Raw genomic sequence first — 144179 nt, 5'->3', positions numbered from 1 at the left:
GAGGCGCCCTAAGGTTGTCTCATCGAGATTACCTTTTGTTGAGGTTTGCCCCATTGTATTTAAGCGGTTTCTGACTTCGTTGCCCCTATCAAAAATATAAAGCTGGAGATATTTTGGGAGATGGTCTTGTTGCGGTATAAGCGAGTCAATTCTATGGTGGGTTTGGCCTTGGATCCGTATAGTGTACGGACCAGGCGCATGCACCACACTATAATCCATTTTCATTCCAACGGATGTAAAAGCCAGTGCAGAATTATAGACTCGTATAGTATCTCGAAACCACCTAGACTGAAGAAGTTCTTCTAACAGAGCTGGGGGTTGATTGATCGGTGGAAGCCTAATATGGCCATGGTTACAACAAATTGTGAACGTTGGTTCACCTGTTTTGCGATCCGTACTGGTGCTTTCTGAAGTCCACATTAACGCACCACATTTTGAGCATGCTACGATTGGGTTTTCTTCGGTTTGTGATGTCGAACCTTTATCTGAATAAATATTTGTTAAGAATTGTTAAATCCTAGTTTATTTAATATTTTAAAAATTTACCAGAATTTTAAATTTGATAACAGCTATTGTTATTTGTAAATGTATATATTCTACAGAAATGATAGGGTTTAAGTAGTATGCACCTTTCTTCTTTGCTCGAGTGTGACGCAATACATGTGTTCGTGGTGGAGCATCTGAATCTATGCATAAACAATGTATATTACAATTAAAAATATATTAAATCTAATTAAGTGGATTTTGTTAGCTATGTTGCTTACCTTGTGACCGTGCTGAAGTTCGTTTTGATAGCAAGACGGCCTTTCTCATATTATATGCATTTTTTTGCTTGACTATTAAGATTAAAAGTTATTAGTTTAAGAGGATATAACGTAGGATATACACATTATAATATCGTTTCTTATTGTAAGAGTCGCAATCATCGCATCCACCTATTTGATTAGTTTTGAAAACTCAGTTTATTTGATGAATAAGTATTGATCAAAGTATAATATTATAATTCATATAAACTTACAGTCATAATATCTTGGTTTGAATGTTAGTCGATCGTTAATCAGATGAACTGGAAATATACATAGTTTTAGTACAATGATGAGAAAATTTTAATCTTAATCTTATTATTTTTGTGAGAGTAAGGGCACACCTTTCGATTTCGTACGTGATCCACGTGGACGGCCTCGTTTTTTTTTTTTGTGTGATTCCGCCTGAAATATTTGCATGGTGAAAAGTAATTAAGTGTTTATTTTAAATTAGAAAAAAAGTTCAATAGTTAACTGTACCTTGTTGTCTTAATGTACTTTGTGATTTGATGTATAGTATTAATTTAATTTGATATTTTTTATGGTCATGTGATACATGTATTTATATATACATCTAAATATATGTATTTCTAAATAGATCTATGTAAATGTTAATGAAACATGGGATTTTAAATATAGTAGCAATTATTTGAAATTGGATTATAATTATTCCTGTTCTAACTAAAATATTTTTGAAATAAATATCATAATTTGATCAGGTTTCAACCATGTTATATATGTTTAAATAGTTGAGAAGAAACAATAGATTCTAATAAGAGACAATTTTTTTCAGTACGAATTGATTGAGTACTATTTTTCTTTTTTTCGAAAATGGAAATATTTTTAACTAATAACTAATTTATAAAGAAATGTGCATATAAATTAAACTAATATATATATATATATATATATATATATATAGGTGACTTGTTTGAAAAAAAAAGAGATTAGGTGGATGTGTTGTCACCTATATGGCTTAGTGATCTGAAATATATAATTTCCTTGAAAATTTGTACGTGCTATTGGAATTATTTAAGGGTGTTCAATCCGGTAAAAACGAATCAACTAAAACCGAACTGAATCGAGATAGAAAAAGTGGTTTGAATTTGATAGTACCGAATATACCGAATATATGTCATTTTTAAGAAGCCACGATATATGGATATGGTTTGGTATATAAACCGTTCAAACCGAATAAACCGATCAATTATAATATAATATTATAGTTATTTGTAAATTATATAATATAATTAATAATATATACCTGATTTATTTTTTTGATATGATCCCCATTTTTAAATGTTTGTTTTAGTAATTTAATATTTTATTTTAAGTTCAATTCTTTTTTTTATCAAATAAATAAAAACATAATTTTGTTTTTTGTTTAATAGTATTATGGATTACTATTATGTTCACGTAATTCATGTCCATGTAATTCATATGGAACAGAGCAATCACATTTGTTTTGATCTTTAGTGAATATAGATTACATCAACCGAGACAAACATAACGGTACGATATGTAGCCTTATACACAATAGCTAATGAGTTTATTTTGATCCATTCGGTTGATTCTCTTTCATTTAAGTTGACGTTGTGACGGAGAAGACTATATGCAACAGATGCTTGTTTAGTAGATTATCTAAACCAAATTAAGTTTTTTTTTTTTTTTTTTGTCTAAATGTTAAGATTTAGAACCATTTTCTGAGTTTTACATTGTTGTGAAAAACACAACTTATTACAAGAAAGGGAGCAAAAAAGAGGGAAAGATTTATAATGACTTGATTTAGAAGCTTCAACACTGCCACAACCCGAGGACCATGAGGGCCCTGAAGCTGGTAAGAAAGATCCACCACTGCTGCAACAAAGGAAGGAGGAGACGCCAAGAACCTGCCACAATAACGATTCCAAACGACAGCAGCAAACGAACACTCAAAGAAAAGATGGGAATGAGATTCATCAGCATCACAACATAGAACACAACCTGGAGGAAGAGTTAATCCCCATGATATCAATCTGTCTCGAGTAGGAAGTCGATTGAGGAAGACGGTCCAAGTAATAAAGGAGCAGCGCGGTATCTCCTCCTTAAACCAAACCACCGGTGCCAATGTACCCGAGGATTAGGATTTCTTAGCCTCTCCCAAGTGACACTCGAGGAGAAAGAGGCACCAAAACCACCAGAGTTGATTCTCCACAAGTAAACATCACTTCCATTTGCATCACAAGGTACACTCATTGTTGACAGAACAACTTGTAGCGTCTCTGCGTTCTCCTAGCGCGCGGCCGGTAACCTCCAGTGACCATCACGAACCGCTTCGGAGACAGTAGCATTGAGAGAAATTCTGAGGGACGTAGGCCCCGAGTTTCCTAAGAGAGTATATAGAGGCCCCAAGTCTGTCCAGTAATCGTACCAAAACAGAGCTGTTCTCCCATCTCCAACATTGCAGCGGAGATAGAGCTGAAGCTGTTGTCTCAACTCAAGCATGCTTCTAACGGTTTTTGAGAATCTCGGAGAGTCATTTATTAGCCAAATACTCTTGCCCCCAAATCTGTTGCTCGTTAGCCAAGGTACCCACAGAGAACCCGACGCAGAGAAAAATAACCAGACCTGCTTCAATCTGAAAACTATTTCAAAGTCCCCAAGTTTCCTAATACCCAAGCCACCTTCAGTTTTTGGTTTACAAATGTCTGACCAGGAAACTCTAGCTCCAGAGGCTGAAGTAGTGCTGTTCTTCCATAGGAAACCAGAACATAGAGAATCCAATTTGGCATAAAACCATTTTGGCAGCACAAACATAAATAACCGAAGTGATCATCTGAACCTTGCCAGCAAACGATAGAACCTTGACAGTCCAGGAATGAAGTTTTGCAGTTATACGATCCACAAACGGTTGCAAGGTGGCCGCTGATATCCTTTTTGGGCTTAAGGGCAATCCTAGGTATCTTGTTGGAAATTCTCCACGCTTAAAACCCGAGAGATCACTCAGAACAGAAGCTTGAATATCTGTGTATCCACCATAGAAAATCTCAGATTTCGATTCATTTGTGTCTAAACCTGACCAGTCTTTGAAATTGCGCATTACACTCTTTATACCCGCCGTTGAGGCTCGAGACCCGTCAGAAAAAACCAGGAGATCATCCGCAAACAATGGATGGGTGAGTTTGGGTGAGGTGAATAGCGAATGTAATCTAAAAGCACCTTCAGCCTCAGCCTTGTTCAACAAAAGAGATAGTACTTCCATCAGCATAATGAACAAGTAGGGAGAGATCGAGTCACCTTGCCGCAGACCTTTTTTACCCTCAAAAAATCCTGCTAGCTCACCATTAATAGCAACCGAGAATCTAGGTGAAGAGATACATTCGGTAATCCAAGTGATGAACATAGCCGGAAATTGCTGCGCTTCCAAGACCTTAATAACAAAGTCCCAACAGACGGTGTCGAAAGCTTTACGAATGACCATTTTAAGCATAGCACTCTTGTGGCAGGTAAACTTGTTGTAATCCTTTATCAGCTCGGTTGCTATTACAACATTCTCCCCTAGACTGCGACCCTTCAAGAACGCCGCTTGGTTTGGGCTCACACATTTGGACATGATAGGCTTGAGACGGTTCGCAACGATCTTGGAGATAAGCTTATAAACAATGTTGCAGCAGCTGATGGGTCTGTAGTCACCTAAAGAGCAAGCTTGAGGCTTCTTCGGAGTTAACGGTATAGCTGTTGTGTTCATATTCTTTAAGAGACGACCATTCCTGAAAAATTCACTCACATCATTGATTATATCCTCACCCACAGTATCCCAAGAAGCCCGAATAAACTCAACAGAGTAACCATCAGGACCTGGGCTCTTATTCAGCGGCATAGTGAACAAGGTTGCTTTTATCTCTGCTGCGGTAACTGGGCATTTCAGATAGTCCTGTTGCAGGTCCGAACATCGAAATGGAAGCAGGTTTCTTAGCTCCTCAGTCATGGCCGAAGAGACGGGAAGATCATTGGATCCAAGGATCCCTTGGAAGTAATCTGCCGCATGAGCTTTAATATCGTCCACTGCATACAGCAAGTTGTTGTGGGAACCAAAATTCACACCGTCGAATTTTGTTAATCGGAGGAAAGCCAAGTTAACCTAGCCTTCCCTGAAGGTCCCGTTATCTGCTGGGCCACACACGACACGATCAATATGAAAGAATAAAATGAAAATAAGCAGAAAAAAAAGAATAAGAGGATCTTATTTCCGAATTCGCGTTTGAGCGTGAACAACAAGTAAAGACCTAGGCTACAAGAGCTGTCGGTACGTTCGCTAGTCTAGCGACCTAAATCTAAACTAGTTGAGTCGCATCTTGATTAGTAAAAACGGAAAAAGATGCCTAAATTGCTCTAAGTGCTAAGTTGCTCTGATCTGCTTTTCTATCTCTACTCCCTCTTCGTCCTAGGTCCTCCTTGTATACTCTTCCTTAGGTCGGTTTACCTCTTCTTGGGCCGGATTTGTCACGAAGTGGGCTTTTCCATATTTCCTTCTTTTTTGTGATTATCTTCGGAAATTTGACATTTATATCTTCCCGCAGATGATATAAACCGTCATACCAGTCTTTGGGATCAAGTCTTTTGGGACCATAGATGGGTCGTTGTCCGCAATTCGGACCCTCTTTAGGCCATATCGAGACTTAAGCGTTTTTACGATTTTACTCGCGAAGTAGCCGTTGGCATAGGCATGGTTCTTCCAACGGAACCCTGTTTCTTCGCATAGCCGAGGCAGTTGGTGTTAAGTTAACCGTAACCTGCTCTGCTACGAAGAATAGAAAACCGTTCGAGAGACATAACCTTCCCAACTTCCCGAATACTTTCAACGATGTTTTTTTTAGACGGAACATTGGTGTCGTATCCACGGATCCGAAGACTGAGTTACGGAAACTTCGGACGAAGATGCATGGTTATGGGATGGGACCAGGTTCGGAATGGTCCACGGAGAATTGGCCGCGCTCGCCGGGTGAGCTGATCCGTGCCACGGTCGAGCTCGCCGGCGAGCCGACCGGTAACACGGTCGTGCTCGCCGGGCGAGCTTGCTCGTGTCACGGCCGAGCTCGCCGGCGAGTCGACCGGTGACACGGTCGTGCTCGCCGGACGAGCTAGCTCGTGTCACGGCCGAGCTCGCCGGCGAGTCGACCGGTAACACGGTCGTGCTCGCCGGGCGAGCTGGCTCGTGTCGCGGCCGAGCTCGCTGGCGAGTCGACCGGCAACACGGTCGTGCTCGCCGTGCAAGCTGGTTCGTGTCGTGATCGGGCTCGCCGGGCGATCCGTTTCGGCTATTCATTTCCTCGGCTTTTGAAGTTTTGAACGAGATTCGGTTTTTCTGAGGACTTTCGGACATCGATTCTGTCGTGACCGATTTTGACCCCAACAGTTAGCCCCCCTGCTAGCTAGGACCTAACACCCAGGTCCACGGATCCGTGGACCTGGGTGTTAGGTCCTAGCTTGCGGTATGGTCTGTTCTAGGTGGAATTAGACGTAATCGTTTTTCGAAAGATTGAAGGTGAATAGTAAAAAAAAAATTGTATAATTAAGGGAAGTAAGTTTTTCAAATTCTTTACTCACTTCTTCCCTTAAGAAAAGATTCCTCCAAGATAAAATATTTTTCTCAAAGATCTCTCTTTGCTCAAAGAAAATGTCTTCAAGAAAAGGGTCTTCAAAGATAAATTCTTCCTCACACTCATCTTTGGGTGACTCTTCTGCCAATGAGGTGATCGCCCCGAAAGAAGAGTTTGAAGTTGAGGAAGAAGAAAACGATGCGTACTACAAACCTCTTTGTGGCTCGCCTCTGCCTTCGCAAGACATTCCGATTCCTAAAGGCCCGTGAGGTCGCCAAACGCACCCCTCACGCCGAGCATGGTCTCTCCCGACTACCTCACGACTCTCAGGGACTTTTACCATTTTCCAAGTGGAGTCGTATTTCGGATCCCGAGTGGCAACGAGAGTGCGAAGAACCCTCCGGAAGGTTTCTTTACTTGCTACGAGGCCTTTCTGGTGTATTGCCGCATGTGGTTTCCGATCCCTGGTACCATCGTCCGCGCGCTTCACCACTTTGGGCTTTCGATCAGCCAGCTAAGCGTACCGGCCTTGCAGCATTGGCTCGGCGTGTTGATCTCGAGTTACGAGCAAGGAATGGATCTTAACCCTGGCAACTTCGAGGGATTTTGGTTTACGAGAGGAAAGGGGATTTGATGGCTCATACCGCATGGCGCCAAAGAAGGGAATGGCTTTAATTTAGGGGCACACTTCACATCCTAAGACATGGTTCGAGCGCTTTTTCTTTGTCCGGATAGATGGGGAGTCTGTCGAGGAGAGCTACCTCCACCTATTCCGTCGGGAGTGGAACTTCACACGTGGTAATAAGAATAGTTATGTTTTTCGTTTTGATACCTTGAAAACATGCGAAGATGATTTTTTTTTTTTATTTATTATCTTGCAGTGAACAGGATCCTTCCGCCGACTCCTGCCGATCTTTTTGCCAAGCGAGATTTTTCTCCGCGGCAGCCCGTTTTTCTGGAATTCCTTCACCGTTGAACGGATTCGAAGCGTGGTGGAGCTCCATCGATCTCAAGCCGTCTCTCAGCCTCTTGACGTTCCGTATGACGTAGAACCGGTCATTGATGTCTTGCCTGCTCAGAGGCAGAGAATCAGGTCTTAGAAAGGCAAGGGAGTTGCCTCTGAGAACGTCTTGGGAAACCCTCCGCTGCCAGAATGGAACCCTAGTTTCTCCCCAGGGGAAAGGAGTGGAACCAGCGAGGTTCCCCTTCCCAGCGACTTTTTTGCCGACCTCCCTCCCGGTTTTACTACTCATGAGTCGCTGGACGAAGAGTCGAGGAGGAAAGTAGTCGCTGAATGCTCCAGCTTAATCAACGAGGTTTATCCTTTGAACTTTGATCTAAATTATTTTTTTTTGTTTCCTTTTCCGATCTTAAGTTCGTGCAGGGGATGAGGGTGTTCAATGCGGCGCTCGACGGAAGTTTCCGGGAGTCGCGTATCTCTCACTTCAAAGCCGAGGAGGCTGAAAGAGAACTCTTTCAGTTTTGGAAGGAGGTCGAAGAACAGAGCCGGAGACAGGCTGAGCTCCATTCTCGGGCCCTTGTCCGTGCGGAGAGGAGAGGAAAGAGAGTGATTGTCGCCGAAATGAAGCGGAGGGCTGCTTTGTTTGCCACCGAATTCGAGAGCTTTAAGGATGATCAAGAATTCGTGGGCGATTTTCGCGAGTGCCGTGGCTCGGTTGCTACCCTCTACAAGTCTCAGAACGAGGACTTCTCTTTTCCTGCCGAGGTCGCTGAGATGTCGGGTCTTATGAATGGGTGTGCCCATGCCGAATCCTTGGTTCCTCCGATCGAAGGAAGGGTCCGACAGCTTTGGGATTCCATCGAGGTCTCAGAGGACACGGCGGAAGCAGGAACCGGTGTTGGTGATGAAGGTGCTGGAGTCGCGGACGGAGAGGTGGACCAGCATGCGAGCTCGTTCGGGGTCTCCATGTGCGGGTTCTTCGACTTTAAGCTTTGAGGATTGTTGGGATTATTTCCCTTAGTTTTATTTTAATGTTTGATGTATCTAGGCCGAGTGTGGCCGTATGTGTGTTATGGCCTTGCGAGGCTATGTGAACTATGTGTTTGAGACCGGCCGTTTGGTGGCTTTGGGTCATAGCCCTTTTTTGCGGCTTCTATATATATGATGAATGATTGACATTCTGTGCGTTTTAGTTTATACTTCTGCCAAGTGTGAGGGAAAGATACGAGTAGTCACTTCGTATCTTAACTCTTAGTTTATCGTCTTGTTCGTTTGCTCTTACTTAACGAGGGCGTTCGGAAACGTTTAGGAGTTTCGCGAAGTTTCGTGAGCGTATTAGATATAGACGATGGGACATGTTTTTAAGATCTCGTATCATGTCTTGAGATGTTAGTGGACCAGTAGGACTGTGTTTAGGGCAAGACCTAGGTTTACTTTCGGCTCTAAGGCTGTGCGACGACTGATCGGTTCTCGTTTTACCTGTGGGCGATTTCCACCTGGTTCTTTCCGATTTAAAGTCCACGACTTGGCGCCGGCTTATATGACTTGTATGGAATGAACCGAGCACTCTCCAGAGACCGTCTGGAGTGCTGACCAAAATTTCGGATTTCTTGTATAGCGTGCTATGGTATCCTCGTCGGATGTAAAAAAACCTTTACTTTTACGAAAGGTTAGCCTACGAGTTCTTTTTTGAGAACATTTTGGGTTTGTCCGTCAGGGCCAATCGACGGGTAATTTATTTTTTTAGAGTCGCGGACGGACCGTGTGTTTGGATAATATCTCTCGAAAATATTTACGACGTCTCGCCTTTTCCGAAAGGTATATCCTTTGTAGTGAGAAAGTTACGATCTTCGTTTTTTGAGAAGATGTATTTGGTCTTGCTTCACCATTGATACGCAGTGATTGTTGTTTAAGTTAGTTCCCATCCAAGGACTGCTTGAAAGGTATGCGTGTATGGAGACCCTTGTCTTGGGTGTTTCTCAAGTTAATCTCCGATTGTTGTGGCTTATTGCAAGTGAATCGGGAGACCGAAATAAAATGAGTTTTATTGGAAAAGTTTCGAAAATATCGAGTACATGAGTGGATATTCCGAACTTTTGTGGGAGTATACGAGTATACGTACCCACTCCCCCCCCCCGCCCTTTTTGGAGAGGGGGATAGCTGAACTTGTCAATAGGACAAGCTGCCTACGTACCTCTTTCGATGATCAAGCCATCTCGTAGTTCTGCTTTGTTGTTGCGGGCGTTCCTACTCGTTGGATAGAGCCGTTTCTGTTACTTCGGCCGTTGAGGCTTTAGTTAAATCGGCGGCCGTTTCGTGAGTCGGGTTTTCCGCTGGTAGGGTGATGGACTCCGGGATCGCGTCGCTGTCCGGAGCCGTTGCCTGGGCGAGTGATTCTGAATCGCTCTTTGTGGAACCTTCGGGAGTACTCTAAGTTTTCTTGACTCGCTTCGGGCTAATCGCAGGAGTGTTCCGAGTTTGTCGTAGCTTATGCTCGGCCAAAAAGCAGAGCCTAGATTGTTTTTGGCATCCCCAGATTACTGCTGTTCCGTTTAGTGTTGGGAACTTGATGCTAAGGTGGTAAGTCGACGGTACCGCCTTCATTGCGTTGATCCATAGGATTCCCATGATAGCATTATAGATGGCCGGGTTATCGACTACGGCGAAGTCAACGATTTTCGTGACTTCCCTTGCCATGACCGGAAGTTTGATCGATCCGAGGGTCATTGATGTTGTGCCCGAAAAACCGGTCAGTGGTTTTGTTTCCGGGACGACTTCCCCGATTTCGATGTTCATTCTCCGGAGAGTGTCGCAGAAAATGACGTTGACCGTGCTGCCTGTGACGATGAGGATTCTTCCCACTTCGAGGTCTCGAATCTTCAAGTCGATGACCAGCGGGTCACAGTGAGGTTTATCGAGTCTGACGATTTCCTCCTCCTCAAAAAAAATCGTATCGTTTGGAGCGTTGTCGGTCGGGGACCGGGTCGTCCAGTTAGAACTTGTTTCCGCCTTTCTTCCGTAGGCCTTAATGGATGAAACAGAGTCGCGGTAGAATTACGATTCTCTGATGATCATGTTTATCCTCCGGCGGGTACTATTGTCTCCAAGGTCATCATGCCTTCTTCTGCGTTTCTCGCCAGACTGGTTTGCGCGTGCGTCCCTCTCGGGAGACTCTTTATCAGTCCTGGGAGGGCGGTCGGAATCCGGGATGAGGTCTTTTATGCTAGTGACCATTGAGAGGTCGCCAGCGAGGAGTTTTGCGGCTAGCCTTGCGCCGAGAACTTTGCAGTTCGTAGTGGAATGACCTTTGGTCTGGTGGAACTCGCAGTAGGAGTTATCCTTGTATTGGTTCCTGGTCCAGGTGTTTCCGGAGGTCTTTCCTTGTTCGGAATTGATAGTGTAGTTGTGCTCGCCCTGGACGTCTTCTCCCTCGTGGTGGACATACTTGTCGTTTCGAGAGCTTTTCTTTTTTGTGGGCGTCTTCTGCGGGTTGTACTTCTGGAAGAGGATTTTCATCTCCTCTTCCATTACGATGAAGTCTGTTGCCTTATGAATAGCATCCTGAATCGTTCTCGGTTTTTCGAGGGATATCCATTGCCGGAATTTCGACTGGTACCAGAGAGTTTTCTTCTGAGCATCGATCGCCACTTTGTCGCTGATCCCAGTGACTCTTGCCATTACTAGCTTGAATCTGTTCATGAACTCGCGAAGTGGCTCATCTTCTCTTTGAGACAGGCTCCAGAGATCGACGTCCGAGGTTTCTCTGTCCATGAACATGGAATACTGCTTGAGAAACTCTGAAGCAAGTTGGCGGAAACTTCCGATGGAATTTCGTTTTAGGCGAGAAAACCATTCGAGTGCGGCTTCTTTGAGGTTTTCGACGAAGAGGAGGCAGTAGCCAGCGTCTCGTTCACGTTCCTTGAGTTTGCACCTCCCCATCACGATCTGGAAAGATTGCAGGTGCGCTTTCGGGTCAGTGGTGCCATCGTAGATGGGAATTTTGATCTTCCCTGGGTCCGAGACGTTGGTCTCAGTAATCCGAGCAGTGAACGGGGTTTTACGTGCTTCCTCGAGAAGTCTGTCGATCTCGGGCGCAGCGCTTATCGCGTGGTGGATTTGTGATTTCACCGCTTTCACCTCCGCTGCGGTTTTTGCGATATACTCTCGGAGATCGTGGATCTCATCAGGATTTCTGGGTGCCTTGCGAGCTTGTCTGTGTTGGCTGCGGTGGATCCTGGCCTGCTTTTCGGCCAGCTCCTCCTGTTCTACCCAATAGAGGTTTTCTTCTTCCTCGGTCATGGGTCTTTCGAAGGACGCGTCCTGCCGAGCGGACTAGCTTCGCGTTCTTCTTGGGTGGATGCCAGCACTGTCGTCCGAGTGATCGGACTAGTCGCTTATATCCTGGTTGATGCGCTCGATTTCTTCTCCTTCGTTGCTCTCGGTAGGAGGTGGAAGGTTCTCCGCAGCTGGCTGTGCACCTGGCTGGAGCATTTCATCAGGGTTTTGGCCTGAGGAAGCCTTGTCCGCTTGTGCAGCTCGATTGCCCGGAGTCTCAAAATCAAGTCTTCTACCGCTGCGGGCTCTTGTGGTCCCGCGTGGGGCTTTGCTCCTGGCCTTCGCCGTTAAGGTTTCCACCTGTTTTGCGAGAGAGGCCACGAGTTTTCCTTGTTCGTCCGACTTTTTCTGAGCGGAGGTGAACATTACCTTCATCTGGTCTAGTATCGCGGTGTCGGCAGTGACCGTTGATACGTTTCCAGCCGGAGTTTTATCAGCGTTGGCATCGACGGGAGTCCCGTCGTGCGTTTGCGGGTCTTTGTCAGCGTTGGTCGTCATATCTGACTGAGCGTGTGTGGTTGCGAGAGAGATAGATCCGTACCCCCCTTTCTTCTAGCGCCAAACTGTGGGAACCGAAATTCACACCGTCGAGTTTTGTTAATCGGAGGAAAGCCAAGTTAACCTAGCCTTCCGTGAAGGTCCCGGTTATCTGCTGGGCCACACACGACATGATCAATATGAAAGAATAAAATGAAAATAAGCAGAAAAAGAGAATAAGAGGATCTTATTTTCGAATTCGCGTTTGAGCGTGAACAAAAAGTAAAGACCTAGGCTACAAGAGCTGTCGGTACATTCGCTAGTCTAGCGACCTAAATCTAAACTAGTTGAGTCGCATCTCGATTAGTAAAAACGGAAAAAGATGCCTAAATTGCTCTAAGTGCTAAGTTGCTCTGATCTGCTTTTCTGTTTCTACTCCTCTTCGTCCTAGGTCCTCCTTATATACTCCTCCTTAGGTCAGTTTACCTCTTCTTGGACCGGATTTGTAGCGAAGCGGGCTTTTCCATATTTCCTTCTTCTTTGTGATAATCTTTGGAAATTTGACATTTATCTCTTCCCGCGGATGAGATAAACCGTCATACCAGTCTTTGGGCTCAAGTCTTTTGGGACCATAGATGGGCCGTTGTCCGCAATTCGGACCCTCTTTTGGCCGTATCGAGACTTAAGCGTTTTTTCGATTTTACTCGCGAAGTAGCCGTTGGCATAGGCATGGTTCTTCCAACGGAACCCTGTTTCTTCGCATAGCCGAGGCAGTTGGTGTTAAGTTAACCGTAACCTGTTCTGCTACGAAGAATAGGAAACCATTCGAGAGACATAACCTTCCCAACTTCCCGAATAATTTTGACGATGATTTTTTTAGACGGAACATTTGTGTCGTATCCACGGACCCGAAGACTGAGTTACGGAAACTTCGGACGAAGATGCATGGTTATAGGTTGGGACCGGGTTTGGCGAGCTGGCTTGTGCCACGGCCGAGCTCGCCGGCGAGTCGCCCGGCGACATGGTCGTGCTCGCCGGGCGAGCTGGCTTGTGTCGCGGCCGAGCTCGACGGCGAGTCGACCGGCAACACGGTCGTGCTCGCCGGGCGAGCTGGCTCGTGTCGCGGCCGAGCTCGCCGGCGAGTCGACCGGCAACACGGTCGTGCTCGCCGGGCGATCTGGCTCGTGTCGTGGTCGGGCTCGCCGGGCGATCCGTTTTGGCTATTCGTTTCCTCGGCTTTTGAAGTTTTGAACGAGATTCAGTTTTTCTGAGGACTTTCGGATCGATTCCGTCGTGACCGATTTTGACCCCAACAGTTGTCATTGCCATCCTGAAGAAAATGAATGTGATTTTTTGAGGCGTGGTGAGAAACCATTCGATGATAAAACGGTGTGTTACGATCTCCAACCTCAGCCCATCTGACTCTTGACCTCTGTTTATAGTACTTCTCCTCTGCCTTGAGTAAAGTGTTTAATTTATCACGCTCTAAATGCTCTTCACGTGCAGTAGAAGTATCAGGAGATGTAAGTAGGCGCCTCTGTAGTTCATCCACTCGATCCCTCTGAGCCTTAACTCTTTGAGTGATGCCACTAAAATGTCGTTTATTAAGTCTACGCAGAGGCCACTTTAACAGTTTAAGCGATCGAACGAGCTTGAACTGATCAGTACCCGTAATCTGCCCACAGTTCCAAGCTTCACGAACTGTCTCAGCATACTCCGGATGGTCTATTACATGGTGGAAGAATTTAAATGGTTTAATGACCTGTCGTCTGATAGCTGGCATCCGAAAGAGGCACGGAGTATGATCTGACTATGAAGGATCCAGATAATCCACAAAAGAATCAGGGAAAAAAGAAGACCAAGCCTGGTTGATGAAGGCGTGATCAATCTTAGTGGATATAGGATTAACATCCTGACAATTTCTCCAAGTAAAAGGCAAACCCTTCGCTTGAGCTTCAAATAACTGAGCATCTTGCATTCCAAGATTTGCTTCATCCATCGCAGAATCATCAATGACCGAGGAGAGATGATTTGAGTGATGAGAAGACCGCATCATCTGATTAAAATCTCCAAGGACGCACCAGGGATGATTTGAAACCGGTGTTGAATCGTGGAGGTCAGCAAGATTAGTCCAGATACTCCTCTGATCCTCAACCAAATTAAACCCATACACAAAAGTGACCGCAAGGGTAATGTTCTGAGACAGGATAGTGATCCCACATGTGACTGATTGAGCTGTTGCATTGTATATAAGCAGTGTAACCGTCGGGTCCCAGACTACTACAATACGGCCAGAATCGTTTGCTTCAAAATTACCAAAATAATTCCAACCCGTAGGAATAGCTACCAAAACTCTCTCTTTATTACTCTCCAAAATGTGAGTCTCCAAAAAAGCTCTGGTAATGGTGTGGCGTCTATCACTATTCAGTCCGCGAACATTCCACACAAAAAAACTCATATCTGCTGATTTTAGAAGTGTTTGGTGACCATGCGGCCACACTTCCTGTTTTTAACCAGGAGGAAGGGGTTGTCTCTGTCCTCCGCTGGATAGTCGTTATGTTCTTGCTTTATACCCGGATCAGCAGGCAATCTCTGATTAGTATTCTGAACAGATGTTCCTGTATCAGGTACACTATCATATACTTTTGACACGTTCGTAGGGTCTGGAGATACGACACTTTCATACACGACACCAGGGAGAGCAGTGTTGAAGCCATCATCAGGTGATTGAGGGACCTTAGCGCCATTAACTGTAACTGCAGTATCAGAAGATAGTGAAAGCATCTCATCGGAGATAATCACATTACTAGTAGGATGATCCTGCTGGACAGCCTCTGGATTCTGATCTTGAACATCAACACTTGTAGCAGCCTGACAAGATCCTTCCTCACAAATTTCACCCTCTTCCAAACCCACTTCAGCGCTGACCTGCAGAGACTCTGTGGTACTGACTACTTCCACGTCAGGAACTGACTTCGTGGCTGCCGTTTCACCCTCTTCCAGAACCCCTACTTCACCGTCCTACAAAGGCTCTGTGGTGGTAGTTTCTTCCATCTCTGTTACTGGTTCGCTGGCTGGTGCTACCGCAGCAGCGCCATTGACATCACTGTTGTTGTTTTCGACGTGAACAACAGGAACATAACGAGGCTCAAGCTTTTTACCCAATTTATCTCTGGAGCGGTCTGGTCTTGATTTTGATCTCCTTCTAGCTGATTCAGCAACAAACTTTCTACTCTTCACTTGACCGAACGAACCTTCAGAAACCCCAGCCGGGCACCTATCAGTCTTGTGACCAAACCTCTTGCAGGTATCACATTTAACAGGTAACCACGGGTACGAGACTTCAATCTGAACCTCCCTACCGTTAGAGAAGCCAGAGATGATTTTGTGAGGTTGCGGAGCAGTAAGATCAACCCTGACATACAATTTTGCAACCTCAAAGTTTTCCTTACGCTCAGTTTCCGGAGCAAGAGAATCAGGTTTCCCAACAGCCGTAGCGATACGACTCAGACTTTCATTGTTGAACAACAAATACGGAACATTGCGCATCTCGACTGGAACGATTGCACTCGTAAGTGGTGGTTCGTCTGGAGAATAATCAGCGGACCATGGTGCCACAAACATATGTAGACCCCCAATATTCCAGCAAGTACGAGATAGAAGAACCTCACGTGACTTTGGATTTGTGACACGGAGGAGATACATACCCTGTCCAATATTATGAACAAAGATCCGAGGGCCGGTTTTTGCCCACACAGCGTTAACAACGCCCATATTCTTACCCATAGAGGGATAATCTCCATGGAAACGAGCATAAATGAAGTCTTTGAATTCCAGTTTTGCAGCCTCAATATTCTCATCTGGGATAAAAACGAAGGGCACACCAGAGACATGTTCTGACGGGGTTCCGAACTCCTGAAGTTGAGCGGAGCTCTTAAGCAGAGCAGCGTAATTTCTCACCAGATTGGCCACCTCCTCCGAGACTTTGGAGACAGGAAGAGCAGAGCCAGAACCACTAGGGAGATTTGAAGCCTCCTCGGGAGGAGGAGAAACACCTCGCTGAGTAGAAGAGAGAGCCTCCGTTGAGGTCAATAAAGAAACAGCAGAACCAGAGCCGCCGATTTGAGTAGATCCGGAGATAGCAAGCGAAGAAAGATCTGTCGGAGGGGCGGAAGCCCCAATTGCAGCTACGCCGAGATCGGCGAGAGAGATCGACTTGTTCTTCTTCTTAGCCATAGCACCACTCTTACTGGAAGCACGCGCTAGACGGAATGGTTTAAAGGACAGGGCGAGAGGCGTACGAGGTTTCTTTTTCTTGGCAAGCATGGAGACATGAGTGAGGAAGACACGGGAATAGAAGGGGGGACGTAAAGAGTTCTCGCCGGAGAGCGTGGGCTCAACGACGGCGGAGCGTGGGCTTGAAAACCTTATCTCCTTTTTAATCGCACTTTTAGAGAGAGAAAGAGCCGTTTTTTTCCTCCTTATCCGAGAAAAGAAGTTGATCCCAAATTAAGTTATTGTTTAATAAAAGTGTCCAGGGATAGGCACGAACCGAATTACTAAACAAAACTAATTTATGATATATTTTTGATTGTATATTTGAATACCTTAACCAAAAAGAATTAGAAACCCATTAAGAAAATAAAAATAAATTTGGAGGCCTCAAATATATTCTTCTTTATGCAGAGAAAGATGCAGGAGATTTCATATTTACCTGCGAGTCCTATGGGTTGTTCAGAGGGCGGAGTATCCATTCTGGTGTTACGCTGATCCTTGCAAACAATCTACTACCACTTTGGTGAATGTATTAGCTTTTCTAAATGTTGAGTAATGAATGTGTTAAACTTACACTGTTTGTGGAGGATAGTCTTGCAGAGATGGCAGATAACGTTTCTTTAGCTTATGCAAGAGAAAGATGAGTTTTGGTGAGGGTTGGATTTTTTTTTCGCTTAGAAAGGAGATAGTCAAAGATTGTTAAGGCTGGTTTAAAGAATTACTCTACCTTCCTTTTCTGATGTAGAATTTTCGTAGATATGGTAATTCATAATGATTCCGTATAATATTACACTACAAGAAAACATCACCTTAACGAGGGCGGTTTTCCTCGTTATTTCGTCGTAAAAGAGGCTTTACGACGAAATAGCGAGGAAGCGCGTTTGCTCGTTACTCGTCTGTCGTAACACATATTTCCTCGCTAATTCGTCGTAACTTAGCGAGGAATATATTTCGTCGTAAAGACGAAGTAGGGCGATTCGTCGTAAAGACCACGTCAATATTCCACGCAAAGACGTCGCTACAATTCCTCGTAAATACCTCGAAATGAGTTCCTCGTAACCTACACGTAAATACCTTGAAAGAGTTTCCTCGCAAAATACACGTAACAACCACGAAACGATTTCCTCGTAAAATACTCGTAAACTTTTCCTCGTTATTTCCTCGCAAATGTTTCCTCGTAAAATAGTCGTTAATTGTTTCTCGTCATTTTCTCGTAAGGTTTCCACGTAAAGAGGTCGTACATTAGCTACGAATTTACTTCGTTTTTATTATTTTCACAGAATTTAAAAATATAATTAAAAAATAATTAAAATTATTTAATTTAATAATAAATTAAAATTTAAAATAAAAATAAATCAAAATGAAAATATTTTATATATAAATAAGTTTTGAATTTATATAATACAACAACCAAAAAAAAAACTAAGGGTCGTTCATCGCACGGTAGAATTCATCACTCCTCCTCGTAACATCCGTCTCGTTATGTACGTCGGATGACTCGCCTTGAATGGGATGTTGTTGTCGCATGTTCCTCAACATGGACTCCCATTCCGGATTTGTGGCCGCAATAACGTCCAAGAAACCCTCGACTCCATCCATACGAGATTTTGTCACGGTCAACTCGTTACGCAGCTGAGCGGACTCTCTATGCAGCTCAGTGACTTCATCATCCCGTCGCTGACCATAAGACGATGTCGCTCTCGGAACATCGTTGACGGAACCAATACCCAACGTCCGTCCCTTTTTTTTAGGGACAACCTTAAAAAAAAAAATAAATATTGTAAGTAAAAATTTAAAGTTAAATTAAATGAATAATAAAAAATTAATTTTTTTGAAAATTTACCTCCTCGTAAATCTTATCCACGTCAAGTGTGGATAAGGTGACGGGTAATCCGTCGGTAGACTGCTGGGTCAGCTGAGTCTGGCGGTCTTCAACCCAAGCAACTACGTCGTTGTAGATTTGCTCGGACTTGCCATCTACAAATACGCCCGCCTTGTTCTTGTGGGTCCTTTCGTAAAGTTCCATAAGAGAAGGGAGATGTCCCGTCTCTTTGGCCTAAAAAACAGTTAAGAAAGTTAGAATAAATTAATATATATATTAAAAAAATTATTTAATAAAATATTTAATTACCATTTCCAAACGGACACCGGCGTGGGGTTTTTGGCCCGTAGTGTGAAGCATCGGCCCGTTCCCGTGCTCATCGACCGTGTTACGGGAGTTAGAGCAAGCCTGGGCGATTCTAATGGAATCAGGAAGGCGCCAATAACGGATGAGGCCATCCCACACATCCGTGGTGAGCTCAGCGGGTTTGCCACGCTCATACCCCTTCACGATCCAGTCACCCTTCCAGTTGGAGACCGTGTCCAACAAGCGAACTTTCGTCTTCGCGTTAAACTTCTTCCTCACCCTCTCAGTGATCCCCAAGGCCCAATTAAATTTTTAAAATTAACATCAATAGTATATTTCCCAACATTATCCACCTAATGAACACTAAATAACATAAAATCCGTAAACCTATCTAAATTCCCTATACTAACCACCTAATCTATCCTAAACTAACCAAATTAGAGAGGAATTAGAGAGACTTACCATTGCTACGAAATGGAGAGGAGGTGGAGAGGAAGTAGAGAGGAAAGAAAGAGTGAGCGCTCAGGGGTATATATAAGATTACATATCGTCGCAAATTCGTCGTAAAATTACGACGAAATAGCGAGCAGTTACAAAGGCCCGTGTTTTTCAATACGAGGAAATTACGAGGAATCGCAAAGGCCCGTGTTTTTATATACAAGGTATTAACGACGATTTTGCTTACGTGGAATTAACGAGCCTTGCTTTCCTAGAAATATACCCACAACTCTCATTCTCAAACCACACACAAACTCCCAAATCACATCCTATATGAAATCACATTCCTGAGTAAAATCCTATTCAAATTATAAATATTTGAAAAAAATAGGAAAATGATAAGATATTAGAATTCATGTGGGCGAGACTTACGTATTATAATTGCTGGAAGTCTTGCCACATGTTAATCTGGTATTTTTATCCTTTTCCCTTTTTTTTTCTAGTTTTTACACTACGAGGTATTTACGACGATTTCTGCTTACGTGGAATTAACGAGTGTTATGTTTAAATCCTTTTACAAGGTATTTACGACGATTTCATCCAACGTGGTCTTTACGACGATTTCTGCTTACGTGTTTAAATCCCTAAAATCCGAAACCTCCAAACCTCAAACCCCAAACCCCAAACCCCAAACCCCAAACCCCAAACCTGAAACCCCAAACCCCAGACTTCAAACCCCGAAACCTCCAAACCCCAAACCCCAAACCCCAAACCCCAAACCTGAAACCCCAAACCCCAAACCTCAAAACCCGAAACCTCTAAACCCGAAACCCGAAACCCCAAACCCCATATTCCAAACCCCAAACTCCATATTCCTTATTTTCATATATTCCAAACTCCATCTTTATTTTTAAATTTCGTCGTTATTTCCTCGTTGGCTTACGAGGTATTTACGACGATTTCTGCCTACGTGGAATTTACGACGATTTCTTATACGTGGTCTTTACGACGATTTCTGCCTACGTGGAATTTACGACGATTTCTTATACGTGGTCTTTACGACGATTTGTGCTTACGTGGAATTAACGAGTATTATGTTTAAATCCCTAAAATTCGAAACCTCCAAACCCCAAACCCCAAACCCCAAACCTGAAACCCCAAACCCCAAACCTCAAACCCCAAAACCTCCAAACCCCAAACCCCAAACCCCAAACCCCAAACCTGAAACCCCAAACCCGAAACCTCAAACCCCGAAACCTCTAAACCCCAAACCCGAAACCTGAAACCCCAAACCCCATATTCCAAAACCCAAACTCCATATTCCTTATTTTCATATATTCCAAAATCCATCTTTATTTTTAAATTTCGTCGTTATTTCCTCGTTGGCTTACGAGGTATTTACGACGATTTCTGCCTACGTGGAATTTACGACGATTTCTTATACGTGGTCTTTACGACGATTTCTGCCTACGTGGAATTTACGACGATTTCTTATACGTGGTCTTTACGACGATTTGTGCTTACGTGGAATTAACGAGCATGCGTTCTTTATTTTAATATTTCGTCGTTATTTCTTCGTTGGCTTACGTGGAATTAACGAGTGTTATGTTTAAATCTCTAGAATCCGAAACCCCAAACCCCAAATCCCATATTCCTTATTTTCTACTTCATATATTCCAAACCCCATCTTTATTTCTATTCCAAACCACAATTCCCACATTTGCTTATTCATAAAACAAACTCCCACATTACCTTATTCATAAAACAAACCCCACGTTATCTTATCCATAAAACAAACTCCCTCATCTTATTCATAAAACAAATACATCAATCAGATACATCGACATTCTCGTCATCACTAGAAACATCATCATTTTCATTAAACTCGTCTTCAACAGCTTCGTTTGTGGCATCATCGGTAAGATCTTCGTACTCGTGATTATGCGGATCAATGAGAAGGATGTCATCAATTTCTTGTTCAGGTTCCTCGACTTCATTTATCTGTTCTTCTTGCAATGGTGGTTCTTCTCCACTGATGATTCGTCCTCGAGGTGTAACTTTGATCACTGCTAACCAATTTATACCTGAATCTCTCATCCGAGGGTATGGAAGGAAGCTAACTTGGTGGATTCAAAATTTCCTCGCTAAATACACGTAAACTATTTCCTCGTAAATAACACGCAAAGTTTACGTCGTATTTACGAGGAAATTGTTTTTCCTCGTAAAATACTCGTTAAATTACATCCACTTTACGACGAAACACTTTTGTCGTTACGTTACGAGGAAATAACGATGACTTTAGTTTTCCACGTAAGTTCCTCGTAAAATTGACGTAAATTTACGAGGATTGTTTTTCCTCGTTAAATTTCCTCGCTAAGTATGTGTTTTCTTGTAGTGTTACTAATCAAGGATCTTAAGAAGATTTGTGATTTTTTTTTTTTAAACACAGTAAACGTATTGTGCTTGGTTTTAACTTTTAAAACGGCTTCATGGGTTAGGGAGAGAGTTGATGGGTTGCTTAACTATGTAACGATGTGCAATCACAACCTGTATGCGGCTGCTCATTGTACTGGTGCAAGCCGGCCATGGGCACAAGCAGTGGCTTCCGGCTGCCGATTAATATGTAATATGTCGTCCATAAATTTTTCAAAATGTGTCTTTACTCTAGTGATAGAATAGCCCTCGTATATGTTCCTGAAGCAGGGTTCAAACCCTCCGGCAAACATATTTTTAATTTTCGGTCATTTCCCATTTTTTGGCTCCTAGTATTTAGACATGAATTGTATCTGTTGAACGAAGATAGATTGAAGCTATTATTGAGAAAGATGACTGCTAATAACATTTTCATTTAGACAATAAATCCATATCAAAACAACATTTTCATTTAGACAATAACATCATACCAAAAACATAACTGTCATTGAGATTACAAACGTTTGATTGAGGATTCAGATACAAGTTACTTGACAAAAAGATCATATATTGTGATGGACCTTACAAAAAATAACTTGGCTGCTAAACTAATTCAGCCTTCTACGTCCCCTTGGTCCACTTGTGTCACCTGCTAATCCATAGTTAGGTAAACCTCTTCCAATAGGTTCTTCGTCTCCTGGTAACAAAGGAACCTCTTTTTGAAGCATCAAGAGTTGATAGATGAGTTTTGGAAAATTCAGTTTTGTGTCCCAGTCTGTTCTGCGGGTCATCTCGATCACTTGCTCATACACAAGATGACCAAAGTTAATCTTATTGCGATTGGCAACAGCATATAGAAGGCGGAGTCGGTTTTTGATCATTGAATCAGAGTCAGGACCTGGAAGCCAATTCAACTCACACACACGGTATAGAGCTTGGAAGGGATTGAGCAAAGCATTGAGATTAAATCCTGGCCATCCGGAGCATTGGCCTCGAGTGAGGTGTGAGATGGCCTGCTTCAGATCAACTTCTTTCCACTCAAAAGAGTGTTCGACAGATGGGGTCATCAAGAATCGGTTGATCACCGAAGGGGTAAACTTGAATACATACCCCCGAATAAGAGCACCCTCATCGTTGAAGGGTTTGTTTGAGATAAACTCTCTTACAACCCTAGGACAGGAAGGATGCACATGCATCACTGTGTAAGACCATCCTATGCTATCGATAATCCTAAACACATCAACTAAAATGGAATCTTTAGGATCTAAAGAACTCTGAACTACAAAGCCTCGGAGACAAAGGTAACGATACCCGATAGCGGCTTCCTCATTATGATAACGGCGAGAATATCCTCCGATGGTCGGAACGGTATTGGAGAATAATAGTCGGCTTCTTTGGAGACGATCGTCGAACGATATGAACGGAACTTGAGATCAGAAGTGATAGTGCTCTCCGAATGAGTAATCGATCTCACTGAACCTCCGATGTCTAGAGCGATCAGTAGAAGAACGACTTTGTTCAGTCTTGGCAGATGAGATTCGATGAGAAGACAGTAGAGAGATAGAAGAGGAAGAGTCTCGAGTTTCCCTCGTTAAAAGCAAGAAGAAACACTCAAACTTTCTGAATTGACGTTATTGACAATTTCCAGTGGCTTCCGGCTTATCCGAGAAAAAGAAGTTGATCCCAAATTAAGTTATTGTTTAATAAAAGTGTCCAGGGATAGGCACGAACCGAATTACTAAACAAAACTAATTTATGATATATTTTTGATTGTATATTTGAATACCTTAACCAAAAAGAATTAGAAACCCATTAAGAAAATAAAAATAAATTTGGAGGCCTCAAATATATTCTTCTTTATGCAGAGAAAGATGCAGGAGATTTCATATTTACCTGCGAGTCCTATGGGTTGTTCAGAGGGCGGAGTATCCATTCTGGTGTTACGCTGATCCTTGCAAACAATCTACTACCACTTTGGTGAATGTATTAGCTTTTCTAAATGTTGAGTAATGAATGTGTTAAACTTACACTGTTTGTGGAGGATAGTCTTGCAGAGATGGCAGATAACGTTTCTTTAGCTTATGCAAGAGAAAGATGAGTTTTGGTGAGGGTTGGATTTTTTTTTCGCTTAGAAAGGAGATAGTCAAAGATTGTTAAGGCTGGTTTAAAGAATTACTCTACCTTCCTTTTCTGATGTAGAATTTTCGTAGATATGGTAATTCATAATGATTCCGTATAATATTACTAATCAAGGATCTTAAGAAGATTTGTGATTTTTTTTTTTAAACACAGTAAACGTATTGTGCTTGGTTTTAACTTTTAAAACGGCTTCATGGGTTAGGGAGAGAGTTGATGGGTTGCTTAACTATGTAACGATGTGCAATCACAACCTGTATGCGGCTGCTCATTGTACTGGTGCAAGCCGGCCATGGGCACAAGCAGTGGCTTCCGGCTGCCGATTAATATGTAATATGTCGTCCATAAATTTTTCAAAATGTGTCTTTACTCTAGTGGTAGAGTAGCCCTCGTATATGCTCCTGGACCAGGGTTCGGATTCTCCCACCAGCATATTTCTAATTTTCGGCTATTTTTCATTTTTGGCTCCTAGGAAGTTTGTTTATTTTAGTTAAGAGTATGACTTTCATGAAAAATATTTAGCATAAGTACAAAGTTTATATTTTGGGCGTAAATTTTAATGATCCATTAACTTATTACTTATCATATTAAAAATAGTTCAGTATAATGTATTGCATATTTTTGGATAAATTATTTTATTCATTAAAATTATTTATTTCACCCACTTACTCTGTTACTGATATCAATAAATAACGTATTATGCATTTTTTTATTAAGTGTAAATGTATTACTGAAATCACAATATAAAAAAACACAATAAAAGTGGCCATCTTGATATAAAACCATAGATTAAATTCTATTTGAGAGTGGAGGAAACGAAAAAGTTATTATATTGTAACCAATCTGATTTATCTTGGCCCTAATCTAATAGGAAACGAAAAAGAAATTTATTAAAAGCCAAATTTTAATAAAATGTGTTTTCGAATGTAGAAATCATAAGAATTGGCTTCTGTCTACATAAAAGAATTTTTTTTGTAAAACATAAAAATTAATTAATTAATTTTATAATATAATTGATTTTAAATAATTAAGATTATATGAAAAATATCAAAAATCTCAAAGAATACAACATTTATTTATTAACAGTACATGTTTGCTGAGCAGGGAAGAGTCGAAGAGAAGCTTTTGGGTTGAGGTAGGTGTTGGAGATTTACGGCTTAATATAATTAGATGGGTTGAGTGTTCTTTTTTTTTCAATCAGCGATTATTGCATATACGTAACTGCAGTTAATTTCCTAAAGAGGAATATCTTGAACATCTTTATTATTTGGAGAGTTGATTTTATAAGACTATGTCGTTTTGTTTTGTTTTTTTTTTAAATCTACAAATGTCTAAATTTATATTAAGTAATGGTGGGGTAGATATACTTAGATATAGTTAATAAAAAATGGATATGTATTAATCAAGTATTGTTTTATTAAATAATAAGATCTAGAAGTCCATAAGATATTCAACCATAAAAACCAAAAAGTTATTAAAAAACCCACACAAGTGAAACTGGCAATGATTGTAGAAAATTACTCAACGTATTCTTTTTAAACCCTAAACACAAATGACCACTAAATTCTTAAAAACATGCATAAGATTTAACAACACTAAAAAGATCAAACATAAACATTAAGCAAAACTCAGTAAATATAAGTATAACCAAAAACTATTATAACCAAGACAGTTAAAATGCTGCGAAGACAAACTCTAAAATAAACTGAAACAAAGCATTGTCCTTTATTAAACCAAAACCTGTTCTTAAAACTTATTAGCCAATGAAACAAAGCATAGTGTCTTTCAATAAACAAAAGCAGTACTTAAAACATAAAACATATTAGCCACATTTGGCACGCTTAGCTTCCCTACACTCAAGCCCATCAGAACTCCTTTTCCCCACTTCATCTGCAGCTTCCTCATTCTCATTGGAAGGACCATCCTCATGATTACCCATCTGCAAAGTTTCTTCGGCGGAATGAACAATCACGTTTTCTTCTAAGTTGAGTTCAGGTGCTGGAGCTTCAGAAGGGAGTACCTTTGTGACAGTCAGAGCTTGGGTCTTGCCTTCCAAATTGTGTTTTGAAACCTTGACAATGAACTTGTGAATTTGCCCAATGGTACCCAGCAGAGCTTGTGGCACTGGGATTACATGATCATCTCCTACGTTCTCATTGGTCTAACATAAATATAAACACTTATGAGAATTCATTCGAAAGCTATATGATGGACAGGTTTGTAACACTTATGAGAATGCATTTCGAAACCTATATGATGGACATGTTCGTAACTACCTCATAGTAGCTCTCAACCAATTCCGATGCTGGCTTCCCAGTCAACTCACGTCCAGTGTCACCGATAAGCACAAAAAACGCTTGATCATCGTTATCATATACAGAGAGCTTCGTGAGATACCTGTGACAGAAAAATATTAATAGTGGATGCCAAATGTGTAGGTGTAACAAAAACTATTTGAACTCTTACTCTGCAACACCAGCAACTTCAGCCTTCCCACATTTCTTACACATAAGCGTGGTAGGCCTTTTGGTTGCCTTAGTTTTGCAACCACCGCAGGCGATATAATACCACGCTGAGCCATGCACAACATCATCAATGGTGGCTGTGCACTCAAACCAAGCAACCTGCGTAATTGTAAAATTACATAAATAAATAAGGCAGCGCAGCGAATGTGTAAAACGTATGAGTGGTTGTACCTTTGTTTCTTCTTGCTTGATGTATGAGAATAGTTCTCCTATAGTAACTGTCTCAGCCTTGGTGACAATCTCGACATTAACCCTGTTAGCAACATCCGAGTTTGAGCTCAACCTGAAGTAAAGGTTCCCCAAAAATTATGTAAGTCAAAGCTTCCAAATGCTTATGCAACTAAGAAATAATTATCAAGTCAGATAATCCCTGGTTAGTTGAACATCCATGTCAAAAAAACACACACGAAGATGACAGAGAGGATAGAGCTAGCGCGCCTGTAGCACAAATAATGTTAAAATACCAACAAAAATAAATTATCACATCGCAAAGGTAAAAACAAATCTTACTCAACAACTATCGGGACTAATCTATGTTCTTCACGCATCCTATTAACTTATATAAACAAAAGCAAAGATTTGGTATTACTAACCTCCAAATTGTTTCGGGTTGACGGTGGTCACCAGAATAACACTCGGAGTGTTTCATGCACCTTAAACTTCTCACAGAAGTCAGTGGCAGCCTTGTCCCATAGATAGAGCTTCATCACAGGACCACTGCATCAAACCGAAACTCATGAGATCAGTGAAATTGTATAGGCATAGATCAAAACACGAGGAATAACTTACTCATGCGTTTGAACATGAACCAAAATTCGCCTTGTAGAAGCTATCTCGACTTCATCAAGCACAAGACTATCATTCAGAGTCTACCCATTCACCAGTTTTATGTGACCAACATAATCTGCAAGAAGAGAAAATATAACTCAGTACTTTATAATAAATAAACCGAGAACCCATGTAACAAACCTAAACAACTAAGATCGAGACATAACATCATCCAAACCAATCAAATGCTAAACCATAAAATCCGGTGGAATCAAACCGTAAAGATCCCCCTTGAGGTCACAGGCCGCTTCAAATTCTTCATATCCATAGAAGCAGAACCGATCATCAGGAAACTGAACCGGACTGTCTTCGAGTTCAGAGAGGACAGAATTCCATGAGAAAACAATGGTAACGTCTGGTTCAGCTACCCAGTACACAATCTTGCTTTTAGATCCATAAAACTTGTTAAGTCTGTAGATGGAACCAGCGATCATATGTGGCAAATAGGTGTCAATCATGCTCGGTGGGATGAATCCTTGGATCACAGTACCCTGTTGATAACGAAAAGGAAAAAAAATGAATGTTAGTAATTTAATCAAGCAAAACCGATACAATAGAAATCAAATATGTCGGAATAAACCTGTTCGTCAATCAGAAGCATTTCTAGACCAATAAGTATCTTCGTGAGTGCATTCTGAGCCTCCCAAAAATGGATCAGGCGAAACCTTAACTCGCCTTCTTGTGGTCCGAACTTGCCATCTTTGAAGAACAACACTTCATCAGTTTTGGCGGACGGGACACCAGATCCGCCGCTATGTTTGATCGTCCCAGCGGAGGAGACAATGGCCTTGCCGTTTGATTTCTTTGGTATAAGATCGCCGGAGACAGCGTTGGTGCAAGAGCCACCTGATGTGCCCTGGTTCGTGGATCAGTCCATTGGAGCCAACCAGCATGGAGATCAGGACGTTCTGAACAATTTGACCGAGGTTCGTTCATCCGACCGTACCGATCAGACTGACCAAGCCGTTCCGCGTGCGTCCCGATTGGAGCTTCGGCTGGAACCACGTCCAGACGACCTAACCGACCGAACCACAGCCCGTCTTCCCCAACCAACTCGACATTCTAAAACCCACGGTCGAGCCAGACTTAGCTTGGGTCGTGAAGAAACCAAAGACGGACATGCATTCTTATCTGGCGGACCATCCGGACAGTCCCGCAAGCGTCCTTATCTTTACCCCGTGCATCCATCTGGTTCGGATGAACCTGGACATCTTGACTAGTCTTCTCCATTTTCCGTGCCTTGACCAGATCTAGTCTTCTCCATTTTCCGTGCCTTGACCAGATCTAGTCTTCTCCATTTTCCGTGTTTTGACCAGATCTAGTCTTCTCCATTTTCCGTGCCTTGACTAGATCTAGTCAAATTTATATTTTCTATGCATTGTTTTCGTACATTTCTATTTATTATCTTTGACTACAAAACGCTAAAAATATGTAGTCCCTTTGATGAATAAAAGCAGTTCATTTTAGTTGTTTATTTTCGATTCTTCTTTTCTCTGAGTGAGAGAGAGAGTTCTTAGCTAGTTCATCGGTTTGAACCGGCTTGTTGATTTGGTGGTCAGCCAATCATCTTTTGTGTCGTTTGGTGGTTAGCCAACACACCTTCATCGTTTCTTAGGTGGTTAGCCTTAGATCGTGGTATATCAAGAGTCATTCCGCATCTCTTGACGATCCATTCATTCCATTCCAGTTCCAGAAGTGCCATCGCCTTCTCGGTTCATATCAAACACCCGGCCAAAGCCATCCTTCCCGTTTTGGGCGTATCAACTTGGTATCAGAGCCACTTTGGCTGGTTTGTTTTCTTTCATCTTTCATCTTCTCATCTCTCCACGTTTTTTCTTTTCTTATTTCTTGGATCCGGGCTGTTCCTTTACTCCCTTGTGATCGCCTATTATAAAAAAAAAAAAAAAAAAAAAAAAAAAAATCGATAAAAAAAAAAAAAGTTTTGGCGTGAATCACTTCTGAAGAGAAATCCAGGGGGAGTGGTGGAAGAGAAACCCTGCTGGCTGAAGAGAAATCCAGCCTTAGGACAGTTAAGGCGGATCCATATCAAAAATCTCTTCATCTTACCTTCTCTTTTCTTTTTCTCACAAAAGTTTGTTTTGGGTTTTGATTGCTGAATTTTGACTGCCTATCATCCTTTGAACCAGTGAAAGAACTCTGAGTGACCATCTAAAAATCGTGAGCTAAACACTTTGAGAGTGTGAGGATTTTTATTTGCTAACTTTGTTAAGTGTTTCAAGATGTTTGGACTTCTCAAGAAATCAAAACCACTACAAGATGATGTCTACTTTCCTTTTAAAACTATTGTTGAAAAGAAGCAATTGATTTTTGACAAGAGACAGTTTGCTTCTAATGAATTTGATTTTGTGCAAAAACAAAGGAAGAGAGAAAACAGGTCCAATGATGAGAAGTGGGTCAGAAGTGGTGATCGTCTCTTCACCAAAACCAAGAGAAGCAACCGTGTAGTGCTTGATCAAAACGAGCTTCAAACTTATGCTAGTTTGGAGAAGATGTTGCATAAGGCAATTCATGCTATCCGACAGCTCAAAAGGAAGGGAAACACCAACACTTCTTCGGCACCAAAACAACAATGTAAGTCTTCTTATCTTTCAAATTCTGATTTGAAAACTAATGAGATTTCTTTTGATAAAAGCAAAGCTGTGAAACCCACAAGCAAAGCTCATTCCACCAGGTGCTTCAAATGCCATAGGATCGGTCATTATGCTAACAAGTGTCAAAAGCAAAAACCGTTGGTGACTTTGGAGAATGAGAACCTTGAAACCGAGCCAGAAAAGGAAGAGCCTTTGCCAATTCAAATACCGGACCAAACTCAAGGTGAGCATTGTGCTGATTATGGTTCTTTTGCTTATAATCCTTTTCCTTTTAATGTTTCAGATTTGAGGACAAATCTTTTTGAAGAGGAAGGGAATGATGTGCCCTGGTTCGTGGATCAGTCCATTGGAGCCAACCAGCATGGAGATCAGGACGTTCTGAACAATTTGACCGAGGTTCGTTCATCCGACCGTACCGATCAGACTGACCAAGCCGTTCCGCGTGCGTCCCGATTGGAGCTTCGGCTGGAACCACGTCCAGACGACCTAACCGACCGAACCACAGCCCGTCTTCCCCAACCAACTCGACATTCTAAAACCCACGGTCGAGCCAGACTTAGCTTGGGTCGTGAAGAAACCAAAGACGGACATGCATTCTTATCTGGCGGACCATCCGGACAGTCCCGCAAGCGTCCTTATCTTTACCCCGTGCATCCATCTGGTTCGGATGAACCTGGACATCTTGACTAGTCTTCTCCATTTTCCGTGCCTTGACCAGATCTAGTCTTCTCCATTTTCCGTGCCTTGACTAGATCTAGTCAAATTTATATTTTCTATGCATTGTTTTCCTACATTTCTATTTATTATCTTTGACTACAAAACACTATAAATATGTAGTCCCTTTGATGAATAAAAGCAGTTCATTTTAGTTGTTTATTTTCGATTCTTCTTTTCTCTGAGTGAGAGAGAGAGTTCTTAGCTAGTTCATCGGTTTGAACCGGCTTGTTGATTTGGTGGTCAGCCAATCATCTTTTGTGTCGTTTGGTGGTTAGCCAACACACCTTCATCGTTTCTTAGGTGGTTAGCCTTAGATCGTGGTATATCAAGAGTCATTCCGCATCTCTTGACGATCCATTCATTCCATTCCAGTTCCAGAAGTGCCATCGCCTTCTCGGTTCATATCAAACACCCGGCCAAAGCCATCCTTCCCGTTTTGGGCGTATCACCACCCGTTTAGCCGGTACGTCTGATCGGCTCGGCAGAGGAGACAACGGCCTTGCCGTTTGGTTTCTTCTTCTTAGGATCGCCGGAGACATCTGTAGCAATAGTGACACCTGTTTGGCCGTCTCGTTTGACCGGCTCGGTGGAGGAGACAACGTCCTTTACGTTTGGTTTCTTCACGATGAGATCGGCGGATACAGGGGATTTGGTGCTGGAATCCATCGCTTTGGTCGGTCCGGCGGAGGAGACGACGTCTTTTCTGTTTGGTTTCTTCGAGATAAGATCGCCGGAAATAGGGGATTTTTTGTTGGAATTCATCGACTGAGAGAATATTTTTGTATTTAATAAATCTGAGAGAATAAGAGAGTTATAAAGAAACTTTGAGGGGTGAAGGCGAAAGGAAGCAACAAATGAGATTTTCGGAGGATTCATTGAACAGAGATGGAGTAGTGTGTCGATTGATCGCCGTTCCGTTGAAGAAGTGGAAAAGACGAAGCTAGGAGATAGAAGAGGAAACTACGGATCGAAGAGATCGACGATCCGCTCAAAAGTGGAGATGTCGAAGGAAATCATCGACACAGCCTGACGTGCTAGGGTTTCTCTTGGACTGGGCTTTTGGACCAATAATAATTCACTTCACGTATCAAAAAAATAAAACAGCCCAACACCACCCAAATCCGGTGTGACGTGGCAAAAAGAACCCACCACATTGGATGATTTTAATTGCCGACGTGGAGGGTCTATCTGTTGCTTGTATCGAGCTTTTACTTATTGTTTGATGTCACAATTCATTTGCAGAGAAGTCCTTCGTGGCTTAACAAACCTAGCATATTGCCACAGGGTCAGATAGAAACCATCCTTTGTGATTAGAAACAGCTTATGGAATACTCCATCTTTACTGTATCTCAAGGGCAGCTAAAAATTCCATTTGCCCAACTTTTTACGGATAATTAAAACTTATTTGATGTTTGCTGACAAATCTTCTTCCTGTTTTTGCTTTATTTAGGTGGGAGTTAACTAATGGAGTGTAGATTTTGGAATAACTCTGACACATAGAGAAAAAACAATTTAGCAGCAAGAGATTGCTAATTTCTGCCTCTATGCAGCCAGTCTCTCTGCCCGAAAAATGGAAGAACTGGAGACATGTTTGGTGATGATAATAGATTCATTGCTAAACACGTAAATCAGATCAAAGGCTGTTTATTATCACACTTAGTCACTCACACACTACAAGAAAACATCAAGGATTCTGAGGGAAAAAATCGTCGGAATTTCTTCGGAATATCGTTATTCCGACGAAATTCCGACGAAACACGTCGTCGGAAATAATTCCTCGGAATTTCTTTTTTCCTCGAAAATCCCTCGGAATTTTCCGACGGACTTCCGAGGAAATTCCAAGGATCCCTTGTTTGTCGGAAAAGTCCTCGGAATATACCGAGGGAGAACTTCGTCGGGATAATTCCTCGGAAGTTCATCGATCGATGCGTGTTTGGACATATATACATCGATCGATAGGAGTATACCGACGGACTTTTTCCTCGGTTTATTCCGAGGAACTGTTCCCTCGGTATATTCCGAGGGATCCGTTCCTCGGAATTTTCCGAGGGAGCTGTCCCTCGGAAAATTCCGAGGGAAATGTCCCTCGGAAAATTCCGAGGGAAATGTCCCTCGCTATATTTTTTTAAAAAAACGGATCGATCGATGCGTTTTTGTTCAAAAACGCATCGATCGATCTAGTGAAAAATATAATTAATTTCCTCGGAATGTAAAAAATATTAATTTTTTTGAAAAAATAAAATTTCTGAAATTTAAATTCGAAAATATGAAATTAAAAGTAAAATTGAAATCATATTAATTAATATTCAAAGTTTCACAAATAAAAATAAAACATTCCGAGATTGGGGGAAAAAAAAAACTACGGGTCTGGCACGTCCGGGAACACCTCGTTCGGGTACATCCTCTGCATCATCTCCATCATTTGCTGGTTCAGCCTCCTCTGTGCCTCATAGCCCGCCTGTTGAGCCGCCATCTGGGTCTCCAACAAAGATATACGATCATCTTTGTCCTTCAACTGAGCCGTAAGTACTTCTGGATCAACAAAGGGCGGTGGTGCAGAAGAAGGAGGAACCGACCGGGTGCGACGACCCAAACCGACCAAACGTCCCTTCTTCTTTGGAACCGACTGAATAGAAAAAAGCCAAATTTAGAAATTTAAACCAAGAAATAAATGAATTGAACTTTAAAAAAAAAAGAACTTACGGATTCAACGATTTCGTTGATTCGAAACCGGGACAAGTTGGTCGAAGCCGTCGAAGCGTCATCCTCGGTTTGAAGCTGAGACACTTCGTCTACCACCTGAGTTTGGACCAGGTCGACCACGTCCCTCACAAGACCGTCATCAATCTGGCCGGTCTTCTTGTTGGTATACGCCCTCCTCATTAGGGCGAGATCATCAACCGGCTCGCCATCATTTTCTTCCGCCTTGAAAAAAAACATAAAATTAAAGAAACATTAGAAATTAGAAGAAATGCACAATAAATTTAAATTCTGAAACTCAAATAATTGGAAAAAAAACGGTTGAACTTACCATGCGATCTCCGAGAATGGCAATAGATTGAGCACCCAAGTTATGCTTGTAGATGTCCTTCCCTTTACGGTCGCTCCTGCGGTTGGTGGAGTTGGTGGAAGAAGTTTCTTTCGTCTCCTCCTTATCCCAATGCGCACACAACTCCTTCCAGACCGTGTCGTTCATCGACTTTGGGACCTTTTAATTAAAAAAAAAAGAAAAACTTTAATAAATTAAAAAATAGTTTAATAAATTAAAAAATTGTTTAATAAATTAAATCGAACCTTATTGATTTCCCACTTCTTCTTCCACTCGTGGATCTGCTTCCCATAGTTGTCCATTACTTTATGGACGAAGTGGTGATAGATAAAGAGCGTCTCATCGGAATTCCAGTTGAACTCTTGCTGAAAAAAAAACACAATTAGTAGAAAATTTATATTAAAGATTAAAAATATAAGTAAAAAATTAGAATACTTACCGCAAACTGACGAAACCACAGAACCTGCTTGTCGGTTGGGAAGTGAGTGAAAGTCGGATGTCCACTGTCGAGGGCCGAGTACATCATACGGTTGATCCATGCGCTGATCCCGTTCCCGGATCGGTTGAACCTTATTAAAAGAACAAACGGTTAATAATGAATCCAAATTTAAAGAAAAAAAATGTTTAATTACCATGTTTGACCCCGTCCATGTGGATACGGAGTGAGATACGGAAGATGGTCACGACCGGGCTGTTGAACCAACTCCGCAACCCTCATCACTCCCGGAGGACCCGGAGGAACAGGAGCGGATGCAGCAGCGGGAGCGAGAGGAGCATGAGCGGGTGCAGCAGAGGGAGATGTATGGTTGGAGCTGTGGGGCGAAGGGGAATCCTGAAAATGGCTGGAATCCCGAGACTGGCTCCCCGTACCACCACGACCACGACGCTGTCGAGGCCGGGTCTGATCATCATGAGACCTGTAAATTAAAAAAATATATTTAATAAATACAGAAATATATAAATTAATTTTTTTTTATTAAAAAAAATCCTAAATAATTTAATCACAGAAAAAGATTTATATATATTAAATTTTTTAATAAATATATATAAATAGTTCTAATAAACAAAAAATAGTTTTAATAAATAAAAATAGTTTAATAATTATAAAAAAATAGTTTTAATAATATATATATATGAAAAATATTTTTAAATCCCAAATAATAGTATTTAATCACAAAAAAGTTTTATAGATATTTAAAATGTTTTGTAAAATCCAAAAAATCGAATTTATATAGAAATTTTTTTTTGTAAAATCCAAAAAATCGAATTTATATAGAAAAATCGTTTTGTAAAATACAAAAATCGATTTTATATACAAAAATCGATTTTATAAATACAAAAAATAAAAAAATTATAAAAAAATTCTAAATCAATTCAACAAAACAAATTATTCAACCAAATCACAATTCTAAACCTATTATACAACCAAATCACAATCCTAACCAATCACCCTAACAAAAATCTATCAAAACTACACAAAAACCTAACAAATAGAACCTAAGAGAGTGAGATAGGGTCCTTACATGATTTGTGTAAGAGAAGAGGGAGATCGCCGGAGATATCGTCGGATTTCAGGGGGAAATCGCCGGAGAGAAAGAGAGGAGTCGCGCAGAAGAAGAAGAGAGTATTGGGGAAGAAGAAGGGGCTCGTGGTTATAAAACCTAGGGTCCGACGGACATTATCCGTCGGAATTCCGTCGGAATTCTAATTTCAATTTTCGCGAAATATTTGCCCGGTAAAATGAAAATATTCCGAGGAAATTCCGACAGATAGTAAAATATCCGTCGGAATTTCCTCGGAATATTCCGAGGAACTAGTGTTTGGGGTTTCAAAACATCAATTTTTTTGCCGTATTTCATTTCTTATACAATTGTAATGCATACCATTGAGGATTCTTTGTATACATGAGCATAAACCATGAAATAACAAATTTCAAAACTAATTGAAAGTATTCCCTTTACCGTTCATTAAAAGGTATAAGTGTTTCTCTTATGTTGCGAGATTTCGTTCATACAATCGGAAAAGTGTTAATTATACGGTAAGGAACAAATTTTTGACTTCATAATGAACGTAAGACACTTAATAAGGGTTATATAGGTGTTATTCAAACGGCAAAACGTTGTTTTCGGTTTAAAAACCCTATTTCCTCGGAATTTCCTCGGATTATTCCGAGGGAACTCCGAGGAAACCCTCTTCTTCCTCGGAATTTCCTCGGAATATTCCGAGGAAATTCCGACGAACTAGTGTTTGGGGTTTCAAAACGTAATTTTTTTTAAAAAAACGCATCGATCGATGCGTTTTTGAACAAAAACAAATTGATCGATTACTAAGATGGACCGGGCCGTAAGATTGTGATCGATCGATGAGAGTATCCCATCAATCGATCGAAAATCTGAATTGTTCCTCGGAATGCCCTCGGAAAATCTTGTATGTTTTTTTTAAAAACGCATCGATCGATGCGTTTTTGAACAAAAACAAATCGATCGATTACTAAGATGGACCGGGCCGTAAGATTGTGATCGATCGATGAGAGTATTCCATCGATCGATCGAGAATCTGAATTGTTCCTCGGAATGCCCTCGGAAAATCTTGTATGTTTTTTTAAAAACGCATCGATCGATGCGTTTTGAACAAAAACAAATCGATCGATTACTAAGATGGCCCGGGCCGCAAGATTGTGATCGATCGATGAGAGTATTCCATCGATCGATCGAGAATCTGAATTGTTCCTCGGAATGCCCTCGGAAAATCTTGTATGTTTTTTTTAAAAACGCATCGATCGATGCGTTTTTGAACAAAAACAAATCGATCGATTACTAAGATGGCCCGGGCCGTAAGATTGTGATCGATCGATGAGAGTATCCCATCGATCGATCGACAATCTGAATTGTTCCTCGGAATTTCCTCGGAAAATCTTGTATGTTTTTTTAAAAACGCATCGATCGATGCGTTATAGAACAAAAACGCATCGATCGATTACCAAGATGGCCCGGGCCGTAAGAATGTGATCGATCGATGCGTTATAGAACAAAAACGCATCGATCGATGCGTGTTCGGAAAACAGAATTATAAGGCAAAACCCGACCTTTTTTGGATCTAAACCTTAGAACTCTCATCCCCTCCGATTTCCCCTATAATTCGCCCCCCCTTTCTCTCTCTATAATCATCCGATTTGAACAATTTTGGGCTCTATTCCACTTGATTTTTCGAGCTCTACCTGATTCCTACACTCGTCTTCACCCTAAGACAGGTATACTCCGCGAATCTCCACATTCTGAAATCGTGTTCTTGAGCAATTTTTTGGGTTTTGTGAATTTCTTATTTCCGTGTTGATTCCTTGATCAAATATGCATGAAACAGATGTTTAAACATGGAATAGAACACAATTGTCTGTGATCAACGAGTTTGGAACAGGATTTGAGATGATTTAGGGATTGAGAATTTTTTTCAATTTGGTTTTTTTTATCACAACTCGATTTCGCTTTTCATTTTCATGTTGCTTTGAGTTCTTAATTGATTATAACCATGTTGAGAGCAATGATTCTATTTTGTAGAGAATGAAGCGCACGAAAACATCAGCAAAGAAAAACACACAAGAAGAGGGTTCGTCTCAGCTGGAGAAGCAAAGGCCAAAGAAGTGGGATAAGTCTGATACCACCCACTACAACAACATGAAGAAGGTAGCCGTTCCGGCTACACAACTAGCATGTCCTGAGACGATGACAATATTGGGAATCAAAGCAGACATTGAAGGACTGTTCCAGAACATGGGTCTAGGCCAACTATGCAACCTCAACGAACCCACTTATCCGGAGTTGGTACGCCAGTTCATAGCATCCGCATACGTCACCCGTCCCGATGATAGCCATCAGGAAGGTTTTCTGGCATTCGTAGTGCAGAAAGTATACTATGAGGTATCTTTCACAGACCTCTGCGGACTATTTGGATTGAGTGCAGGGGAGAGGACATGGTCTTTATTGGACTTCAGAGCTGTTGAACTTCTGGGAAACGATTGGCACAGGGGTTTATAGATCTTCTCAGGCAAAGGAGTCACTTATCCGGAGCCCAGTACTGAGATATGCCACACGCCTCATTGGCTCATTGCTATACGGGACAACCACAGCCGCATCAGTCACGCAATGGGAGTTGTGCCTCCTGTACCAAGGTGTGAGGCATTTGCTACCGGCATTTGGAAACTCTACATTCCCACCTGCTACTGCCTTCAACATGGGAGCGGTGCAAACTTAGCAGGATACAAGGGGAAAGTAACCAAATCCAAGAGCAATGCATGTGGATTTGGTGCAGTGATTACTCGGATCCTTAGACATGTGGGTGTAGACTGCGAGAACCAGCAGGTAGCACTGGACAGATCGAACAACATTGCTTGGAACTACCTGGATGTCATTTCTCTAGTAAGTAAGGAGTTCATAGCTGGTCCCCACTCGAGGATCCATCGGGATGGTCCTTACGTCTACGTATTCCAGGACCGAGCGAAGAAAACACTCTACTGCCACCTGCCTCAGATCGGCCTGACTGCTCTACTTTCAGAGGCTGCAGTTGAGTTCCTACCCCCTGCTACCGCACTAGTAGACAAGCCATCCTTCTTCACGCCAAAATATCAGACCAAAGGCAAGGGCGTGGTTGATGAAGAAGGACAAGATGAGGCTGCACAAGCCATTCCAGATGATTCACAACCCCATCAGCTACTCCCATCAGACTCCAGCCAGTACAAGCTGCAAGAGCTTCCACCGAACGCCACTTCGCGCCAGCAACAACATTGGAGAGATCAGAGCATAAAGACAAACAACGACATGCTACACAAGATCTGGGCTGCCATTTCACGTATCAGGCCGTGTCGTTGCCAAAAGGATGATGTAGTTCATCGGGACAACTCTCCATCCAGCTCTGGTTCGGGTTCGAGTGGTACACACAGGGTAAGAAAGAGGTCCAAGAGACCCAACGATGCAGGAACATCTGGAGCAGGAGACGAGGAGTAGGAGCTATCACCGGCTATTTTATTTTCTTTTCTATTCTAACGTTTTATGGTCTTATTTTCTGTTAATTTTGAACTGAGTTTTTTTTTAGGTTTCTTAATTATGAGTTCGTATTTCTTTTACATGGTTTCTTCGTTTTATTTGGTTGTGTTTTGAGTAGCTTTTAATTCGTATTCAGCTTTGCCTTGCTAGATAAACCAAATAACTATTATCCGAGGAAAGAGGTTATATCAAGTGTTCCTCGGAATTTCCTCGGTATTTCTTAAAAAAAAAAAAAATAAGTTCAATGGTAGTCTGTTTCCGAGTCATCATCACCAGATGAATCTGAATCTGGATCTTGGTGAAACTCTCCAATCACTGGTTCATCCTCTACGTGAACGACGGCTTCCTCTCCAAAGTCGGTTAAATCGACTACAAGGCCAACTCCAGCTAAATCTTCTGCTGCACTACAGTTGCCGGATGTGCTTGGTTGTAGTGGGTCTTCCAGCTCAGAACTTCCCTGAACTCGGCCTCTCGGGTTGAGTCTTGTAACAGTAACCCATGGATCATCTCTGTTCCTTACCCGGGGGTACTTGATATAACAAACCTGTAACATTTAGAAAAATTATAAATTAATACACATGATGATGAATCATTCTGAATAATTAACATTTAATTACCTGATCGGCCTGGGAAGCAAGAATGAAAGGATCATAATATTGCAGCTTTCGCCTCGAATTTACTGATGTAACACCAAATGCATCTGTTCTCACACCTCGATCTGGGGTGTTGTCGTGCCAATCACAATAGAAAACAGTACAGCGCAATCCAACCATGCCCAAATACTTGATTTCCAAAATCTCATGTATGTGTCCGTAGTATACATCATCTCCTGATGCAGAACAAACGCCAGCATCATAAGTCGTACTCGAACGTCTCCTCTTCTGAGTTGTGAATGCATATCCTCGAGTACAAAATCTCGGATATGACTTCACAACAAAGTTTGGTCCAACGACCATCTCACGTATCCAATCGTCAAATGTTTCACCTCTGGCCAAACCAGCAGACACCTATTAATAGCACATATATATATATATTATATCAATAAATGTGAATTAGTATAAATATGTGATAAAATATATTTTAATTTGTTTAAAGCACTCACATAAGTAAACATCCATCCAGTAAATTCTCTCTGCTTCATTTCTTCTAGTTCGTCCTCTGTGGCGTATCTATACTCGAACCGCTTTTCTGCCATGAAAATCCTGTATATGATGACAATAATGTAATTAATTAAGATTTAAATTTCAACTTGTTAAAATAAAAATTTGTAAGCTCATTTATTTACCTCTCATATTGAAGAACGTCTTCGCAGTTGGTGAGCAAATATGTTTGCAAATGACTGCGCTCCTGCTCAGTAAGTCGACGGTCCTTTGGTTTTCCGCTAAGTCGTCCAACGTCTGTGAAAATGTCTGGAACCGTAACATGATATGTTGCCCGTTCGCCTCTATCATCATGCCGAGCAGGTCTTCTGTTTTTGGTCTGAACTTCTGCTGGAAAGTAGTACTCGGCAAAGTTTGAAGTTTCTTCATTGATCATCTGTGCGACTATAGAACCTTCCACCCTACTTAAATTTTTCACCATCTTCTTCAAATGGAACATATACCGCTCATACAGATACATCCATCTATACTGCACAGGACCACCAAGTTCCAATTCTCTTGCCAGGTGAATAACAAGATGCTCCATAACATCAAAAAATGAGGGAGGAAATATCTTCTCAAGGTTGCACTGAATCACGGCTATGTTAGTCTTCAAATTTTCAATACCTTCAAGAGTCACTGATCTCGTGCATAAATCGCGGAAGAAACCACTTATCCCTGCAATTGCTTCATGAACATTTCGTGGTAATAGTTCCTTGAAGGCGAACGGAAGGAGGCGCTGCATCATTACATGGCAATCGTGGCTTTTCAAGCCAGTAAACTTTCCTTCCTTTCTGTCGATACAGTTACGCAAATTTGATGCGTAACCGTCTGGAAATTCCACATCGTTTGAAATCCAATCAAAGAACGCATCTTTTCCCGCTGCATCAAGTCGGTATATGGGAAAAGGAGCCCTACCATTCTCATCAACATGAAGTTCTGAACGAGCACATATATCGACTAAATCCAGTCTTGACTTCAAATTATCCTTTGTTTTACCTTGAACATTAAGGATCGTGTTCATGAGATTGTCAAAAAAGTTCTTCTCAATATGCATGACATCTAAATTATGCCTTAGCAGATGATCCTCCCAGTATGGCAGATCCCAGAAAATACTTTTTTGTGCCAGTTATGTAGTTCTCCAACAGCATCTACCGGAAAACGCTCATGTCCACCGACTTCTGGCGTCCTTTCTGCACCAAAATCTCTTAGTTGTATCTTCAAATCTTTCCCACAAATTTCCGGAGGTGGACTGTCAAACACCCTCTTGTTCTTCGTAAACAAATTCCTACTCCTACGATATGGATGATCAGGTGGTAGGAATCTCCTGTGACAGTCAAACCAACACGTTTTCCTTCCGTGCTTTAGTTGGAAAGCATCAGTGTTATCTTGACAATATGGACATGATAGCCTTCCATGCGTTGTCCATCCAGACAACATACCATATGCTGGAAAATCACTTATTGTCCACATTAGTACTGCCCGCATTTGAAAGTTTTCTTTACACGAAACATCGTATGTTTCAGCACCTTGAGCCCATAGTTGTTGCAACTCATATATTAGTGGCTGAAGAAACACATCAAGTGATCTCTTAGGATGCTCTGGTCCGGGAACGAGAATCGAGAGAAACAAAAACTCTCGTCGCAAGCACAAGTTTGGGGGGGGTTGTATGGTGTAAGAATGACGGGCCATAGAGAATACTGTCTTCCACTCTTGCCAAACGGACTGAAACCATCAGTACATAATCCAAGGTAGACATTTCTTCTCTCATACGCAAAGTCGGGATACTTTGATTGGAAATGCTTCCACGCTTTTGCATCTGAAGGATGTCTGATCTCACCATCTGTTGAGTGCTCCGCATGCCATCTCATTGGTTGCGCTGTGCGTTCAGACAGATACAACCTCTGCAACCTTTCCGTCAAAGGTAAATACCACATCCTTTTATATGGCACTGGAACTCTTCCACTCGTATCTTTATAACGAGGCTTTCCACAAAATTTGCATGTAACCCGCTGTTCATCCGCCCTCCAATAAATCATGCAGTTGTCGCTGCATACATCTATTACCTGATACGATAAACCAAGACCAGCTACGAGTTTCTGAACCTCGTAGTATGAACCAGGAGCTACATTATCCTCGGGTAGAATACCTTTTACAAAATCAGCAATCGCATCCACACAGTCTTCAGCCAAATTATAATCTGTTTTAATGCCCATCAATCTTGTAGCAGATGATAAAGCTGAATGACCATCTCTGCAACCTTCGTACAATGGTTGCTTTCCAGCATCCAACATATCATAAAATCTCCTAGCTTCTGCATTGGGTAAATCTTCCCCTCTAAAATGATCATTTACCATCTGCTCAGTACCTACACCATAATCTACATCCGTTCTAATTGGTTCTTCTAATCTAACCGCTGGCTGAGGTTCACTAGTACTACCATGTTCATAATCAGTTTCCCCATGATGATACCAAATTTTGTAACTTCGTGTAAACCCACTCAAATATAGATGAGTCCAAACATCCCACTCTTTAATAACCTTTCTATTTTTACAATTAGAGCAAGGACATCTTAACATACCTGTTTTTGCTTCCGGTTGTCGGTGAACTAACCCCATGAATTCGGTTATACCTCGTTGGTATTCTTCCGTAAGCAATCTCGTGTTCGGATCCAAATGAGGTCGATCGATCCAAGAACGAAAATAATTTGAAGAAGACATATTTTTTATGAATCAAATTCGTGTGTAAATAGAGTAAGAGGGAGGATGAAGATATGAAGTGAATGAAGAGGAAGAGGAGTGCTTGTATTTATAGTTTAAATCCTGCCGACATACCGAGGAAATTCCGATGGAATTCCGACGGAAAAAACTAGTTCGTCGGAATTTCCTCGGAATTTTGTAAAATCCCCCAACGGCTCTCCAACGGCTATAATATTTCCTCGGAATTCATCGGTTTTTTCCGAGGAACACAGTTTTCCTCGGAATTTCCTCGGAATATTCCGACGGACTGTAGTTTCCTCGGAATTCCGTCGGTATATTCCGAGGAAATTCCGAGGAAACCCAATTTTGTGTTTCCTCGGAATTTCCTCGGAAATTCCTCGGTATATTCCGAGGATTTCATTTTCCGTCGGAATGTCCGTCAGAATATCGCTGTTTTCTTGTAGTGACAATACCTCAACTTCTTCACAATTCTGATTCTTGCTTCGGTACGTCTTATATGCGTCTTCTGAATAATTCAATGCTCCTTCCAGAGTTATAGTTGTCTTTTTTGGAATATGAATAGATAGTATCATAATATATAAATGTGATCCAATTAGTATCAACTAATTGTTGTCTTATTTAAGTTTTTTTCGATTATTATGGATTTGTAATGATTTTTACTGGCTGGTGTTGTTTTGATAGATTGGATGAACTAATGAATAGGCATGAACACCTTCTTATCATGTGCTTACAGGAAGAAGGGACGTTGGACGTCTAATGCTGACGGTGTGGTACTACCGTCACTGTCCACCTCAGTAGAGGAGTCATCGGCATATTTCAATTCCAATGGTCTTAACGTTTGGTACATGACTACTTTTCTAGGTAACTTATCATTTTCCCCTTTGGATCTTTCTCTAGCTTCTTTTAGAAGTCTAGGCTCTCTGTTCATTTAGTTCAATAAAAGTTGTTCTGTCTTTGATCCTCCTCAGATGCTCAGGTTCAAGCTAGATTCTTAAGCTTGCTATTGGCTACGGGAAGTATGTCAAGTCATCCTATTTGAAAAGGTGATTTTCTCTGGAATTAGTATGTTTATAGGTACATAATTTTTCAGTGAAAGGACTCTTTTTTTTGGGTCCAAATCATACATTGAAATTGGAAGAGCTTGGCATAAAACTTTTATGGTCATTGCATCTTGAAGCTAACTTGGTTTCTCTAATCTAGAAAACCACACTACTCGATTTGACATAATCAGGCAGATGTACAGTATATTTTATTGGTTTTTTGTCAGTTATTTCTTTTTAATTTCGGGTCATCTCTTATATAATCCATGATATATTGATTAACAACAAAATTGAGAAATTTGTGACATGTGCATTGCTAAGCCAAAGTTTTTTTATATAAACTTCTTATCTTACAAAAGAGTGTTTATTTTTTGTTGAAGATGTCAAGTGAACACCAAGGCCGTAGTTAATGTTATAATTTTCACCCTCGAAACAAAGGTTATAATTTTGTCACATTACTTTGATTTCTTTGTTTTAAACTATACCAAAAACTCAAGTATTACATTTCATATTTGCATTTTGAGATACTTGACTATGCAGTTGACATAACTTTCTGAGGAAGATAAGAAAGCGTTGGTTCTAATCATGAAGGCTGCTCAAATTCCTGACAGTATTTACTGTGAAAGCAGTTTGTCACATCAATCCGGATTCAAGAGATTGGCTGAAGGAGCATTGTGATGCATCAAAACTGACAAATTAAAATGGGAATGCTTCCTGATCGACAAAAGTCCGTGTTGAGTATCATTTTCAAACTGGAAAGTCCGAATTGTCGTTTATCATCCTATATCTAAGCTTACACTTAATTATTTAGTTTTCTCAGCTACAAAAGTTTAATATGATTGACCTATTTTGCTTTTTGTATGCTGTTATTTTTGTTTCATGGTTTTCTTTCTTGAACGTGCCATCAAAACATATCGACAGAATATGTGTCTGAATTGTATATGTTGTGTAAATGAGAGTTGATTGTTTGTTTATTTCTTATCCAAGTTAAAGCTAAAAGTAAATTTTAATGCTAATAAACTATTATTACATATGTGAGCCAGGGGTTGAAACGGTGGCTATTGATTCAGCCAAAGACATGGTAACTGTCAAAGGAACGATGGATGTTAAAGAACTTGTGCCTTTTCTCGCCAATAGATCAACCTTTTCTTCCGGTCAAATAGATGACAGTGCCACCCCTCTCGCCGTAAAAAAAGAAGTCCCGGCTACAGGAGCTAAAGAGGGAAAGATTGAAGTAAAGTTTGAGAGAAGAAAACAGAAGGTGGCAAGAAGAAGGAAGAAGTTTTTGACGGCAGAGAAGATAGAAAACGAAAGATGTTGGAAATGGCAGAGAGAAGAAGAAAGAAGCTGGACACGGTAAGAAGTAAGGTGGCGGCGTGGGAAGAGGTGCTCTTGTAACAATGGTGAATAAGATGTAATATAGGTTCTTAAAATATTTTGAAGGTCAGACTTATCCGATAAGAAGTCAGAGTTGTAATCCAGGTATAGAATATAATTACGTGAGTGCAAATTAGGTGTTGTACTCATCGTAACATGAACACGCTTTTTGGAATGATCACCGACGATAATCCTAACGGTTGCGCTCTATAGCAAAACCATGCACTTTAAACAACCCACAACCATGCGCTCGAATTCTATATACAAATACGACTCAAGGGTTGAAACCTAAAACGCTGATAATGTTTGTAAAACTTGGGTCACAAAGATCCATTTCAGAATATAAAAATTAAATAAACCAGATTAAATTAACCATGTATGATGTACTTTAAAACTATTCAAAGACTGTAGGAAAACTAATCACCCTCAATAAAATACCACAATAATCTATAAAACATTATTAGAAACTCCAAAGGGAAATTTAAGAAAAATTAGAGTATATAAAAATAATTCTACGTCACACCTAATAATAGGAAAAATGGATTGCAACATTAAAAAAATACCAAATAATTTCATCTTTAGTGTGTTAATTGTGCTACTTATATTTTGATTCAAAAACTGTATGCATATTTTATAATAACCCACAATATGTTCTAAAGAGAAAAATTAAAAATTTATATTTAATATTTACAACAACCATCAAGCAAATTATTTTTTATGAAATACTCAATTAAACCTGATAAAAATATAACTACACAATATTTCAAGAAACTATATACAAACTCAAACAAAACAATTAACATAGTAGTATGAATGACAAATTAAACCACAAAACCTCCTTTGATCTGTATGTATGATTTATTTCTCACACTCTCTTATTATATTCATGTCCCAACTTTAATTCACTTTTTTGAAAGATTTTGTAAAGATGTGCCTTTTTCTTAAGGATGCGATGTAAAAGGATTTTTTTAGTAATAACAGTCTTTCATCCAATTCTAACTGATATTTAAAATTTTATAAATTTAGATATACTAATTTTAAAAGATTAATATTCAAGACTAATATTTATTTGTAAAACAGAAATAAACTTAGTGATAAATATTATCATTATATACATGTATGTCACATCATTTAAATATTTCATTTTAATAATATGTATATATATATATATATATATATATATATAAATTTACTAGAAATGCAAACGAAATATTAGTTATTACTTATGTAATTCAAATATATTTAATAAACTGAAATGATTACAAATTAGTTTGGGATAATTTGTAAATTACTCTATTAATAGTTTGAAATATGAAAATTACACTTTTTAAAAAAAATACACTTTATACAATGTAAATTGACATTTTTATTCATATTAGATATTTCAATAATTAAAATATAAATTCGAAATAGTATGATTATTATAATTATTTATGTTTAAGATAAATTTGTGAGTTGAGATAAATATTTTATTTTATATTTTAAAATTTTAAAATAACAAGGATATTATAAAATAAAAAATTATGATTTGTTTTTCTTCTCCAAAAACTCCAGCAATATGCAACATAATTTTCCTAAAAGAAAAAAAAAACAGAAGTATTTTAAGAATAAAATAGAAGCAGAATTAGAAACTGAAATCTGATTCATGAATTAGCAAATTTCTTATTGAAATGAGAGGAAAGAGGAAGAATCTGTGAAACTATATAAAAAAAAATCAGAAATGAAAGATACAGAGAAGGTTGCTTTCTTTTTTTTCTCAAAAAAAGTTTAAGATATATTAAAAGAGTATATTGTGTAGATAAAGATGAATAGTTTAACATAAATATTTCTTTTTTAAACAATCATTTTCTTGTAAAACCGTTACTTTAAATATAAAATAAATTAGGAGTTGAGAAATATTCCAATTGGACAATTTAGTAAATTTATATATACATAAGTGTATTTTTCAAAGAAAAACTTACCCAATGGTGTAGTTTTCAAATTAAAATCTTATTGTAGTGTATTTCTCCAAATTTTCCCGTTTAGTTTTTATCATAAACCAAAAAGCAGCATATAAGATTAATGAATTTAGGTATATTTATATTAAGTTTGAGATCTTATTTTGAGATAGAAAAATTTCCTGACTGAACGTTTATAATCCAAACTTATCGCTAAATATTGTTTCATATTTTATACACACAACTTCAACTGTTTTTAGAGAAAAATAGAATATCTACTAAATAGAAAGTAAAATTGTTCACAATGAATAATAAAATACAATAAATTATCAATATGTACATATATATTAAGTAGGTTTTATCCTTTTTATTAGATCATCAAAACAAGTAATATACCAAAAATTGAATCATAGGCACATTTCTTAAAAACAACCAAGATTTTAGTTAACTGTCTATACATCATTCATCGCCAAGTGATATGCCTCTGGTTACATATTAGTTTTAAACATTGAGTTGGTGATAGTGATACTACTAAGCTACTGCGAAGAATTTTATTATTTCAAATAATGTGAAAATAACCTTTTTAAGTGTGAGAAATACTTTAGAACATAGATTTTGGTCTAAGCGAATGTCATACAATTTTGGATATCAGGTACATAAACAACGTTAATAAACATCTTTTAGTGTTTAAATAATCGAAATGCAGTATTTAGACACCTTTTTAAAAACTATTTTTCTGAATGCCTAAACAGATTTTTTAAAAAGTTATTCTAGAAAAATCGCTTTGTTTAAATCCAATTTTTAGAATACTGTTTTTCAAAAATTAAACTTCTTGAAAGATACTCAATACATACTATGATTTTTCAACTCTTTGCAGTTGCACATACTTCAGAATAATATTTTTATAAGTTTATAAAAAGAAATATTCTCAAATGTATGAAAATTACTTAAAACGTGCATTCAAAAGACATAATCCGTGCGTAGCGCAGAGAAAAGATCTAGTTATAATAACAATCAGAACAGCTGCATTTTCATGCAGGTCTTTTTCTTAATTTCTTCTTCTTTTCTTTTTCTTTTTGTAAGTTTCTGTGTTCCTAAAAAAATACTTTTGAAATTCAAACAAACATAAAATTACCATAGGATTTTAATACTTTCTGAGACTATGAGAACTCAATAAAATTTCATAAAGTGAAATTAATGTTAACGTGATTTCATCATATGTTGTGTTCTATTTGGTAACTTTTTTATTACATAATTTAACGATAGTACAAAAATTAGTTATGATTAAGGGACAGCATATTTTGGTCTGCTTTACGCGTTAACCGAGTCCGGACCGGCACTCACTCGAGAGAGGCAGAGAGGCAGCTACGACATTCACACTCTTCCTAGCAGCAAGTAATCCAATATTCGACAGGCACTTCTCAATCAAGTAAACCCCCACTATACCAAAGTCCATTTGTCGCATGGGCAATATGCAAAACGCTTCTCCTTGTGAGACCTGGTAAAATGCAAGTATAAAAGATTTAACAGTTAAAGATGAACTCCTGCAAAAAGAATATTAATAAAGAAAGATAAAACTAGTTGTAAATCTCTTGTTTAATGTTGTTTATATAAAAATGAAAATTTCATAAATACTAGCTTTAATATGCAATTTTTTTAAACTGCTAATAAGCCCTAATCATTATTATTTTACAATATGCGACCAAATTACTCTTGATTTGACTAAAAATAGGATCTTGTTATTTTTTATTGTCAAATCGTCAAATTTCAAAAAAGTATATTCGTAGTAAATCTTCTATGGTCATTTTTACTTTCACAATCATAACCCTGATTCAGATCTTGTTATCTATTTGTTTTATTACGGTCGATTGAGATTTTGCATCTAATTGATTTGGATTCCATTTTTGCTAGGGATGACTTTGCTAAACCTTAAATCTCACACTTAATCCCTTCAAAGTTTATATCACTCTTATCATTAAACTTCCCAGATTCTTAAAATCATCGATAAACTACACATATTAGCCAGTTTGGGTTAATTCTACAAAATCTTTCAAACCCGTTTGATAGTTTTAGTTTGCTACAAATTGTGTTCTATAAGTTTTACTTGCCCATAGTCTGACCTGAAAACCAACCTAAACCCAACAAGAATGGTTAAAACAATACTTGATTTTTTTGTCAAACCGGACATATGACAATACATCGGTCTATTTCATTAAAATAGGGTTTATCAAATAGTCAAAACCAAGAAGACCGTTTTTATTGAATCCCACTGAGAATATCTCAGACAATCTTCTTCTCTAATTTTGATTAATAAAATCCTTAATTTAGATGTTTTTTTTTCCGGGTTTCACCATTTCCATATGGGAAGGAGCTAAGACCTTCATTATCCGTGAAACTCTTTTTCGGGGTCCTAAAAAAAAAATCCTAAAAAAGAAAAAAAAATGAACCAATTGCAGATCGTTACGTGTCAGTGGAATCCGCAAACAGTGCAAAAACTGACCCAATATCGATCCTTAATTCTCTACTTTGGTGACCGTTTTTTAAAAGAAAAAGTGGAGTTCACAATTTAATTTCTTACAGAAACCGGTTTTGGAAACAGCGGTAGGTATAATGTATGTTGTCAAGTCAGTGTGGGTTCCCAGTGTCTTCTCACCACTGCACCATCTAATTAATTTTTGCAACTTGCTATAATCAAACCCCACATGAGAGAGACACTGATATTTCAAAGTTTTGATTTTTTTAGAAGGACGTAAACATCTCAGCACGTGTTTGAAATCGTTGTAAATTATTTACTAGAAATGGAGTCATTTAATTCGAACTCTTTCCAAAACTTGATTAGAAAAACATCAGACAAAAATTCGGCCGAAAATAAACAAAACCGAAAATATTTCGAAACTTATGTTATCACTTCAAAATATCATACTATAAACTTCATAACACATAGAACATACGCATTTGTTACTGCTTTTAAAGAAATTCTACGTCAATTTTTCCTTAATCAAAATTTAAAACTCATTTAAAACTCAAACACTAGCCATTTTTATGCTATCTTTTATCCTAAATGAAACTATATAAAGTCTCTGCATCTTCTATGTTGTTATCTACATAAGAGATTAAATAATAAAGATGGATACTTATATGTTTTAGAAAGCGTTAGGTGTTAGGCAGGCGATTACTCAATATCTAGCTCTTAGAATAATTAAGTAGACATCTACTCATCTAGACTATTACTTACGAAGGTTAAATGTTTATAAATTATAACGATACTAAAAATATGTAATGGTTTATATTAAATAACATTATTAACAAATGAGAATTATTTTATTTTATTTTCATAAGCTTTTATATTATAATATACTAATTATTATAATTTTTAAATAATAAATTATATATCATTTATTATTATAATATTTTGATTATTTAATCGGTTTAAAAGGTCATCACCGTAGTTTTATAAGGCGATAATGCTATATAGGCGGCCGCCTAGAACAATTGTTGAACACTTTCTTGAACACAGCAAATCTACACCAATTATTCAGCTTTTTACAATCAAAACGAACAACAATTGAACATATCCGGCCAGATATTTTATTTGTGTGGGAGAAAACTTAATTAAGACATTATTTTTTACTTTTTTGTCAACAATGGAAAAAAATGCTGAATATCGCCATGTGAGAAATAAATAACATCAGCTGACCTACCACCATAGTTATGAATGAATACATGGATAATGGCAAAAACAAACCATAATGTGGCTATAAATATCCCCATGTGACAATTACATAGCATTAGCTAACCTTACCGCCAAAATGGGCTATAAATATCCCCGTTCGAAAACACAGTCGCCTAGCCGCCTAGAAGGTCGTTTAGGCATTGTTCGGTGGTTGGCTGTGGTGAATATGACCAAGTTAGTGAAACAAAGCGTTAATCCGTGTAATTCATGTGTTGACCATGTAAAGTTTTTTTTTGTTCGTATAAATTTGAAATGTGGTTGATTATTTTTATTCAATATTGACAGATTTTGTGTAATTATTTATTATCAAATAATTACAATTAACTAATAAGTCCAAAATCATTGTTCAAGCCCAATACAAACATATACATATTGCATTTGGGGATTTTTTAGTATCAAACAAACCATAATCTAAATGTAAGACAAATCAAAAAGAGACAGTTTAAAATTATCTACAAGAAGAATTTATATCATCATATTTAAAATTAGCTAAAACTATTATAAATATATTAAATTTTATCTAAAACTAGGCCCGGCGTATTTTACGCAAACTTCCCAATTTTTTGGCAACTCGCTAAGCGCGGTTTTACCGCCCAACTTCAAAACAGTATGTGTGAACAGTTCATGCTTCAAAATTATTTTAAATAATATTAAAAATGAGAATTTAGATTTACTTGGGTATTTTGATTATGTATATATTAAATTCCACAAAAATTAAAATACATAAAATTACAAAGAAAACTAAATAATAAAAAAGAATTTTTAATAATGATAAAATATAAAAATTTATACTTCATTAATAGTGTATAGTGTTATGCTATTTAAAAGGATTTTGAAATTATTTAATCAAAATATAATTTTGTAAAAAATTATTTTTAGTTTCCATTTTAATATCTCTTAAATAAACACTAAAAAAATTTGAATGTTTTTGAGAAATCATAGTATATAAGTAAAATATAATTTATAAATGTTTTTTGCTGTAATTGTAAGATATAAATAGTAAACTAAAGATTATGAAAAAAGTTAAACATTTCAATAATACTCAATATTATTAACTATAAACTATTTATAGTATATTAAACATATAAAAGTTAATGTTACTTAATTATTTTTATATAATCATCTAAGAAAATAGATAGATATAAAGAAAATATTTCTATTACTTTGAAAAAAGTATATTTTGTATGTTTAAAATTATGGTTTAAAGGACATAATATTTTTTTTAATATCAAGATTATCTTTGTGAACTTTTTTATGAAAACACATTATATACAAATATATTTTTCTTTTCATATAAGAAAAAGATAGATATAAAAAGTATATATTTATTAAAATTTTATATATTTTCTTTTTTATTTTTGTTGTTCTAGGAAAATTAAGAAAAAATAATTGAAGTTCAGTTATATATTAAAATATATATTTTAGAAATATTTCCTTTTTTATTTATGTGTGTTTCAAAAATTAATATTAAATTAAAAAAGTTAAATCAAATCTTATTATGAAAAAAGGGAATACATAACTAGAGTTCAGGAGGAAAATTTTACTAAAGTTTTTAATGCTACCTTTCCGGGCTGGAGTTGCTTACATAACTACTCAAGTCATCGGTTAGGAAGGATATGCGTTTGTTGGTCTGATGCGGTGGAGATTGTCCCAGGTTCTACGTCCGCACAGATGATTACGGTGTGGGTGAGATACAAAGCTACAGGTGATACGTTCTTGTGCTCCTTTTTTTTTGCTTCTAATTGCATGATAGAAAGAAGAGAGTTATGGAGGGAGATGGAGACTATAGCGGAGACAGTGGTGGGTGATGTAAATGCTTGGATCATTCAAGGTGATTTCAACGTTGCTCCCTCTTCGTTGGAGCACTCTAGCCTTATGGAATCTGCAGCAGATAGAAGTGCAATCAGAGAGTTTCAGAATGTAGTTCGCAACTGCGACATGACAGACTTGGCTCAGGTAGGACCCTCTTTTACTTGGACTAATAGTCAGGATGAGAATCCTATTAGCAAGAAGTTGGATCGAGTTATGATCAATAGTTTCTGGATTGGTGGCTTTCCGAATTCGTTTGTCTCTTTCGAGTCTGGCGGCGTGTCGGATCATCTGAGAATGCACATTCAGCTTCGCGAGGCACCTCAGGGAAACTCGAAACCTTTTAAATTCTTTAACCATACAGCCTCTCATCCTCGGTTTCTTGAAGCAGTGAGCCGAGTCTGCAATGAAACGGCCCCTCTCTTCCATTCTCGCTCTGCGTTACGTAGATTCCAGGATAAGTTGAAAGCGCTAAAGTCAGAAATGCGAGGTTTGAATCGTGACATGTTTGGTGATCTGCCAGGGAGGGTTAAACAGGCTTATAACGAGCTGTGTGCTAAGCAAACTGAGGCAATGCAGAACCCTCAAACCTCCACCTTTGAAGCAGCTTCTGATGCATGGGAACACTGGCACCACATCTCTGGAATTGAAGAGCAGTTCTATTATCAGAAGTCCAGGGTTCAGTGGTTGGGCTTAGGAGATAGGAATTCTCGATTCTTTCACAAGGTTACGCAGAGTAGGAATGCGTGAAATACCATAAGGCGCATTGTGACAGAAGATGGTAGTATTCTCACATCACCTGCTGACATAAAACTTGACGCTGCTGCTCATTTTGAAAGCTTCTTGAACAGCACACCTCAGGTTTATTCTGAGATTCCGCTAGAGGAGCTTACGGAACTGGTTGATTACCGGTGCTCAAATGAAGCCAAAGCACTTCTTATGAAACCGGTGGAGGAGGCTGAAATCACAGAAACTCTCTTCTCTATGCCTGCCAACAAAGCGCCAGGGCCAGATGGTTATCCAATGGAGTTTTATCGAGCGGCATGGTCAGTGATCAGGAAGGATTTCGTTACAGCAGTACAGTCCTTCTTTCACTTCGGGTTCATGCCACATAGCATTAACGCCACCTTGTTGTCCCTGATTCCAAAGACTACGGATGCTGAGAAGATGTTTGATTTTTGCCCAATTGCTTGCTGCAATTTCATATACAAGGTTATCTCCAAGATACTAGCGAGGAGGCTTAAAGCCACACTTCCGGAAGCAATCGAGATGAATCAATGTGCTTTCGTGGATGGTAGGCTGCTGCTGGAAAATGTTTTGTTAGCTACTGAGATTGTTAAGGATTACCACAAGACTTCAGTCTCTTCAAGGTCAGCCATGAAGTTGGATATCTCAAAAGATTTTGATACAGTAAGCTGGTCCTTCATTGAGAACACCTTGCGAGCTATGAACTACCCTGATCTGTTTGCCACCTGGATAATGACATGTATTAGTACTGCAGCCTTCTCTGCCTCTGTCAATGGGGAATTAGAAGGTTTCTTCACTAGCAGCAGAGGCATAAGGTAGGGCTGCTCACTGTCCCCATACCTCTATGTCATTGTTAGTAATGTGCTTTCAAAACTCCTTAATAAAGCGATGGTCGAAGGGAGAATTGGTTTTCATCCTCAGTGCAAGGAGGTGAATCTTTCCCACTTGAGTTTGGCTGATGATATCGTGGTCTTTACGGATGGTACACCAGAGTCTCTTCATGGTACTCTTCAAGTCTTCGATGACTTTGCTACAATGTCGAGGATAAATGTAGCAAAGTCTACTGTTTTCTCTGCCGGGAGAGGGAAGCAGGTACTAGACGGTGCTGCAGCGACTTCGGGTCTCTCCATCTCTGCTCTACCTATCAAGTATCTTGGGCTTCCCCTCACAACTAAAATCATGACCAGAAGTGATTATGAGCCGCTTATCGCGAAGATCAGGAACCGGCTCCTCTCTTGGTCTAGTAAAGCCTTGTCTTATGCAGGGAAACTGGTGCTTATAAAGTCTGTTATTGCTAGCATCACTAACTTCTAGTGTGCTGCGTTCTGTCTTCCGCAAGGCTGTATCGACGAGATTGAGAGCATGTGTTCTGCCTTTCTCTAGAGTGGGTCACCAAACATCACAACGAGGGCCAAAGTCTCTTGGGAGGAGGTATGTTGTCCGTATGATGAAGGTGGTTTGGGCATTCGTCGGGTGGCAGATGTAAGTTTGGTTTTTCAATTGAAGCTTATTTGGCGTCTATTTGCCAACTCCTCTTTGCTTTGGGTTCAGTGGGTCAAGCAGTACTTACTTCGGGATGAGACGCTCTAGGATGCAAGAGAATCAGGCCTAGGGTCGTGGTTGTGGCGTAAGCTATTGTGTGTTCGATCTAGGGCGCAAGAGATTTTACGCTTTGAGGTTAAGGATGGAAATACAGCTAGGTTCTGGACGGACCTATGGCACCCGCTGGGCAGGCTTATTGAGTTTGTTGGCGAAATTGGCACGCAAGGGTTGGGTCTTAGAAGAGATGTGAGGATCCGTGAGGTACTACGTGATGGTGAGTGGAGATTTCAGAGATGTCAAGACCCCCTGATTCGCTCAATGATTGTCGAAATTGAAGCTTTCAATCTTACATTAACTGATGGAAGAGATGAGGTGTTATGGAAGCGCGGGGCTGATGACTTTGGTTCAAAGTTTGTGTCATCTGCAACTTGGAATCAAATAAGACAGCCCAAAGATAGAGTAGCATGGAGTAAACTGATATGGTTCTCACAAAGGGTTCCTCGCTATGCATTCATTACTTGGCTTGCCATTCGGGATAGGTTGTCTACATGACATCATACGAGTTGTTGGGGCCAACCGCAGCGCTGCATTTTCTGTGGTGAACCTGATGAGACTAGGGATCACCTTTTCTTTGCTTGCCCATACACTTTTATGGTCTGGTTGAAGTTGGCAGGAAACCTTTTTGGTTTGGAACCTGACCCGGATTGGGAGACGACGCTGTCTAGGCTTCTTACGGGTTCGTATGATCGCCTGACTTTCATTCTTTTGAGGCTGGCCCTGCAAGTCACCATATATTTTATCTGGCGCGAGCGAAATAAGAGGAAGCACAATTCTAGTAACTAGTCAGTGGATCAGCTTGCAAAGTTAATTGACAAGTCCGTGAGGAATCGTATCTCCTCCTCTAACTATGTACTCAATTCCAAGCTACAGGGACTGATGATACGTTGGTTTGAAGCTCATGCTAGTGCAGTTTAGGCTTTTGGCTAGTTTATTTTCATAGTCTCTAAAACCTCATTATAGTTGTACATATACTATTCTTTTGCAATGATCAATAAATTAAACATTTCATCAAAAAACATGAATAAATTATTAAGGGAAGAAAATTATCAAAAATAATTGAACTTATGTAATGTTTTATCTTTTGTGAATTTGCCTAAGTTTTCTTGAGAATTCTTCTCCCTTAGTTGTAATAAATTTGATTAATTTTTTGTGTTATTGTGTTTTGCTATTGAAGTTGTATCAATAACTTCAATTATGTCAAGTAATTTTAGCAAGATAATGTCGTGGAAAATGAACATATTTACCAAACTTTTTCAATAATATCTCTTCAAATTTACAAAAAAGTCACAACTAAAAGAGTACACATTCAAATCACAAAACAGACCAGAAACAAAACAATTATAGATCATTCCTCTACGAAGACAAGCTTAGACTCCACTTGATATGGAAGAAGACCCCGTCAGAAAATTTCCTGGAAGACTTCCGAGAAGACTTTTCATAAGTCTTCCAAAGTCTGATCCAGATCTGAAAAACATGTATATCAAATTCAGATCTGTAAAACGTGCATATCATATCAAAAAACGTTCAAGTGGCTTAAAAACAGAGAAAATGAGTGGAAAATTAGATAGACATACTTTTATAGAACACACAAAGTACATATCCAAGTAGAAGATGAGAACCATCTATTTAAAACCTGCAACAACAAGATAGGTTAGTGAGAAAGACATGAGACAAAAATGAAAAATTCATATAAAGTTTAGTGTTTTCAAGTCAAAGAGATTAGAGTGGGTTTGAAGAGTTTTAGTTTGGGAAAAAAAATATGAATTTTATGCAACAGGAGGTTACCAAATGAAGAAAAATCAACATAAGAACTTACCAAAACGCTCAGATCTATTATGAAAGGGAGAATCAGAGAAGATTCCGTCAGAAGACTTCCTGGAAGTCGTCTAGAAGTCTTCTAGCCCAGAAGTCTTCTAAATTTTAAAAACCTGCATATCCAAATCCAGATCTGAAAAAGCTGCATCTCCAAAAACGTTCAAATGGTTTAAAAACAGAGAAAATGAGTGGAATATTAGATAGATCTACATTTATAGAACACACAAAAATACATATCTAAAATTATTAAATCTACCTTTAAATGAGTGGAAGATGAAAACCCTGTGATGAAAAACCTGCAAAACAAGACAAACTAGTGAGAAAGACATGAGACAAAAACAATAAATTGATATAAAGTTCGGTGTTTATAGGTTCAAAGAGATTAGAGAGAGGTTGGAAAGTTTTTGAATGAGGAACATACCATTTTTGTTGCAGTCATTTGAGAGGAGTAGAGAGAATGTATAAATTTTTTTTATATATGGAGACAAAAATTCCAATAAGGTTAAATATTTTCGATCAGAAGACTTACTAGACGACTTACTTGTAAGTCGCCCAGAAGACTTCAATATTTTTAGCGGGAAACTAAAATATTTTTAGCGGAAAACTAAAATATTTTTAGCGGGAGTTAGAAGACTTCCTAGACGACTTACTTGTTAGTCGTCTAGACCCTAAACATAACCCCTAAATTAAATTAACTAACTAAACACTTCATAAAATCAAATTAAACTTAAAAAGTGTTTATTATACACATAAATAATCACATGCAGATAAAAATTTAAATTTTCAAAAAAACATGTAAGCTTTCCAAAATCTAACCCTAAGAATACATACAATACTACAACATATGTTGCTAAACCATACACTAAAGAATATCATGATTCACTACTTTCACTCATCTATGTTGAAAACAATTCAATTTTATTATATTTTAATTTATATCACTTAAAATTGTTTATAATTACATGATTTTAATTTTTCGCTTATCAAAATAGTTTTTACAAAATTTATAAATTATTTTTAAGATCAACTATACCAGACGACTTCCGTGGACGACGTCCAGAAGACTTGACAGAATCTCAGAAGACTCATAAGACTTAGCGGAGATATATTCGTAAAAATGAGTTCTGTTTTTTTGTTTGGTCAAAAGGGGTGGCTGTAATTTCACAAGGCTTTTGGGTTATTTTTGCATTTGATTTAAGTTTGAGTGTAATTTTGCAATCAAAATCAAGTTTTGAGTCATATTTGGTAAATCTCCCTTTTATTAAAGGGAAAATATGTATTAATAGCCCTAGGATTAATTAACTAGTCTAAGACTTAGGGTTTACAGTTAAGGGGTGTAGCTTTGAGGTTGGGTTCAAATTTTTAAAAATAAAAAATTAAAATTAAAATTTTCCAAACAAAAAGGGACTATTTTAGTCATTTTATTTTTTGAGGGCTATTTTGTGATAAAAACTTAAAAATGGAAATTTGAGAGAATTGCCCTAATTAATATCAATCATATATAATATTTTTAGTTCATTAAGGATATATATGTAATCAACCATTGTGAGAGTTAACATGAATACGACACGTAGGAAATTGACTTGTCAAATAATATTATCGAGAAAAATAAGAAAAATAATTGAAGTTCATTTATATATAAAATATATATTTTAGAAATATTTTCTTTTATTTATGTGTGTTTCAAAAATTAATATAAAATTAAAAAGTTAAATAAAATCTTATTATGAAAAAAGGAAATACATTATTCCGACTGTAAAATCACTATAAATTAATAAATTTAGTACATTCCAATTTGAACAGCTTTTAAATTTAACACAAATCGATAAAATAATAAAATAATAAATTTTTAGAAAATTTTATAAATATATAATTCCATTAAAATTATAAATTGATAATTTATATATATATATATATATATATAATATTTTACATAAGTAAGAACCTATTATTATATTATTTGTTTTATATTTACAATTGAATTATTTTTATATTTTCTTAACATATAATATATTTTGATGAGATTTAGTAATATTATATCTAAAACCACATTTAAGTTCTATGCAATATATATTATATACACCATATAATATAAAAAAGTTAATATAAATGTAAAATTTCAAAAATAACAATTAATGTCTATATATTAAAATAAAATATTTTCGTTATTTTAGAATAAATATATCTTAAAATAAGAAATCTAAATAAGAAAACTTTTGTAAATTAATATCTCTATAAATTAATAAAATTTTAAAGTTCTAACATTATTAATTTATAAAGGTTCTACTATATATTATTGGTAAGGATTTTACACATTTCTTGCAACTTTTAAAGAATTCGTACATCAATGTTTTCACCAATCAAGTTCTATAACTTGAGGCAGAACTCAAAACATTTTTTTCTCTAACACCAACTAGTCTGGAGGTGTTATGTGAGTTCTGGTAACCGAGGAAACGAGATGAACGCTACCCTCTTGTGGTTCACATCGAAGGTTGAGAACGGTGTTGGATAGTTTAGGAATTTAGAAACCGGCTACCAGAACGCGCCTGCTTGGTGGTTAAACGAAACTAGTCAGAATATTTTTGACTTGAACCATTTTGGTGAAAACGAGCTTGTAATCGAAATTGAATACTGTTTTCGGGTTGATAAATGTATATATTAAAAAACAAAAAAAAAATTGGCCTTAGGCTAGATATTTATTTGCTGTGGGAGAAAACTGAGAAAGACAACTTTTTTTCTCTTTTTCGTCGGCCAAAAAATATTTAAGGGAAATTTGGCTGTATAACGTAAAAAAAAATGATAATTCACTGACTAACCAATTGCCCTACTTTTTCATTGTTTCTTGTGCTTTTTATATAATATTGCCATATTACCCTTGATTGCAACCGGTAAAACCTGCAAGTCAATTTTTTTTTAATAATGTTAGGTTCCAAAAATTCTCTGTGTCCATTACAGAATCACATACCCTCACATAGTTTATTCTCCCTTTCGAAGTGCGTTACAAAGGGGACATCATCTCCGCTTCTGAAATCTATTGTGAGACGATGGTGTTACAATTGAAATGGCGAGAAAGAGCAATCCGAGCATCTTTTCCTTCTCAGATTTGTGGGATCGTTGATGAAATTGTATTGTCTATGTTGATGGTGAAGGGGTGTAGTGGATAATAGAGTTTCAAAGACGAGTGGTGTCTGCAACAAAGTTGATTGGAGAAGATGAACTGTATATATTATGTTACTATACTATTTTATTATGTTCCGTTCCATTTGATGGTTACTAAAAAGTGTTCTATTTTGTTTAAAAATACAGTTTTAACTTTTTAAAGTTCTCGTTACATATTTTTGAACCTGTAAAATTCGCACTATGATCTATATTGTATAGTTTAATATTACATAATAATATAATATAGTTTAATATTACATAATATTATGTACTTTTTATATTTTGATATTTAGGTTTAGGTTTTATATTTAGGTTAGGGTTTAGTGATTATAGTTTAGGGTTTAGTATTCTAGAAGGCGAAGGGATATGGTTGGGGTTAGCATTAACTTCTTCCATGCAATCATAGACATCTCATAACTTCACCAGTAAATACTATGTCATTTATTTTTTTCCATTCTATTTGGGTTTAAGATTTATATCTGGGTTAGGATTTATATTTGGATAGGGTTTAGTGATTAAAGTTGGTTTATATTTGGGTTTAGGATTTAGTGATTAGGTTTTAGGACTTAGTATTTAGTAGGTGAGGGTATGATTGGGATCAACATTAACTTATTTCATGCAATCATATATGTTTCATAATTTCACCAATATGTACTACGCTATGTATTTTGTTCCATTCTATTTGGGTTTATGGTTTATACTTGGGTTTATGATTTATATTTGGGTTTATAGTTTAGTAACTAGGGTTTAGAGTTTATAAATTAGGGTTTAGTAATTAGGGTTTAGAATTTCTTATTTATGAGTTGGGGTTGGGATAGTGTTTAGTATTTAACGATTGTGGATGTTGTTGCATCCTCCTATACTATTTTGGCGATATGGAATGGAACACTATGTACATATGTATGTGGTCAATAAACGTGTAACGTGGATGTCTTTTTTCTTTCATATGGCATAGTTTTAAGTCATTCCTCACCATATATTATTTGTGATACGTCTTGTTTACTGAATAACTGTAAGTAGAAAGAGTATAACCGACTAATTTTGGGTGTAAATGTTAGATTTTTCATTATGTCAAAATCAATTTTATCTACCTAATTTTACTTCTAAATTTGGTTACATGGCGAATAAGCCCAATATTTAATACCCCATGTGACAAATAAATAGCATTAGTTAACCTTTTCATATTTTATATATGGTCGGAGAAAACTGAGAAGGACATTCATTTTTCTTTGAGTTATTCTTGGGTTCACCCCCTAGGATGAACCTTTAGGTTCACCCCCTAGGATGAACCTTTAGGTTCACCAACCAATAGAAAATTGTCATTTTAAATCTAGTATCTTTTAATTAAGGAAACCAAATAACTTGCAAATTATATTATTTTTTCAAAATAAAATTTAAAAACAAATAAAAATAATATATAAAAAACGAATTCAAAAAATAAAAAATGTTGTCAACAAAACACTAAACCCTAAGCTTTAATACTAAACCCTAAACTCAAATTCTAAACCCTAAATCTTTGGGTAAACCCTAAATCCTTGGGTAAACCCCTAAACCCTTGGAAAAACACTAAACATGTTGTCAACAAAACACTAAACCCTAAACTCTAATCCTAAACCCTAAACCCTTGGGAAAACCTTAAACCCTTGGGTAAACCCTAAACCCTTGGGTAAACCCTAAACCCTTAGGTAAACCCTAAACCCTTGGAAAAACACTAAACATTTGGATAAATTCTAAATTATAAATCTTAAACACTAAACTCTAAATCTTAAAAATAAATATTTTTTTTTAAATAATATATTTTTAGAACTATTGTTATTTTTATTTATTTAATTTTTTATTTTTTATTTTAAAAGCATAATATAATTTGGCAAGTTATTTTGTTTCCTTAATTAAAAGATACTAGATCTAAAATGACAACTTTCTATTGGTTGGTGAACCTAAAGGTTCACCCTAGGGGGTGAACCCAAGAAAAAGTCTTTTTCTTTTATTTTTTTCGTCAAGGATGGAAAAAATGTTGAATACCCCATGTGACAATTAGCGTTAGGCCATTAGCTAACCTTACCGCCAAATGGCTATAAATATCAAACCATTTGCTAGCCCCAACTCACTCTCATTCTCATCTTGCCATTCAGGTACAGTGTAACTTATATCAAGATTGAATACGAAAATAATGGAAAAGATGAAGTCCGTGAACACGGGACAAACCGGGGGGAGCTAAAAGAGGTCAAAACATATAAAATTATGTTTGTTGAATCTAGTTAATATTTAGTTGCATTACTATTATTTCATTGTTTCTAATGGAAAAATGAAATACAGTTCTCGGTGAACTATCCGGAAGACAATATTGTCTCCGTTGGTGGAACCTACAATCATATCTTCAACTATGATACAACGCTTATTACATCTTTGTACTTCACCACCTCCAAGGGATATACCTCTCCATTATTTGGTGTGGCCAAGGGAAAAGAGTTCGAGCTCAAAGGTGAAAATGGAGAAAAGCTTCGTGGAATTTATGGACGTGGTGGTACTGCTATCGATGCCTTTGGGGCTCACTTTGGACCGCTTGGTGGTAACAAGGGTAACACATTCGACGATGGTTTTTTCGATGGTGTGAAAAAATTAACCATTGGAGCAGATGAGTACAGTATAGTTTATATGAAGATCGAATACCAAAAGGATGGAAAAGTCGTAGTCCGTGAACATGGGACGTTTGACGGGATTCTAAAAGAGGTCAAAACATATAAAATTTTGTTTGTTGAATTTCTTTAACATTCAGTTGCTTCGCTATTAATTGATTCTTTATATTTAAAAAAATGAAATACAGTTCTCGGTGAACTATCCGGAAGACAATATTGTAGCTGTTGGTGGAAGCTACAATCATATTTTCAAATATGATACAACGCTTATCACATCGTTGTACTTCACAACCTCTAAGGGATTTACCTCTCCATTATTTGGTGTGAAAAAAGGAAAAGACTTCGAGCTCAAAGGTGAAAATGGAGGAAAGCTTCTTGGAATTTATGGACGTGATGGTACTGCCATTGATGCCATTGGGGCTCACTTCGAGACTGGTTCTGGTTAAAAAATCGCCGGTTTTCATGGGGTCCATTATCGCCAATTACAGGCTTGCCATTTAAATCCTTTTTCTTTGGTTACATAAAATAAGGCCATCCGAAGTCTGCTTTTACCATGCTTGTGTGTTTGTGTGTTATAATAAAAAAGTGAAATTTTTTGTTTGTTGGTAAAATGTTAAATTTATACCATTTTCTAAGATTTATAAATGTTGCATACAACTTATTTCTGCAAGAAAGAAACTAAAAAACAACCTACTACTAGCGCGGACGAACCTCATGGAGGTCTAGTACACAAAAAATAGAACTGCAGTAACGATGGTGACTGGTCTGGAGACGGGAAGGTAATGGGATTATGGAAATATTGGGATAATGTTAATATTCCTATAGTTAAGGGATTTATGCAAATCTGTATATTCCTTTTCCTAGCTAGCATATGAGATACACTTTGTATAAATACCGATGTCGGATTGATGAATAACATAACACTTTACATTATATTTTAGTATATTTTATGGTATCAGAGCTAAAAAATCTCTAAAGACCTAAATTGTTTTTTTATGTCCATCATCTTCTTCATGTTACTTTCTTCTACTTCTACTTCGTCCATCATAGACGATGTCTGACGATAATTCTACTTCTACTTCTAATATCAATCCGGCAACACAAGCTGCATCCATTGTTTCATCGCCATACTATCTCTATCCATCTGATAATCCTGGAGCTCTTATTACGTCGGTTCTAGTTGCTCATAATAACTATTCTGAATGGTCTACGAAACTCCGCAACTCTCTGCAAGCAAAGCAGAAAACATGACTCATTGACGGAACCATCCCGAAACCAGAAGCAGAACCTGATCTATCAAGGTGGCTTGCGACTAATTCTATGATCGTCGGATGGATACGTATATCGATTGATCCCAAAGTTAGTTCAACAGTAACCCATGTTCCTGAAGCACATAAGCTTTGGGAGACTTTACGCTTCCACTTCTCCGTTAAAAACGGAACTCGTCTCCATCAAATACAAGACGAGATTACTAACTACAAACAAGATGGGCAGTCGGTTCTTGACTACTATGGAAAACTCACAAAGCTATGGGAAGAGTTACAGAACATGAGAACTTCTCGGCCTTGTACGTGTGTTGCTGCTGCAGACATCGAAAAAGAAAGAGAAGATGCTCGAGTCCATAAGTTCCTATTTGGCCTCGACGACTCCCGTTTTGCTTCTATACGTTCGCGCATCACGGATGAAGAGCCTCTGCCAGATCTCAACATTGTCTATTCTCGGGTTATTCCCGAAGAACAAAATATGGCTTCCACGCGTTCCAAGGAGCAACGAAGCGAAGCATTAGGATTCTCGGTCAAAATTGATCATCCAAAAGATACTACTACAACTGCAGTCGAAGTTCTTCCTCCCCATTCTAGAGATCCATCACGATCGTGCACCCACTGTGGAAGGAAAGGGCATGACTTATCTGAATGTTTCCTAGTTCATAACAACAACGTCAAAACGGCTCATCAGGATATCGAGGTGGTCGTGGTGGACGATCCAACAATAGAGGTGGTCGTGGTGGACGTGGACGAGCTAATGCAACGCAAAGCTCACCATCGCTCAACAACGATCAAATTGCCTCTCTGATCTCTCTCCTACTAAATCAACAAAGCAATCTATCCTCGGAACGATTGTCTGGTAAAACAACTTTGACTGATGTTATTATTGATACATGGGCTTCACACCATATGACTGGTGACATTACCCTCTTACATGATGTCTACGACATCCCTTCCTCATCAGTAACGTTCCCTAATGGCCGTGATTCGCATGCAACAAAACAGGGACATTGCGCCTTACCAAAGATTATTCTCTCCATGACGTCCTCTTTGTTCCTGATTTTAACTGCACCATCATATCAGTTTCGAAATTATTAAAGCAAACCGGATGTATTGCAATATTCACTGATACTATATGTGTTTTGCAGGACCGTTTTTCGAGGACTCTGATTGGAGCAGGTGAAGAACGTGAGGGGGTTTACTACTTTACGGGTGTTAAAGTTGCACGAGTTCATGGAGCTTCAAGGATGAAATCATCTTCTTCAACTCTATGGCTCGCAGACTTGGACATCCTTCCTACAAGGCTTTATCTACTCTACCGATTTTTAAAAGTTCTAAGCTAGATTTTACTACTTCAACACAATGCGACATTTGTTTTAAAGCTAAACAGACTAGAAAAGTGTTTCCTGATAGTCTTAATAAAGCTGATACTCCGTTTTCGTTGATTCACTGTGATGTTTGGGGACCCTATCGTACACCATCATCGTCTGGTGCTCTATATTTTCTGACAATTGTTGATGATCACTCACGAGCAGTATGGATATACCTTATGCTTGAAAAGTCTGAAGTTGCTTCTCTCCTACAAAATTTATGTGCTATGAGTGAAAGGCAGTTTGGACAGAAAATCAAAACGATCCGCACAGACAATGGAACTGAATTTATGACCCTGTCGCCTTACTTCCATGAGAAGGAAATCATACACCAAACTTCTTGTACCTACACACCTCAGCCAAATGGTAGAGTGGAAAGGAAACACCGTCATATACTAAACGTCGCTCGAGCATGTTTGTTTCAGTCTCGCTTACCCGTGGAGTTTTGGGGCGAAATTATCTTGGCAGCTGCTCACATTATCAATCGCACCCCTACACATGTTCTCGCTGGAAAGACTCCATACGAGGTTCTTCATGGCACCTCTCCTATCTTTGATCAACTCCGGGTGTTTGGTTGCCTATGTTACGCTCATCAACGCCCTCGTGATAGAGACAAGTTCGGCACCAGAAGCCACAAGTGTATTTTCGTTGGTTACTCCGGCAAGAAAGTTTGGAGATTGTATGATATTGAATCCAGTGAGTTCTTCACTTCTCAAGATGTGGTTTTCTTTGAGGATCAGTTCCCCGGAATTGATGACTCTACCTCTGCCTCGCCGCCGGTGATGAATACAGATCTCCCTTTTGATGATTGGTTGCTTCCTGCGACATCATCACTTATCGAGCAACAGCCCATACCTGCCTCAACAACGACCACTAAACCTACCCATGTCCCGCCGCCACTACCTACTACCCCTACTCCTATCCACCCTACTCCTGTCCCGACGCCACTACCTACTACTCCGACCAATACTTTTCCTACTGTCCCTACTACGATCACTTCTACCACACCTAATATACCACCTGACCAACCAACACCTACTTCTTCTCCGACATCACCCTCTTCGTCTCCAACATCTGATGACCACTCTCAGTCAGCTCCCTCTCCAGGTCTTCTTGAAGTTCTTGGGCGAGGGCATCGAACTAAGGAAGCTTCGATTCTACTAAAGAACTTCATTACTCATGCTGCGACTACTACAAACTCCCCTCATGTTCTCACTACGCAAGATCAGAGTACTCCGACTACGGTCTCAGATAAGACATTGTATCCTATTGCTGACTATACATCTACTTCTGCTTTTAGTGCTAAACATCAGGCTTTTATCTCAGCGATCACAACGGACTTTGTCCCTAAGACATATAAAGAAGCAGTTAATGATCCACGCTTCAATGGAGCTATGAAAACGGAGATCACTGCATTGGAAGCCAATCACACGTGGGATATAGCAACATTACCACCTGGTAAAAAGGCCATCGGCTGTGGTTGGATCTACTCAAATAAATATAAGGCTGATGGTACAATTGAACGGCCAAAAGCTCGCCTATTTGCACGTGGAAATCGACAAAAAGAAGGTTTGGATTACAAGGATACATTCGCCCCTGTTGCAAAGATTAATACGGTTCGCTGTCTACGTAAAGTTTCAGCTGCCAAACGATGGGAGATTCATCAGATGGATGTCCATAATGATTTTCTTCAAGGTGATCTCGAAGAAGAGATATATATGCAACTCCCTCCTGGTTTTAAAACCTCAGATCCTTCCAAGGTTTGTCGACTTTGCAAATCACTATATGGACTCAAACAATCACCACGGTGTTGGTTCACAAAACTCAGTAAGGCATTGTTATCGTTTGGGTTCATCCAGAGTTATGAAGATTACTCCTTATTCTCTTTTGTGCAAGGCGATATATGTCTCCATATTCTCGTATACGTGGACGATTTTATCATCGCTGGAAACGACATCTCAACTATTCAACGCTTCAAGAACGACTTGCACAAGTGTTTCAAGATGAAAGACCTGGGTAAACTAAAATATTTTCTCGGCCTTGAGATTGCTCGTGGCCCTGAGGGAATCTTTGTGTCACAAAGAGAGTATGCACTCGATATTATAGCCGAGTGTGGACTCTTGGGTGCTAAACCGTGTTCTGTTCCTACTGAACTGAATCACAAACTGGCGCTCTCGAAATCTCATCTTCTCGATGATCATAGTCAATATCGCAGATTGGTCAGTCGCTTGATCTATCTTACGTTTACGCGTCCAGAACTCAGTTATATTGCTCATATCTTCTCGCAGTTCATGCAGAAGCCACACCATGATCGCTGGATGGCAGCCTTGAAGGTGATACGATACTTAAAAGGATGTCCTGACCAAGGGATTATGCTTACATCTACTAGCGACTTATCTTTGACGGCTTATTCTGACTCCGACCCTATTACTCGTCACTCTCTCAGTGCATATGTGGTAATCCTCGGCGACTCTATTGTCTCTTGGAAGACGAAGAAGAAAAAGACAGTATCTCATTCCTCAGCTGAAGCCGAATATAGGTTTATGGCTAATACAACGTGCGAACTAAAGTGGCTCAAGCGTCTTCCTCTTCACTTTGGTTTTAATCATCCTCGTCCAATGTGTTTGTTTTGTGATAGTCAGGCAGCGATACATATAGCCAAGAATCATGTGTTCCATGAACGTGTTCCATGAATGTACGAAACATGTTGAAAATGATTGCCACACAGCCAAACTCCTCACTACAGAGCATATTTCTACAAAACATCAACCTGCAGACTTGCTTACAAAGGCATTACCTACTGTCCAAGTTGGGAATTCGAAATTACCAACTTGAGGGGGGGGGGGGGGGTAATGGGATTATGGAAATATTGGGATAATGTTAATATTCATATACTTAAGGGATTTAGGCAAATCTGTATATTCCTTTTCCTAGCTAGCATATGAGATACACTTTATATAAATACCGATGTCGGGTTGATGAATAACATAACACTTTACATTATATTTTAGAAGGAAATGAGTCTGTCCCGGAGTAGACGATCCAAAGCATGATAGAAACCAGCAGCAGAAGTGGAGGTGGAAGTAAAGACCCGAGCATTTATTTCCCTCCATATAAGGTAGATGGCAAACTGGAAGATGAGATTGATCACCGGGCCTGCTTTAGGATCCAAACGTTGTCATCAGCGCCAGCTGTGGAGTGAATATCCGACGGATTCAAGGGAAGGATAGTCTGAGCAAAATGCTTCCATATACTGGAAGAAAATTCACATTCGAAGAATAAGTGGTGATGCGTCTCTATACAGATTGAAGGTACATTCAGCTGGAACAGTAAGTCCCCATCTTATCAGCCTGTCTTGAGTAGGTAATCTTCTCAGTAGAGCCAGCCAAGTAATGAAAGAGTTCCATGGTATATTCTCTTTGAACCACACAACCTTTGACCAGAACACATGAGGTGAGCGCTGCCTGATATACTCCAAGTAGTTTTGGAAGATCAGAATCGGTCACCAAAACTACCATCAGCTTTGTGCCACACATACTGGTCTTTACCCAAGGCCGGCTGAGTATAGGGGGGAGGGGTCAGTGCGACCGCCCCAGGGCCCACTCATTTTTATGTTTTTTATGTTTTTCTCTTTATTAATGTATATTTAGAATTTAAATAGTGTTATAACATATTACAACATAATTATTTTAATAAAAACTGAACAAAAAATTTTTTATTAATTTGTTTTAAAAATAGTTTTAGTAATAATTATGATATTGAAAATTAATAATCATAAGGTTAAAAAAGAAAATATTTGCCCAGGGGCCCATAACCAAGTTGAGCCGGCCCTGTCTTTACCCTTGTCTGGCGCAAGAGGAGACATTGTGGTTAAGACTATCTGCAGCGTTTCACCTTCGGGAGATCTTGCTGGAGGGAGTAACCAGGAACCATTTCCAGAAGCCTCGGAGACCATTGCACACTTCCTAATTCTTAGCATCTGAGGTCCATTCTGGCCAAGCACCGAAATTAGGAGGCCCAACAATGTCCAAGTATCGAACCAGAACGAGGCAGAAGTACCATCATTTATGGAGCAACGCATAAAAGTCATTCAGCATAGGCTTTATTTGAATCATGCTGCGCTCAGCAGGAGAGAGTCTTGGGGATTCTTGGGTAAGCCAAAAACCCTTCCTGCAAAAAAAAAACTTAAATGCAGTCGTATAAGCAAGATGGTATCAAAGAGCCCAAAAAAAGATTTTTTAAAAAACTTGGCACATAATTTAGATCTGCTTTGTCCAAGCTTGAATGGAGAGAGAGAGAGAGAGAGAGAGAGAGAGAGAGAGAGAGAGAGAGAGAGAGAGAGAGAGAGAGAGAGAGATTTTAATCAAATGAGAAATGACAAAAAATGTTTGTGTTTACTGTTAATTTGATATTATACGCTTTGATAAAGGATGCTTAATAGACTAAAAAGACTATTAAACAAAAATGTTTGTGTGTTTACTGTAACCGACTTTGTTACCGGTTTCATCATCCTCCTCCATCGAGTAGAGTATCTCACTACCATGCCTTTTTTTTTATGAAAGAGGAGGTTTCTTTGGGTATGTTACCAAGGATTTGTTTCAGTTTACTCACCGGTTTGTCAGTACCGGCCTGTACGGAACTGGAAGGTGCAGTCGAGACTGCTTCAGTTATTCCCGTTTGTGAGGCTTGGATTTCAACGTCACAACAAAAAGTGACTAAATTTCAGCTGTCCGACTTTGTCATGAAGGCTTCTTTGATGTATTAAGCTATGTCTTTGTCAACTTCTTATAATGAATTATCATGTTCACTCTTTCTTGCCATTGCAGCGTATGTTTATTGTCTAAAAGAATGACTAATTCTCCCTTGCTTTTGTATCTAGGAAAAAATATGCAACGTGAGTTAAAACTAATAATTACTATAAAACATGATTATAACACTATACTATGATGAACAGTTGACATTTTTGACCATCGTAATACAAATTACGGAACCACACTGCACCTTTGTTATAATAACAATTTTTTTTACATACACATGTATATTTAAAAAAACGGTAAAAAAAAATTCTCAACTTTCAAATTTAAGCAAAAAAACTTTGAACATTTGAACCAAAAATACCTGGCCATTTTAAATCTCATATTTTGTTGACTAGGCCAAATTAAAAATCTGGAATAGTCAACAGTTAAACCCATAAACGTCTGTTAGGTAGTTAAACGATGTCGTTTTAAAAATTGATCCAAATTAATGAAACTACGTCGTTTTGCATTGATAGACCATGGATTTTACCCACTTTTAGCCATGGTTAATAAGTGTTTTAATAACTAATTACTATTATATAGAGTCTATTTAGAGTACAGGTTAAGGTACGTTCTAGAAAAATATGGTGATTTTGGAGCCTTTTGAGGTGCAAAATTGCATAGACGCGTCAGATATTTAGCTATGTATGGAGACCTTCCCACCATTAGATTGAGCCCATATTTTGACACAAGATATAAATTTGCGTTAGCTTTCCAATGCCACCGGTCTGAGGTCAATCAGTATCCTGTAGCAGACGTTATGCCCGTTTTACTGAAGAGTAGTCAGTCTGCCACGCGAGAGGAAGCTGTCGAGGAGATGAAGGACTGTCGATCGATGAAAAAGCATTGGTGTCGGTAGACAGTGATGCCATAATATAGGCTGAGTATATTTTATGACCGCTAAAGCCCAGAAGCAACCCCAAATTACCAGAATGCCCTTGGACGACCAGAAACCCTATTTATGTTATTTATAAGCCATTGTTGACGGATACACGCTATCTAACCTTTCTTTTACTCTCGTTCTTAGTTAGGAGAGAAAAGAGGAACTCCTTCAGAGTCCTCCTGAAACTCCTTTGGATTCTTTATTTCTTTTATCAGTTTTATATCTATTATTTCTATGATTTTCTGTGACAACTTCATGTCTCAATAGATCCACCTGTTAGGTTTAGGGTTCAGATAGGTTATGAAGAATTAGCCCAAAATATAGAACTGCCAAGTTATGATATTCATCATAGGATTGTTCTTACTGCTTGTGTTCTAGAGTCATGAACTAGAACTCTGATCTTAGAATCATTAGGCACAATTGCGAACGCTTGGTGTTTTCTCTGAACTGAATTCTATTGAGCTAGGATTGCTAGAAACATACGAAAGTTAATTTAGGAACCCTAGTGAACACATATTCAACCCGATTGTAAAGCTTTCTAGAAGCAATATCGATCGATGATCCAATAGATTAATCGATCGATATTGTGAAAGGTGTATCGATCGATATTCCTATAGAATAATCGATCGACACATTCTTGTGATCAATAAACGAGAGTTGAGATCCAAGATCTGGATATTAGACTGTCTATAAAATGGAAATTGTTAGGTTTGTACTCCCATTTGAGTTCTATAATATCTTGCAAGCAACAATTAGCCTCTATATCATTATAATCCTGATTACCTGAATAGAAACCCTAGATCTAGCAAACCATCCTTCCATCAAACAACTCTCTGCCAATCTGAACAATTATCTTGTTCAACTTGTTTACTACTTTATTTACTGCTTTGCTATATTTATTTACTGATTTATAAAATATTAGCCTAGCTTAATCATATAACTATTAGATCTAATTGGTTCTCTAGCTCCCTGTGAATTCGATCCCTAAGTACTACAACTCGACATCTTATTTTACAGAGTATAAATCACTCGTTAGGGTAATTTGAGTGATATCAAATTTGGCGTTGTTGCCGGGGAGCTTTGATCGCCATTAGATCTTGTTTAGTTAGATTTAGTCTAGCTTTTACTAGTGTTCTAAAAAAACTGATAAATATTTTCTTCTGTTTCAGGTACATACATCTTAGTACCAGGAACAACAATGAAGAGAGGATTTATGGGTTCTTCAAAGAAGGAGCATGCTGATTCACGCACGATCCGTAAGTCTACGAGGGAAGCATGGATCGACACCCTCCAAGCAGCATAGATCGACAGCGTGAACCAAGCATCGAACGATACTATTCAGCTTGTGTCGGACACCACTGTTCACCACGGTACTGTTTACTCCAATACTGTTCATCGAAGTACTTTTCATCCGGGTACTATTCATCCCACATCGATCGACACTGTTCATCCACCGTCGATCGACACTGTTCATCTCGTGTCGATCGACACTGTTCATCCCGACACTGTTCACTATAACACTGTTCATCCGGACACTATTCATTCGAACACTGTTTATCCCGACACTGTTCATCCGGTGAAAAATGACACCACTTGCGGGGAGACATAGAAAATCAAACTGCTCATACTTAAGGTCGATGAGAATGGGATGTTAAGAGACAAAGAAGATCGCACTCGCAACAGCGCAGGACAGTGATTAATGCTCAGGGTGATGTGATCCCTGATGTGATTGCTGTTGCTGAGATGAATGACTTTGACCTGAGCCGAGAGTGGTATGATTGGATAGGTCAAGACCCCTTCCAGGGTCTTTCTCACCAAGATCCTAGAAACCACATCGAAGAGCTTGAGGATCTCGTGTCAAGGAGTGAGCAGAATGAAGTGTCTGAATACCATATGCTCTGCAAGATCTTCCCCTATTCTATTTGTGGGGATGCATTCAGATGGTTCAGTCAAGTGCAACCAGGATCTCTAACCAGCTGGGATGACATTGAAAGAGCCTTCCTTTACAAATTTCTTGATGATGCTGAAGCAACTCGAGAAAAGGAGAAAAATGATAAATGGGACAGGTTCTTGGCATTGTTAGATGAGGAGTATATGATTCCAATACAGCTGCTCGACGACATTATGGCAAAAAGTGATGAACAACATGTGTCTGGAGAGCTGAGCAGAGTAGAGGAAGATGGTACTGAAGACACGACCTCAACGTCGACCGACGGTAGGACCTCAACGTCGACCGACGGTAAGACCTAGACGTCGACCGACGGTAGGACCTCAACGTCGACCGACGGTAGGACCTTAACATCGACCGACGGCAAGACCTCAATGTCGACCGATGGCACGACCTCAACGTCAACCGACGGCACGACCTCAACGTTGATCGACGGCACGACCTCAACGTCTACTAACGGTACAAACTCAATGTCGATCGACGATGTAGAAAAAGAGATCACCATGGAAGATTTCTTGGACCTAGAAGAGTTCTTGGAGTTGGAGGATGGAGAAAAGCTTGACGACTTGGATTCGAGTAGAGAAGTCACTATGGAAGACTTCTTAGATTTCGAGGAATGGCTTGAAGATATGGATTAGAATTCGAAGAAGAAGCTTGATGACGATCAGCATACTTCGAGAGGAGATCTGGAAACTTCACCAGAGGCTAGCATCGATTGACACCAACCTGATGAGATCGATCGACAACCACCCCACATCATCGATCAACGCCCACCCTATATTATCGATCAACACTCAGATAACATCGATCTGCACCCACACTCCATCATCGATCGACACCCACCCGAGATCATCGATTGACACCCATCGTTGGAAGAACTGCCAGGATACATAGTCGAGCTGGAACAAGTTGAGGAAAGGATGTACATGTCTAAGGCCTCACACCTTGCTGTCCCTAAACATCAGAGACCACCTATCTGGACAGAAGAAGCTGATGGGCTTCACAATAGAGTGAAGAGGATACATGATCATGTGAAGATTGTGGTTCCATGCGCTGTATTTGAAGCTGAATCTCCTATTCCACCTGATAGAAGTATGAAGTTCAGTTCTTACATTGAGGTTTTGGATGATCATCAGCAAGTAGAAGCTTCTCATAGAGGGTTGCGATTTAGAGATGAAGTCGATAAGGGCCCAGCAGAAGCAGCATCAATCGACACCAACCATATACCATCGAACGACACCAACAAACCGCGTCAATCGACATTATCACTTCTCCATCGATCGACACTAGACGCGTATCAGAGCTGAAAGAGTTCGATGTATGTGGAAATCTTAGGGATGGAGAAACCACCACGCGATCAGACAAGTCTGGGGGAAAGAAGAGGAAGAATTGGAAGAAGAGAAAAAGGATTATGGGTGATTCTCAATTATCATTGATTCCTCGCTTCTCAGATGGTGTCAGGAAATCCAGAGTGCGCAGCAGATGCTTCTCATAGCCATTTGCAAAGGTTCGAGCACTCCTTATTGCTGAGATGATAGACAAAGGAGAAGAGTCTATGGAGGAGGCTTTCACACAAGAATGATAAAGCTTCAAAGAGAAGACATTGAGACTTGTTTTGGAGCATGTTCTTATTCTCATCTGGACTAAATCAGATCTCCAAAGTAAAGCAAAATGACTATAATAAAGCGCTAAGTGGGAGGCAACTCACTGTTAGGTTTGTTTTAAATTTGGTTTTACTTTCATTTATTATTGATTCTTTGTTTTCTAATGATTTCAGGTTTTTTTAAAAAAAAAAAGATGAACAGTAATGACTACACTGTAGCAACCGCACTGTAGCATCGAACGACACTGTAGCATCGAGCGACACTGTAGCAGAAAATCAGAAGTTACTGTAGCTGTGATACTGTAGCAGAGCTCCTGTAGCAGTCACTGTTCATCGAGAGAAAAAAAATTGAACTGGTTTTATTAGTTATTTATTACTAACTTTTAGTGTTTTATTTATGTTAGGTAAAAGGAAAAGATCTGAGGAAGACGAGTTTGCAGAAGGATCGACGATGGTTGTGCAGCATCGATCGACAGAGCACCACACGTATTGATCGCCACTTAACTGTGTTGATCGATACTCACATCAATGGCAGGTATACTCGCGAAACCTTGTTAATATTGTCCTTATGATTAATTTCCCCACCAATCTAGACTGTAAAACACTGGTCACAGTGTTGTTTAAGTCTGGGGGAGGTTATACTGATATTGTGTTTTAGTTAGCTATTTAATAAAAAAAAAAAAGATCCGAGTAGACAATTCCTCAGCACATCGACCGATGAGACTAGCTCGATATCGATCGATTGTGTCTTCATTGTGTCGAATGATTTCTCTAGCCATCGACCGATGAGACCATGTCGCTATCAGTCGACAGCACTTCATCAACAACGATTGATTGTCACTTCATTGTGTCGATCGACACTGAGCAGGTCATCGTTCTTACTTGTTAAATTATGTACTTATGATTATTTCTCACCATAACTCCGACTAGATATACACTGGGGATAGTGTAATTTAAGTTTGGATGTTTACTGATATTAGTGTGTTCATGAGTCTTATCAAAATGTTTTAAAAAGAGTTTTATTGAGTCAAGAAGGGGATAATGAACTTATTAGATTTTTGTTTTTTATCTAACCACTCTTTAGCACCATTCTAAACTTACTGATTGCAGATAGTACTAAAGATACTAAAGTGAATCAACCTGTTAACTATTCATACTTGCTGAGATTGTTTAAAGGAACCAAAGCTGACCTCCAACACTAAACCTGACACAACTGCTTGTCTTGGGGCTTGCTATACATGGGATCGGATTCTTCAAACAAGTCTGGAAGGCAAAGCCTTCTGTAGATTTATCACATTTTCTCTCTCTATTTCGACCCTAGATTTATAGGCAGAGATATTTATTTTCAAAATATATATATATATAGGTGTTAGTTAGGTGGAATCCGAACAGGACTTGGTGGCTAAAACCATTAAGGCTTGCTTCATAAGGATTCCAACAAAAAGAATTCGAACGGGACTTGGTGGCGGCAATCATCAAGGTTCGATTCACATGAATTCTTGGATATAGGTCAAAAAGAAGTGAACAAGACTTAGTGGCAACCACCATTAAGGCTTGATTCATGGAAGTATGTCCAATCTTGGTCAATGATCATGCAATAAAAGCAGACTTTGACTAAAGAGATAAATTAGTATAGAGAAAAGACAGGAGCTAACTTTTACCTGCAGATCCAGATACTTGTTTGAAAATCCTTGCATCTTGTGATCGATACTCCCAAGGTAAAGCCTGCACTTTTATTTATGTTAAGAAATGAGGTTGGTAGAGGGGAATGTCAGGCGGGATTTGCTAAGTTGTTGGCTAGGTGAATTTGGTTGCTAAGCTAGGATATGGTATAATGTGCTTTTGTGATTAGGACTTTTTAGATGTGGATTGCAATATTGTAGAGGTGATGATTCTAAGTTTTAAATCATGTGAGTCCCTGCTGTTTTCAAACCTCTTTCAGAGAGACTGCCCGCTGTTTTGCTTGAGGACAAGCAAAAGGGTAAGTCTGGGGGAGTTGATGGACCATGGATTTTACCCACTTTTAGCCATGGTTAATAAGTGTTTAAATAACTAATTACTATTATACATAGTCGATTTAGAGTATTTACAGGTTCAGGTACGTTCTGGAGAAATATGGTGATTTTGGAGCTTTTTGAGGTGCAGAACTGCACAGACGCGTCAGATGTTTAGCTATGGATGGAGACCTTCCCACCGTTATATTGAGCCCATGTTTTGACACAAGATATAAATTTGCGTTAGCTTTCCAATGCCACCAGTCTGAGGTCAATCAGTATCCTGTAGCAGACTTTATGCCCGTTTTACTAAAGAGTAGTCAGTCTGCCACGCGAGAGGAAGCTGTCGAAGAGATGAATGACTGTCGATCGATGAAAAAGCATTGGTGTCGGTAGACAGTGATGCCATAATATGGGCTGAGCATATTTTATGACCGCTAAAGCCCAGAAGCAACCCCAAATTACCAGAATGCCCTTGGACGACCAGAAACCCTATTTATGTTATTTATAAGCCATTGTTGACGGATACACGCTATCTAAGCTTTCTTTTACTCTCGTTCTTAGTTAGGAGAGAAAGGAGGAACTCCTTCAGAGTCCTCCTGAAACTCCTTTGGATTCTTTATTGCTTTTATCAGTTTTATATCTATTCTTTCTATGATTTTCTGTGACAAGTTCATGTCTGAATAGATCCACCTGTTAGGTTTAGGGTTCAGATAGGTTATGAAGAATTAGCCCAAAATATAGAACTGCTAAGTTGTGATATTCATCATAGGATTGTTCTTACTGCTTGTGTTCTAGAGTCATGAACTAGAACCCTGATCTTAGAATCATTAGGCACAATTGCGAACGCTTGGTGTTTTCTCTGAACTGAATTCTATTGAGCTAGGATTGCTAGAAACATACGAAAGTTAATTTAGGAACCCTAGTGAACACATATTCAACCCGATCGTAAAGCTTGCTAGAAGCAATAGGGGGGAGGGGTCAGTGCGACCGCCCCAGGGCCCACTCATTTTTATGTTTTCTTTTTTGTTTTTTTTTTGTTTTTCTCTTTATTAATGTATATTTAGAATTTAAAATGTGTTATAACATATTACAACATAATTATTTTAATAAAAACTGAACAAAAAAAAATTATTAATTTGTTTTAAAAATAGTTTTAGTAATAATTATGATATTGAAAATTAATAATCATAAGGTTAAAAAAAAATATTTGCCCAGGGGCCCATAACCAAGTTGAGCCGGCCCTGTCTTTACCCTTGTCTGGCGCAAGAGGAGACATTGTGGTTAAGACTATCTGCAGCGTTTCATCTTCGGGAGATCTTGTTGGAACTGTTTTTTGGACAAATGGCTATGGCCAATATTCCAGTGAATTTTTCGAGCAATTTGATTGTCGAAATGACCGGATTGTGGAATCGTAGGATTCATTGTTATGAGCACTATGGTATAGTGTAATCATATATCAAAAACGAAGTTCGTTTGAATGAGAAATGAAAGTCTAAAATAGATTATTTGTAAAATATCTATATTAGAATTATGAGGTAAGAAACCTCTTGTGTTTAAAATGGAGAAGTTATAACAAAGTTATAAAAAACTTTGTAAACAATTTGGTGTGTTAAGAAAAGAGATGTTTGGGCTGGACTGAGATTTATTTGCTTAGCCCAAAGTCTATTGCTAATTATCTTACAAATAATAAAGCAAAAGATCTCTTTGTCTCTCGTCTTTGACTAACGTCTTTGACCAATAATGAATTTGATTTTGGATTCAATGCTGTAACATATGGAGAATCAATACAGCCCATGATTTCATAATCATGATAGAATCAAAATTAAAATCTCCATTTAGTGCTTTGTGATGCACGTTATTTTATGAGGCTATATAAAGCCATGCTCTTCTCATTCTAGAGATATCGAATACAAACAAAACCACTTTCTCCTATTTTTTCTTTTTGTGTCTGAGAGTATAACATAGAAATAGGTTCGACAGGCTTTGGTTCTCAAGTGCTGTGAGACTGAAGATATAGGCAGTTGTATCCTGGGATTCTTAAACGTATCAAACCGGCACACTACGGGCGTTTAAAGGATTAAGGAAAGAGATCTAATCTCGACTCTGCTTCAACCTAGTTCTTTTCAAACTACGGTATTATTTTGTTGTATTTTTTATTCATGTTATTTGTAAATTTTTTGCTTTACATATCAAATATGCCTATCTAGTAAATTTGGTGCATACAGATCTTGCTGGAGGGAGTAACCAGGAACCATTTCCAGAAGCCTCGGAGACCATTGCACACTTCCTAATTCTTAGCATCTGAGGTCCATTCTGGCCAAGCACCGAAATTAGGAGGCCCAACAATGTCAAAGTATCGAACCAGAACGAGGCAGAAGTACCATCATTTATGGAGCAACGCATAAAAATCATTCAGCATAGGCTTTATTTGAATCATGCTGCGCTCAGCAGGAGAGAGTCTTGGGTAAGCCAAAAACCCTTCCTGCAAAAAAAAACTTAAATGCAGTCGTATAAGCAAGATGGTATCAAAGAGTCCAAAAAAAGATTTTTTAAAAAACTTGGCACATAATTTAGATCTGCTTTGTCCAAGCTTGAACGGAGAGAGAGAGAGAGAGAGAGAGAGAGAGAGAGAGAGAGAGAGAGAGAGAGAGAGAGAGAGAGAGAGAGAGAGAGAGAGAGAGAGAGAGAGAGAGATTTTAATCAAATGAGAAATGACAAGAAATGTTTGTGTTTACTGTTAATTTGATATTATACGCTTTGATAAAGGATGCTTAATAGACTAAACAAGACTATTAAACAAAAATGTTTGTGTGTTTACTGTAACCGACTTTGTTACCGGTTTCATCATCCTCCTCCATCGAGTAGAGTATCTCACTACCATGCCTTTTTTTTTATGAAAGAGGAGGTTTCTTTGGGTCTGTTACCAAGGATTTTTTTCAGTTTACTCACCGGTTTGCCAGTACCGGTCTGTACGGAACTAGAAGGTGCAGTCGAGACTGCTTCAGTTATTCCCGTTTGTGAGGCTTGGATTTCAACGTCACAACAAAAAGTGACTAAATTTCAGCTGTCCGACTTTGTCATGAAGGCTTCTTTGATGTATTAAGCTATGTCTTTGTCAACTTCTTATAACGAATTATCATGTTCACTCTTTCTTGCCATTGCAGCGTATATTTATTGTCTAAAAGAATGACTAATTCTCTCTTGCTTTTGTGTCTAGGAAAAAATATGCAACGTGAGTTAAAACTAATAATTACTATAAAACATGATTATAACACTATACTATGATGAACAGTTGACATTTTTGACCATCGTAATACAAATTACGGAACCACACTGCACCTTTGTTATAATAACAATTTTTTTTACATACACATGTATATTTAAAAAAACGGTAAAAAAAAAGTCTCAACTTTCAAATTTAAGCAAAAAAACTTTGAACATTTGAACCAAAAATACCTGGCCATTTTAAATCTCATATTTTGTTGACTAGGCCAAATTAAAAATCTGGAATAGTCAACAGTTAAACCCATAAACGTCTGTTAGGTAGTTAAACGATGTCGTTTTAAAAATTGATCCAAATTAATGAAACTACGTCGTTTTGCATTGATAGACCATGGATTTTACCCACTTTTAACCATGGTTAATAAGTGTTTTAATAACTAATTACTATTATATAGAGTCTATTTAGAGTACAGGTTCAGGTACGTTCTAGAGAAATATGGTGATTTTGGAGCCTTTTGAGGTGCAAAACTGCACAGACGCGTCAGATGTTTAGCTATGTATGGAGACCTTCCCACCGTTAGATTGAGCCCATATTTTGACACAAAATATAAATTTGCGTTAGCTTTCCAATGCCACCGGTCTGAGGTCAATCAGTATCCTGTAGCAGACGTTATGCCCGTTTTACTGAAGAGTAGTCAGTCTGCCACGCGAGAGGAAGCTGTCGAGGAGATGAAGTACTGTCAATCGATGAAAAAGCATTGGTGTCGGTAGACAGTGATGCCATAATATGGGCTGAGCATATTTTATGACCGCTAAAGCCCAGAAGCAACCCCAAATTACCAGAATGCCCTTGGACGACCAGAAACCCTATTTATGTTATTTATAAGCCATTGTTGACGGATACACGCTATCTAAGCTTTCTTTTACTCTCGTTCTTAGTTAGGAGAGAAAGGAGGAACTCCTTCAGAGTCCTCCTGAAACTCTTTTGGATTCTTTATTGCTTTTATCAGTTTTATATCTATTCTTTCTATGATTTTTTGTGACAACTTCATGTCTGAATAGATCCACCTGTTATGTTTAGGGTTCAGATAGGTTATGAAGAATTAGCCCAAAATATAGAACTGCAAAGTTGTGATATTCATCATAGGATTGTTCTTACTGCTTGTGGTCTAGAGTCATGAACTAGAACCCTGATCTTAGAATCATTAGGCACAATTGCGAACGCTTGGTGTTTTCTCTGAACTGAATTCTATTGAGCTAGGATTGCTAGAAACATACGAAAGTTAATTTAGGAACCCTAGTGAACACATATTCAACCCGATCGTAAAGCTTGCTAGAAGCAATAGGGTGGAGGGGTCAGTGCGACCGCCCCAGGGCCCACTCATTTTTATGTTTTTTTTTTTTGTTTTTCTCTTTATTAATGTATATTTAGAATTTAAATAGTGTTATAACATATTACAACATAATTATTTTAATAAAAACTGAACAAAAAAAAAATTATTAATTTGTTTTAAAAATAGTTTTAGTAATAATTATGATATTGAAAATTAATAATCATAAGGTTAAAAAAAATATTTGCCGAGGGGCCCATAACCAAGTTGAGTCGGCCCTGTCTTTACCCTTGTCTGGCGCAAGAGGAGACATTGTGGTTAAGACTATCTGCAGCGTTTCACCTTCGGGAGATCTTGCTGGAGGGAGTAACCAGGAACCATTTCCAGAAGCCTCGGAGACCATTGCACACTTTTTAATTCATAGCATCTGAGGTCCATTCTGGCCAAGCACCGAAATTAGGAGGCCCAACAATGTCCAAGTATCGAACCAGAACGAGGCAGAAGTACCATCATTTATGGAGCAACGCATAAAAGTCATTCAACATAGGCTTTATTTGAATCATGCTGCGCTCAGCAGGAGAGAGTCTTGGGTAAGCCAAAAACCCTTCCTGCAAAAAAAAACTTAAATGCAGTCGTATAAGCAAGATGGTATCAAAGAGCCCAAAAAAGATTTTTTAAAAAACTTGGCACATAATTTAGATCTGCTATGTCCAAGCTTGAACGGAGAGAGAGAGAGAGAGAGAGAGAGAGAGAGAGAGAGAGAGAGAGAGAGAGAGAGAGAGAGAGAGAGATTTTAATCAAATGAGAAATGACAAGAAATGTTTGTGTTTACTGTTAATTTGATATTATACGCTTTGATAAAGGATGCTTAATAGACTAAACAAGACTATTAAACAAAAATGTTTGTGTGTTTACTGTAACCGACTTTGTTACCGGTTTCATCATCCTCCTCCATCGAGTAGAGTATCTCACTACCATGCCTTTTTTTTTATGAAAGAAGAGGTTTCTTTGGGTCTGTTACCAAGGATTTGTTTCAGTTTACTCACCGGTTTGCCAGTACCGGTCTGTACGGAACTAGAAGGTGCAGTCGAGACTGCTTCAGTTATTCCCGTTTGTGAGGCTTGGATTTCAACGTCACAACAAAAAGTGACTAAATTTCAGCTGTCCGACTTTGTCATGAAAGCTTCTTTGATGTATTAAGCTATGCCTTTGTCAACTTCTTATAACGAATTATCATGTTCACTCTTTCTTGCCATTGCAGCGTATGTTTATTGTCTAAAAGAATGACTAATTCTCTCTTGCTTTTGTGTCTAGGAAAAAATATGCAACGTGAGTTAAAACTAATAATTACTATAAAACATGATTATAACACTATACTATGATGAACAGTTGACATTTTTGACCATCGTAATACAAATTACGGAACCACACTGCACCTTTGTTATAATAACAATTTTTTTTACATACACATGTATATCTAAAAAAACGGTCAAAAAAAAAGTCTCAACTTTCAAATTTAAGCCAAAAAACTTTGAACTTGTATTTGAACCAAAAATACCTGGCCATTTTAAATCTCATATTTTGTTGACTAGGCCAAATTAAAAATCTGGTATAGTCAACAGTTAAACCCATAAACGCCTGTTAGGTAGTTAAACGATGTCGTTTTAAAAATTGATCCAAATTAATGAAACTACGTCGTTTTGCATTGATAGACCATGGATTTTACCCACTTTTAGCCATGGTTAATAAGTGTTTTAATAACTAATTACTATTATATAGAGTCTATTTAGAGTACAGGTTCAGGTACGTCTAGAGAAATATGGTGATTTTGGAGCCTTTTGAGGTGCAAAACTGCACAGACGCGTCAGATGTTTAGCTATGTATGGAGACCTTTCCACCGTTAGATTGAGCCCATATTTTGACACAAGATATAAATTTACGTTAGCTTTCTAATGCCACCGGTCTGAGGTCAATTAGTATCCTGTAGCAGACGTTATGCCCGTTTTACTGAAGAGTAGTCAGTCTGCCACGCGAGAGGAAGCTGTCGAGGAGATGAAGGACTGTCTATCGATGAAAAAGCATTGGTGTCGGTAGACAGTGATGCCATAATATGGGCTGAGCATATTTTATGACCGCTAAAGCCTAGAAGCAACCCCAAATTACCAGAATGCCCTTAGACGACCAGAAACCCTATTTATGTTATTTATAAGCCATTGTTGACGGATACACGCTATCTAAGCTTTCTTTTACTCTCGTTCTTAGTTAGGAGAGAAAGGAGGAGCTCCTTCAGAGTCCTCCTGAAACTCCTTTGGATTCTTTATTGCTTTTATCAGTTTTATATCTATTCTTTTTATGATTTTCTGTGACAACTTCATGTCTGAATAGATCCACCTGTTAGGTTTAGGGTTCAGATAGGTTATGAAAAATTAGCCCAAAATATAGAACTGCTAAGTTGTGATATTCATCATAGGATTGTTCTTACTGCTTGTGTTCTAGAGTCATGAACTAGAACCCTAATCTTAGAATCATTAGGCACAATTGCGAACGCTTGGTGTTTTCTCTGAACTGAATTCTATTGAGCTAGGATTGCTAGAAACATACGAAAGTTGATTTATGAACCCTAGTGAACACATATTCAACCCGATCGTAAAGCTTGCTAGAAGCAATATCGATCGATGATCCAATAGGTTAATCGATCGATATTGTGAAAGGTGTATCGATCGATATTCCTATAGAATAATCGATCGATACTTTCTTGTGATCAATAAACGAGAGTTGAGATCCAAGATCTGGATATTAGACTGTCTATACAACGGAAATTGTTAGGTTTGTACTCCCAGTTGAGTTCTATAATATCTTGCAAGCAACAATTAGTCTCTATATCATTATAATCCTGATTAACTGAATAGAAAACCTAGATTTAGCAAACCATCCTTCCATCAAACAACTCTCTGCCAAGCTGAACAATTGTCTTGTTCAACTTGTTTACTGCTTTATTTACTGCTTTGCTATATTTATTTACTGCTTTATAAACTATTAGCCTAGCTTAATCATATAACTATTATATCTAATTGGTTCCCTAGCTCCCTGTGAATTCGATCTTTAAGTACTACAACTCGACCTCTTATTTGAGAGAGTATAAATCACTCCTTAGGGTAATTTGAGTGATATCATGCATCTCTTCTATTGTTTTTTTATCATCTCTTCTTTCCCTCTTTCACGTAAAAAAAATCAGAGCCCCCAAATTAAAAACCATAATTCTCTACTCTCTAATTGCTTAGTTTTGATTTCTTGTCGAATTTAATGGTTGTTAATATTTGTTGTTGTCTTTAGCATTGCTAGGAAATCTCGTCCTATGTCAAGGAAGGGGAGATTCGTGCAACAAAGTATTAGAATGATCCTTAGTGACAATGAGATTATATTCTCTGTAAAGCTTTACTTCGCTTTTCCATGCTACTCCTCAGTGACAGTGAGATTATATTCTCTCTGTATCTCATCCGCTATCTATGTCCTTGTAAATTTAGGATTTATTCTTAGTCTTTCCTCAAAGAGCATGGCAATAGAAGAAGTCTTCAACATCTTCGAGTACCCTGACCGAATGCAACAATGCTCATTCACAAATACCTTCACTTGCATCTTATCTCTTCTTTTTCATATGAACAATAAATTCTCCAAGGACACTTAGACTCTACATCAGAGCATTTTGTACAAAGCACCTTAGCACAAGACTTATAGAGCTTGATATCATACCTTGATCGAAGAGAATACCTAAGAAAAGCCACTTTAAAATCAGACACACATCCGTACGTTTTCCCCAAATACAGAAGCCCTTCACAACCAAGTGTATTTGCAACCTCTTCTCTACGCTCAAACTCTTCTTCATCGTCCTCAGATAAAAATGGGTCTGGGATTTTATCATCATCCCAAATGTCATCACCACTGTCTCTGTCACTAACATCACCCTCGTTTCATGCATCATCTCCATAGTGAGCGCTTAAATCGTCGACAACTTCTTCTTTGACACCAATACCATTCTGATCAGCCTCACAATCACCTTCACTATTACCTTCTTCATCGACTTTATTTTGTTGCTCATTCGGTTCTTCTCTAGGTTCCCTAACACTTTCCCCTTATGGTCCCTCAGTACGACGAACCCATCGTCCTAGCCATCCTCTGTGTCGTCAATGGCTCTAGGTCTTGGAGATTAGAGGATTGAGAGATTAGAGAATTAGGGTTTTTATTTTAGGGGCTCTGGGTTTTTTTCCGTGAAAGAAGAGAAGAAGAGATGATTTAAAAAATGGAAGAGATGCAAAACGACGTAGTTTCATGAATTTTGAATAAATTTTTAAAACGACGTCATTTAGCTACTTAAAAACGTTTATGGGTTTAACTGTTGACTATTTCGGATTTCTAATTTGGCTCAGTTAACAAAAAACGAGAAAAAATGGCCATTATTTGAAAATTAGGGTATATTTTGGCTCAATACAAATTCAAGGTTTTGCTTAAATTTGAAAGTTCTGGCTTTTTTGACCGTTTTCTTCTATGTATCTATCTATTTATATAAATTAGAGTTTGATCTCTCCTCATTACGCCACGTCGGATGCCAGCTAGGAAAGTCAAGCTCTCTCGCATTGACACATGTCACCGATTAATGAAACTTGGAGTTTTATTAAATTCCAAGTCTGATGGGCTTCGTTTCTAATATGGCCTTATATTTGCAGAATAGGCAAGTTTTGATATTAGGGTTAACCAATTTTCATCTTCGCCGTTGTTCTTGATTGAGTCACAGTGTGAGTTCTGTTTACGTTTTTTCGTCTTCTTCCCTACAGTCCTAGGAGCTACCAGTTATAGATCCATCCTCTTAAATTCCTTCTTAAATCTTTCTTCCACGATTCGCCATGAATGAGAGCTTTAGTCATGCAAAGCGGTGGAATCTATTTATAAAAAGGTAAGCTTTCTTTCTATGAGAACCATCCACTATTCCGTTTACACAAATCGATATACTTATTTCCTAATACAACAATCTTTTTGTCTAACTTGAAGACCAGATGATGGTCCTCCACCGTTCATGTGTGGGTGCTCTATTTCTGGGAGGCCAGAAACGTCCGATGCGGTGGCAAACTCATAGGTATGAGTGGATGTTCTGCTTCTGGATTCACAGGTTTATTATGCTCCTCCGCTTGAGTTCATACATCAAAACTACAATTTTTCATTACATTTTTAACGTTTCTGTGTGTTGAATCATTATTTTCCAGTTTTCCTGTTTATATCTTTGTTTAACATATTTTGATTAAGACTAATTAAAACCGTTTATGATTGTTCTAAAAACTTTTGGGTTTCTGATTATAACCGCTTGAGTTCATAACTCTGATTCAGACGGCGCGTATGAAAAAATTAAAACCGCTTGAGTTCATAACTTTGATTCAGACGGTGCGGATGGGGAAACCAATATACTCCATCCGTTTCATATTAAGTGTCGTTTTAGAGAATTTTTTTCGTTACAAAATAAGTGTCGTTTTCGATTTTCAATGCAAAATTTATTTTTCTATTGGTTGAAATATGGTTAGTTGTATATTTAATAGTGTTTTTTTTATAGAAAATGTACAAAATTAATTGTTTCATTAATCCGTGTGCCGAAACCTAAAACGACACTTATAATGAAACAGATGGAGCAGTATACAAAGAGATCTTCAAGGGCCTCAGAGACACAATGGTTAACATATTAAATTGGTTTTGTTGGTATGTTATCCCATATCTGCTCTGTTTTCGACTGCTGACTGTATCACTTTCATTGCAGTGGAAGCGGCCAGTGTCTTCTTGAAGAATTTTAAACTTCGACGCGTATATCGTATTCGAGTGTGCTAAGCATAATATTGATAACAACTCTACTCCCTCTTTTCTTATTGTTTTCCATTAGCTATTATGCAGAAAACCATCATCTGTCTGGTAACACATTTGTCAACATTTCTGTTTTCATATTTCAGAAATTATTTATTTCAAAGGTTCAATTGATCCATATAATATAATATTATACTGCCACATGCATACTAAAAAACACATAAAGAAAGCGAAACGTCATGGTTAACTTGAATATTGACAGGTGTGTTACATATGAAGCACTATATATAAGTTAATCAGTAGAAGTTGGGTTTAGTTATGTGTGTGATCAATGATTGTTTGTTCACTTTTCTCACACATGAGTGTGACAACTGTTAGCGTGAGTGTTATCCATCTTGAAACTGCACTATGCTTTATCATTTGCGTGTCATATGGTTTGTGATTCTTTTGAAGTAAAGGGAAGGAACATTATGAAAGCATTTTCAACTTTCACTACTGAAATTATCGATCACAAATAAGTCTTTTCAAGAAGAATACAAAATCAATTGTTGTGTTCCGTATTTCTGATATGATTTTGTAGGTATGGTGCAAAGACAGCAGAGGCGACAAACAGACAAACGCAGCAGGGCATGCTCTTAGAACGGAGTGGACAGTTTTCAAGATCAGGAAAGCTCTCCCAAAGAGTGTGTTTAACTGATGTATAAAACCGCAATTAAAACAGCATCATAATAAATAAAAAAGGGGAATAGAGCTATTTTTTAATCAACCGAGAAAAATAGTTATAAGTGGATGTTGTGTTGTTTGTACATCAGTTTCATTGCCTTGGTGCAAAAGCAATACCAATTTAAAAAATTAGGGTTTTGGTTATTGTTGTTGGGGCATGTGTTTAGGCTTCTTTTAGAATCAATAGATTTTTGCAAACATAGATACAATTCTTAATATTGGGTATGCTTGGTCAGTGAGAATGATCATTTTTTTGTATGTTATGCTGCTGTGTTTATATAATCTTTCCTTAAGTTGTGGTTATTTCAAGGGAGAATAGTTCGTTTAATTTTTATAACTAAAGGTTTTTCCAGATCTTCAACTTATACTCTGCATATATGTAGTCAAATAACAAATTTTAGTGAAGGTGACAGTCTTACTGCTCCACCAGTAGAAAACGCTGGACACAAACTGCGAAACACCAGCCAAAAAATTAACGAGTTAGAAAAATTGGTTCTATGTGACTTCTGTGATGTTTTTTGTTTTGGATTAATAAAAGTTTAATTTAGCATCGCCGTATCAGCAGCATAAAGGCTGCTACACAGTATGACCATTTACCAAATGGTGACTTCCCACGACAAATGCGTGCCAAAAGGCCTCCCAATAAATATTGCGAAATCAGTCATAATCCATCCATTACACGGCCAGAGATTGTGGCAGCTACTACTTCTACATGAGACTATATCATTCCATTCTCTGAGTTTTTTTATATTGTAACCAAAGCTGATAAGTGGAGCCCCTCCAATAATTAGAGAAAACGGCAATAGCCATCACAGCAGAGATCGATATGGGGGGGAGTTAGGAATAACAACTACGGGTGTGGTGGCTGAAATTTTGGTGCGCCGTGATCACATGGTGGTTTGTGTCGAAGTGAGGAGACAAGAGGGATAATAAGGGAGACTGAGCATGTGGTGGATGAGAAGATGACGCAGAGGAAAATAAGAGGAGTCGCCGGAGACATGTTTAAGGTCTCCTTCACCATGTAGGCTCCCCCTTCACCAGATCTCGAAGTAGATTACTGCCATCAGCACTATCATAACTCATAAGTGCTCTGACAATGTAAACCAATAAGTTCCTTTGCCAAGTTGAATTTTTTTAAGTCTTCTTAGATGGTCTTAGACAAGGGCTTGCTGAAGTAGAGCAACCGTTGGACCTCTGATTTTGTTGTCTTTCCATAAACCATTTCTGCAAAACTACTGTTCAATTGTTTATCAACTAAAATATCCAATTTTTTTCCAGAGAGATTAGTCTGTGTTAGGTTTTGGGAGATGGTTGTTGAAGAATAAGACTCCTCCATTTTTTTTTTTTTTTTTTTTTGAACACACAATAAGACTCCTCCATAAAATGATAATTTTCAGCTAATTCTATGACTATTAATCAATGAATTTTTATTTAAATTATGTTTGATCTGATTGCATCTGTTTTAATTTTTCTATTGTTGTATGGAAATAGATATACCGCGGCACATCTGAATGGTCATTGAACTTTGCTATGATATCAAATTTTTAATATTGTACTTTATTTTGAAAAAGGAAAATTTCTTAAAATAGGGTGGAAGAGAGAGATTTGAACTCAGTTTGAGGAGCGTCAATGACTGACATTTTAGCCAAATGAGCCATATGTGAAATATTTTCCTTTCTTTTAATAAGGTATTAGAAGTTGAATTATTATTGCTTTTTCTGCTTTTAGTTTGATACATGGATTTTTATATTTTGGTTGTTATATAATCTTTATGAGTTCATCTGTGACATGGCTTTGGAAGTGAAAGTAGAGTGAAAGAGCAATTATACTGAAACAAGACGAACTAAGTGATCTCCGTATCAAAACATCTTAGCATGAATTAGTGCTCACTATAGTAAATAGTTAGTTATGTTTCAAAAAAAAAAAGTAAATAGTTAATGTTATTATATACATAAAAACAAGAAGAATTTGTAGTAGATGGATGATATAATAATCATGCAAGCCTATTTCGTAGATAATGTGAGAAAAAACTTCAGTTACATATCATCTATTAGCATGTGACATCCAAAGACAACTATAACATAGATTTTTAACTGCAATACAAATTTATTGTACTTTGTTAATTATTATTTTGATCACCAACCAATACTGAAGAATGACAGTATTGTGCAATTACGATTATGAACATTATCGACATTAGTTAATTAATTATATATTTGCAGTTTTCATACTTGTGGTCTTCATACCAAACTATCAGATCGCTGGGATCTGCATGTCCTTTTTCCTTAGTATTTAGAATATCTTCTCTGGTTACCTCACCCCAAAACCAGTAACAATCTTCATCACCTTACATAATCAATAACAAACAAAAAATGTATCTAACTTATAAATTACGGTATGTAGCAAAAACTGATATGGTAGAGATGGTACTGCCGGGAAACACCAGCGGCTTAGACGTTGAACGGTATCATCACATCTCAAGTAAGAGACAAAGATTTGATAGTGCAGATGCTGGTGTCGGAGACATGAGCCTCAAAACTTTGCCGAATTATGGGTTCTCTAACATGACTTCTTACGAGTTATTGCTGCTGTCCACATAGGATATATACTCTTTGCTTATCGTATCAAATTACTCAACTTTCAAAAGAATGCGAAGGAGAAGAACCTTTGTAGCATAGTGTTTGAAAGTTGTTGGATTCCTGTGATTTTTCTTATATATATATATATATATTTTAAAACCTATTATATATATTGTTTCTATTTGATTAGAAAAAACAAAAATAATAACAATTTACGTTAACGATATTATACTTTTGATAGGAAATAATATTTTACTTCCAAAACTACTTAATGTATTATGTACTATTGTTATCTATATGTAAAGTTAGACAACATGAGCACTACACATCAATTTAGGTTTAACATATTTATTAATCTATCTTATATTTTGCACCAATTTTGTTTTAAAAAGTTAAATAGCTCGTAAGTAATTTTTATAATTGATTCATTTTCAATTCAATTAATTTGTTGACATCAATATGTTAACATATATCAATTTTTCAGAATTCACATAATAAAATACAAAATACATATATTTATCGTAATTTTTAATATTATCGTGACATCATATTTACATTTAAAAACCTAAATTTATAAAGATTATTTAAAATCTAAAAATGAATTAATGAAAGAGATTAAAATAAACAAAAAAATCTATCATCCCAAATTAAAAATAAGCGCAGTTCAAGGTCATCAAAAATAATTTAATATCTATCTTTATTGTTACTTGAGTATTTTTTTTTTTTTGGTCAGCTTACTTGAATATATTTGGTTCCATAAAATATAACCTTATTTTAAATATAAAGATTAACTACATTGAACAAAAAAACATTAAAAATGGTAGTATTCATTTACAAAAACTGAAAATGTTAGATTAAAATTGTAAAAATTAAGAAATTAACAGAAAAATAAAAAATAAGTATAAACAAATTGAAATATTTTTAATGGAATATTATAAGTATAACTATACATTTAAGTGTTAATTTATAATATAAACAATTGATTTACACTTTTAATATTTTACTCAGCACTTCAATATCATTCAGCCTAACATAAAATGTAATGAAATGCAATCATGTAATGCCTAATCCATTCATACAAATGATAATCATAAAAAATATGAAACTATTGATCTCAAAATATAGCAACTCACAATTAACCAACTAACTATGGATTCATAATTATTAAAAAAAACAACAAGAACACACCTACATCTCATCCATCCAATATAATATGTTATACGCCGCAACCTATTAATAGAGACACAAAAATCGAAATCAAACAAATTCATCTTAACATACATAATCGGTAATCCTTGCACATCCTAACATTATTAAAAACCATAAAGTTTATAATACACTTCTCTTGCAAAATCTATATAAAACCACGTTAAAAAATATACAACTTTATAGTTACAAATATATATCACACGTAAAGCATATCCTGCGCGTAGCGCGGACCAACCCTAGTATATTTATATGTTTTTGTTATTTTTACGATTGCATTGCAGTTGTTCCATAGTTATCCTATCCCACATGTTGTCATTCCCTACGTATGCGCAAAAAAAAAAATTACGAAACTAATATCCAATATTATTCCGTTAGTCATTAGGATTAATCCAATCGCTCGATTAACACCTAACAAAATTTTCAGCATTGCTTATTATTCAACCGCCTTAATAACTTCAAAATAAAAAAAAGAGTCTCCATAGCATGTTTCACCTGAATACAGAATATGCCACTAAATTAGTTAGAAACGTGAAGAGCATGTGTATCACTTGATTCACCTCAACTCTCAGGTCGTTAATCTAAAGCCAGACGTACATGTCTTTTCATTTGTAGTCTAAATCAATTTATGTCTTTGGATGCTTCACATTTCTATCCACGACCCAAAGAAAGTTGCAGCTTTAAAGTGTACTATTTATCCACCAATTATTATAACTTTATTACAATCATAACCAACCAATGGGACCGTAATAATAGATTGTACAATATTTTTCGACTTTATTTGATTAAATTATTTCTTTCTGGTCGGTGAAACTGAGAAGGATAATTATTGCCATTTTGACGATCAATTAAAGAACACGTACTAACGTATTCCCACACCAATCACTACTGTTACATTCATAATCAATGGGACCGTAAGCTTTGTTTTCTTGTATAAATTCTAACGGTCGGTTACAACCAAAAAATGTTGAATTTCGCCATGTGACAAATAAGAAACGTTAACCAACCTTATCGCTAAGATGCCAATAAATATCGAACCATTTGCCACCCCAATTATTGCAATTCACTCTCCTTCTCATCCATCCTCCCACTCAGGTACACTCTCTTTCTCTCTCTCATTTTTCGAGTTTAGACATAGAAGTCCATGAAAATACAGAGATATTGGGTGGCTAGATTTCAAAGACTATGAAAGGAATATTAAGTTGCTGTATTTAAGACTTTCATTAACAAAAACATTAGGTAGCTTTGTTGATATCAATTATTGTCCCAATGAAATTTATTATTATATTTTCCATCTTTTTTTTTTTTTGAACAAAATTTATTTTTCATCTATTGTGCTTTTATGATCATGCTCTGTTTATATTAGAAAAAAATAATGCTCTGTTTCTTTTTGTTTTCTTCTGATACCGATCAATTGTACATTTTCATCCAGATATTAGTTTCTCATCCGCGTATCTGTTGCAACTTTTTAAGTGTTTTCTATCAGTTTTTTCATATTTTATCAAAAACAATAAAATTCTGACTCTATTTAGTTTTATTTATTACAGTATATTAAATTTATTTTCAAAAATAAATATTTATTTACAATAAATAGTTTACAAATATTCTATATTTGCCAATAATGTTTACTATTTATTATTTTGAGTTTGGTCCATATGAGCATGATTATTGCGGGTTCTTAGATTGGAGTTTTTAACGGAATATAAGAATCCGTCTCTTAACTTTTAACTAAAAAAGTTAAGAACCGGCTCTTAGACCACTTCCAATGCTGATTTTTAACAAAATCTTTAGCATTAAACTTATTATAATAATCTGTGGGATCCCTTAAATTTAAAAATATGTGCCAAATTAATCCTTAGTTAAGGACTAATCTTCTACGGATTCGTTACTGTGCGCGAGTCCCATCGCCACGTGGGAACCCGCGATTGACTCCTTTTTTTCCTAAACTGAATAAAAAATAAAAATAATAAAATAATTTAGTTAAAAATTAAAAGTTAAGAGACGAGTTCTTATATTCCGTTAATAACTCCATCCTAAAAACTCCCAATAATCATGCTTTTGGATTCCCTAGTGTCCAACCAAAGAGGTTACTATATAGGTTAGAATAATTGTTGTTTTCTTTACTTTCAAGTATAAAACTTCCTTATTTGGAAATAATTTTTTTAAACTCCTATACTCCTCAGGTGATATCTGACGGATCTTAACGGCCAAGATGTCTTGGGACGACGGAAAGCACACCAAGGTGAAGAAAATTCAGCTTACTTTTGATGACGTCATTAGATCCATCGAGGTGGAATACGAGGGAACCAACCTTAAGTCCCAGCGTCGTGGCACTGTCGGCACCAAATCAGACGGAGTTAGTAAAACAGTTTTTAACATCTTAGTTTCAAGATTGTTCTACCACCTGATTAAACACTGTTTGTCTGTTTTTTTTTTAAATGGCAGTTCACACTGAGCACGGACGAGTACATAACAAGTGTGTCTGGTTACTACAAAACCACTTTTTCGGGAGACCATATAACGGCGCTAACGTTTAAGACGAACAAGAAGACATATGGACCTTACGGAAACAAAACTCAGAACTACTTTTCCGCTGACGCGCCCAAAGATAGCCAAATAGCCGGGTTTCTAGGAACCAGCGGCAATGCTCTCAGCTCCCTCGACGTTCACTTTGCTCCCATTCCTACCCCTGGCGGCGGTGGTTCAAAACCCGGTGGTTCTGGAAATGAATCTGGTGGCGGCGGCGGTGGTTCAAAACCTGGTGGTTCTGGAAATGAATCTGGTGGCGGCGGCGGTGGTTCAAAACCTGGTGGTTCTGGAAATGAATCTGGTGGTGGCGGCGGTGGTTCTGGAAATGAAACCGGTAAAGATGGACCAGGAAAGGTGGGACCGCTTGGTGGTGAAAAGGGAAATGTATTCGAAGATGTTGGTTTCGAAGGTGTGAAGAAAATAACCGTCGGAGCAGATCAGTACAGTGTAACATACATCAAGATCGAGTACATAAAAGATGGACAAGTTGTTGTCCGTGAGCATGGGACAGTTCGTGGGGAACTCAAAGAGGTAAAATAACTAAATAATTTTTTATGTGTGACTTCAGTTAATACTACTACTAAACATTTGGTTTCTAATGGATAATAAAATACAGTTTTCAGTGGACTATCCGAACGATAATATCACGGCCGTTGGTGGAACCTACAAACATGTTTACACCTATGATACGACTCTCATCACATCGCTTTACTTCACAACCTCCAAAGGTTTCACCTCTCCATTATTCGGTATCGACAGTGAAAAGAAGGGAACAGAATTCGAGTTCAAAGGTGAAAATGGAGGAAAGCTTCTTGGGTTCCATGGACGTGGAGGTAATGCTATTGATGCAATTGGAGCTTACTTCGACACCGGTTCACAAGGAGGTAAGGGCGGCGGCGGTTCACAAACTGATGTCCCCGGGAAGAAGGGACCTCTTGGTGGTGAAAAAGGAGAAGAATTCAACGATGTTGGTTTCGAAGGTGTGAAGAAAATTACCGTTGGAGCCGATCAATACAGTGTAACTTACATCAAGATCGAATACGTGAAAGATGGAAAAGTCGAAATCCGTGAGCACGGGACAAGTCGTGGGGAACTACAAGAGGTAATAAATGCGAATTTTTGTTACACTATTCAATTGGTTCGTTACTAATATAGATTTGTTTCTAATAAACAGTTTTCAGTGGACTATCCAAACGATAGTATCACGGAAGTTGGTGGAACCTACAAACATAACTACACCTATGATACGACGCTTATCACATCGCTTTACTTCACAACCTCCAAAGGTTTTACCTCTCCATTATTCGGTATCAACAGTGAGAAGAAGGGAACAGAATTCGAGTTCAAAGATGAAAATGGAGGGAAGCTTATTGGTTTGCATGGACGTGGTGGTAATGCTATTGATGCCATTGGAGCTTACTTTGACACCGGTTCACAAGGTGGTGACGGAGGCGACGTCCCTAGCAAAGACGGTCCTAAAACTGATGTCCCCGGGAAGAAGGGACCTCTTGGTGGTGACAAGGGAGAACCATTCGACGATGTTGGTTTCGAAGGTGTGAAGAAAATAACCGTCGGAGCAGATAACTTGAGCATAACTTATATCAAGATCGAATACGTAAAAGATGGAAAAGTTGAAGTCCGTGAGCACGGAACGGCTCGTGGGAAACTAAAAGAGGTATAAAATAAATTTATTGGTGACTTATGTTAAAATATTCAATTAGTTTGATACTAATATGTTTGCTTCTAATGGTAAATTAAATACAGTTTTCAGTGGACTATCCAAACGATAGTATCACGGAAGTTGGTGGAACCTACAAACATAACTACACCTATGATACGACGCTTATCACATCGCTTTACTTCACAACCTCCAAAGGTTTTACCTCTCCATTGTTTGGTATCGACAGTGAAAAGAAGGGAACAGAATTCGAGTTCAAAGATGAAAATGGAGGAAAACTTATTGGGTTTCATGGACGTGGTGGAAATGCTATTGATGCTATTGGAGCTTACTTTGACACTGGTTCTAAACCTGGTGGCACTGGCGACAGTGGAAGTGGTTCCAACAGCGGTTCTAGTCCTCAAAAACTTGACGCACAAGGAGGCAAGGGAGGCAACCAATGGGACGACAGTGGTGATCACGATGGTGTGACGAAGATACATGTAGCATTTAGTCGAGTGATTGAGCAAATCAAGTTTGAGTATGTCAAGAACGGAGAGACAAAGGAAGGACCTGCCCATGGTGTGAAAGGAGGAGCTAGAACTATGACTGGAACGGTACTTATTATATGTTTCTTTTTTCAAGTTTTTCTATAAAAATGTTACCTAGATAGATATAAAAAATGTTACTTAGAGAGTAGAGATTACTGAAAATTTTCATTACCTTGCAGTTTGAGATAAGTCATCCCAACGAGTATCTCCTGTCCGTGAAAGGTTGGTCCGATTCATCCAACAAGATTGTCGGGATTCAGTTCACAACCAACACAAAGACTTCAGATTATTACGGGTTTGAAAAATATCCTGGAGATGAAGGTACAGATATTTTACTTGAAGTGAAAGACAAGAAGATTGTCGGCTTCCATGGCTTCGCCGACACTCAACTCAACTCTGTTGGAGCTTACTTCGCTCCCATCGCCTCAACTCCATTGAAACCTAGCAAGAAGCTACAAGCAGTAGGTGGTGATGAAGGAGCTTCATGGGATGATGGTGCTTTCGACGGCGTTAAGAAAATACAAGTAGGGCAGAACAATGATGGTGTGTCTTTCGTGGCGGTCGAGTACCAGAATGGCTCTCAGAAAGTTGTTGGTGATGGTCATGGCAAACAATCACCGCTTGGAGTTGAAACGGTGACTCTTTCTCTCTTTATCTATAAGTGTTTATCTAAGTTCTTTGTTTCTCAAGATTTTGAATTCTTGAATTAACTTTCTTATCTTTTTTTGTAGTTTGAGCTTACGGATGGTGAGTACATTACGTCCGTGGGAGTCTACTATGACAAAATCCATGCAGAGGGACGTGGTGTGACAGTGGTGACGAGTTTAATATTCAAGACTAATAAGCAGATATCTCAACCATTTGGAATGACTGGCGGAGAATATGTTGAGCTTAAGGAAGAAGGTAACAAGATCGTTGGGTTCCATGGAAAAGCTAGCGATTGGGTTCATCAAATTGGAGTCTATGTTGCACCAGTCACCATATGAAAAGATTATTGTGGGTTGCTTCTTTGATTTTCAATGAATAAAGTTATGTCAGAGACCTACTTGTTGTGGATGAGGTCTCTTGATGGACTATGTTTTCTGTTTGTGCTTGAGTGTTATGTTTGTGGTTAAGTGTTTGTGGATTTTAATAAAAGGAGGTTTGTGTTAAGTAGAATTTGATTATTCATTAGCTTTTCTTTAGAAGAAAAATAAACCAATGTTTTAAAAACCGGATTAGACCTTTACTCAGGCATGGAACTGGATAAAACGGTCAGGTTAGTTGGCCGAGTTTTTAAATTTTATCTTATGTAACTAAAAGTATATAAGTAAAACTATATTATTAATTTATATAATGTTTTCACACTCATATGGTCGTAAAATATAAATCCCCTAGACTATATTTGCGAAGTGGTTTTGCCACATGTTCTTTCGATAATAATTATCACAAAACAAATATGACATGACTACTAAAATTGATGACACGTCTTATATGTCTTATAGTTTAATATGACATGGACAATTACATTTAATGTTAATTTATATTTTTGGTAAACTTTTTAAAATATAGTAATAACTCATATATTACATTTAATGTCAATTTATATTTTTGAAATTTTTTTTAGAATATGAGAATAACTCATAAATCATCATTAAATAAATATATTCAAATAAGGCACTATAAATTTCAAAATATAATTTAATTATATATTTTTAAATTATACAATTTTATTACTAAAATTTCCAAAAATGTATACAATTTTTTAGAAAATTATAAAAATTAATCGTAAAATCATTATTTTATTATATATCTACAAATTTTATAAATATTGTTTAATTTTAATTTTTGGTAATTATGCAACTTTTACAAATTTATTTAATATATTTAATTAAAACAAATAGATAGAAAAATCTACTTAAGATTATAATTTCAAATATATACATGCATGTTCTTAAATATATTTTTTATGTTTAATTAAATCAAATTTATATTAACCTAGACTATATTTGCGAAGTGATTTTACCACATGTCCTTTCGACAATAAGTTTCACAAAACAAATATGACAAGACTACTGAAATTGATGACATGTCTTATAGTTTAATATGACATGAAAAATTACATTTAATGTTAATTTATATTTTTGGTAAACTTTTTAAAATATGGTAATAACTCATATACTACATTTAATGTCAATTTATATTTTTGGAATTTTTTTTAGAATATGGGAATAACTCATAAATCATCATTAAAATAAATATATTCAAATATGGCATTATAAATTTCAAAATATAATTTAATTATATATTTTTAAATTATACAATTTTATTACTAAAATTTTCAAAAATGTATACAATTTTTTATAAAATTATCAAAAGTAATCGTAAAATCATTATTTTCTTATATATCTACAAATTTTATAAATATTGTTTAATTTTAATTTTTGGTAATTATTCAACTTTTACAAATTTATTTAATATATTTAATTAAAATAATAGATAGAAAAATCTATCTAAGACTATAATTTCAAATATATACATGCATATTCTTAAATATAATTTTTATGTTTAATTAAATCAAATTTATATTAATCTAGACTATATTTGCGAAGTGATTTTGCCACATGTCCTTTCGACAATAAGTTTCACAAAACAAATATGACATGGCTACTGAAATTGATGACATGTCTTATAGTTTAATATGACATGGACAATTACATTTAATGTTAATTTATATTTTTGGTAAACTTTTTAAAATATGGTAATAACTCATATACTACATTTAATGTCAATTTATATTTTTGGAAAAAAATTTTAGAATATGGAAATTACTCATAAATCATCATTAAAATAAATATATTCAAATACGGCACTATAAATTTCGAAATATAATTTAATTATATATTTTTAAATTATACAATTTTATTACTAAAATTTCAAAAAAAGTATACAATTTTTTAGAAAATGATAAAAATTAATCGTAAAATCATTATTTTCTTATATATCTATAAATTTTATAAATATTGTTTAATTTTAAGTTTTGGTAATTATGCAACTTTTACAAATTTATTTAATATATTTAATTAAAATAAATAGATAGAAAAATCTATCTAAGATTATAATTTCAAATATATACATTCATATTCTTAAATATAATTTTTATGTTTAATTAAATCAAATTTATATTAACCTAGACTATATTTGCGAAGTGATTTTGCCACATGTCCTTTCGACAATAAGTTTCACAAAACAAATATGACATGGTTACTGGAATTGATGACATGTCTTATACTTTAATATGACATGGACAATTACATTTAATGTTAATTTATATTTTTGGTAAACTTTTTAAAATATGGTAATAACTCATATACTACATTTAATGTCAATTTATATTTTTGGAAATTTTTTTAGAATATGGAAATTACTCATAAATCATCACTAAAATAAATATATTCAAATACGGTACTATAAATTTCGAAATATAATTTAATTATATATTTTTAAATTATACAATTTTATTACTAAAATTTCAAAAAATGTATACAAATTTTTAGAAAATTATAAAAATTAATCGTAAAATCATTATTTTCTTATATATCTACAAATTTTATAAATATTGTTTAATTTTAATTTTTGGTAATTATGCAACTTTTACAAATTTATTTAATATATTTAATTAAAATAAATAGACAAAAAAATCTATCTAAGATTATAATTTCAAATATATACATTAACATTCTTAAATATAATTTTTATGTTTAATTAAATCAAATTTATATTAACCTAGACTATATTTGCGAAGTGATTTTGCCACATGTCTTTTCGACAATAAGTTTCACAAAACAAATATGACATGACTACTGAAATTGATGACATGTCTTATACTTTAATATGACATGGACAATTACATTTAATGTTAATTTATATTTTTGGTAAACTTTTTAAAATATGGTAATAACTCATATATTACATTTAGTGCCAGTTTATATTTTTGGAATTTTTTTTAGATTATGGGAATAACTCATAAATCATCATTAAAATAAATATATTCAAATAAGGCATTATAAATTTCGAAATTTAATTTAATTATATATTTTTAAATTATACAATTTTATTACTAAAATTTCCAAAAATGTATACAATTTTTTAGAAAATTATAAAAATTAATCATAAAATTATTATTTTCTTATATATCTACAAATTTTATAAATATTGTTTAATTTTAATTTTTAGTAATTATGCAACTTTTACAAATTTATTTAATATATTTAATTAAAATAAATAGACAGAAAAATCTATCTAAGATTATAATTTCAAATATATACATGCATATTCTTAAATATAATTTTTATGTTTAATTAAATCAAATTTATATTAAAATATTGATACGAAAAAAATTACAATATTAATAAAATTTAATTTTATAATATAATTTATATTTATCTGTTAAAAAATATTTAAATTTTTTTACTGCAGATAGTGCAGGAAGACACCTAGTATAATGTATACTAAGTTAGTAAAATAAAATATTAAAAAGTACTATGACTTTCTTAAAAAAAACTTTTTGAATCAGATAATTGGTTTTTAGCGAATTTGACCAATTTGGAATTAGTTTTGACGGTCTAATTTAAATTTAATTTTTAAACAACTCAAAACCAGATAAAAAATTGACCGATCTGGTCTGGGTTTCAAAATATTTATGTCAACCTTGCAACCGCTCAAATCTGAATAAGGATCTAAATTAACTTGTAAAACCATCTCTTACAGTTTTTTGGTTTTCCGGCTGTTGAAAGAACCGATTGGTTCAGTTTGGTTTGGGTATCTTGAAAATAATCGAAAGTTTATCAGACATTAACCGAAGTATAAATTTTTTTGGGTTGAGTTTCGGTTCAAGTCAGTATATTTGGTTAGATCGGGTTAGTTCGGTTTTTGGGTTCTTGGTTATGTGTAAGAAAAAGGAGGCTTCTATTCTCGGGTTATATTAAATGGGCCAATCCTGGGTCAGATTTATCGCATTTGATGGGCCTCTGCTAAAACAAACTCTGAGGACGTTAGCAGCAGCAAGTAGAGATGATGCTCGATCGAATAACAAAAGCGACTATTCTCAGTCTCTCTCACCTCTCAAATTCATCAGCCTCTCGCCTTCTCTTTCGTCGACTCGGTACTCATTTTTCTCCGATTCAGGGTTTCCACAGTATCCATGTATCGCACGGCAGCTTCACGAGCCAAGGCTCTCAAGGTCAGTACCTCTCCTTTCATAATCGATTTAGCTTCTGGAACGTTCGAGTAGGGAAAAGATTCGTCCGATTCACTGATTTCCCGGAAAATTTATAGATCTGGATTCCGATTATCGATTCCCTACGATGATAGCACCGTTTTAGGCATACGAATGATCCCTAGTCAATCCGATTAGGAGAAACGACTTTTGCCTCAATCAGTAGATCACGAATTGTGAATCCGCGACTCGTTGATTGGAATCATTATCGTATTCTTTTTTTTTTGTAGGGATCTCTTAGCCGAGGTTTGGCACCTGCGCGTTACGCTAGCTCCAATGCTGTTGCTACGAGCTCTTCTTCTACAGGCTTCTTCGGATGGTTGACTGGTGGATCCTCTTCTTCGCTTGCTTCATTGGACATGCCACTACAAGGCGTATCTCTTCCTCCTCCACTTGCTGACCACGTCGAGCCTAGCAAACTTAAGATCACTACTCTTCCAAACGGCCTCAAAATCGCCTCGGAGATGTCACCCGTAAGTCAACCTTATGTTTTATTTTATACTTCTTCCGTTTCATTTTAATATTTAATTGTTGTTGTTGTTGTATTGTAGAGTAAAATTTTCGTTTCAAAATAAATGTTGTTATAGACAATGATGTTTTAATTTAGAAAATATACAAAATTAAATGTTTTTTTCATTTGTGTGCACAAATATAAATGAAACGGAGGGAGTATGAAATTTCTATGAAAGTGCGATGTTGATATGGCTTGAATATAGTCTGTTGTCTGACCTGAGTCTCAGCTATAGGCTTTTAGAACGTGGATACTCTCTTATATATTTTGTGTTTTTGTAATCCTCTTTTTACTCTAAAATCTTAAATCGTCTCCGATAATTTGGTGAACCACGTCAAATCTCTATGTTGATTTACTTATGGCGTTTATTCATCTGTTTTTCGCATTATCTTATCGCATCCGTTATAACATGCGAGGAATGAACTGAGAAAGTTATTGTGTTGGCAGAATCCAGCAGCTTCTATTGGTTTGTATGTTGATTGTGGTTCTATCTATGAGGCTCCTTATTTCCATGGAGCAACGCATTTGCTTGAAAGGATGGCTTTCAAGAGCACGACGAACAGAAGCCATCTACGTCTTGTTAGGGAAATCGAAGCTATTGGAGGCAACACCTCGGCGTCTGCGTCTCGGGAGCAAATGAGTTACACTATTGATGCTCTGAAAACCTATGTCCCTGGAATGGTTGAAGTTCTTATTGACAGTGTGAGGAACCCTGCTTTCTTGGATTGGGAAGTCAATGAAGAGGTAAATTTCTTAATCTCTTTTTTTTTCCTTTGTTGTTATTTTGATAACCCTGGTGAATACATTTATGTGACTTATTGTTCTTGTGTTGATTCGTAGCTACGTAAGATGAAGGTAGAGATAGCAGAGCTTGCAAAGAACCCTATGGGACTCCTCACGGAGGCCGTTCACTCTGCTGGTTATTCTGGTGCATTGGCAAATCCTCTGTATGCTCATGAGTCTGCTTTGGACAGATTGAATGGGGAACTCTTGGAGGAGTTTATGACTGTAAGGCAGCATTCAGCTTTTGAGAACCATCTACACCTCTGATTACAATTGTTTAATCATTTGATCTGGGGGTTTCAGGAGAATTTCACTGCTGCACGTATGGTACTGGCGGCAAGTGGAGTTGAACACGAGGAACTTTTACAAGTTGTTGAGCCATTAACTTCTGACCTTCCTAATGTACCGCGCCAAGGGGAGCCGATATCTCAATATACTGGTGGAGATTTTCGCCAACATACTGGTGGAGAGGTATCTATTACATATTTACTGTCGTTGGAGTAATAAACAAGTGTGTTCGAGATGAAATTGTTTTTATGTTACAACTCTAATTGAGCTTTTTGGTCTTCTTCAGGCTACACACTTTGCGCTTGCTTTTGAGGTGCCTGGCTGGAATAACGAGAAAGAAGCAGTCATTGCCACTGTTCTCCAGGTGCCTAAATTGAATGTTTAATTTTTCCTCGTGTTAATACTTTCACTTGTTTCAATCAAATCCTATTTCTTAGGAAAGGCTGATATGTAATTTAAATATATTTGCTATTAGATGCTCATGGGAGGAGGCGGCTCATTCTCAGCTGGAGGCCCTGGCAAAGGAATGCACTCATGGCTATGTAAGTCAAATCTTGTGTATTTTATGGCTTAGAAGTTTTTTTTTTTTTTTTTTGCTGTTTCTTGAACTAGTTCATTATAAATTATCACGCTCTGCTAGAGGATCAGTAGTAGTGATACAAGTTCATGTGTCTGGTTACAGATCTCCGTATTCTAAACGAATATCAGCAAGTTCAGTCATGCACTGCATTCACTAGCATCTTTAACAACACCGGATTGTTTGGAATCTATGGTTGCTCGGTGAGTTCAGCAAAATCAGGATTTTGCTTACTGTGTTTTTCCTTCCATCAATCATCCACCTTTTTCCCATTGATGATAGATTTGGTATTAAAGGAATATTACCAATTTGTGTGGGTATTGTTCAGTTTGCGTTAGCTTCCTTGATACGTATTATGGTTAACATAGTGATATGATTTACATCTATGGTTGCAGAGTCCTGAGTTCGCTGCAAAAGCGATTGAATTAGCAGCTAAAGAACTGAAAGATGTTGCCGGAGGAAAAGGTTTACAGTTTGTTTCTTCCTTGCTGTCACTTAAAAGTGGATACAATACTTTACATGTATGAAACATTTTCCTTGTGTTTATGTGTTTGGACAGTTAACCAGAAGCATCTTGATCGTGCCAAGGCAGCCACAAAATCTGCAGTTCTGATGAATTTGGAATCTCGGGTATTCTTTCACTCTCTCACTTTACGATGAAACCGATTTATTCGATTTCAAATAGATGTTACTAACGAGTTAACGCGTGTCATATGCAGATGATTGCAGCAGAAGACATTGGCAGGCAGATACTTACATACGGAGAGAGGTACACATCAAAATTTCATTTTAAATATAAAACCTTCAAGAAATTCACTTTATTCTGAATGTTTTTATATTGAAAATATTGCAGGAAGCCAGTTGAGCAATTTTTGAAGACAGTAGACGGACTTACGTTGAAGGACATTACTGATTTCACCAGCAAGATTATTTCTAAGCCTTTGACAATGGGTTCCTTCGGAGAGGGTAATAAACATTTCTCTTTTAACTTATACGTTTCATATACCTTTTCACTTGCAGAGGTATAATAAAACAATGATCTTGTGTCCTTAATATTGTGTCTGGCTCTTTTTTTGTTTGGCAGTGTTGTCTGTTCCAAGCTACGACACTGTAAGCAGCAAATTTTGTTGAAGCAGCAAACATTTGCTAGAAAAATCAAACGATATTTTGGGACTTGTAAAATAAAGATCTTTGGGACAAGAAGAAAAAGACCCAGCCAGTTCTAATTTTTTGTTTTATAGTTGGTCCTATTTTTATTAAATGGATTTTTTTGTTTCCACCTACAGTTAAAATGGCGGACTTTTCCTGACCGTCTCTCTACAATAAATAATTTTTGTACTACGTTCTCACAACTTCATGCAGTGGTATAATTGTTACTGTGATGTCATTTCATTTCTGAGTGCTAAACATCAAGACATGATTATGGAAGTGAAGTGATTAGCTTACAGTTAAGGTTGATGTTGATCGCGGAGCGGGGCGGGTGTTGTGGATGTGAATCAAGATCTTGCCGGGAAGATGGCGTTTTACACCCAAGCCATTGAAGGAACGAGACGATCAAGCTTTTGACAAGGCGTGTCTCGTGAGGATCGATCAGGAGGAGGCAATGGAAGGCTGTGGGGACGAGGATGAACAGTAAAAATCGGAAGTTTCGGGATTCTAAGTCTGGTTAATTATGTTGGTAGGATAGGGTTGAGCAAGTAACACTGCCCTTCACAAAAAAAGAACTAAAACACTGCAGAATCCACAAATTATTTCAAAGCGGGGTGCTTCCTCCACATTCTTGGGGTTGGGGCAAACAGAAAAAGTAAACCGAGTCTCATATTGCTGCTTTGAATAGTTAGGCAAGTCTCTCTCAACGATAAAGACTCTTCACTGCATTCAATGTTTGTTTTAAGCCTCTTTCTCAAATATTCCAACAGCCACAATTTTTTCTTTCTTCAGACTTTTTTTTTTTTTTGGGTACACTTCTTCTTTTAATCTAATTGTATACATAGAAATTTCACATTATTTTGCATCTCTATTCTTTTTTTTTTAACAACTCAACTATTCTTAAGAAATGAAAGAAACAAAATACAATATTGTGAAATTTAAGATCAGCATGCAAAGACGCAACAACACAATCCTAAATCTTTATTAGTCAGATCAAATATTTAGATATTTAATCAAAAGATGATATATAGCCCTATGATGTTTGTATCCAAATGAGTAGAAGTATATATGTAATTTTTGTTGGCCAAAACATATAACAGTATTAAGATATGACCAGAAAATGGTTTGAGAGCATCTGTCCGTCCCCTTAAAACTCCTTTAAAGAAAAGTGGTAGATGTCTTTAAACCCTTTCTCTCTCGTAGTTTCATTACAATAGCCCGAGTGTAGGGTTAATGAAGCTAAAAGAGCTTTTGCAGAGAAGGAAAGATTGTTTATTTTCCTCTTTCCAAAATATTTTTTAAAAAACTTTAGGGAGCTACAATATTCAATAAAATTGCTGCTCTTTAAGTGTGACTAATCATGATCGAAAAGCTTTAGACAAAAGAGACCATAATGACTAAAAAGTAGTGTATCTGTAATTATACTCAATAACCAAAATCATACTTTTCATTTGTCTGGTTTTGAATTCCAACAAAACTCATCTATGAAATTCTCAAAAGAAGATGTAGCACACCAGAATGTACATCAGACTTGAATCAAAAACACATTTCAAATACCACAAAACTCATCAGAGTTAAGAAAAAAGGCAAAAGCAAAAAAAGATAACATCTCTACTTCTTTAAGTGTGAAAGTTATTTCATCAGCTTCTCATCTTCTCTTGCTTTCCATTTCCATCTACAAAATTTAGATAAAAATTATTTAACTTCACATAAAGAGCCATAGGCAAAAATGATCTCAAATCTGAAAATTAAACTTACATGTTAATGCTGAGGAAATCTCAGAGGTTTTGATCACACGCAGCCTTTTCACCGAAGATACAAACATACTGACAAACAAAGATGCTTTAGTTTGTTATTGATCAAAGCTGAATAATATTCAGAAAAAGAAAGTAGAAAGATACTTACTGCCATGGGACATCTCCTACAAGCATCTTGTCTCCTTCATTGTCCTCATAAGTAAGAGTATATTCTCTATTCCCATCCAACAACCCAGTGATTGGTTTCTCTTCTTCTCCAAATGATGATGATTCTCTTTGAGCTAATAACATCAGACAACAAACATTAGTCACAAAAGAGCTAATGACCCTTTATCTTGAACATTTTTACCACAGTATAAGGGTAAATTTACCTGCAAGAAGACCTCTAAAGAGCTTGTCGACAGTGAAAGATAACTGTTGATAGCTGTTATGAGCACTGAGGTCGCCTTTACGACCAATAGGAACACCGTGCATGTTGATCTTCACGAACAAGCCTCCTTGCCTCTTTGGTTGCATTGGCTTCTCTGGGCCATTACCATCATCACGCTTCTGGTTCTTGAGGAGAACATCATTGGAGGTGGACTCATTTCCAAGCTTTGAAGAGCTTCCATTTGTCAAGTTCTTCCTGAATGATCTAACCGGAGGCCAACCCACCACTGGACCAGGAGCAGTTCTTTAAACACAAGACATAAAAGAAAAAGAAAAATGGTTAATAATCACACAGAAACAGAACTGAAAGGATCTGAAGATGATTAAAAAGGTGAAACAGAGCAAATACTGTAAATAATCTGAAAAACTAACAAAAAATAAAAAGTTGGAAAAAAAACAAGAAAAGGCAGTAAAAAACATGTGTGAAGGGAGAAACTTTGAGATCCAATAATAAGCAGACATGAAGCAGATGATGGGACCATTAATATTGGTTGGTTTCAAGTGAATATCATCATGTCAAAACGTTACAAAACAGATAAAAACAAAAGGTGAGGTCAAAAAAAAATGGGAGGATTTAAACCTTTTCTGAGATGTGGTTTTGTTGGTGGTGGAAGGAGAAGAGAAGTGGTTGCGAGCGAGAGAGAGGATAGATTTGTCTTTTGGTTCTTTCTTGATGTGTCGTATCATCGATGAACCATCTCCGTCTTCGCCAGGGGGGCCAAGCTTTAGCTCGAGTTTCTTCTCTTCGGAGTTGTAAACAGAGGCTTTGTCATCGCGAAACCAGTTTCTTGAATAACCCTCCATTAGGTTTTTGCTGTTCTTGGACCGAAAGAAAGGTATTCCGACAGGTAAATAATTGTTTGTCTGAAAGTTGACAACTTGTTCACGCAACAAAAGAGATCTCTGAAACTCTCAGAAACCCATAAAACAGGAAGACAGAGGGAGGAAGGAGATGAAATGGTGTGAGAAGCTAGAGAGGTGGATTAGTGGGTCTTTTATACAAAAGAAAGCATCGCTTTTTCAAAACAAAAAAAAGAGAGTCAAAATGTAAACTTTATGGTGGGTTCTGAAAAGGGAGGAGATTTTTGGGAATTACAGCGAAAAGAGGAACAGAAGAAAGTCAGATTATTACGGAAGGAGAGACAGTGATTAAACCAGAGGAAAAGCAAAAGGAATCATCAAACCAGAACATCACTAATAAATTGTAACCAAGAATTATAAAAAAAAAATGTATTGGTGTCAAACACACGCAATCCTCTCTTTATCTCTCAAAGAACCGTAGGGTAGTAGTAGTTTTAAGTGGAGGAAGCAAAGCGTGCTGCTTTGTTTCATCCCCATTGGCCTCTCCTTTTTTCACCCTATCTCTTCTCTCTACATTTTTAAATAATATTCTTAATGGGATTAGGATGAATAAACACACACAATTCTACATTATATTCATTATAATTCTTATGTTTATGACTGTTTAAAAAAAATATACATTATGACAAAAAAATGTTTGGAAATACATTTTAAGAGAAAGAAAGAAAAAGGTAAAATAGAGTTGGATTATTTATACTAATTAGTTATGTAAGTAAACCTATGTCAGTGGACAGTGGGTCTAATTTTAATTTAGTACGGGAAAGCATGAATTCTTTTTGATATTGCTGCGGCATGGAATCAGTCTTACAGAAAATAATAATTTTTTTTTTTTTGAACTTGAATTACTAAAATTTTCAATGTTAATAAAATATCGATTTGCAACTAATCATCACGTTTTAGAAATGAAAATTGGAGATGTTCTTCCAAGTCCTGCACATGCTTCATATTTGGTACAATTTAGGCATTTTATTTTTATACACGAAACCTTTATTCTCTATATCTCAACATTGTTTGTTTTAGTTGTTTTTCTTAAACTTTATATCCAACATTCCTGATTTACCAAACTCAAGTGATACGAGGAATATTTTGTCAGCTTACAGTTTAGAGGATAGAATTTAATCATATTCTCTACGAAAATATTTAGTGCAATACTATTTTTCATCATATTAGATCATTCTCCTATTTCTGTTACATCAAAAACGTAATTAGCATTTATTGAGTTTATCTTATTAAAATCCGAAGACTAATAAGATATCAGTCGCTTTCTTACTCATCACACGGATGACACAAAACAATATCAATAAATAAATATTCGATTTTAGATTCGAGTTTGTCAGTGTTTTGACATGAAATAACACAAGAATTATTGTGTTGTGTTAACTAAGAACAAATTCAACGGTTAGGCTTCAGGTTTTAAGGGAATGAGAACTGTAATGATTCTCCCACGTGTAAGGTTATGCCGTACCAAAATTCGCTCGTGAGAGTTTCGGTCAAGCAAGGAAGGGTAATTTGGGAATTTAGATCAACTGGATTATCACTTCACTGGCCATTTCTTTGTCTCCTTATTACCCAACTCTTTCACATGCAGACAAAAGACTGACGGACAATCTTTTTTTTTTTTTTTTTTTATGTTTTGGTAATCTGACGGTTCCTTAATCTCTCTCTGTTTTTCTCTTAATCATTCATGGTTTAAACAATAATTTTGTTTTATATTTTACTCGCTTCTATTATTCTATTATTTACAAAAAAACATTTACAAAGAAAAATAATTTTTCTCTCAGTTCTATTCCCTCTCTAAAATCTTACACAGAGGAGAGAGAAATCTTGGGTTTAGCTCGCCGGATCATCTCTGGTCTAGTTTCCCGTTCATCGGGCTTAGACTCTGGGTAGAAGAAGCTTCTTCAGTTCTTCTTCGCCGGCTTTGTTTTTCCGGGAAGCGTTTATCTTCGCTTTCTCCGGCTTATTCCGGGTTTTTTTCTGGTTCCGTCCGATCAAGGCCTATTTGTGTTTATCTGCTCAATTGACTCTCGAATCTCGCAGATCGTGTTCGATTGATGTCGATTGACTATCCTTTAGTGGCTTTGATCTTACCGTTTGGTCTGATTAAAGACCGTTTGGTCTGAACGGTTTTCTTTTGGATCGGTTACGGGTTGATGAAAGCTCATCGTCGAAGGGTCTCAAGCGGTGAGGGAAGAAGAGTTGGGTTTGATGGCTCTGGAGGAGATCTCGGGATAGTCTCGATGATACTCTTCGTTCGAAAGAGTCCAGGCGAAAATGATGGGTGAGATGGTTTTAGTCTCCGGCGTGTTCCGGCGAAACTACTGGTGGTTTCGTCTTCTCCGGCGATGTCTTCTCGGTGTCGGTCGTGGTGTAGTGACCGGGTGACGCGTGTCTCTAGAAGGAGTGGATCTCAACACGTGGCGTCCATGTGCGTTTCTAGACGCGTGGCGAAAGGTGGCGCCGTTCGGTTAATGGGTTGAGTTAGTCTCAATGGGTTTTTTTAGTTCGCCTCTTTTGTGTTTGGGCTTTTTAAATCTTGTATGTGAGTTTTTGTTGGGCATAGTCCTTTAATAAAATATTAGATGGAAAAAAGAAGTTAAAACACACAAAATCAATTTGAGAGTTGCACAGGGACAAAATCACCGACACTGTTCTTCTAGCAGTTTGGAATCTCAAGTTGGGCTTGTGTTTCATGATGCAGCAACCAGAGTCTTTGGTTGATCGCGCGTTTAAATTCTGTGATGATTCTCTTCTTTCTTTATGAAGGCCACGTGGCAAGATAGTCTGAGTAGACAGAGACTAGAGAGATAGAAAGAGACCGAATATCTGACTTTGACAGTACTTTCTTCTCTCTATCTGGACGGTAGACAAAAGTTGTACAGTTTCGATTTAAACATCTCCTCCTGATAAGGTTTTATTTAAATCACAACCGTACAAACTTCAAATAACACCACAGGCAACGGCTACAATTAATAAAGAAGATAGCCGACTCCAAAAAGAAAAGGAAAATAAATAAAACAAATCGTGAAGTAAATGTCAAATCAAAGTTAAAGCAATAGTAGTGGTAAATGATACTCTCGAACAGATATGCGTCATCAGATAAGGCTCCACTTCCAAAAATGATTTAACCTGATTTTTTCAACGTGATAATTGTTTGTGTTGATTCTTTTGCGTGATCACTTTACCATTATTTATCTGGCTTGCTTTTTTGAAGACAATCCACCTTTGTTGATAATGCCAAGTGAATTTGGTTTACTTATGGTTTGGTCGGTGTCACTTATTGCTGGTATTAGGTTGGTTAGTGGCACGTTGGTTCAATCTGGTTGAATAAACTTACGTTCTCTTTAAAACCAGTTCAAACTCAAGCATCTAATGTGTATTCTACATTTCTACTTCTGTGAATGGTTGTTGATGTTTCTTTTACTCGATGCCTACAATATTCTTCTTGTTAGGACACTATAGTTTATCGCAAACTACTTTTACAACTCGTTAATTATATAAAGGTGAGTACTTTGCTATTAATCTAACCAAAAGGTGGCGGTCACAAAGTTCTCAACCACAACTCTTATAAAAAGTGAAAAAGCTTCTTTCGTTTTCTCCAATATCATCGAGAATCCGAGATGATATAAGAATACAAGTTATAGTGCACCCCAAAGGAATAAGTTCGCTATGTTTAAAAGTTTCGGCTGATGGTCCATGGATTCATAAAATTAAAAGTGGCCCAATAACTAATCAAAGCCACTGAAAATGTATTATTGTAGAACTGGACCATTCCATAAAATCCGCATACATACACTGGCAAGATTGATACAGAAAAGTGACGTTAAATTTGATCGTTGATTTGTTATTTTTGGGTTGTAATCTTTGTGGGGGCACAAAGAAAATGAATTAGTTAATGATTGATTTCATTTTACGGTTTAGAAAAGTTAGAATCGATTCTGGACTGACTGATAGAAGACTGGGTGTTGTCCACTTAAAAGAGTTTATTACGAGAAAAAATCATGTTCTCATATTTTCTTATACTTCATGACATTTGATGACTCTGCTCTTGACTATTGAGAGATTTGTAGTGGAGTTGCTGAAGTTTTTCATCTGAGCTTTAGAATTCATACATTGTGAGTTCAAATTCGTTATTTCTTCGTGTTATTTGATGATGTTTTCTAACATTTACTTTATTTTATCTTGTGTTTTATAATTTTTAATAGAAAATGTCGAATAAAATTGTAGAAAATGTTAGCCAATATGTAGATTAAGCTGATGTATATAACTGTGTAATTTAAGCATATATGTAAAATATCACTATCAAGGTCCACAATGTGATCTGGGAAGTCTGGTGGGACGGAACCAAACTGTCTTTTATTCGGTAACAGCTCATTGTTCTCTGTACTTTCTTTTAACTCATCCTCGATAAAATACTTTTTTTTTTTAATTTTGCTTTATCTTAGTCACTGCTCCCTCTGTTTCATTATAAGTGTCGTTTTAGATTTTGGCACACGGATTAATAAAACAATTAATTTTGTACATTTCCTATAAAAAACACTATTACCTATACACCTAACTATATTTCAACGAATAGAAAAATAAATTTTGCATAAAATTAATAAATTTTGCATTAAAAATCGAAAACGACATTTATTTTGTAACAAAAAAATTCTCTAAAACGACACTTAATATGAAATGGAGGGAGTATATCTTATATATTAAAACATAAGTCACAACTTTGATTCATGTGTGATTTTTTTTTAAAAATGGACCTAATGGACATATTCTTAGAAAGTCATGTTACATTTAATCTCTAATCTTATCATTTAAATTTGGGACCTACCAGAAATTTTTATTGGGCTATCATAATTGGATTTAAACGATAGATAATCCATTGGATTTATAGATTGTATAAATTAAATATATATAATTTAATGTTGTAATACTATACCTCTATATGTTAAATATTTAAATATTTGTCGATGTTAACTTTTAAAATTATAAAGATTTTTTTTTATATAGCAAAAATCATATTATCTAACAATGATTAATCTTTACTACCTTAAACCAATGAAAACAAATTTTAAACTATATAGTTTATTTTAAAAATTAAACAAAAACCAAATGTTTAATCATTTACTCGATAATATAAATCTATGAAGCGAAAAGTTTAATTTTTTAAAAAACTTTCTAAATTTGTGAAATGTTACAATATCTTTGAATATCACAATAAAACAATATTTTTCTAATCTTCATATATATAGTTACGATTTTAGTAATGAAATAATAATCCAAAAAAATATATATATAGAAGAAAATACAAATACATGTGAAAGTTTGAAATAATCTAATCAAAGAAAAAAATATACCGTAAACTTATTATGCTTTGAAAATTGATAGACACATATATATTATAATATATACCAATTTAGAATTGAAAAAAAAATATTTATATAAAAATAAATGAAAATAAAAATCCGTGCGCGCAGATCAAGATCTAGTATAAAATTACTTTACCTAATCAATCTTTCCTAATCTTATATTTGGGAACTATATTTCTTCAAAATAAATAAAGCAAAAATGTTCAAAACTTTTGCTTAATTAGTCCATATATATATGTTTTCGCTTTTTATAGCGATCCATTTCTATATGTTGACGAATTTAAATAAACTATTCATATCACCAAATCATCACATTTCTGGAGATTGTAGTCATTTTCTACCATATAGCATTTTCCATGTTATCTGTTTTTTTTTTTACTTTTTCCAACATAACAATATACTTCTTCTATTTCAAATTAAGTGTGAGATTAAAAAAATTGTGTAATAAACTAATATATTTTTATTTAATGTTGATTAACTGAATAAAACTTAACAAGTCCTCCAAATTGAGTCAACTCACATACAAAAAAAATCAACTCAAATACTTAAAAAAAAATTGCTTTATCTTAGTTAGTATGTAGTATTACTTTACCTAACCAACTCAAATTAACATTTAATTAAAATTTAGATTTTTCGTATATGCTATATTTTACATTTTTAAAACGACTATAAATTATTAAAACTATTATAAGTCTCATGTTAAAAAAATTATGATCAATGGCTTAAGATTTTATTATAAATACACATGATCTTAAAACCATATGAGTAAAAATTCTCATTTAACAAATATTTATATAATATATATAGTAAACTATATACCATATAAAATACATAAATATTTTAATTTAAAAATTTGCTATGAATTTTCAAAAACATTTATGAATTAGGAACTTATTACAAGTCCCAAAATTTTTTGTTATCAATGATTTTAAAACTTTGTTATAAAAAAATACGAATGATCATAAAAGGGAAATTGCCAAAAATACTACATTCATAATACCACTTTTCATGTTTACACTAACCATTTTTACCTTTACTTTTAAAGAGTGAAAAGACATTTATGACTCAAAGGTTAATTAATTTAGACTTAGAGTTTAGTGTTGAGGGGTGGGGTAGAGTTTTTGGAATGTGAAATTTAGGATTCTAATAAATATTTAAATAAAGACTTAAATTTTTTTTTAAATAGTTTCAAAAATAATTTTTGATTTTCAAAAATAATTTTTGAAAACAAATTCAAAAAAAATTATAAAAAAGTTCGAATTTGAAAAAGTATAATTCGAAAACATAATTTTTTTTATTTTTGTTTATTTAAATAATTATTTATTATACATATAGAGAATATGAGTATAAAAGTCTTTTGCATCTTAATGATAAAAATATTTTTGAAAATGTTTCTTTACAGGTGGTAAACATGAATAATGACACTAATAAAGTGGTAAACATGAAAATTTCTCACCATAAAACTATATGATTATAAAGTCTCATTTAATAGATAGCCATATTACTATATATCTATGTTAATATCATTTAAATTTAATTATATATAAAATAGATAAATGTAATTGTTTAGATTTATTAAATGTAACATAATTTTCTAGGAATATGTCTATTAAATCCATTTTAAAAAAAATCACACATGAATCAATGTTGTTATCAGTGGCCCAATCAATCTCAGACCAAACTAGACCTGATGTCAAACATTGACCTCACAGATTTTGATTTAAACGGCCAACAAATACTTAAGACTCTTCTAAACCAATAATAAATCGACTAAAACCAATAAACTCAACCAACAGACAACACACACTCCCCCTCGAATATTCCGGCTGCTGCTTGAACGGTGAGTACCACGATCACCGGTTTGCATCGAAATCGGAATTAGAGGTCCAACGCCTCCTTTTCCCGTGCTTCCGCCGCGGCCGCCAGGCAATCCTCCACCGCTGCTGCCACCGCCGCCAGGCAATCCTCCACCGCCGCCGCCACCGCCGCCACCACCACGCCAGCCACGCCATCCTCCACCGCCTCCTATTCCGGTGCCACCGCTGCCGCCACGCCAGCCACGCCAGCCACGCCATCCTCCACCGCCTCCTATTCCGATGCCGCCGCCACGCCAACCAAGCAAGCCATGCCATCCTCTACCGCCTCCTATTCCGGTGCTTCCACCGCCACCACCACGCCATCCTCCACCACCTTCTTTTTTTATAACTACAACTAATTCTTGATCCTTTCTTTCAAAATCAACAACATCTGGTTTTGTGGCTCTGGGATGAAGACTCTCGTAGTACGTATCAATAGAGGAAGGCTTTGAATTAACAGAAGGAAAATTGTGCTGAAGATGAAAGATTAAGAGAATGTATAAAACCAACCATGTTTTTCTTAAATCCATTTTCGTTTTGTTTCTGTGTCTCCTCACTTTCTTGACTGATATGCAATGTATTTATATATAATTCTGTTTGGATTCTTAACTTGCATAAAAAAAACACGTTACTGGTGGTAGCCTGTTCTGAAGTATGGTTATAAAAAAACTGCACTGGAGATATTTTATTTATCCATATTCCCTATTTTCATTGAATCATTCTCTTTATGTAATTAATATATAATAAAATTTAAGCGACGTCTAAGGAAAAAAAGTAAATAATATCTATATAAGATTTTTTTTTTGACTAAAATATATATAAAAGATTTTGAGATGATCTTAGCCTCTCTAAATTGGTATATGCCATTTTTTTTTTGGTCAACTTTCTTAAATAGTCATTTTTTAGCTTTTCAATTCTAAACAGATTTTAAAAGTCAAATGACTTTCTTTAGAAGTGTAAATAACAGTGATTTCTTCATTTATATTTTACTTAAATATTTATTAAATATATAAAATATAATATATTTTCGAAAGTATAATACTGAATTTAAATTATAAACATTTACACTGAAATATTAAAATTTCGGTTTATATCGTAGAATAGATTATTGTTTATTAATTATTTTTAATATCATGTTAAATATATATATATATATTAAAATAAAAAATTTCCAAAAAGAATCAGAGAAACTCGCTATAATATTAGTTATTAAAATAATAAACTAAATATAAGAAACAAAATGCAACTATGATATTATATGTGGATATTGTTAATATCTATTTATGAATTAAATTTCTTGAATACTATGATAAGTGTATATATTAAAATATATTTTTAAAAATAATATATATATATATATATATATATATATATATATATCATAGAATAGGTTAATATTTATTCATTATTTTTTAATATCATGAATATATATATATATATATATATATTAAAATAAAATTTTGGTTTGTTAGATATTTGTATTGGCCGTACACTATTTAAAGTAGTAATAAAATGTTGTTAAATTTTTTTTTATTTATTTGATTTATTTACCAAAAACATGATTGTAAATAAACAAAATGTATTGGTTTTGATTTATGTGCTTACTCTAATGTATATACTTTTATGCATACAAATTATTTTTTAAATATGTGGTTTCTAATATGTTATTTGATCCTGACAATTTCATAATTACACTTTTTTAAAATCAAAGAGATTTTTAATATTGGGAGCACTATATATATATACACGTTATTTCATTCAAATCAAAAAATTAGTTTTGATTTTTATTCCTAAAAAGTTTTTAATGAAATGTCATTACAAGATTCCAATAACTTCTTTTTTATTTTGTTCGAAGAATGAGAGATTTGATACTCCGTCTAATATTTGTTTTTCCATAATACCCTATCTAGCTATTATAATTGTAAGAACAAGAGATTTGAACTATTTATTATAAGTTTTCTGGTTTATCATTTAATAAATCAAACAATAAGTAACATAGTTTACATATACTAGAATGATACATTATTAAATATATTTTTATCGGTATACGCTTAAGTAACTAAACCTTAAAAGCGTAGATTAATAAAATAAGTAATTTGTTTGCAGTCAATGCTATTAAATGCGGCAACTTTAAGTTGCATAAAAGCTTCGTCAGACGTCCGCTTCCGGCTTCGGAACCGGAAGTCCGTGGAAGCTTCTGAAATCTCGCTTCCAATAAGTTTCCAAAAATACTTCTTTAAAAACATGTTGGAAGCTTACGCTTTTGTTTAGGAATCACACTTTCATTTTAAAAACTCAGTGTCATAAATAAGTATAAAAAATAAAATTATATTTTTATTTTTTATTAAACTAAAATTAATAGTATTAAAATAAAGGAAATAGAAAATATGCAAATATCAAAACTACAACTATAAATTATCTTTGTGCATAATAATTTTTATAAAAGATAGCGCATATTTATTCAAATACGTTGTGACAGATATTTATGAACTATTAAAAATAATTAGTTTGATAATATTTTTATAAGCTTAATTTGTTAGTATTTTTATAATTAAAACATGAAATCAACTAAATGGAAAATTATTAAAAATGAATAAGTAAATTTTTATTTCGAATCACATATTTTTAGTCATAATTTTGTAAAATAATTTTTATGTATATATATATATATATATTTATATTTGGATATACGATTCCAACACGTATCCGCTTCCTAATTTTTTTAAAAAATATCAATTATATGCTTGTATATGATTCTGCTTCCATGTACTCGCTTCCGTTTCTATGTGACATTAATATAAAATTCTATTTACAAAATAATATACTGTCTTTTACACAAACAAAAAGTATTTTTAAGTATTAGTATACCCTAATATATAAGAATTTAAACATTACCAACAAAATCTGTTGTAACCTTTTTTTTTAAAACAATAACTACACCAAAGACGGTTCCATGAGATATTCTACACTCCAATATACAGTATTTTCTATTTTTAATTATGTGGTAATATAAATAAACCAATTAATATTCAATGTCAGAAATGCTGGACATTCGAGGCCGCTGCTCTCTATCCGGTTATGAGATTAGGGTTTCTCAAGTTGGGCCGGAAGGTTATAGACCCAATTGGTTATCGAGTTTGAGTTTTTATTTTGGGTTTTTATTGTAATTTTCCTGAGTTTGACCCGTATCCTTTAATATTAAAAACATATCGACGAGAAAAAAAAAATTCAATGTCAGAAATGAGAATATATCAGATATTGTCATCTCTAATTTTTAAAAAACATATGTTGATGTGGCTCTCGGATCATATGTTAAATTTTGAAAATTTCTGCCTTTATAAAATATAGAAAGTTTTTGGCTTTTTACTAAAAAAATAAATTATAAATTATATTAACACTTGGAATTAAACTGTAGCTAAATAATACTCATTCCTCAGGTCCTGACAAAAATTATATAAATCCAACATAAGTAATTAGGTACTAAACAAACACCGAACCTATTTTTTTTTTTTTTTTTTATCAAACACCGAACCTAATTAAATACACTAAGGTGATGATTGTTTCAGTAGTTTTTAGTTTTAGTTTTTGGTTTTTAGATTTTAGTTTTTGGTTTTTAGATTTTGGTTTTTGGTTTTCAGCTTTTACTTTTTGGTTTTTGGTTTTTAGATTTTGATTTTGATTTTGGTTTTTGGTTTTGCTGTATTTTTTTATTTTCAAAAATTAATCAATACATTCCTTTAAAATAATACAACAAAATAGCAATAAATATTTAGATTTTACAATTAAAATTTATCAAAATACTGTTATTATTATTTTAAAATTAAATAGTATAACATATTTAAATTATTATATTTTTATGAAAAATATATTATAGTAAAATATAAATCATAAAATATATATAAATTATGCAAAAATAAAAATATTAAATTTCAAAACTACTTAGAAATTTTTCTTATATAAATTATTTTAATTTTAAAACTTCAAAAGCAATAGTTTTTCTTATATAAATATTATAAATTATATAAAAAATAAGTACATAGAATTTTGAAACTAATTATAAATTTCTTATATAAATTATTTATATTTTCTTAAAGTTGAATGGTAATTTTTATATTTCAGGATTATACAACACATTTTATTAATAAAACATATTATGTTTTTATAATTTTTTTATTTTTAATGTGACTAATAATTATTAAAATAATTCAATTGTTTTAGTTATAGAAACTAATAACTAAGTTTTAAAATTAAATATATTATTTATAAAATATATAAATTTATTTACAGATATATGAACCACAAATTAAAATATTTCACATTATTGTTTAAATGATATCTAATGTACAAAATATTTTATGATAATTTTATTTTCATGAAAATATTAATTATTAATGAATTAAAATGTAGTAGTTTCTACAAAAAAAAATCAAAATTCATTTTTTTTCATAAAAGCTCACAAAAGTTAGTTTTTGGTTTTTCTTCATAAATTGGTTAAAATTTTCAAAAACTAGTTTCCCTAAATTTTAATGAATCTATTTATTGAAAATGTTGATTGGCAACTGAAATGGTTTTTACAAAAACAAAAACAAAAACCAAAAATTTGATCGGATGAAAAATAAATTCTGCAAAAACAAAAACCAAAAACTAAAGCAAAAACCACGAACAGTCAAGATATCTAATCACTTTACAAAAGTTCCTGCAGAGAGACTGTGAGCTTCACTCTTCTCCCATGACTGAGATTTCATCTGATTTCAAGCCGCTTTCTCACATCTCCATTAACAAAACCAATCAAAACCCATCTCGATTCACCCTTCAATCTCACCAATTCAACAATCTTTCTTCTTAATCCCTAAGAAAAATCCCACCTTTCGATGAATCTCGCCACTTCCACTTTCTGGGTTCTTTCCTTCTTCACCTTATGGAATCTCTCCTCCTCGAAGCCGATGTACTGCTTCGACACTTCTCGTCTCTGCACTTCCTTCCTCGCTTTCAAACCCAACAAAAACCAAACCTTTTCCATAATCCAAAGCATGTTCGACGCATTAGCCTCCGACATAACCGCCGATGTAACCTCCGGCGACATCTACGTTCGGAAGAACTGTTCTTGTCTCACCACGACTCCTCATCAGTACGCAACGAACACGACATTCACAATCAGACAGAACCGGAGCTCCGTCTCCGATGCTGTCGTCTCTGATTACTCTGGTCTCGCGTTTCCACTCAACAGCACTAGAGAGGCTCGTCCCGGGGCGGTTGTGTCTGTGCAGCTTCTCTGTGGTTGCTCGAGTGGTCTCTGGAACTACCTTATGAGCTACGTGATGGTGAATGGAGACAGTGTTCGGTCTCTCTCGAGCCGGTTTGGTGTTAGTATGGATCGAATCGAGGGAGTTAATGGAATCTCGAGTCCTGATAATTTCACAACCGGAGATCTTATTTACATCCCGCTTGATTCCGGTAAAGAATCTTTAGTTTTTAAGAAATTATTAGGGTTTTAAGACAAAACTGTTTGATGATCTTTGATCTTTAAGTACCTGGAGTGCCTTATGAAGCAAAGAAGACAACCCCTCCTGCTCCTTCTCCCACGTTTACCAACATCAACATCTCAGGTTTTGATTTAAATCTTTTTGATCTGAATCTCAAGTTACTATTTTTAGTATATCATAATACTCACATTCATATATGTTTTTTTTCCAAATTTGGAAAAAGCTGCTGACCAGGTGAATCACACATCAAAGGGTGGTGGTCATGTGCCTTATATATGGATTGTTGGTGGTCTTACAGTTGTGCTTGCGCTTCTCGTCATATGTATACTTGTATGCATCTGTTTGAGATCATCTAGTTGCAGCTCCAATGATGAAGATAGTGGTGGTGGACACAGCTTCCAAATCCTTAGGAAGTCCGGTTTCTTTTGCGGTTCTGCTCGGTATAACTGCTGCAGGTCCGGGGATTTCAGACAAACCAACGGTGAAACAACTCAGAGCCATCATCAAGTTGTTGCTATTCCTAAAGGTATTGTTGATGGAGTGTTTGAGATAGAGAAGCCTACTGTGTTCACTTATGAAGAGATCCGCGTGGCTACTGATGGGTTTGCTGATTCTAATCTTCTTGGTCATGGGAACTGTGGTTCAGTATACTTTGGTCTACTTAGAGAACAGGTTTGTCCCTTTAGATCACATCTTCATATGCCGAGTTCTGAGTTGTTGTAATATGTGACTAAACTTTATCACAGGAAGTTGCTGTGAAAAGGATGACAGCTACAAAAACTAAAGAGTTTGCATCAGAGATGAAAGTTCTTTGCAAAGTTCATCATTCAAATCTGGTAAATCCTCCTTGTGTTTTGTGTGTAAAATCTTCTTTATGAGATTGTGACTTTTGGGTTTTGGTTTTATTCTTGTAAAAGGTAGAGTTGATTGGCTATGCTGCAACCAGTGATGAGCTCTTCGTAGTGTATGAATATGTGCAAAAGGGAATGCTGAAAAACCATTTGCATGATCCTCAGAGCAAAGGTAAAGAAGACTAACTGTAAGGAGAAGATGATGATAATTGATATGTTTTTTGATGTTCTTGAAGGCAATACACCACTGTCTTGGATAATGAGGAATCAGATTGCGCTTGACGCAGCAAGGGGCTTGGAGTATATCCATGAACATACTAAAACTCATTATGTTCATAGAGATATCAAGACGAGCAATATCTTGCTGGATGAGGCATTCAGGGCTAAGATATCTGATTTTCGACTAGCGAAACTAGTTGAGAAAACTGGAGAGGGTGAAGTTTCTGTGACTAAAGTTGTTGGTACATATGGTTATCTTGCGCCAGAGTAAGCATTTGAAAAAACCTGAAGCTACATCTAATTTTCATTCAAGAATACTTTAGTGACTCTTCTGTCTTTTCCTCTGTAGATATCTAAGTGATGGTCTTGCCACCTCGAAAAGCGATGTTTATGCCTTTGGTGTTGTTCTTTTTGAGATTATCTCTGGAAGAGAAGCTGTTATAAGAACAGAGGCATTGGGAACTAATAATCCAGAAAGACGTCCATTGGCATCTATCTACTGTAAGTTCTTGGAGTTTTACACATTACACTTCTTTGATGCAACATTTATTCCCAAAGCCTTTCTTTCTCTGTTGCAGATGTTAGCGGCTCTTAAGAACTCACCAGACTCTATGAACATGTCGAGTTTGAAGGAGTTTTTAGATCCCAACATGATGGATTTATACCCGCATGACTGTTTATTCAAGGTAAAACTAAGAAGTATATGCTTAGTAGTTGGAACAAGTGTAGCAAACCATATGATATTTTCACTGTGTTAAAGAATGATTGTATTTTCTTATGGACAGATTGCTATGTTGGCGAAGCAATGCGTAGATGATGATCCGATTCTAAGGCCAAACATGAAGCAAGTGGTTATATCGCTTTCGCAGATACTCTTGTCTTCCATTGAATGGGAAGCAACTCTTGCTGGAAACAGCCAAGTCTTTAGTGGTCTTGTCCAAGGAAGATAAAAAAAAAACATTGAAAGCCTTAAGAGTTAAAAGACCCTTTATTTGAGTATTCACCATGGCCTAGAAGCTTAGTTTGTCTAGAGGAATGACCAATCAGAGTTTAGGTAAGTAGTTAGTTATAGAGACAAGTCTCTTATGTCCCGCTCTTTTCCTGTCTCGTTATGGTTATTCTTTTGGAGAATCAATCAGTGAAGACATGTACGAGTTTACATGCTTGATGTGTTGCGATTGTAGTGGCAATACTACAACACATAGTGTATGAATGGAGACAGCTTTTCTGTAGACCGGGGGGGGGGGGGGGGGGGGGGGGGGGGGTTATTTTAGTTGGACTCTGCGATATGTTACCACTCACCAATAAGTAAAATTTTGTTGTTGAAGTGCGTCATTGTCATTTGATACGCATTAAACAGTAATAATGCATCACTTTTCATATGTTTGAGGTATTTAAAGTGTGGTCTTGTAAATATTTATTTATGAATAATTGGATATCTATAGAAACTAGTTTGACAAAACATTATGTAATGATCAAAAGTGTGCTAACAATTTAACTAGTTATCAACTATTTTTTTACTTAAGATCTGCATTGATTTTATTTTGTAACAGATGATAAAGTTATACAACAAATTTTTTGTTTACTATGTAAAATGCTGTAATTAAACTTCAATAATATTTTTACTCTACCATATTTTAATACCAAAATTTTTATTGAATGTAACCCTTAATTTTTTTTAAAAAATCAGGCTTTTTAATAGTTACTAATTTTCTTAACTCTATCGTAGACTATTTAATGTGTTCACACACTCCTTTTTTTTAATCAACTTATTTTCAACATTCATCTTTTTAACTTTTGTATTAGTGAATTGAAGTTCTCTTTGGGCGAGAACTGAATAATATTATTGTTGAAAAATAAATAAGTTACAAAATCATTAAGATTCACATCAACTAAAATGCCGGAATGAAAATGTTTTTAGAAATTGAAAGTTTTGGTATCTTGCCGAACATGGTCATGGTCGAGGTTTATGCATACAAAAGCACCAAATAATTGTGATTGGTTATGAATTAAGAAAACTGAGGTGAAAAACGCCACATACAAAGTTGGATCTTTAGTTTAGCCAAATATTGTTTTTCTTTACTGAGTTTTCATATCTAACTAAGAATTAGAAAAATAATCAGATTGTTAGAAAAATCTGAAATCAGAAAAGCTTTAAAAGAAAAGAAAATTTTCGAAATCGATTGAAAAACAAAATTCATGTACCGAGTGAAAAGATCACATTATTTTCGACACAAGTCTAACCTATTTCACTCGATTGCATCATATTTTTATTATATTTACCAAGAATATTCTATAAGAAAGTACACGTTATTGGTTATAGACTACATCAATTTTGTAACATGCCCAATGACACGACGTCCAACCATTTTTATTGGTATTCTTAAAGTATGGTCCAATAATTATTTGTGCAAAATAAGCCCAAAATATTAGTTTATATTTATTTATTTATATTTATATTAGTAGAAGAAAGTAAGTCTGGGTAAAATATTTAGATCCGAAGAACCAAACCGAACTTGATTTGAAAGTAATACTAAACACAAACTAAAACTGATTTAATACTCAAATGGATCTAAAAGTTTAATATTCGGATAACAAGACCCGAATCCGATCCAAATATCTAAAACACAATTATATACTTAAATATGTTAGTTATTTTAAATTTTAAATTTATTAGATATTCATTAATATGAAAATATCTAAAATAACAAAATATGTCCAAAATACTAAAAATATATTGTTTTTCTCCATCTAAATATTTAAATTGAATTATTTCTTATGTAAATATAAGTATTTAGTCTTACATTATTCAAATTTTTATCTTTTATATTATTTTTATTTTCGGATTTTGAGGATTAAGTATATTTGGATTTTTGTAAAATATTACATAATTAAAATAACTATTCGAACTCGGACTTGAACCGAACATGCAATGATTCAAACCAAATTTAAATCAAAATTTGTAAATATCTGAATCATATTTAAATTTTTAACTCTAAAAATTTGAAATCTGAGTGGATCATCTCAATCTGAACGAATATCTGAATGTCCTCCCTTGAAAAAGTTATACGACAAATCTCTTACTACAACGAAAAATAAATAATTTTATCAATTATTTTACTATACTACCTAGTTTTATAGTATATGAATGACTATGAAATCAGTAACTATAATCATATGCACCACCCCATGTCTTTGATTCTAGACCAAGAAGAAAATCCTATGAGAAACGGAAGTTTCAATTGGTCAATAAAAGATGAGTCTATTATATTGGGTCAAAATGAAACAAAAAAGAAAGAAAAAAAATCCAAAATAGACCAAAAATTTATGTTATAGATATCAATATAAGTATATCCCCTATACATCAATGTAAATAGGGGATTTCTAACTATGCAGGGCCTCAAGTTTCCAAAATTGACTCAATTCATTCAAAACAACAGTCAACATTTTGATATGCAAAAACAAGTCAAGATCTGTATGACCATCAAATTATGGAAATGAGGACTTTTTAATATATATTAAATTATTTATTATTTTCAAAATAATGTAAAATTTGGATTGGCTCCCCTTTTGTTTGAATAGTTTCTGACTTTGTGAAAGACAGCTTGGGATTAATTTAATCTACATGTAAAGTTTTGCAAACAAATTAAAGAAAAAGACAAAATGAAATCTCTCAGTGGGTTTTTGTTTTTCTTGATAATAGCTTTTGCCATTCTTCAATCAGTCCACGCTCAAAATCAATCAGGTTCTTACACCATGTTTGTATAAATCATGATGCTTCTAACATACCTGTTTTAAATATCTCTCTTTGATTAAATTATTTTCATAAACAGGATTTATCAGCTTGGCTTGTGGATTAATCCCTAAGAGTGCAACCTATACGGAGAAGACAACGAATATAACATACATATCAGACGCGGACTTTATTGACAGTGGAATCGTCGGGAGGATCGATGATTCATACAAGACACTGTTTCAACAACAGACTTGGACCTTAAGAAGCTTCCCTGAAGGTCAGAGAAACTGTTACACTTTCAACCTTAAAGAGAACAGTAAATATCTGATCAGAGGAACTTTTGTGTACGGAAATTATGACGGTCTTAATCAGATGCCTGAGTTTGATCTTCACGTTGGTCCTAATAAATGGACTTCTGTTACACTTGAAGGAGTAGCAAATGCTTCGATCTACGAGATCATCCATGTTGTAGCACATGATCGGCTTCAAGTTTGTCTTATCAAAATCGGAGAAACGACACCGTTTATATCGTCCTTGGAACTTCGTCCGTTGAACAACAATACGTACCAGTGTTTCACAAAAAAAAAAGAGAACAACAATACGTACCTAACTCATGAATCCCTGATGTCGTTCGCTAGAATTTACTTTCCGCAGACTCCATCTTTCCTCAGGTAAATAATCTGAGGCCTCATTTTCTTTCTAGTGAAATAAAAAAGGAGCGCTCAGATATCTTTTGTTACATAGAAAACATCTTTTTTCACTAAATAATTTCATATATAGTAATAATAATAATAATAATTAAAACATACTATTTTATAAAGTAAATTTTTTATTTGTTGTAGTTTTCTAAAACTATTTTTTTCAGTATAAGAACATAATATATATATATTTTAAAGTTATGTTTAGTTTATCAATTTTATTTTTCTTTAGTAATTTTGTAAAATTTGAAGTAGAGAAAGTAAATTTAAATTTAAATTATATTTTATTTTGATTATGTTTATTTTAATATTTTAATATTTAAATGTATAAATTTTAGCTTTTGTTTATTTTAGTTAACACAAATTAAAATGATAAATTGATTTATTAATTAACTTAATAAAATATGGATTATATTTACATTTAAGTGATATAAAGTAATCTATTATTAACTTTATAAGTCGACTGATATTCATTCAACGAATATATTTTATACATGAATAAATTTAATAATTTGTTGATTTTATTAGTTGCTTTCATACTGATTAGTGAATTAAAGTATAATTCAAACATTTAGTTAAAAAATACTTTTACAATAAATTTTATAAAAATATAAATATTTACATTTTTTTTTGAAATTATAAGCTAATGTGAAAAGTTTGTGTATTATAATTACGTTATTAGTTTAAATTTTTTATTAATGGTGATACATATAAATTATTGTTATATATGTTTTAAGAATTTTACCAAAACTGTAGGTGCTACGGGTAATATAAAACCTGGGTTTTTTTTTTTTTGCATATTTATAAAATAACTTGTAAAAATTATTTGCTTATATTGCTTTGATTTAACAAAATGAAACATCTTTGTCTCTCTCTTTCTCTCTAGGTATGATGAAGACGTCCATGACAGAGTTTGGGTTCCATACAAAAATAACAAAACCGTGTCGTTAAGTACTAATCTTACAATCGATACAAGTAGTGGTTCTTACAATGTGCCTCAACATGTGGCAAACTCCGCAATTTTTCCTGCAAATGCTTCTCATCCTCTCAACATATGGTGGGATATTGGCGACACCAATGCACACTCATATATATACATGCATTTCGCAGAAATTCAGAATCTTGGCTCTAATGAGATCCGAGAATTTAACATTACTTACAACGGTGGTGAGGTTTGGGAAAGTTTCTTTAGACCTCACAAACTCAAGATCACAACTATCTTTAGTCGAACAGCTTTGAGTTCTTCAGATGGGAAATTCAATTTCACTTTTACAATGACTGAAAGCTCTACTCTTCCTCCACTTATCAATGCCCTTGAGGTCTATACAGATGTGGAAAATTTGCTGCTCGAGACTCACCAAGATGAAGGTAAGTTTTATTTTAGAAAAAACATTCTATTTACCAATTCTGTTTTATGTTTTTAGTTTTTGGAGGGTTATTGATTTGTTGAAGTACTTTCAAAGTATTCGACATGAATTTATTTGAGTTCACATTCAAAATTCATATAGATTTCCAAATAACCATCATGCATATAAGATTTTTTAATTGTATTAGTTCAAATTTACTATTTGAATTGTTTTAAATATGAACGGAAACAACATATTATAGATCATTTTCGCAAGAGAACATATTTTAGATAAGATTTAGTAATAGTAAATGGAATTAACAAACTCCTAGCTTGTTTGGTTCTTTTGAGTATCAGTTTCTGCTATGATGAACATCAAGAAAACATATGGATTGATGAATAAAAAAATAAGCTGGCAAGGGGATCCATGTTCTCCTAAAACTTATCGATGGAAAGGCGTGAAGTGCCTTTATCTGAACTCTGATCAGCCTCGCATCATATCCTTGTATGTCTTTTATTTCGTTGGTTTATATTTCATAAGCTTTTTTTTTTGTTTCGGAGTTTCTCACAGATCCTAAGTCTTTAAATATTAGGAAGTTGGCAGCGAGTGATTTGAACGGTGCCATAACACCTGATATAGCTGGCCTAACACAACTGAGAGAACTGTAAGCATCTGAAACTATTAAAACGCAAATAAACTTGTTTATTTGACATCTTAACTCTTTTTTTTTTCTTTTTGATCTTCATGATATATATATATATATATATATATTAACTTTTCAAAAGCTTTTTCCCCTATAATGGACAGAGATTTATCAAAGAATGATTTATCAGGAGAGCTTCCAGATTTTCTTGCTGATATGAAGTTGTTGACACTCATGTGAGTTTCTGTTATTGAACTCTTGCTTGATTTGTTTATTTTTTGTTTTTGAAAGATTTATTATTATTTTCTCATTCGCAGAAACTTAAAGAGAAACCCTAAGCTGAATCTCACAATTCCTGATTCTCTTCAACATAAGATAGATGACAAAGTTTTAATACTACTGTAAGATGTTTTTTTCACAACTTTTCTTTCTTCGTGTCTAAAAGATATTTTAAATTTTCCTACTATAACCTTCTTTTTGGGTTCATTTCCCATTAATGATTGTAGTATAGATGAAAAACTGGGTAGAAAGTTTCCTTTGGTTGCTGTCACGGTATCGGTGGTGGCTGGCGTGATCACTTTACTAGCTATCTTTACCATATGTTTCATTGTCGCAAGGAAAAAACATAGTGAAGGTATATTTATGGGATCAGGTCTTAACACAAGTAAAATAGAGAATGATTTTTTTTATATTTAAATAATTTCATTTTGTTTTTACCATTGTATCAGTCCCTAGTAATATTAATAGTGAGACGAGATCAACCAATCAATCAATCAGAACAAAGGAACGAATATACACGTATTCTGAGATACTAAAGATGACGAATAACTTTGAGAGAGTTCTTGGTAAAGGAAGCTATGGAAGAGTGTATTATGGAAACTTAAATGGTACTCAAGTAGCTGTGAAAATGCTCTTTCATACATCAGCTTCCCACGACTATAATCATTTCAAAGCAGAGGTAAATTTAAATAAGAAATATATAGAGCAATCAGTCTCTTGTTATTAAGATTCTAATCGTTTTTATGTTTCTTAGGTTGAATTTCTTTCAAGAGTTCACCATAGAAATTTGGTGGGACTTGTGGGTTACTGTGATGATGGTGAAAACTTGGCTTTGATTTATCAGTACATGGCCAATGGAGATTTAAAGGAGAATATATCAGGTAAACATTTTCTATTAAAGAGTTTCCCATTTGGTGGGGTTCATATAGTAAAAACAAAGTGAAATTTGGTACAGGAAAAAGCGGTGGACATGTTCTAACTTGGGAGAACAGACTGCTAATAGCGATGGAAGCTGCACAGGGTGATGAAACAAAAATGTCTTTGCTATTCTGATTTTTAAAATCTAATATAAATAACTGACATAGATAGCAACAATTAATTGTAACAGGATTGGAGTATCTACACAATGGAAGTGTACCTCCCATAGTCCATAGAGATGTGAAATCTACTAACATATTGTTGAATGAGCTGTTTGAAGCGAAGCTAGCTGATTTTGGGCTTTCTAGATCTTGCCCGGTGGAATCAACAGTAGTTGCAGGAACACCTGGTTACTTAGATCCTGAGTAAGTAACAAAAGAAATAAATTATACTATTCAATATAAAATATGAAATGTAAATCATTAAATATTCTTTTCAGGTACTACATAACAAACTTGCTAAGCGAGAAGAGTGATGTGTACAGCTTTGGGATAGTGCTATTAGAGATCATAACAAACCAGGCTGTGATTGATACAACCCGAGAGAGATCTCACATTACAAATTGGGTTAGATTCATGATCGGGAAAGGAAACATTAAGAATATTATTGACCCAAAACTGATGGGAGATTTTGATACAAACGGTGTGTGGAAGGCTATTGAGTTGGCTATGACTTGTGTAAACCCAACCTCCAACCATAGACCAACAATGCCACATGTTGTGATGGAGCTAAATGAATGTCTGGAGTCTGAAATTTCCAGGAAACAAGGGAGACAAGTGATGTGTTTTGAAGATTCTATTGACTTTAATTTATCTCCTGGTTCTGAAAGCCCTCCTAGACCGAGGTGAGTTGAAAGGAATTGACGTTTAATTAACGCAATGATTTGCCACTCGATAGCTATTTAAGGCTTAGCTTTTGATTAGCTTTCATTTAAAAAAAACCTCTGCTCTAATGTAACACAAAGTGTAAAACAGTGTTTTTGCTTGAATTAATTTAACATTATTTCAAAAAAAAAAATTCACTTCGAAGTGTTAAGTTATCTATGGAATTGAAAATTGTCTTCTGTAATTTGCATCGAGCAAAAATGTTTGTTTCTATATCCTTAGCGTTTATTTTAAAAAGTTAAGAACACAAATTATTTAGATATTTTAAATTAACAATTTTCAATAAATAACTCTTTCATAAAAGTATGGACCCCACAGACAAATATCAATACTATTAAAACATAAAATTTTTTTTTCAGGAATCCTTATGTTTTAAAAGTATTTACAGATCTTTGTCATTGTCTAATTTAAACCTATGCTTTTAATCAAACACTATGTTATTTGGAAAATCCTTTTAATTAGCCAGCTATAGACGATAGAGATTTGTAGAATCTGAAAACCAACCAAACCCTAACCAGAAATTGAAAAGAGGATGAAAGAAAATCTTCAAATGATGCAAAATCATTATCATTATCATCACCATGCTTGCCATGATAATATCAACAGAAGTTTCGATGTGTAAACCGAACCCTAAACAGAAACTGAAGAGAGGATCAAATATAATCTTCAAAGGATGCAAAATCTGCGGATCATGAATCTCTCCCAGAAACAACCTTTCGAGACCCAACCCGTCAAAACACGTTCCGTAACTCTGCGCAGGCCGGCTCCGAAATCAACTCTTCCGCTTCATTCTTCACGGCAATCTTCCCGGTAAATTCATAGTATAGGGAATTTTTCTCCTGTTGTGAAGCGAAAAAAGGGCGATTTTGGCGACGATCTTTTTCATCATGGATTCGGCGACATCGCCGGGATCAGTGAGGGGTTTGACGGAGACAAAAGGCAATCAGAAGGAGCGAAGCGAGATCTCTGATCCAGGAAACCTTCTGGGGGGACCTGGATTAAAGGTTAACAAAGATGAATCGAGTTTGGAAGCGAAATCGGAGGTTGGAAACAACAAAAGAGGATGCGATAATACTGGGATCGAAGGACTGGAGAAGCGAGATGATTCAGAAAGGGAGAATCAAAAAGGAAAGGGGAAGTCAGAGTCGGAGACATCATCGTGGGTTAGGGTTGCTCAGGAGAATAAGGTTCTGAGAAAATATGAGTTGGAGATCACAGAAAAGGAGGGCCAAAAGAGTGTTGAGATTCCAGATGAAGTTATCGAGAAGGTAAATCATCTCTGGGAGGATTACCTGATAGGAAAATTTCTGGATACTGCTCCACATAGTGCAAAAATTCATGCTACTGTGAACATAATTTGGAACCAAGGTGATAAGAAGATGTTGATTGATGTTCATGTGGTTGATGCCACAACTATGAAGTTCAAAGTTCTTGATCCAGGGATGCGAGCTCGAATACTAAAGAGAGGTATGTGGAGTATTGGAATATACCAATGGTGGTCACAAAATGGATACCAGACAAGATGAAAGAGAAGCCTGAGATTACTTCCATACCATTATGGGTACATCTCAAGAATGTGCCAATGCATATGTACTCATGGCAGGGCCTGAGTTTCATCACAAGTGCAGCAGGGCTTCCGGTACGTCTACATCCAGAGACTGCCGCCTGTACGAACTTTAAGATTGCAAAGGTGTTTGTCAATGTTGATCTTACAAAAGAGTTGCCAACCAAGATTAATTTCATGAAGAATGGAGTCTCATCATTAGTGGAATTCTACTACCCGTGGTTACCGCTAAGATGCAACACATGTGGGAAGTGGGGACATACAGAAAAGGTCTGTGTTATTAACAAGAAGGATGGCTCAGAGAAATCTGTGCAGCAAATAATAAATGATGGAGTGATTGGTAAAGATGGCCAGGAGGTTAAAGCTATAGAAGTGAATATAACAAAAGTTGATGAAAAAGACACATAATCAGCTTTGGGAAATGTTTCTAATGCTGCTGGAAAGGAGATTGAAGAAGGCGAGCTAGTGGAAAATTGGGAGGATGTGACACCAGGAAAAAGCAGTAGGAGTCCTACATTGAAGGATGATTAGGTATTATTGACACCTTCTCGATTCTCGGCTCTTATAGAAGTGGATGAAAAAGGAGATACAGTAAATCAAGTTGAATATGAGGAAATCTTAAGTGTGGAAGAAGAGATTGTGAGGGAGGAAACACAATGGATGAAGAGTTAGGAAAGAAGGAAACAAAGGATGAGAGCAGTGGGGTGAAAGAAATTCAGGAGGAAACAACAAATGATTCGCTGGTAAAAAGCATTGCTGGTATTGAGCATTGGCCGGACCTAGCAGCAAATACCATAAGGCCTTCTTTACCGAGAAGATCAAAAACTATGCATAAGATTGTTAAAAATATGCAAGGAGGTATGCTGGAGAAAGTCGGGAAAGGAAGCAATAAAAACTTATCTCAATGACAGGATTTTTCTGGAACATGAGAGGGTTTAATAGGAGTTCAAAACATAAGGTGGTTCGTAGTTGGATTTTCAATAAAGATTTGCAGTTTGGATGTTTATTGGAGACTAGAGTCAAGGAGAACAAAGCTATGAAGATAGTTGAGACAATTTTCCCTGGCTTGTCTTTCTTAAATAATTACGAGTATAATAGAAAGGGGAGGATATGGGTTGTTTGGAGTCCTCAAGTTCGGGTGACACCAGTGTTTACGTCTGATTAAATTATCACAGTTTCAGTGCTTCTGGAAGGGGAGAGTGAAGAATTTTTCTGTTCTTTTGTTTATGGGGAGAATCTGGCTGAGAATTGAAGAGGTTTGTGGAGTGATATGAAAGCTCATCAAGATTCACCTATGTTCAAAGACAAGCAGTGGATAATAATGGGGGGGATTTCAACGAGATTTTAGAAGGTGGAGAGCATTCTAACTATCAGCACTCAGGTCTTGGCACAACGGGGATGCGAGAGTTTGATAGCGTGTATCAGCATTGCAGGCTTACAGATTTGGGGTTTCAGGGGCCAAAGTTCACATGGTGTAAAAGCAAGATGAAGGGTTGATATGCAAAAAACTGGATCGCATTCTCGTTAATGAAATTTGGCTAAATCAGAGAACTCAAGCTTATGGTGTGTTTGAGGCAGGAGGCTGTTCTGATCATCTCAGAGGGAGGTTTCATATAAAAACAGAGGCCATAGGGAAACAGAAGCCTTTCAATTTCACGAATGTAGTTGCTGAAATGCCAGAATTTCACACAATGATGGCAGATTACTGGAAGGATACTCAGCCTCTGTTTCAGTCTACTTCAGCTCTCTTCAGATTTTCGAAAACTCTAAAGGCTTTAAAACCTCTGATTAGGAATCTAAGTACAGAAAAGCTTGGGAAGCTCTCGTTGCGGGTACAAGAATCCTATAAAGATCATTGTATGAAACAGGAGAGGTTATTCAATGATCCTACACATGAAAATATTAGAGTGGAGTTGCAGGCTGCGGAACAATAGCAACGCATCTCTGCAATTGAGGAAAAGGTTCTAAAGCAAAGGGCTAAGATGCATTGGCTGCAACTGGGTGATTGCAACAATAAAGTGTTTCATAATGCAGCAAAGCTTAGAGCAACAAAAAATGCAATCCGCGAAATCAAGTGTCCCTCTGGTGCAGTCGCTATAACTCAGGAGGCTATAAAGACTGAAGCTGAGAGGTTTTTCAATGATTTCTTGTCTCATGTACCATCAGATATTCAGGGTGTCTCAGTTGAAGAATTGCATCAACTTATCCCGTTTCGCTATTCAGAGGAGGAGAGATCACAACTGATAAATCCTGTTACAAGTGAGGAAATAAAAAAAGTGCTCTTTCAAATGCCAAATAATAAATCACCGGGCCCATACGGTTTCACTTCAGAATTTTTCAAAGCTTCTTGGAGTGTTATTGAGAAGGATTTCACGGTTGCAGTAAAGTCTTTCTTCACCAAAGGATTTCTTCCGAAAGGTCTGAATGCCACCATCCTTGCTTTGATCCCGAAAAAAGATAATGCAACTGAAATGAGAGACTACAGGCCAATATCATGCTGTAACGTCTTATATAAAGTGATTTCCAAGATCATCGCAAACCGTTTGAAAAGTACTCTTCCACAGTGTATTTCTTCAAATCAATCCGCGTTTGTTAAAGACCGTTTATTGGTGGAGAATCTGTTGTTAGCTACTGAGATAGTAAAGGACTATCATAAGGAGGATGTCTCGCCTCGATGCGCAATGAAGATTGATATTGCGAAAGCGTTCGATTCTGTTCATTGGCCATTCTTATTGAATACACTGAGAGCACTTCACTTACCGGAACAGTTCGTGCATTGGATTGAACTCTGTGTCTGCACCCCGTCATTCTCTGTTCAAGTTAATGGTGAGCTAGCAGGATTTTTTCAGAGCAAGCGAGGGCTGAGGCAGGGCTGTGCTCTATCTCCATACTTATTTGTCATCAGTATGAACGTTTTGTCTCATCTATTGGATAGAGCAGCAGTGCAGAAGATCATTGGTTATCATCCCAGATGTCAAAATATTCTTCTAACTCATCTATGTTTCGCTGATGATTTATTGGTCTTCACAGATGGGTCAAAACGATCAATAGAAGGTATTCTTAAGATCTTTGAGGATTTTGCAGCTATTTCGGGTTTGAAGATCAGCCTTGAAAAGTCTACTCTTTATACTGCTGGAATTTCTGAAGAGCAAGAGGGTGATATTCTTACATGTTTCCCGTTTGCATCAGGGAAATTACCCGTGAGATACCTAGGGCTTCTTTTGCTTACAAGAAGAATGACAGTGGATGATTACATGCCTTTGGTGGAGAAAATTCGAAAGAGGATGAGGTCTTGGACTGGTAGGTTCTTATCTCATGCAGGTCGTCTTCAACTTATAAATTCGGTGATCACAAGTATAGCTAACTTCTGGTTATCAGTGTTTCGATTGCCTGGTAGTTGCTTAAAGGAGATAGAAAGTCTTTGTTCGGCTTTTCTTTGGTCTGGACCAGACTTAAAAACTACCAAAGCTAAAGTGAGTTGGAGAGATGTGTGTCTTCCAAAGAATGAAGGGGGTCTGGGTCTGCGTCCTCTCAAGGAAATAAATACGATTCTTGGTCTGAAACTGATTTGGAGGTCATTCTCTTGTAGATCATCGCTTTGGGTCAAGTGGATACACTGTTATTTGATCCGCAAAGGTTCTTTCTGGTCGATGAGATGTTCTACTGCAGGTTCCTGGATGTGGAGGAAAATTTTGAAGCTAAGGGATCTTGCTAAAAATTATCTTAAGATGGAAGTGTATAATGGCGAGCATACTTCATTCTGGTATGACTCTTGGTCGAGACTTGGTTGCTTGAAGGATTTTCTGGGTGATGGAGGTACTCTTTCTCTAGGTATTACTGATAATTCCCTTGTGGCTGATGTAATGCTTAGACATCGTAGAAGAAGGCATAGATTGAGTATTCTAAATGATGTGGAGGAAGAAATTGAAAAGGTGAGAAGCAGAGGAAGAGAAGAAGAAGATAAACCTCTCTGGAGACAGACAGAGCATAGCTTCGCAAATTCTTTTTCAACGAAGAAGACTTGGCAGTCATTTCGTCAATCTCAGCCAAGTTGTAATTGGAAAAACGGAGTTTGGTTTTCGCAATCTACTCCGAAGTACTCTTTTATTGTGTGGGTGGCTATTCGAAACAGGTTACAAACTTGTGACATAATGAAGATATGGAACAATGCAATGGATGTGATTTGTGTTCTTTGTGGAGAGGCTGAGGAGACATGTCGGCACTTATTTTTTGGATGTAGATACTCTGGGAGAATTTGGAAGGATTTGGTAGGAGGAATTATGGGAACTGAGTTCACCTATGATTGGGATGAGATTCTTGGAGTTCTTTCACGACAGGGGCAAACAACCACCAAAGTCTATCTCCTGCGATATGCTTTTCAGGCTCTGGTTCACAGTGTTTGGCGTGAGAGAAATGCCCGTAGGCATGGTGAGCAACCAAGAGAGGAGGAAATGCTCTATAAGTTTGTGGACAACATAATTAGACTGAAGCTGCTTGCAGTAAAAGGTCAAGGGAAAAGCTATCTTGAAGAGGGATTGTGCAAGTGGTTTGAGACAAGAAGACAAGCTCCACAACTTATAGATTCATGAAGATAGATTTTTTATCTATTAGGATTTTTGTACAGAGTTAAAACATAGTTACACTTGATGTAAAAACCTTTTCCAATTGAATAAATTTTACATTCATTCGAAAAAAAAAAAAATTTCTCCTGTTATGAACTCATCTTTAAGTTCATGTAATTTTTTTTTTTTAGTAATCAGGTCGTGTAGATTTTGTCATTGATATCTCTTTTTTTTTGTTCTCATCCAAGTACGTGGGGTTCATGGACATAGAAACTTATACAAACCTGATAGAGCAGTCCATAGCTCATTTGCTGTTTCACCGACCCTCAGACTTATCTCTTTGGCCAGATGAGGATGTTCTCACTTATAAATCCCATTTTATGGTAACTTTACAAAAAAAAACCTTTTTCTTCTTACGCACAGCCATTCAGACATACAAAGTGTGTCGCATAGTGCCTCATTTAGTCATCATAATCGCTACAGATTCCTCAGCCCAACAGTAGTCGAGCCAGAGGATAGAGCAAGAAAAGGAAACTCAAGAGCTTATAATTGTAGCAGAAGTTGTGGCAAGTGACAACAAATAATGATGCCAACTGAAAATTGGCTCTTTCAGTGCCGAATCAAACCAAGGTATGGTTGTTAATACCGATCTTGATTTTTGCTCACTGAAATTTCTCCGGTTAGTTACCAAAGTCGTGATAGTTTCTTTCACTAGAATTATATGGATTTTGTAACACAGGTGGGTTTAAGTGTTGCGATAGTTGTCTGGTTTGGATTTTTGGAATTTGACTGTACACTTAGTTGTTCGAGCTCGGGTCTTGGGACATGTTGATTGTCTTTGTGATATATGCTCAAGTTGTTAAGTAGGGTGACGAAGTTTTTAATTCTTAGTGTCTCTTTTTTGTAATAGCATAACTACTCTGCTGTGTATTTCTCTTACCATCAGTTACTAAGAGCAAGATTATCGCCCAAAACGTTTTTGGAGTTCTTAAAATCTTCTATTTTTCTGTTTTTTGGTTTTTTTTTTAAAAAAAAAATTTAAATGAACCAATCGCGGGCCGTCACATGTCGTGGGGTCCGCAAACAGTGCAAAAGATGCAGTGCAAACGTTCTTTATTTTGGGACATTTTGGCACGGTAATTGAGAAAAGGTGGTGGGGCCCACGCATAAGAACCCTCCCCCACCACCGATAATGTTGCTCTAAGACCATCTCAAATGGTAAGAACCTCTCATAAATGCTTATCATTATTTTAATTATAAATTTTCAAAATTTTGTAAATTAAAAACTTTTTAGAGTTGCAATCTTTTGTCATGTCGAATAGTACAAAACCCCTCATGGGTTCTTAAGAAAGATTAGATATGTGAATGTTTTTTTTTCTTAGACTGATTCCCAAATTTGATGAAATTTAAATTCCCAAATCAGAACATCAAAATTCCTAAATTGAGATACCCATGAAATCAAACATGATGAAGAAGAGAAAATTAAGGTTTGGGACCTTTCTAGAAGAATTGATTTACCACACATATACGAAAGAGAGAAAGAGACAACAAAGAGAGAAAGAGGAGAGAGAGACAAGAGGAGCTAATAAAAAACAGACACGTTAGAAGTTTTTACCAATTCTAAAAACTCTCTTTTAGGAACCGGTTACTATTATTTTTCTTCTTTTTGATTTATTTTTTGAGTTTTTATTAGAAAACCCTTTCTTATAACAATCTCCGTTGGAGGTGTTCTAAGAAACTTAAAGGATTTTGACTTTCAAGAATGGTTTTGTAACATGAAATTTGGATGGTGCTCTAAGAAACTTAAAGGGTTTTGACTTCCTCCTATTTTATATTTGATCGTAAAACCTTTATTCTTTGCATCTAAATCCGGTAATGGCCTGTCAATAAAAAAATATTAACGCCCAAGTTGATAATGGGTATGATTGGTTAGGCTATATGAAATAATTTTAGCTTTAACTTTTTACCAACAGTCTTTAAAATCACCAATTATATTTTGTGTTAGTTTATTACAAAAAAAATAGCAGTTTTATTCTCTAAAACCCTATCTTTTTAGCTGTATAAACTATTACTTTAGCAGTAAAAAAGATTCGAAATGCCCGAAAACATATTATAGAGTTATTAATTTACAAAAAATTTCATTCTTAAAATTTATATATATTTAAAAATTGATGCCCTTTTATGTATACATATGAAGAAAATGTATTATTCTAAAAAATGATTTATTGATACAAGTTTTATATTGTTTTTATTTGACTATCCAGGATACACGATAAATATAATTTTATTTTAAGTGTAAAATAAAAAAATAACATTAGTATATTTAGAAAGATGAAGAAATAATATTGATAAATTTCACTATAAATGAAAATAAACTATGCAATATATTAACTATATTTATATAGACATTATAAACACTAACTATTAATTTATGTTTATATTGGGAACATATATTTACATAATGTTATTAAAAATATTATTATCTTATTTTTGTATTGAGTTGTGTCAAATTTTACACTGGTCCAACTTGGGACCAGTGAAATTTATTAATTTATACTGTTTAAGAATTTGTGGAGTATTAATTTATAGATTTTCTAGTGTATACCTAATAACACAATTTATTTTGGGTACTTTAGTTACCCAATCAATTCTCGGATAGGCCCGTACTCGAATAGAGATCAGTGGGTCCAAAAAATACACAGTAGGTACTTTTTCCTCAACCGAACCTGGAATTTTGGTCGCTTTCAAATTGGTTTTTGGGTCCGGATAAAAGACTCATGTTTAGGAGAGAATTAAATAAGTGTGTACATAAAAAAATCTCAAATAAGTTAACTCATAAATGATATAATTTTTTAAAAAATTGTTATTCGATATAATAAAATTTTTAACATAATAATGCACAACAGTTCCAAAATACTAATTCATATAAAAATTTATTTATAATCTAAAAGAACCCGCGCATTATACATAATTTAATTATTATGATTTAATTTATCAAAACATAAGCAATTTTTATCTATTTACAAATAATTTAGGTTAGACAATTACATTTAATTAGATTTCCTATTATTTTTACTTATACATAATTTAATTATTATTAAATGTATACTCTAGCCTAAAACTAAGGAACTAGATAACTAATCTATTGTTTTAAAATAATAATGAATTCAATTTATGTTAATACTAAATTGTAGTAACTAATAAATAATATTTATTTATTAATATATATAATAATATTTCTTATAGATAGAGTATTAAGATTATATATATATATATATATATATATGATAAAACAAATATTAATATTTAGCTATTATTAACATGATTATTTAGATAGAATTAGATATTTAAGTTAATTATTTAAAATTCAAATATTTTTAGATATCATTTCAATATAGAAATGAATATTTGAAGTACATATTTATGTTTCAAATATTTATATTTGTGATTAATTTGGACATTCTGATCGCTTTTTCATATTTTCTTAGGTTTTTTGGCTTTTCAGGTTACCTATTCGGGTTTGGTTAATAACACTTAGAGTTCGTATATGTTTTGTACCACCATAAAAGACCCATTCTGACATTTCTTAGATGTCAAATCGGGTATGAATCGAATTTTTTGGTTTGGGTTCGTTTCGAACTTCAGATTACCGATTTTATGCTCATATAAAGTTTTCATCAAAAAATTATCCCGTGCTTTCAAAGCGTGGATCAAAATCTAGTTTGATATTTAAAAAGTTAAGTAGAAAATTTATTTTAGATAACCAAGTTCAATTAACTATGTTTATCATTTTGAAGCAAACGTCTAATATTTAAACGATGACAACCTACAAACTATATATATAGCTGCTGTGAATTTATTATTGTAAGTGTTTTTATATAATTTATTTTTATTGTTAAAATCAATTTCAATATAGATAGGTTTATAAAATATAAGAAGTATTATTACAATGTAAGATAAGAATAATCCTAATTTCTCGATAGAACTGAATCACCCGAATATTTTTAAAATATTTTAAATTTCTGTGTTTTATTTAAAATCTGAAAATATGATTTTTATCAATTTATTTGAAATTATCTAAAGACATGAATCGAACCAGAATTGAATTGAACTCAAAATTTTATTGGGTTTCTAGCATTGTTATCCAGATCTAGCCGAAAAATAATAATCAAACCAAAATCTAACCCAAATTTACAGTTTCTATATCTCTTGAACTGAAAAATCAAAAATTGTAACCGAACCGATACCGACAAAAAAAACTGCAATTAATCGAATCGAAGACTATATGGTCATGCCTAAACATTATAGTGAACAAACATATGGGCTAATTAATTTATTAGCAAAAAAAATATTTATGACTTATAATTAGATTTTAGATCAAGATTCATATTTAGTTATTCAAAAATTATGTTTCATGAACCGCAACTAAAGAAATCCAAATTAACCCTTATAATACATATATTTAAATCCAAAAAACCCTATTCAAAAGTCTATATAATATTTTACATAACATGAACGTGAATATAATATAATATATAATATAAAACAACAGTTACTTTTAGATATATATTATTTTGAAACTAAACTGGTCTTGTATATTTTATTTTTATTTTAGAGAACCCAACATCAAAATTCAAAATACATGCAGTTTCAACTCATATGGGCCATGCTTTTCCCGGGGCAATAGGCAATAGCTGTTCTAAACCCAAACATGAAGCAGTTGAAAAAGGGGGGCAAAATAATAACCGTCAATGACCACTCTCCCATAAGTAATTGACAAACCCCACGCTCTCTCTATCAAGAACTGAGTTTAGTCATGTTTGGCTTCTTGTTCCATCGATGGCGGAAAGCTTCTAAATGTAAAAAACTGTTGCAGCAGCTTCAGTCTCGTCTTAAGCTACTCAAGAACAAGAACTACGCAATTTCAAGACATTTACGTGACGACATTGCTCTCTTCATCCGCATCAATGACCACACCCGAGCTCTCCTTCGGACCAAACAGCTACTCCTTGTCCAAAACTCGATCTCAATATACGATTTGTTGCTTCAGTTCTCTGACTTTATCCTTCTCCACTTCTCCTCCATTAGGAAACATAGGTTATTACTTGTTAATCCTATGTCTTATTATCTTATTTCAATAACTAAAACACTAAATCGACTATATATTAACATGCAGAGCGTTGGTTAATGACAACCTTAACGAAGCGGTTTCAAGTCTTGTCTTTGCCTCTGCGAGGTGTGGTGAATTACCTGATCTAATTGGCATCAGAGAGCTTTTTCTTCAACGTTACGGTCAAAACTATGTAACAAAGGCTCTTCAGCTTCTCCCTGGACATCTTGTTAACATTCAGGTTTTTAAAAGATTTCATTCATATATGTTTTTAATCCTTTTTTATAAATTTTATTTCCAGCAATTTAATTTATGCTGAATACACAGATCAAAGAGAAACTGTCGGTAACTACGGTGCGTGAGGATTTCAAGTCTGCATTGTTGGATGAAATAGCAAAAGAATATGGTCTACGTTTGGAAATGTTAATGCTGGAATATACACCAGAAGTTGAAAAACAGGTGATTGTTTTTACGTTCTTGTGTGTTCTTGGATTCATAATTCTTATGGACTTGTGTATATAGGTAAATGAAGAGGAAGAGAAGAAAGTAGTGGATTCGGATTTTAATAGTTTCTCAGATGATCAATCACCAGAAGTGTATAAATTCAGTCTTTCGGATGTGGAAGAAGAGAAGAGCAAGGAAGGGAGATCAATGGAGGATGATTACATAGAGGAGACTGAAGTTGGAAAAGATGATCATAGAGTATTCAGATTCAAAGAAAGTAGTGAAGAAGAGAGATCATCACTCTCATCATCATCATCATTGTCATCAGGAGGGTTTAAGGACATGGAAAGTTTGAGGTACTATAAGAGGCGAGAAAAGATTCGTACAAGGAGAAGATCATCATCATCACCAACAACTTGTTATCATATAGTATACAATGTGTTTTGGGTGAAGAATGAAGAGGAAGAAGAAGAAGTAAGAAGAAGATTATTACCCAAACATGTTCATCCTAAGCTTCCTGATTACGACCAAATTGCTGCTCAGTTTAAAGTCCTTAGGACACAACAACGTATGCATTCTTAACCATTAATTACTTCATAACTCCTTTTATTTTGAATATTGATCTGTTTTTTTTTTCATTTTCACATATTTAAACATTTACTTGTTCGTTTTCATTATTTACACTTCCCATAATTAGAGGAGCACCACTTTCTCATAATTCACTCTTCCCCACTACATGCATATCTTCAGGAAGTTTGTGTATCAGATCCTACTGCTAATATAGTGACTTATAATCCACCTCGGTTCCGACATCTATATTATTAAAAGAGAAGTATCATTATTTACACTTCTATGCCACTGAGAATTAAATTAAACTACCTATTTTAATATTTGTCTTTTCCAGTTAAATTAATGAGTTTTACTTAATCAAATTTAAACTTAATGTCATTAAATGAACTTATCTATTTTAATGCTTGTATTTTCCAGTTAAATTAATAAATTTTCCTTAATCAAATTTAAACTTAATGTCATTAAATGAACCTAAAAAAATACATTATATTTAATGTAGCTTATTACAGACGAGTACAACCCAATAATGAACTTGAATTTTATTTTTACAAAAACGTGAATCACTTAACGTATGTAATATTTAAAATATATTAACTACAATATAACAAATGCATATAACCTACCTATACTTTAGTTTGAAATGATCATGCTCAAGTTTTATATAGTTAACTTACATCATGCATCGATCGATGTACAATATTCAAACCACCTATAGTTTTCGTTTTCTTTATAGGATGTATCAACCAACCAATCATCCTATTGATTTTCTAAGCTTTAAAACTACAAAATCAAAATCCAATATCTTTTATTAATCAAAACAGAATATCTTCAATGTCATATCTTTAATGTACCTATTAAATATAGAAATTGTAACCATAATTACACTAATTATAAGAATAGATTTGATTCCAACCAATTGATCTATTACTTCGGTAATTGATTTGCTTACAGAAGAGGAAACAATAAATTTAAAATTTGTACGAATATAAAGATATAGAGATTCCAACCAATTGCCTATATTTGCGTATGATTTTCGTATAATAAGCTTCAGATTGAACATTGAAAAAGATAGAGAGATTTTTTTATCTTTTACCGACACAAAACTTAAACAAAAAGAAGAGTTAAAGACAATTTTTTTTTGTTACACTTCCCGGAAAAAAAACGGTTGCAACAAGGACTTTCATAATATGGACTTTTAACATATTAATGTTATGGACATTTAATAATTATATTGACGCAAAACAAAGACTATAAATAATTTATTACTAATAAAATTATGAAATTATTTACAATTTGATGACCAATTCATCGCCCTTTTTTATATGTTAAATTTTTCATAGAAGTTTAAAAATCATTGTATTTTTTTAAAACATGTATAACTAATTTATAATCTTTTATACCATACTAAGTCATAATATAATATTTCTTCATATTTTACATTAATAACCACTATTTATATATATATCTACTACAATTCTCTAGTTACGTGCATTTGTTCAATTTTGTATATGATATCGAATATTCGTCGTAAATAGATGGCTTAAGACGCCAAAAAATTATTTACTTGGTGAATATAATACATCAAATATTACAAAGACATCATTTAGTTAAATAAATAACCAAAAACCGAAAATTCATATCCGGGGTCTAGTTGATTTTAAAATTCAAACAAAGTCACACTCTTATGATATTTTAAGACTACCTATAACGTAACAAAATCGTAATTTGTGTGGTCTACATAAGGTTTCTATATGATATATAGCCGAGAGTCCCTTCACAATGCAATTCAGCTGCACTTTTGAGAGAGTAGATCGTAAGATGGGCACACAAAGTTGTTATCTAATTGAGGCAAACCTATGCTTGGAGAAACAGGGGAAAGCAACATAACAAATCTTGTGTGTTTTAGAAGAAAGTAGATGAAGACAGCTCTATATGATATATAGCCGAGAGTCCCTTCACAATGCAATTCAGCTGCACTTTTGAGAGAGTAGATCGTAAGATGGGCACACAAAGTTGTTATCTAATTGAGGCAAACCTATGCTTGGAGAAACAGGGGAAAGCAACATAACAAATCTTGTGTGTTTTAGAAGAAAGTAGATGAAGACAACTCTTTCAACTTCAAATACTCTTGGTTTTAGTTGTTTTATCTCTTGTGATGGCAATGAAGCGTGTCCTAGCTAGTCATTGCAAGTCCGGAATACTTCTATCTCATTCTTATGATATTTTGATTGATTAATTCGAAGCTTGTTGCCTAATAACATTTTAAGCCGGTGAGATATGCAAATAGTCTTTACGTCCTGCCTTTGAAGTTATCATGGGCGGGCGGGTTTTGAGCAACAAATTAATATTTTCACTTTTTCTCAAAATTGAATTAATGAGATACAATTTAAATATTTTTTTTAGGATAGCCCTGCAAATTTTTTTGCTACAAATATAGCGTACAAGGATCAAAATGACCAAAATATTTCACTAAAGAGGTAAATATACACTTACATAGGGTTAACTAATCTAGACTTAG

The 144179-nt window shown here is 36.0% G+C and overlaps 10 protein-coding genes, 1 long non-coding RNA gene and 1 pseudogene across 13 annotated transcripts in view; 9 read left to right on the top strand and 3 right to left on the bottom strand.

Moving 5' to 3' along the window:
- Positions 1 to 25366: 25366 nt before the first annotated feature.
- Positions 25367 to 28502, bottom strand: LOC111206848. The gene is made up of 9 exons (XM_022704266.2): positions 28497 to 28502; positions 27478 to 27753; positions 27092 to 27388; positions 26859 to 26938; positions 26694 to 26786; positions 26241 to 26352; positions 26011 to 26168; positions 25821 to 25941; positions 25367 to 25705 (listed from the first exon to the last, which is right to left on the bottom strand). Exons 1-9 carry the CDS (start codon positions 28500 to 28502, stop codon positions 25367 to 25369), a joined length of 1482 nt encoding a protein of 493 aa, XP_022559987.2.
- Positions 28503 to 29075: 573 nt separating this feature from the next.
- Positions 29076 to 31693, top strand: LOC125588729. Its single transcript, XM_048760457.1, has 2 exons — positions 29076 to 29732; positions 29793 to 31693. The coding sequence occupies exons 1-2, from the start codon at positions 29138 to 29140 to the stop codon at positions 30197 to 30199; spliced, it is 1002 nt and encodes a 333-aa protein (XP_048616414.1). The 5' UTR covers positions 29076 to 29137; the 3' UTR covers positions 30200 to 31693.
- A 22008-nt stretch (positions 31694 to 53701) lies between these two features.
- LOC106404236 (jacalin-related lectin 40-like) lies at positions 53702 to 62636 on the top strand. The gene is made up of 6 exons (XM_013844971.3): positions 53702 to 54096; positions 54197 to 54295; positions 54466 to 54616; positions 61487 to 61612; positions 61706 to 62119; positions 62214 to 62636. Exons 1-6 carry the CDS (start codon positions 53702 to 53704, stop codon positions 62469 to 62471), a joined length of 1443 nt encoding a protein of 480 aa, XP_013700425.1. The 3' UTR covers positions 62472 to 62636.
- A 22469-nt stretch (positions 62637 to 85105) lies between these two features.
- Positions 85106 to 88278, top strand: LOC125588730. The gene is made up of 4 exons (XR_007324864.1): positions 85106 to 85388; positions 85484 to 85601; positions 86107 to 86153; positions 86238 to 88278. It is a non-coding gene; the product is annotated as an uncharacterized LOC125588730 (long non-coding RNA).
- Positions 88279 to 91648: 3370 nt separating this feature from the next.
- Positions 91649 to 96681, top strand: LOC106403316 (myrosinase-binding protein 2). Of its 3 annotated transcripts, none has more exons than XM_048760448.1 (8): positions 91649 to 91881; positions 92970 to 93142; positions 93232 to 93846; positions 93932 to 94417; positions 94490 to 94990; positions 95080 to 95589; positions 95703 to 96158; positions 96255 to 96681. In XM_048760448.1, the coding sequence occupies exons 2-8, from the start codon at positions 92999 to 93001 to the stop codon at positions 96507 to 96509; spliced, it is 2967 nt and encodes a 988-aa protein (XP_048616405.1). In that variant the 5' UTR covers positions 91649 to 91881; positions 92970 to 92998; the 3' UTR covers positions 96510 to 96681. The 3 variants fall into 3 exon arrangements, with proteins under 3 accessions (XP_048616405.1, XP_048616407.1, XP_048616406.1); XM_048760449.1 differs by lacking the exon at positions 91649 to 91881 and adding an exon at positions 92257 to 92884; XM_048760450.1 differs by lacking the exon at positions 93932 to 94417 and having other exon boundaries at positions 91737 to 91881.
- Positions 96682 to 100550: 3869 nt separating this feature from the next.
- Positions 100551 to 104280, top strand: LOC106403318 (probable mitochondrial-processing peptidase subunit alpha-1, mitochondrial). Its single transcript, XM_013844162.3, has 13 exons — positions 100551 to 100744; positions 101011 to 101253; positions 101739 to 102035; positions 102132 to 102299; positions 102378 to 102545; positions 102649 to 102726; positions 102838 to 102904; positions 103045 to 103142; positions 103335 to 103404; positions 103499 to 103569; positions 103659 to 103708; positions 103793 to 103905; positions 104024 to 104280. Exons 1-13 carry the CDS (start codon positions 100706 to 100708, stop codon positions 104068 to 104070), a joined length of 1509 nt encoding a protein of 502 aa, XP_013699616.1. The 5' UTR covers positions 100551 to 100705; the 3' UTR covers positions 104071 to 104280.
- A 1237-nt stretch (positions 104281 to 105517) lies between these two features.
- Positions 105518 to 107605, bottom strand: LOC106403322 (auxin-responsive protein IAA18). The gene is made up of 5 exons (XM_013844164.3): positions 106855 to 107605; positions 106217 to 106518; positions 105994 to 106126; positions 105847 to 105914; positions 105518 to 105763 (listed from the first exon to the last, which is right to left on the bottom strand). The coding sequence occupies exons 1-5, from the start codon at positions 107076 to 107078 to the stop codon at positions 105729 to 105731; spliced, it is 762 nt and encodes a 253-aa protein (XP_013699618.1). The 5' UTR covers positions 107079 to 107605; the 3' UTR covers positions 105518 to 105728.
- A 6483-nt stretch (positions 107606 to 114088) lies between these two features.
- Positions 114089 to 115045, bottom strand: LOC111211400 (glycine-rich cell wall structural protein-like). Its single transcript, XM_048760447.1, has one exon. The coding sequence runs from the start codon at positions 114882 to 114884 to the stop codon at positions 114249 to 114251; it is 636 nt and encodes a 211-aa protein (XP_048616404.1). The 5' UTR covers positions 114885 to 115045; the 3' UTR covers positions 114089 to 114248.
- Positions 115046 to 119002: 3957 nt separating this feature from the next.
- On the top strand, positions 119003 to 121908 carry LOC106402409 (lysM domain receptor-like kinase 3). The gene is made up of 9 exons (XM_013843131.3): positions 119003 to 119808; positions 119883 to 119960; positions 120061 to 120509; positions 120584 to 120673; positions 120755 to 120860; positions 120925 to 121174; positions 121257 to 121408; positions 121486 to 121593; positions 121693 to 121908. Exons 1-8 carry the CDS (start codon positions 119226 to 119228, stop codon positions 121500 to 121502), a joined length of 1725 nt encoding a protein of 574 aa, XP_013698585.1. The 5' UTR covers positions 119003 to 119225; the 3' UTR covers positions 121503 to 121593; positions 121693 to 121908.
- A 250-nt stretch (positions 121909 to 122158) lies between these two features.
- On the top strand, positions 122159 to 129955 carry LOC106404238 (probable LRR receptor-like serine/threonine-protein kinase At1g51880). Its single transcript, XM_013844972.3, has 13 exons — positions 122159 to 124652; positions 124741 to 125314; positions 126228 to 126709; positions 127044 to 127191; positions 127280 to 127351; positions 127495 to 127566; positions 127648 to 127731; positions 127837 to 127964; positions 128059 to 128288; positions 128364 to 128490; positions 128565 to 128630; positions 128718 to 128892; positions 128967 to 129955. Exons 1-13 carry the CDS (start codon positions 124571 to 124573, stop codon positions 129373 to 129375), a joined length of 2649 nt encoding a protein of 882 aa, XP_013700426.1. The 5' UTR covers positions 122159 to 124570; the 3' UTR covers positions 129376 to 129955.
- Positions 129956 to 140353: 10398 nt separating this feature from the next.
- Positions 140354 to 142404, top strand: LOC106404239 (annotated as a pseudogene).
- Positions 142405 to 144084: 1680 nt separating this feature from the next.
- Positions 144085 to 144179, top strand: part of LOC106402972 (probable LRR receptor-like protein kinase At1g51890) — a 9790-nt gene continuing 9695 nt past the window's right edge. Inside the window, exon 1 of the mRNA XM_013843795.3 lies at positions 144085 to 144179. This exon is cut by the window's right edge and continues 1894 nt beyond it. The gene's annotated coding sequence lies outside the window, so the exon portion shown is untranslated.

Source organism: Brassica napus, chromosome C6, assembly GCF_020379485.1.
Source record: "Brassica napus cultivar Da-Ae chromosome C6, Da-Ae, whole genome shotgun sequence".
NCBI classification, from domain to species: Eukaryota; Viridiplantae; Streptophyta; class Magnoliopsida; order Brassicales; family Brassicaceae; genus Brassica; species Brassica napus.
The sequence above is the reverse complement of the archived record's forward strand: the minus strand, read 5'-3'. Positions and strand labels throughout refer to the sequence as shown.

What these genes read in the sequence shown, in the direction of transcription:
- LOC111206848 (XM_022704266.2), bottom strand. An exon ending in ACACTCCGAGTGTTATTCTG is followed by an intron (nt 26,353 to 26,693) that starts GTGACCACCGTC and finishes CCTTTACTTCAG; the next exon opens with GTTGAGCTCAAACTCGGATG. An exon ending in GAAGTTGCTGGTGTTGCAGA is followed by an intron (nt 25,942 to 26,010) that starts GTAAGAGTTCAA and finishes TTTCTGTCACAG; the next exon opens with GTATCTCACGAAGCTCTCTG.
- LOC125588729 (XM_048760457.1), top strand. Translation starts at nt 29,138, where the DNA reads ATGTTTGGACTTCTCAAGAAATCAAAACCACTACAAGATGATGTCTAC. An exon ending in AATACCGGACCAAACTCAAG is followed by an intron (nt 29,733 to 29,792) that starts GTGAGCATTGTG and finishes TTAATGTTTCAG; the next exon opens with ATTTGAGGACAAATCTTTTT.
- LOC106404236 (XM_013844971.3), top strand. Translation starts at nt 53,702, where the DNA reads ATGGTCGAAGGGAGAATTGGTTTTCATCCTCAGTGCAAGGAGGTGAAT. An exon ending in GCATTCGTCGGGTGGCAGAT is followed by an intron (nt 54,296 to 54,465) that starts GTAAGTTTGGTT and finishes TGTTCGATCTAG; the next exon opens with GGCGCAAGAGATTTTACGCT. An exon ending in TTGACGGGATTCTAAAAGAG is followed by an intron (nt 62,120 to 62,213) that starts GTCAAAACATAT and finishes AATGAAATACAG; the next exon opens with TTCTCGGTGAACTATCCGGA.
- LOC106403316 (XM_048760448.1), top strand. Translation starts at nt 92,999, where the DNA reads ATGTCTTGGGACGACGGAAAGCACACCAAGGTGAAGAAAATTCAGCTT. An exon ending in TCGGCACCAAATCAGACGGA is followed by an intron (nt 93,143 to 93,231) that starts GTTAGTAAAACA and finishes TTTAAATGGCAG; the next exon opens with TTCACACTGAGCACGGACGA. An exon ending in CTAGAACTATGACTGGAACG is followed by an intron (nt 95,590 to 95,702) that starts GTACTTATTATA and finishes ATTACCTTGCAG; the next exon opens with TTTGAGATAAGTCATCCCAA.
- LOC106403318 (XM_013844162.3), top strand. Translation starts at nt 100,706, where the DNA reads ATGTATCGCACGGCAGCTTCACGAGCCAAGGCTCTCAAG. An exon ending in TCGCCTCGGAGATGTCACCC is followed by an intron (nt 101,254 to 101,738) that starts GTAAGTCAACCT and finishes TTGTGTTGGCAG; the next exon opens with AATCCAGCAGCTTCTATTGG. An exon ending in TCTTGGAGGAGTTTATGACT is followed by an intron (nt 102,300 to 102,377) that starts GTAAGGCAGCAT and finishes TGGGGGTTTCAG; the next exon opens with GAGAATTTCACTGCTGCACG.
- LOC106403322 (XM_013844164.3), bottom strand. Translation starts at nt 107,078, where the DNA reads ATGGAGGGTTATTCAAGAAACTGGTTTCGCGATGACAAAGCCTCTGTT. An exon ending in CTTTAGAGGTCTTCTTGCAG is followed by an intron (nt 106,127 to 106,216) that starts GTAAATTTACCC and finishes TGATGTTATTAG; the next exon opens with CTCAAAGAGAATCATCATCA. An exon ending in GTAGGAGATGTCCCATGGCA is followed by an intron (nt 105,915 to 105,993) that starts GTAAGTATCTTT and finishes TTTGTTTGTCAG; the next exon opens with TATGTTTGTATCTTCGGTGA.
- LOC111211400 (XM_048760447.1), bottom strand. Translation starts at nt 114,884, where the DNA reads ATGGATTTAAGAAAAACATGGTTGGTTTTATACATTCTCTTAATCTTT.
- LOC106402409 (XM_013843131.3), top strand. Translation starts at nt 119,226, where the DNA reads ATGAATCTCGCCACTTCCACTTTCTGGGTTCTTTCCTTCTTCACCTTA. An exon ending in TTGGTCTACTTAGAGAACAG is followed by an intron (nt 120,510 to 120,583) that starts GTTTGTCCCTTT and finishes ACTTTATCACAG; the next exon opens with GAAGTTGCTGTGAAAAGGAT. An exon ending in GCATGATCCTCAGAGCAAAG is followed by an intron (nt 120,861 to 120,924) that starts GTAAAGAAGACT and finishes ATGTTCTTGAAG; the next exon opens with GCAATACACCACTGTCTTGG.
- LOC106404238 (XM_013844972.3), top strand. Translation starts at nt 124,571, where the DNA reads ATGAAATCTCTCAGTGGGTTTTTGTTTTTCTTGATAATAGCTTTTGCC. An exon ending in AAGGAAAAAACATAGTGAAG is followed by an intron (nt 127,965 to 128,058) that starts GTATATTTATGG and finishes CCATTGTATCAG; the next exon opens with TCCCTAGTAATATTAATAGT. An exon ending in AGCGATGGAAGCTGCACAGG is followed by an intron (nt 128,631 to 128,717) that starts GTGATGAAACAA and finishes TAATTGTAACAG; the next exon opens with GATTGGAGTATCTACACAAT.